The 119,277-nt window shown below is 35.3% G+C and overlaps 1 protein-coding gene across 12 annotated transcripts; it reads left to right on the top strand.

Moving 5' to 3' along the window:
* Window positions 1–6,958: 6,958 nt before the first annotated feature.
* On the top strand, window positions 6,959–88,833 carry PIKFYVE (phosphoinositide kinase, FYVE-type zinc finger containing; the record flags this gene model as incomplete). 12 transcript variants are annotated; one of them, XM_081260543.1, is made up of 43 exons in its annotated part: window positions 6,959–7,071; window positions 10,324–10,504; window positions 11,849–11,998; window positions 12,249–12,284; window positions 16,544–16,662; window positions 17,594–17,765; window positions 24,884–25,091; window positions 27,126–27,215; window positions 34,903–35,041; window positions 37,360–37,517; window positions 38,674–38,785; window positions 39,924–40,071; window positions 40,611–40,778; window positions 46,700–46,759; window positions 49,152–49,281; window positions 49,702–49,882; window positions 50,523–50,597; window positions 52,529–52,636; window positions 56,032–56,172; window positions 56,792–56,918; window positions 57,165–58,318; window positions 59,799–59,899; window positions 61,217–61,288; window positions 61,964–62,135; window positions 64,036–64,214; window positions 66,109–66,222; window positions 66,617–66,725; window positions 66,850–67,004; window positions 68,053–68,143; window positions 71,334–71,394; window positions 72,247–72,384; window positions 73,265–73,385; window positions 74,082–74,177; window positions 76,010–76,093; window positions 76,918–77,015; window positions 78,717–78,881; window positions 80,100–80,159; window positions 80,813–80,989; window positions 81,782–81,885; window positions 82,625–82,753; window positions 84,032–84,293; window positions 85,005–85,079; window positions 85,660–88,833. In XM_081260543.1, the coding sequence occupies exons 2-43, from the start codon at window positions 10,333–10,335 to the stop codon at window positions 85,773–85,775; spliced, it is 6,327 nt and encodes a 2,108-aa protein (XP_081116669.1). In that variant the 5' UTR covers window positions 6,959–7,071; window positions 10,324–10,332. The 12 variants fall into 12 exon arrangements, with proteins under 12 accessions (XP_081116669.1, XP_081116676.1, XP_081116675.1 ...); XM_081260550.1 differs by having other exon boundaries at window positions 39,924–40,053; XM_081260549.1 differs by having other exon boundaries at window positions 12,252–12,284.
* Between the last annotated feature and the right edge of the window lie 30,444 nt (window positions 88,834–119,277).

Genomic DNA, 119,277 nt, shown 5'->3' on the forward strand with positions numbered 1-119,277 from the left:
TTTATTAGTTTTTAATATAGATTAACGGATATTAGCATCCACGTCTACTTATTCCTGAAAAAAATGGTTATAGAAGAGTGTAAGGGTGTATCTGCATCTCAAATCTCAGGTCTTTGGTCACCTGAGATTGTAAATTTTACTCCATATCACATCTGGTTCACGTGGTTTATTATCCCTTGCTGATTATTAAAAGTAAGCAATCATACCCATTCTTATTCAGGGCATCTTTCAAGTTACCTAAAATATAGTTTCATAAAAAATGTTGGTAATGGGCTGGGGTTGTGGCTCAGTGGTAGAGTGCTTGCCTCTCGCGCATGAAGCCCTGGGTTCCATCCTCAGCACCACATAAAAATAAACAGGGCTGGGGATGTGGCTCAAGCAGTAATGCGCTTGCCTGGCATGCGCGGGGCCCTGGGTTCATCCTCAGCACCACATAAAAAAAATTAAATGTTGTGTCCACCGAAAACTGAAAAATAAATATTAAAAAATCCTCTCTCTCTCTCTTTAAAATAAATAAATAAAAATAAAGGTATCTAAAAAAATGTTGGTAATATATGAGGAAAATGAGGTAAAAATAAAATAAATATAGGATATTATACAAAACCAAGGTGAGTTTAATCATAAAAATATTCCATTAAATCATAAACATTTGCTAGAGAAGGGCTGCAAATTTGTCTCAAAGTCAATGTGATAGGAAAGATGACATGGGAATCTCATAAAACAGTGTTTCTTAGGCCACTAATATAGGAATGAATAGATTTCAGGTTGACTTTAAATATTATTTTCTTGTAGATTTCAGGTTGACTTACATTAAAATATTATTAAATATATATTGAAAAAATTAAATGTAATGCACCATATTCTGATAATTCTTACACAACTTTAAAATAATAAATCTATAGACAAAATGGTTAGAAATAAAACTATGAAACAATAAATTACCATTAATAAAATCAATTAAATTTAACAATGGATGTTTGACTGAAATTAGATTGCTGATAGAAATGTGAATATGAAGCTCCCTGCTTACATGCAGGCTCTTTTGAATTGAGCTGGCCTATTCTATTGGATGCCACATTATGATTAATTTAACCCACCACTTTCCCCAATTTGGTTAATATTGCATACCTTGACATCATTTGCCTTTCATTTGGTCAATAAAAGAATCTAAATATTTTAATAATATCTAACCCCAAATACTGTCATAAATACAAACTGAAATCTGGGTCATGAAATCTCTGTTAGGATTTGGTTATGAGACTATCATTAAGATAATGAGATTCTCGTAAATATTCAAAAGCTGTTATATTTTCATTTTGCTGATCTTAGAGAATCTGAATATGAGTAGGGCTTGATCACTGCTTATTCATGAAGATTAAGGGAGAGACAACAGTGAAGGTGACTTCCTGATTTAGAGTTTGGGTGACAGGATACCCTTCAACAAGGAAGAAATAAAGATAGAGTTACAGATTTGATGACCAATATAATGAGTTAAGTTTAAAGTTTGTTGAATTTGAAATGCCTGTGGGACAGCAACATGTTGATGTCTAGGAGGCAGTCATCTGTATCTGGAGTTCAGGAGGGATGTCTGAGTTGAAGAGGGAAGGAAATCTGGTATCTTTAGCACATACTGATAATAGTTGAAAACAGCATATGAGACCATTCAGGAGTACAGAATCAGAAGAAAGCCTATCTCAGTGAGAACTGTGAGGAATACTCACATTTTTAAGGGCCATATAGAAGAAAAGGAGTTCCCAAAATAAATGGGAAGAAAAATCTGGGGGGCAGTAAGAGAATCAGCAGAGTTTTCATGTCATGCAATGTTTTCAAAAAGCAGGAAATACCACAAAGAGATAAGAAAGACAGTCTGAGAATAATTTTGGCAAGCAGAAGGACCTCATGAATGCACATTTAGTAAAATGATTCTAAGAGAGTGATTTTGATAGAAATCATAATAAAAGAGTTTAAAGTATGAATGGGAGGTATAAAAAAGGAGACACAAAAAACATTTCAAGGAAGTTGATTGTGCCACTTCTATTCAAAATGCTTTATAAAGTTTTAGTAAACATAATTTTCTGTTACCTGTATTATTTACATATCATTTGTCTTGGTTAGAACAGATTAGATCATATTAATTTCTTGTCATTTATGTTAGTTGTGTTGTTTCCTTTTATTTCTTCATTTTATTGTTTAAATACTATGCCAGATATCTTTAACTTACCTTTTTAAAAACAGTTGAATCATTTCTTAAGGCTACATTGCTAGAATTGGAATGAATGGATAAAGGAATTTTTAAGGCTTGTTAGATCTACCAAATCATTCTATAGAAGGGATATAACAATTTATATAGTTATATAAAGGGTAAAAGGGAGCTAATTTTATTATATCCTAGCCAGAACTGAATTTCATAATTTTAAAAAACATCTTTGCAGCTAGGTGCCATGGTGCATGCCTGTGATCCCAGTGACTTGGGAGGCTGAGGAAGGAGGATCCCAAGTTTGAGATCAGTCTCTGCAATTTATGGAGACCCTGTCTCAAAATTTAAAAAAATAAAAAGAGACAGGGTCCCATTGAATTGCTTAGTGCCTTGCTTTTTGCTGAGGCTGGCTTTGAACTTGCAATACTCCTTTCTCAGCCCTCCCCAAAACAAGCAAACAAATAAATATTATAAATAGAGCTGGGGATGTAGCTCAGTGATTGCACTTCCCTGGCATGCACAAGGCTCCAGGTTCAACCCCTAGTACTGCAAAAAACAAACAAAAACATCTTTGCATTACCTATTGAAGTGAGTTAGAGCTCTTTGTACAGAACTGACTGACTCCAGGCCACTGGACAGGGAAGTTCAAGATAAGCCTGCTGGTCAAAAATTAGGAAGTGCTTTCAATGACAAACAACAGCTGACATCATACTCAATGGTGGAAAGTTCAAAGCTTTTCTTCTAAGATCAGGCAAGAATGCCTACTCTTGCCAATTCTATTCAACATAATATGATAGAGCAATTAGGCAAGAAAAAGGAATAAAAGGCACCCAAATTGGAAATGAAGACTTAAATTGTCCTTCTTTGCAGATGACTTGATTTTACATATAGAAAACCCTAAAGATGACACAAAAAAACTGTTAGGAATTATAAACAAATTTGACAATATTGTAGGATACATCAGCATACAATGATCATTAGCATTTCTATTTACTAACAACAAACCCTCCTGAAAAGAAAATTTAAATAGTCTCATTTATGACAGCTACAAAAAATTAAATACTTAGGAATGAATTTACTTAAAAAGTGAAGGGCCTGCACACTGAAAACTACAAAACACTGATGAAAGAAATTAAAGAAGACACAAATAAATGGAAAGACATTCTATGTTCATGGATTGGAAGATTTTAATATTGTTAAAATGTGCATATTACTTAAAGTGATCTATAGAGTCAATCTATATCAGTCAAAATTTTGATGACTTTTTTTAAAAAACAAAAATAGAAAAACAAAGCAATCCTAAAATTTGTATGGAACATGGAACCGTAAAGGCTCTGAATAGCCAGTCATTTTGAGCAAAAAGAACAAAACTGGAAGCTTCACACTACCTGACTTCAAAATACACTACAGAGTTGCAGTAACAAAACAGCATAATACTGGCAAAGGAGCAGACACAAGACCAATGGAACAGAATAGGTAGACCAGAAATATATGATTTTGGATGTGTAGTATTATTTATGGTAAGTGGGTTATTCAGAAAGTTGCCAAGAACATACTATGGGAAAAGGGCAGTGTCTTCAATAAATGGTATTGGGAAAACTGGAGGTCCATATGCACAAGAATGAAAGTAGGCCAAGTGGATTAAATATCCAAATATAAGATCTGAAAATGTAAAACTACTAGCAGTAAATGTATGGGAAAAGGTCCATGTCATTGGCCTGGGCAATAATTTTTTTTTGGTTATGACCCCAAAGTTTAGGCAACAAAAGCAACATAGACAAATGAGCAACATATTAAACTGAAATGCTTCTGAAAAATTAGGCAAACAATCAACAGAACAAAAAGACAACCTATGGAATGAGAGGATATTTGCAATCTTGCATCCGATAAGGTTCTATTATCCAAAATATACAAGGAATAACTTAATAATAAAAAAATGAAAAACACAATTATAAAATGGGGAATGGATGTGAATAGAATTTTCCTAAGATAGCATACAAATGGCCCATAGATATGAAAAATGCTCAATATCGGGGCTGGGGATGTGGCTCAGTGGTAGAGCACTTGCGTAGCATGTGTGAGGCACTAGGTTCGATTCTCAGCACCACATAAAAATAAATAAAGGGCCACCAACAACTAATAAAATATCTTTTAAAAAATGCTCAATATAACTAGCTATCAGAAAAAATACAAATTATAACCACAGTTAGAGATACCACCTCGCACCTGTTAGAATGACTATTATCAAAAGATAAGAAGCATTGCAGAGTATGAGTAAAAAAGGGAAGCTTGCATATTACTAATGTGAATGTAAATTAGTACACTCATTATGGAAAACAGTATGGAAGTACCTCAAAAAATTTAACATAGAATTACCATATGATTCAGCAACCCCACTTTTGGGTATATGAAATCAGTATATCAAAGATATATCTGCACTCCTATGTTAACTGTAGCATGATTTACAATGACCCAAATTGAAATCAATCCAAGTGTTCATCAGGGAGGGATGGATAAAGAAAAAATGTGGTATATATGCATAATGGAATATCAGTGAGTCTTAAAAAAAATCTTTGTGATAATAAAGATGAACCTGGAGGACATTAAGTGGAATGAGTCAGGCACAGAAAATTGATTAGCATCCATATTGATAGTAATCAATATAAAGAAAAAGCTATTTTCAGCAAAATGCAACTAATATATGGGGAGAAATATAAATATAGTACTATAACAATAATCAATTTATTAAGAATTATAAATGGAGGCTCAGATGAGTTTTCTGGGAGGATATTTACACAAATCATCTCTCTACAGATAAAATTCATCTGGAATGACTTTGGATGTTTAGTATGAGGTCAGAATCTAAACTGATTTCTCTCCCCACCACCAAATGGTAACCAGTTTTTCATCTTTTTTCCCCCACAGATTAAACTGTAAGTGAATACAGATATTGGACTGCAAAACTTATTGAGGACATGGACTATAATCATGTTCATAGTTTGATCCCTAGTGTAGTGCCTACTTAACAACACACATTGTTGGTGACTTAAAAATGTTTGTTACAGGGTGTGGTGGCACATGCCTAGAATTCTAGGTGTTTGGGAGGCTGAGGTAGAAGGATGGAAAATGAGTCCAGCCTGGGCAACTTAGTGAGCTCCTATCTCAGAATAAAAAAAAAAAAAAAAAAAAAAAAAAAAAAAAAAAAAAGGCTGGGGATGTAGCTCAGCAGTAAAGCACTCCTGTGCTGGTGCTTTGTTGAATAGATGTTTTATTATTATTTTTTTAATCATACATGGAGTTTCTATATACATTAAGGTCTTCTTGTCTAGAATGACTACTTTGTTCATATGCTCTCTGGGTCTATTTTGTACTTTATTTTAGGTTTATGAAATATTAATATATGGTGGACTAATTTAAGAAAGGATTTTTTGTTTTTCTTCCTAGAAGGCAGAGACTTGAGTATGTTCATAGGCTGAGAACAAAGAGTCACTGGGAAAAGATTGGTTGAAGATACAGTGCAAGATACCAGGAACAGGAGAGTAGATTGGGTGCCAGGAGGATTGAACTGGGAAAGAGCAGACCTCTCTACCAGAGAGGAGGGATCCAGGTAGGCCAGGGTAGAAGTGGATATGTGGATGCAGGAAAAAGCTGTGGCGGGGGAGGTTAGGTTGTTAAGGATTGCACCCAAAGTAACCTTGGCTTTTTCACTTGGTTAGATAAGATTCTCTAGAGAATGCTAGTCAAGGTAATGTGTGTGTGTGTGTGTGTGTGTGTGTGTGTGTGTGTTTGGCACCGCAGTAATGAAGAATGAGAAGGGGAAGCTGAATATACTCTCTAGAATGATTGCTGAAGGGCCTGGGTAGTGACCAGGATTTGTACTGGGACAGATTTCTGTGGTACTCTCTAGCAGCTGAAAAGATCATCTCAAAGAAAGCTTGAATGAGGATTTGCCAAAACTCTTTGAGGAAAAGAATCCCTAGAATTGAATTAAAATAGAACCTCCCTATATATTTATTTCCCTTCTGTGCTCCTCTGCCAAGCCCCACAATTTCAGTCAGCAGGTTTTGGTATGTTTTCTACAGAACCAAAGTGACGATCCAGCTAGCCTTAGCATCTGCAACTCAAAACCTGAATGAAAAGCTTAGAGCCAACATCACTAACTCTGGGTCAGGCACTCTGCCAACCGCTTTTCATGAACTGTTTTACGTAATCTTAAAAAAAAAAAAAGTATGTGAAGTGGGTACTGCTATTATTAACTCCATTTTACACACCAGAGGTCTGACGCCTGAAGAAGTTAGCAATTTATTTGCGGGAATACGCCTAGCTATGGTCGGAGTCCTGCAAGTCTGATACCGGCGTCTTCGCTCTCACCCACTGACCGGCGCTACAGAAGTCAAAGTCCGGGTCACGAGAACGCCGAGCACTGTAACCCATTAAGAGTGCTCACGGTGTCGAACACATACGGTAACCGCGGCCCAGCCAGCACCCGTCCGGTGCCCAGGACACCAAGCACGCATCCGGTGACCCACACGCGTGACGCTCACGCGCGCTGTGATCCTGGCTTCCTCAAAAAAGGCGGAGGCGGCCTAGCTTTGGCCAAGTGGTCCAAGACGACACTCTCTGGGCTGGACTCTTTCTGCCTGAGCTTCTGATCCGAACGTCGTGCGGGCTGGGAGGAGGGGGCGGAGTCGGCCCCCAGGAAAGATTGCGGATTGGTGGGGAGGAGGAACGGGGGGGCGGAGCCTTGGGGGGAAGGGAGACGGCGCCTCTACCGTGTAAGCATCTTCGCTTCCTGCCGCAGCAGCCAGCGACTGGAGTACCCCTGGAGTACCCCTTCGCTGCGCTCCGGGGCGGGCTCCCTGCACCTGAGCGGGGTGAAGCTGGGGTTGGGGTGGAGGGAGGCCGGCGGGGCCGGGGCGGGAGGCCCAGATAAAGGAGAGGCCTGGGATGTCGCGAGCTGGGGCTGATAGTGGGAAGAAGGCCGGCTTGGGTGCGGTGGGGGAAAGCTGAGGTGAGGGCGAGAGATGGGGCTCCTTCGCTGGGCTGCGGCTGGGCCAGGAAAGGCCAAGAACCTGTCCCAAGCATTAGCTGGTCTTCCTAATTCCAGGCTGCCCTGAGTCTGGCGAGTGGAACGGGAGCCGCGTAGGGCACTTCTTGAAGAGGGTTCCTTGAAACATTTGAAGTTCCCTTGCACCTCTTTTAACCCTCATGCCCGAACTTATTTAGGAGGAGGAATGCCCACTCCTCTTCCCTTTGAGTGGACGAGCTCTGGTCCATGTGTCAGAGGTACATCATTAGGCTGGAAAAGAAAGTTCATAAGCTACATAACTGGTAACAACCTTGGGCTTTCAAATATGCGTGTATCTCCTTAAAAGCTTGTTTCTGCCACTAAAGGCGATTTTATTTCAACTCAAAGTGTTTTGGGGGAGACTTGGTTTCCAAATTAGTACTTCCCTTTCTTAAAGAATGTGCTCAACAAAAGGATGAGAATGAAGTGGGTGGATACTTTTAGGAATATGGGGTCTTCTGCCTAGTTTAGAGTTTGTTATTAAGACATTCAAGAAATATGAAAAATGCTAGAATTCTGTATCAAGCAGAATTGGTTATTTCTGTGTATCTGATGTGTATAATACGTTAAATTATTAAGATAATTCCGTGCATTCATTTAGTAAAAATTAGTACAATGACAATACAGATAGTATTTTGGCATATTTGCAGTATTTTATTTCGGATTTATTTAAATCTCGTTTTCTGCCTCTCCAAAAGTCCTACTCTGTCATTATTCTTACAAAAAATATTCTTAGTTTCTTTTTCTTGAGTTTGGGCAGGTTGACTCCTCTGAGAGGCAAGACTAATTTCCTGGGAACTGCCTCTTTCTTTCTGGAAAGAGTAATATGGATCAGTTTTGGTATTCCTTTAGTATTTTTGTTGGCAAAAATTGAACAACAACAACAACAAAACTCTTTGTTGGTGGAAGCCAACACTAGTAGTATTAAACTGTCCTGCATTATTAGATAAAATTTGAGTATTTTTTTTTAAAAAAACTACTTAGAGATGACTAGGCTGATACTTGGATATTCTAACTAAAATTTTGATATTGGCTGATAGAGCAACTTATTTCCTACGTTTGATACCCCATAGCCTACTGATTAGCTTTACTAACAAGGTAATATGCATATACTACACTAACCTTGAAATGGAAAGAGGTGGAGTGCTGGTGATACATCAGAGGTCTTTGAGTAAGTAGATAAATACTTCTAATTACCTGTCAGGAAGGAGTCCTAGTTTTTATAATAAGCAGTTATTGAGTTGTCAAAAAACTAGAGTTGTAATGTAGTTTTTTCAGGATCCCAATATCATGTAATTATTATTGATAACTCCATGTGATTGTATTTATGTTGTAGAGACAATACTTGCTATATGTTAATATTGTAATTTTTTATCTTCATATCTCCAAAACCTAATAAAAGTTTCATGTTTAGTTGATCTTTAGAAGTAATTCAAGGTAATTCTAAGGCTCTTTATGCAGGTTTTTAACTCTGCTTCTGATATTACTTTTGTGAAAGTAGAATATAGGTTGTTTTCTGAGGCCTGAGGTTGCTATTGTCATCATGTCCTTCATCTCTAGTACTCTTTTAAAAAATACAGAACAAAAATTTGAGTTTGTACTTAATCAGTCACCATCTTATTTTCTAAGTCTTGAAGCTGGAATATGGAGTGTCATGATACTTTGGAAGCATTATTAACTACTTTCCCCAATAGAAGATGATATTAAAGACTTTTCCCTTTTTCCTTCCTCCTCCTCTTCTCTTACTTTTCCCCCTTACTCTTTTTTTTTTTCCTCCCTGCCCCAGCTTCTAATAAATATTTATTGCCAAAATTCTGTTTAAGTTAGTGGTTTCATTTGTGCTTTAATTAAAAGTCAATTAAATTATTAATAAAGCAAAGTCTTGAGTAGTCTTGAGTAGCTAGAAAATAGCTTATAGGCTAGACTTGGAGGTCTGTGAAAAGCTACAAAAATAATTTCAATCTAAAGAATTTTGTGGTGAGATTAGATACAGGTTCCCAAACTATCTTTGTGACCTCCCCCCAGGAAAGTTATTTTAAGTTCAGAGTACCTTGGTTGCCTTGAAGATAAAAATGTAATGAGGACTGCTTTATGTACCTTCCAGGATTGTAAAAATAAAATAAGATGATGCATATGATTTCAGAGAAGCAAAGCATTTACAAGAGTGTAATGTCCTCTTTTTAAAAGTGTAAATTATATTAGAAACTAAAGCATTTTAATGACTAACTAGAGGTATGCATGGTTCTTCTGGTTGAACTATAACTCTGAATAGCAAAATATAAATCGGTGCTTTTTGGTAAATTCTGATGTGGTTAGATTTACTGCTTTGACTGAATTATGATTTTTGGTAATTTAGGGGAAAAAGCCCTTTAGGAAGATCTTTATCTTAATATTTATATAGAGTTAAATTAGTATTTACTAATATTAATATTAATATATTTATCTTAATATTTATATAGGGTTAAAGGGGAAAATAGCAAGTTCATGTTCCTGGGAGGAAATTGTTGATTTGAATAGTTGTCAATATTCAAATCAGGTGTAACTTGAGCTAATTGTTGAGTTTATAGAAATGTCATTAAAGGATGACTATTTTATTTCCTTTCTTTAGGTAGATTTTTTTTGTTATATTTTTAGAGGGAAAAGCTGAAATAAGTAAGATGGAGGAATTTATATGTTGGCATAAAACCAGTTTCCCCCTATAACTTTAAAAAACTATTAAGTACCTTTTTTTTCCCCCAAATTTTTACAGATATGAAAATATTTTTCTTCTTTGCCTGCTCACATTTATGCCTTACCTGCAAATTTTTTAATTTAAAAATTTTAAAATGATTTTAATAGTAATGTTTGAAATTAGGTTGACCATCAATTTTAGGTGTTGAGATTTGATTTAGACAGCAGTGTTTTTAAACCTTCACTTGAGTATGCTAAACTAAATTCACTGACACTTTGGTTTTCATAGGTAAAAACTCTCACAGAATAGGATCTTCCAGATATATGCATATTGTTTGAAATTAACTTTTGGCTTCTGAAACAGTAACACTTTTTTTTTCTTTTGCAGACTCATGAAATGGCCACAGATGATAAGACTTCCCCAACACTGGACTCTGCTAATGATTTGCCTCGACCTCCTACCAGTCCTTCTCATCTTACACACTTTAAACCTTTGACTCCTGACCAGGATGAACCTTCTTTTAAATCAGCATATAGTTCTTTTGTAAATCTTTTTCGATTTAACAAAGGTAAGACTTACTCTTAAGCATCAGTTTTGATTCTTTATAGTTCCCTTATTCAACTTTCATGTTGTATCTTTGTGAGAAAGTGAAATATTAACAAGGTGCTTTATTCATATATCACCAGATTTTTCTGCTTAAGAAGAAAAAGCTAGATTTCTTTTTTTTTTGGGGGGGGGTACTGTTGAACCCAGGGGTGCTTAACCACTGAACACATCCCCAGCCCTTTTTTATATTTTATTTAAAGACAGGGCAAGAGCTTGTCTTGCTGAGTTGCTTACAGTGTCACTAATTTCCTGAGGCTGGCTTTGAACTTGTGATCTTCCTGTGTCAGCCTCCTGAGCTGCTGGGATTAAAAATGTGTGCCATTGAGCCCAGACTAGGTAGAATTTTTTTTTTTTTAAATATTGTTTTTAGTTGTAGGTGGATATAACACCTTTATTTTGTTTAACTTGTTTTTATGTAGTGCTGAGGATCGAGCCCAGTGCCTCACACGTGCGAGGCAAACACTTTATCACTGAGCCACAACCCCAGCCCCTCAGTAGAAATTTTGATAGTTCTAATTAAGTTTATTTAAAGTACTGTAAAAACTTGGTACATTTTTAAGATGATAATTTTTAAAAAATAAGCTTTAATTTTTAAAACAGTTTTATTAGATTTATAGAAAAATTGGAAAGATAATGCAGAGCACTTATGTTTACCCCTACATTCAGTTTCTGCCATTATTAACATCTTAGGTTAGTATTACTATACTATCAGTATTACTGCACTAATGTAAAGATTTTACAGTTTTCACTAACTACTGTATGTATTTTATTCAGAGTTTTAAAATTTTTACATAATGTCCTTTTAATGTTATAAGATTCCATCTAAGATATTATATTAATACTCTATTTATTTAGTAAACGTTTATTGAGCAGCTACTATATTGGGTGCTGTTTCAATAGTACAAGGAATCTCTTCCATAAACACAGCAAAAATTCTGGGCCTTTGTGTAAAAAGCTTGCATTCTGTTTCCTCAAATTTCAAATGAAAATCACATATACCAAGGGTGTGATTATTGGCTTATAATTTTGCTCTACTCTTTGGATTTCTTTCTTTTAAAAAAATCCAAAAGCCTAATTTTAAATTATGCATGTAATATATACATACATATATATAAGTATATATATGTATGTATGTGTGTGTGTATGTGTGTATGTGTGTGTGTATATATATATATATATATATATATATATATATATATATATATATATAATATATATAGTTGTCTGGAAAATTTCATGTTTTCTCTTTGCTGAATTCTTGTGTCTCAATTTTTCAAATAATGTCAACCTTTCTTTTGCTCTACAGAGAGAGGAGAAGGGAGCCAAGGAGAGCACCCTTCTCCCAGTGGAAGTTGGTCCAGCCCTCAGCTCCCTTCAAGGACACAATCAGTGAGGTCACCTGTTCCTTATAAAAAACAGCTTAATGAGGAACTTCAGCGACGCTCTTCAGTGTTAGGTAAAACAGTGTTCTTATTTCATTCTTCCAAGATTTTTCCACGGTCATTGTGTTTCCCAAGTTATTTATTGACTTAACTTTCTTGTTGTTTGAAATAGTCAGGTACTCTCCAGAATAAATAAAACTATTACTTAGTGAAAGAATTTGTTGATATCTGAATAAAAGCTCTTAAACATGTCATTAAACTTTGATTTAGGCAAACAACAGACCTCTTGGCTGCTTTTTGATTAATTACTTGCTTGAGTTTCAGCAGAGAACAATTTGCAGCATCCCCAGGAGAACACAGGTTAGTTTCAGTCTTGTGAATGAATTCTGCGTCTGTATTTGGGTGCTAGTGAAATGTGATGTGCATGCCTCTGGCTGCAGAATTCTTCAACTCCATTGCTGGGCTGCCACTTGCTCTTGGCCTGTGTCCTTTGTGGGGTGCAAACTGTCAGTGTGGCTGTATAAACTGAGCTCTTCTTGCCTGTTTATTCTCCATCCTGGTTTATTACACAGTCATCTCCTTCATTTTCATGCTCTTCTAATGAGTGCGTGCTAGGGATCAGTGAAGTGAAGAAACTAGAGAGAGTAAATATTTTATGCTTTATTTCTGTTAGATTGCTAAACTCAGTAGAATGGTTTGCCCAACCATCTATCAAGGTGATAGAAGAAGGCAGTGGGAAGTGGTGTAATAGAGGCAAAGGGATACAGCATTGAGAAATCAAGTGTCCCTGAATACCAGATCCTGTTGGCCCTGGCCAGTCTTCCCCATGAGAATGAAAAATAGATGAAAGCAATGGTGTTTGGCAGAAGGATATTTTATTGCTAGCTGAGATTTGGTTTAGTGGAAGAGGCAAGAGAAATCAAGTCAGAAGAAGTACTGCTGAAGAACTGGACCAGAGCTGGCTGTGTCATCTTTACAGGACTTCTAAGGCAGTGAGCTTTAACCCCTGTTTAAGAATTGGAAGGTGGGCAAGGGAAGAGAAATAAAGGAGCTCTCCTTTTATTTTAAAACATCTCCACTTTAACCTTTAACCTTAGCTCTTATACCTGGCCCATGGCCAACAGCCTGTTTTTGTTGAGGGAGCCCTTCTGACTAAATAATATTGAATGAAGACATTATTGTCTGAAAATTTCACCTACCACCTTTTCTTTTCAGAATTATTGAGTCTTAGTTTTTCAAAATACCACGCTTTCCTTAGCTACAGAAAGAAGAAAAGGAGACCAAGGAGAGCAGCAGTCTCCATTTTAAGCATAGGATTTCCTCACTTGTTCAGTTGAGGAGTTGGAGTAGAAACTCATCTTTTAGTAGTGACAGACTGCCTAACTTTGCCTGTGGTGTTATGATACAATTGAATTTAAATATTTTTAGATGGAGCTTCTAATGTCTCATTTGTTGCAGTTTCTATATTTAAAAAAATTTTTTTAAATATCTTTATTTTACTAATTTAGTTTTTTTATGTGGTGCTAAAGATCGAACCCAGTGTCCCACATGTGCCAGGCAAGCGCTCTACCACTGAGCTACAACCCCAGCCACTCTACCTTTTTTTATTGTCTTTATTCTTGGATTCTACCTTAGATGCATTCGAACTTCAAAAGCCTGGGACTGTTTGGCCAAATAAGTTCCTTTCTTCACTAAAGAACTGTAATTATGTACTGGCTTTAGACCTTAGGAAAGTAATTTAATTTTCTGGTATCTGTTTTATAAGAAGCAGCTAAGATTATTTGCCTAAGAGCAAAGAGCTAGACTAGATTTTCTCAGTGTCTGTTCATCTTAATTCAAGGGCACTAGTGCTCATGGTTCCAGGAAGAGCCTCACTCATCCTTTTCCAGTGGATGATGTTATTAATACTATCTTGTATTTCTAAGTAGTGAAATGCAAGGGGCTTCACAGTTTGTTATTGCTGGTATGCGGAGCATTGCCATTGTAATTCTCACAGCTTTGTCTCCTTTTTCAACTTATAATTCATGGATAGTTGCTTTATATTTTGAGACTCAAGAATAATTTGGTCGTTCTAATATTTACATTTTAGTACCACCTCTGAGGTATTACTAATGCTAAATTAAGATAAAAAGTTTTCAAAGTGTTTAAAAATAAGTGTAGTTTAGATACAGTGATTATTTCATTAAATTGTTTTAGGTAATTCTTTGTAAATTTGGATTTAGATATCAACCTCTCATTTCTTTGTAATCTTTTATTTCCCACCCAACTAAAACAAAGCACACCTAATACAAATCTGGCAATTAGTGAGTTTGAGGCAGATTTTCCATTTTATTTTTTAAATTATTATTATTTTTTTTTTGTTGTTGTTGATGGACTTTTATTTTATTTATCTGTTTGTGGTGCTCAGAATCGAGCTCAGTGCCTGATGCATGCTAGGCAAGTGCTTTACCACTGAGCTACAACCTCAGCCCCAGATTTTCCATTTTATAGTAGTTCCCATTATCTGCAGGGATATACTCTAAACCTCCCTTCTTTTCTGTACCAGTAGAGGCTTGAAACCACAGATAATACCAGACCCTATGTTTTTTATCCCCATATGTACACGTCTGTGATAAAGTTTAACTTGTAAATTAGGCATAGAAAGAGAGTAACAAAAATAACTATGACAATAAATATATTAAAAATTATGTGATTGTTGTCTCTTTCTCTTGAAAGAATGAAGACAAATGTTAAAATTTTTAGACTGCAGTTGCCTGTGGGTACTTGAAACCTTGGAAAGTAACTGCAATCTGTTTAGGTTAGTGGGAGCTCCATGGGTTATTAGATTAGAGTGTTTAAGCTAATTGGATGTTCATCTTTTTTGTCAAATCACCTCCTATTCACCCTTAGATTTTGAAACAGCTGGAGTGTCTTAACTTTTTGTCACTATGACCAAAATATCTGATAGGAACAACTTTTAAGAAAAGTTTATTTTGGGTTCATGGTTTCAGAGGTTTCACTCCATAGTCAGCCAACTCCATTACACTGGGCCTGAGGCAAGGCAGAATGTTAGAATAGAAGGACATGGTAGAGGAAAGCTGCTCAGCTCTTGGCAGTTAGGAAGTAGAGAGAGTGAGTAGCTAGGAACAAAATATAAGGCCTAAGGATATACCCCTACTGGCCTACTTCTTCCAGTCATGCCCCAGCTGCCTGTAATTACCACCCAGTAATCCATTCAGATTATTAATCCATTAAATGGATTGATTCACTGATAAGATTATAGTGTCCATAGCCTAAACATTTCATCTCTGAATATTCGTGCATTAACTAATTTGAGTTTTTCAGGAACACCTCATATCAAAACCATAACACTGAGCCAGGAATAGAAACTGCAGTAGTTTTGGTCCACAAGAAAAGTACAGTTACCTACTAGTGGCACTTTTGGTGGGCATCTACCATTCTGGTTACAAAGCTAGAATCTGGGCTTGTTTTATTATAGATAGATTTGTGTTTAGTATTGCCATTTCAGTGAAACAGCTGGACTGTCTTAACTTTTTGTCACTATGACCAAAATACCTGACAGGAACAACTTGTAAGAAAAGTTTATTTTGAGTTCATGGTTACAGAGGTGTCAGTCCATAGTCAGATAACTCATCTTTTTTGTCAGATCACCTCCTGTTCACTCTTAGGTTTTGAAACAGTTGGAGTGTCTTAACTTTTTGTCACTATGACCAAAATACCTGACCCTTTCAGTTTGGAACTACAGGGTTGTGTTGGGTGCAATAGAGAAGGATAGGACTAGAGTTTTAGCAATTCTCTGGCAGTTATAATATGCTTGGACATTTGTCAGATTTTATCATGGTCAAATCTACCCTCTTGGATGTTTAGAATTCTATCAGAATCTTTTTTTAAAAATATATTTATTTTTTAGTTGTAGCTAGACACAATACCTTTGTTTTATTTATTTTTATGTGGTGCTGAGGATCAAACCCAGGGCCTCGCACATGCTAGGCGAGTGCTCTACCGATGAGCCTCAACCCCAGCCCTCTATCAGAATCTTTAGGGGTGAGTTATTTCTTTCTGATGATTAGCCCCAGAAGTGAACCATTTGATCCTATTGCTTACCTATTTGACTATAGAGACTAAGCTAAACTAACCACATTTTTTTAACCTAAATTCTTAACTTTAATGTGGTTTATTTTATCAGTTGTTTTTTTTTTTTTTTTGCTCCTTTTATGGCTAGTGTTTAACCCTCTGGAGTTGCTTTTTCTTCTGTTAAATGTCCAGCAGGTATTTATTATAGGTTGGGACCAAAGAGCAAAAGAAATCATTACTGAATTCTGACCATGTAGATGATGCTGCTGTTTTAGGCCTCCAAACCATCAGCTCAGATAGTTCTTGTCCTAGATAGCTCTTACTTGCTTGTGAAATAGTATTTTACATGGCAATAAGAAATACTTTCAACAGTCTGTTACCCTTATAAAGACCACCCTTAACTCTCAACCTATGTCACTGGTTGGGAGAATACAAGTAATAAAAGCACTTCACATCACATAGATGCAGTGTTTTATATAGACACAAGGAACCGTTAACAAGATTGCCTTTGTTCTTCTCTCTCTTTTTTTTTTAATATGACTCAGATACAAGAAGGAAAGCAGAACCTACCTTTGGAGGTCATGATCCTCGTACAGCTGTTCAGCTTCGAAGCCTCAGCACAGTATTAAAACGTCTCAAAGAAATCATGGAGGGAAAAAGCCAGGTAATAATTAGTGCTTTGGAAGATTTCTTCTTACATACTTTTTGGGATCATACCATTCCCACTGAAAAATGACATAATATGACTTGAAAGAAAATGTATTTGTTAAGCTGGGTGTGGTGGTGCAGACCTGTAATACCAGAGGCTTGGGAGGCTGAGGCAGGAGAATCTTGAGTTCAAAGCCAGCCTCAGCAACTTAGTGAGACTCTATCTCTAAATGAAATATAAGAAAGGGCTGGGGATGTGGTTCAGAGGTTGAGTGCCCCTGGGTTCAATCCCTGGTACCAAAAATAAAGAATAAAATGATAGTATATTTATTACTTATTTCAGTTGTGAAAACCACAATTTTTTTAACCTAAGTTCTTAACTTTAATGTGGTTTATTGTATCAGTTTTATTTTTTTTTCTCCTTTTAAGGCTAGTGTTTTTTAAATAGTTCTGTTTTAGTTTCAGGCCAGGATCTGTAGATATACCCCTATGATTCTTTTTAAGAAGCTTTATTATTTGTGTGAATAAATAGGGTCAAGTTTCCTTTTATTTTCATGTCTATTTGGATATAATGGACATGAGGATAGCACCATAGTTTTTGAAAGACCATCTGTCATTGATTGTGCTGTAAATCTTATCACAAAAATCATGTACACATTAGTGTATGCTAAGCTACTTTTTTCTGTTCCATATCTCCATTTTTTTTTGTCCTTGCACCAGTACTATTTAAAATTATATAGCTTTTGAATAAGTCTTGATGGATGGTAATGTAAATCCTGTTTTATTCTTCAGGATTGTTCTTGGTCATTTTGGTCTTTTGCATTTCTTATGAATTTTAGAATTAACTTCTTATTTCTGTAAAAAAAAAATCTTCAAGGATTTTATTTGCCATTACAATATAAAAATCAGTATTTTCAAGAAGTCTTCACACATTTTTATTCTTATAGGATAGTGACCTGAAGCAATACTGGATGCCAGATAGCCAATGTAAAGAGTGCTATGACTGTAGTGAAAAATTCACAACCTTTAGGCGCAGACACCATTGCCGACTGTGTGGGCAGATTTTCTGCAGTCGTTGCTGTAATCAAGAAATCCCTGGAAAATTTATGGGCTATACAGGTAAATGCATTTTATTGACAGTATTACAATTTTTAAAGGTCATAAGTATAAAATAATGATAATACAGGACCAACAATAAGCCAATTTTTATTTTGGGCGTTGTGTGTAAGGCGTGGGGATGCAATAGTGAGGGCGACAGCGCTTCACAGTCAAGTGATAAAGTAGAGGGAAAGTTAAAAAATAACTAGAATAAAAGACAGTGTATCATAGATACTAGCAGAAAGCTCTAGGGATGTTAAAAGTTACCAGACAAGATGGTTAGAGTAGATTTCTAATTTATATTATTATGAGAGTTCTTGTTTTTAAAGTTTTTTCTTGACTTATATGACACTATGTTTTGGCAAATTGTATCTTACTCTTATTCTTCCATAAGGAACATAGTCAAATTTTAGCAGTACTGAAAATTCAAGTTATTTGTTGAAACAGAAGAAAGCTGACAATGGTGTGTGGATTTACGCAGTGATTTGGAGTGGAAGGTGGACCGAAATCACTCAAGAAAATGCTCTTGACTTCTCTCATGTTATTTTTGTTATTGTATAGATTTTCCTTTTGCTTTCATTCACTTGGAAAAAAAAAGAAACTAAAATTGCTGCAGAGTTCATTATCTTTCATCCAGATTGACTAGAGCTTTTAAGAGATTTTCTTACCCCTAGTTTTTCCCTATCTTGAATTCATTTTTCATATTCAAGTCAGTATTTGTAGAATGCCAATTGATCATGTCAGGTTATTTCCCTGCTTAGTACTCTTAGGATAAATACCTTTTCAGAGCTACCATTACCCTTAGGATAAAATCTATCTCATACGGTTAGAATTGATTTCTTTCCTTTTTATTGAGGCACTTAACCACTGAGCTAGATCCCTGGTCTTTTTTTTTTTTTTTAATTTTGAAAGAGGGACTTGCTGAATTGCTGAGGCTGGCCTTGAACTTGTGATCATCCTGCCTCAGCCTCCTGTGTCACTGGGATTTTAGGTGTGTGTTCCATGCCTGGCTGGCATTTTAGTCTCTTAGGACTACCATAACAAAGTACAGGCTGAGTGGCTTAGAACAATAGAAATTTATTGTCTTACAGTTCTGGAGGCCAGAAGCACCATAATAGAGGTTAAGGAATCAATGTATGGATTTTACCAGTTGCTGAATATGTCTATATCAATTATATATTCTAGAACTGATGAAATAACCACAGAATGGGCTTTGGGGACCCACTAAACTCACTGTCAGATGTACCTGAGCTAAAATTCCCATCAGTTGCCATGCCTCCCTAAGCCTCTGCTGTGACTGGTGAACAACAGTGATGTTTGAGTCCTTGGAATTAGTTTCAGTTTAGTTAGTGCTGGTAATCCCTGAAAAAGGTGACTGTTTCCTTGCTTTAATTGTATAGTCACAGTATTCAAAGGCCATAAATCCCTTTGGCCCCTGATACCTGAGGATCCAGTTATCCCAATTGCATTTGGTTTTCCTGGTTCAGTGGTAGCAGTAATTTCTTATCTAAAAAGAAAAGCAATAGCAGCCAGAGCTCTTCAGGGATTCTGAGTCTCCCCTCACAAATTTATGTTTCATGGTTGCGCTGAAAGGTATATCTTTCAGGGATAAGGGAGCAGGTCTTATATGGCAAATCCACTCTATTTTATGTGTGTGACCAAGTATGATTTATTATGGGCAAATCATAGAAAAAGATTACTAATATCCATAGGTAAATTCCTTAAGTCATATGTAAAGAGAGACTATTATTAAAAGTTTACTTTAGTTTTCTGTCAAATCAAACACTACTATCACTTACAACTAGATTTTTTTATGCTTTCCAAGTGTTAGCATAATTAGCATTACTTTATAAATAATCAAATCATAACTAGGTCCCAGTGGTTGTGTCCACATCCAGATTATTCAAGTTATCAGGAAGAAAGTCTTTTGTTTACTTTAGCTTTTAGTTCCTGGTGATAGCTCCAAATACAACGGGTATGAGAAGCTTCTGCTTCCATAATTACGAGTGAGTATCTTGACCAAATAAACCCAGTAGCTGTTGAACAATGAATTGAGCTGTACTGAGTTCCTCTGCAGGTTTGGCTATGTTAGCCAAACCAGTACATACCAATCCCTGTTTCATAATTGGCGTCAGGAAAAAAAACCCACAAATACCTGTTTTGGTTGATTGTAGAGGTACAAGGTCTAGGGTACTCCTCTGGTGATGTCTTTCTTGCTAGCAGAGCTCAAAGGTCATGCAGAGCATCACATAATAAGAGAGAGGGAGTGTGGTTATGTATGTGCAAAATTGACTCATTCCTGTTTCCTAAGCTTATGTATTCCTTGCTCTGTAGTATATCAGGGAAGTTCAGGCATTTTATCTTCATTTTTAATATAAGCCACCTTTTAAAGATTCATATTTTAGCCAGTCAACTAAATAGACTTAAGAGCTTCTTTTAACTTCTCAAGCTGCAAGTTTAATCTGGAATCTCTATTTAGTGGACCCATATCAGTAAATTCAACTTGGGCCAATTTTCTATCCACTCTTACCCTATACCCTCAATAGCCATCTCACACATTCCTTGGGTTTTTGTCTATATTAATTGGAATAGTCATGTGGTTCTTCAGGTATACTGCATACATCCTCATTGGTCTTACTTTGTACCTTACCTTTAAGACCTGGCAGGACTTGACTATGGGATGGAGGTACTAGGAATAGATCTTGAGGGAATTAGAAGTGTCTTGCAAGGCACCTAACTCGAGGGAGGGCATTACAAATTCCTGAAGCAAAGCAGAGTTAATTTCAGATGACTTGGAAAGGCTACTTCCGACAGGAGGTTCAGATTTGGGGGTTTAATATCCTTAGCTTCTTTTGGCTTTTCCCATATATCTTCATTCTAATTTTCAGGATCCCATTTCTTCCTAATCAGTGTCCTCACTTTATTAGCAGACATACTGCAAGATTGGTAATTGAAGTTATGGGTTTGGTATTTTTTTTAAACAACTGAAATTTGTTCTCCCATTTCTGCATTTCTGGGGGCCAAAAGCTTGGAGTCAAAGTGTTGGCAGTCTTACTTCCTTCTGGAGGCTCCAAGGGAGAATTCATCCAGGCTTCTCTCCTATTTTCCGGTGGTTGCTGGTAGTTCTTCATGTTCTTTGGCTTGTGAACAGATCCATCACTCCTGTCTCTTTGTTGTTATGTGTATTAATTCAGCCACTTGTATTTTGAGAATTGGTTAGATATTCAGCAATCTTAGCACTGAGGCCATAGGAGATAAGGGATTCTTTCAGGGAAGACAGAAACTTTTAATTAGTTCAGTTCTTGAACTGGGAATTTGAATCCTGAGGTTATTCTTTTATTTCTCTACTTTGTGTAGTGCAATTAGGAGCAATAAGTTTATCTTAATATACTTATTAGTTTGACAAAAATGTTCAAAGATATTAAATACATAGTAACTCATAATCTTGCTTCTTATAAGTATTTGATTAGGAGCATCCATACATAGGTGATATTTTGCATGTTTGTATTGCTAAGCACACCATAGATTATCAATATTCTCTTTGCTGTTAGAAATAAAATCATTAGTGCCTTTCAGTCCAATCAGAGAACCAGTTCTAGAAACATGAAAGCCCATTTAGGAACCTTATCCTTAAAATTCTTTTCCTTTGGAACCATTGTTTTTACCAGTTTTAGTTATGTTTGTGTGTCTGGTGACAAAAAATACCTGACAAAAACAATATAGAGGAGGGAAAGTTTATTTTGGCTCCTGGTTCCAGAAGTTTAATCCATGGTCAATTGAGTCCACTGCTCTGGGCCTGAGATAAGATGGAGCTTCATGGCAGAAAGGAGTGGTGAAGGAAAGCTGCTTAGTTCATGGTGGGGTCAGGAAGCAGAGAGGAAAGACATGAACCTAATGACCCACCTCCTTCACCCACATACAAGTTACCTACAGTTATCAGGAGGTCCATTTAAACTAGGCTAGACTGATCAGGTTACAGCTCTCACAATCCAGTCATTTCACCTCATTACTGCATTACTACAGGAGCTTTTGAGGGACATCTCATATTCAAACATAACAGTACCAAAATCTACATTAGTGAGAATTCTTTAAAGAAACAGAATGAATGGAGTTATACACACACACTGAGCAAATGAGTGAGAGAAGTTTATCTGTATTTTAAGGAATTGGCTCAAGTGATTTAATGATTGTAAAGGGCTGGCAAGTCTGAAATTCTCAAGGAGGCTAGCAGGCTGAAAACTCCTATAGGATTTTTGCCTTGCAGTATTTCCTTTTTATTCTGGAAACTTTAGTCTTACCTCCTCAGACCTTTAACTGATTGGATGAGACTCACTGCCTTATGGAGAATAATTTGCTTTACTTCAGTATTTGTAAATATTAATCATACTCCCTGCACCCCTCAACCCCAGATAACTGTTTAGATTATTTGACCAAACCCCTTGTCTAGCCAAGTTGACCCAAGATTAACCATCACAAATGGGAATAATATATTTAGTGCACAATTGCACATTGAGACGCTGAATAAATGTAGAATACCTGGAACAATGTCTGGCACATATCAAAGGATCCATGAATATTAAGCAATTATTATGGTAATAGTAAAAGTAATATCTATGCATTCATCATGCAGCATTTTAAATTATATATGTCCATCATCTCCAGTATACTGTGAGTTCTCTGGTGGCAGGACTGTGTCTCATCAGCCTTTATTTTTCCATCATATAATACACTTATATGTGTAGTGGCCTTTGCTGATGAATGCTCTAATGAAATGAAACTTTCCTGGTCAGGCTTGACTGTCTTTATTGGTTTGATAATTTTAGTTTTGAGAGCTGACTGGTTCAGGGAGATTTCCTTTAATAGTGTAAGAAACAAACCCACTTTTGTAATGGTAAACTGTAGGTCTTTCAGGAAGGAAGTAATTTCACATCCTCACTGTAATTCTGCCTTGGTCAGTTGATGGTAATTATCCTAGTGCTTTGATTATCCTAGACTGGTGTTCACTTTATTGTTACTGTTTTCTGGGGTCCTGATTGAAGTGGATGCAGATCTATTTTCCTTAATAGTTTTAATAGATTTTATCTTTTAAATTGTGGTGACAGAAATTAGTATATCAACAACTGACATTTTATTTTGATTAAGATACATGTATAGTTTAATAAAATTAAGTATTATATAATAGTAGTTTTAAAATAAAACAGAGGTATTATTATACTTGGTGAAATTATGGCAAAAGCAATACAGTGAACTTTTAGAAATCTTTTCTGTCACTTCAGATTTTTAGTAGTAGTGGTAATAAATAATTAAGGTAGAATTGTTAAATTACATGTAAAGTTAAATATAGTCTTGTGTTGCTTAATGATGGGTAAGTTCTGAGAAGTGCATCACTTAGGTGAGTTTATCTTTGTGTGAACATTATGGAATATATTTAAACCAACCTGGATGGTGCTGGTTAATAGATCCCTATGGCCCTTTTTTTTTTTTTTTGGTAGGGTGGATTGGGTTTTTGGGGTCTTGCAGTTGCCCAGGCTAGTTTTGAACTTCTGGCCTCAGGTGTTCCTTCTATCTAGCCTTCTGAGTATCAACATAGCATCTTGAACAATTGAGAGACTGCTACTGATCCAACATGGTATACTGTTTTATGGTAAATTTTTTTATAAGTAAAAGGTTGTTCATTCTAAAATAATGATAAAAAGTGTAGAATCATAACGACATAAGTCAGTGACATAGTCATTTATCATCATTATCAACTTTTATGTAATATATGTAATTGTATGTGCTATGTTTTTATAAGATCTACAGAGTAGTAGATTTATTTATAACAGCATCACAAACATTAGAAATGTGTTGCCCTACAACATAATGATGGCTACAACATTACCAGGTGATAAGAATTTTTCAAGGGCCAGAGCTACAGATAAGTGGTAGTATTCTTGCCTCAGAAGTGTGAGGCCCTGGGTTTGATCCGCAGCACTGCAGGTGGGGGGAACAAAATGGAGCTTTTCGGCTCCATTATGTGACAATTATTGTATTATGTGATCTTGTTAACCAAAACATTATGTGGCATATGACTATTTCACCTCCATTTTTAATACACCAAATTGTTACTGAATCACACAAAACAATGTTTTAGAAAAACAAGGTAGAAATTAACACTTATTTTTGGGCAGGACTACATCCTAAAAAAAAAAATTTTAGAAGTATTAAGTAATCTTGTTTGTTCTCCCAAGTACATTTCATTTCTATTTTAACTTTTCGTTATAAGAATTTCAGCAGAGTTTATCTCAATATATCATATTGTGTTTAGGCCATTTTCTTAGTTTATTTCAAAATTGTGTACCCTTCTAGAGGCCACTCTTCAGGGCTTCATAATAAAAACTTTAATTTCCTCACTTGTTGCCTAGGGAAATTGTGTTGTTTACATTTACATTGGTTTATTTACTGCATTGAAATTTTTTCTGCTTGAAATTCCTACCTTTGATAGATCCCTTATTTCATTTTTACAATTTTGAAAAGATATCTTACAAACAGAGTTTTCCAGTATTATTGGGTCAGATTTTCTTACCTTGTTATAAATATTTGAAGTAATTTGGACACTTGGATAAATTTATTTTTTATTTTTTAAATATTTTTTGTTATAGATGGACACAATATCTTCATTTTGTTGATTTATTTATTTTTTTATGTGGTGCTGAGGATTGAACCCAGTGCCTCACATGTGTGAGGCAGGTTCTCTGCCACTGAGCCACAACCCCAGCCCCTGGATAAATTTATTATAGTGATGATTCTTAAAATATTTAACAGAGCCAGCTGAAGTATTTTACTTCTTTAAAAAATTTGGGAGGCTGGGATTGTGGCTCAGTGTTAGAGGGCTTGGCTCGCACGGGCAGGACCCGGGTTTGATCCTCAGCACCACATAAAAAAATAAAGGCATTGTGTTGTATCCATCTACACCTAAAAAATAAATATTTAAAAAAATTTTTTTGGAGGGGTAGTCTTTTAAGACTTGAAGACATTTCCCTGTTATTAGATTATCTGTTAACCCAAGGATTTAAAATATTTTAAGTAATATAGTATTGCTATTTTTTACTCATTTTCCTTTTCTCTCTCTCTCTCTCTCTTTTTTTTTTTCCTCCCAGGAGACCTCCGAGCTTGCACCTATTGTAGAAAAATAGCCTTAAGTTACGCTCATTCCACAGACAGTAATTCCATTGGGGAAGATTTGAATGCTCTTTCAGATTCTGCTTGCTCTGTGTCTGTACTTGATCCCAGTGAACCCCGAACACCTGTTGGGAGTAGAAAAGCCAGCCGTAACATATTCTTAGAGGATGATTTGGCCTGGCAAAGGTACTGGCACTTGAATATAATTTTATTTAAACTTGAGAAATACTAAGTTTCTTGACTTATAAGTGCTTTTGGTTGACTTTTATTCTTTGAATTGTTTTAAATTCACCATTTTCTCCTTTCTCTTTGGTTCACCTCCAGCAGGATCATAGATGTTTATGGGTAGTGAGGTTATTGACCAATTAGAGTATAATCTCAGTAAGACGAGAGACTATATCTTTATTGTTCACTCACTGTTTTACTGTTGGCACCAAGAATAGCACATGGCATGTATATAAACTTCATGATATTTGATGAATAGGCAATAGAAGTCACTGAGATTAATAATTCCCAATGAAGTCTTTTTAGGGATAATACTCATGAGATTTGTATTCATATTTCTAAATGAAATTAGATTTTTTTCCTTCCAAAGGTACATTTCCTGTCTTTCTGCAGGTCTAAATGGACTGGTAGTAGGGGAAGTTACTTGAAAGTTACTTAGAATTGTTTGAGTTAGTGTCCTAGGTTCATCAGTTTCTGATTGCTTTCTCTAGCAACACAATTTTCTTAAGCATAATACCAAATCTGACCATATCAAAGAGCTTGGAGTTTTAACCAACATTTTTCTGATGAGATAAGTTACCTCTTAAGGAAGTGAGGAATTTTACTGTACATTATATTTAAACAAATAAAAAAATGAACCAATTACCACTATAGTTGAACATGTATGAATCTTAGGGACATAATATAAAATGGAAAAGATGTGTCATATAATCATACATCCACAAACCTTTCATTTATGTAAACTTCAGAAGTATACAAAATAAATCATGGTGGGAACATAGGTACTTTGGAATCAGTGATAGTGTTCTTTTTTTCTTAAATTACTTGATGAATCTTTTGATATTTGTAGTATCATGATTCTTTATATCTTACATACCTATTATAAATTTAAAAAATCGATTCTATATTTAATAATATAGTACAAAGTATAGAAAATCTTCAATTCTTGCTTATTTTAATTAGTAATATCTTTTAATTGTGTATGATCTGGCTATATGAGCCCCTAATTGGCAGGTACAATTTAATAAAACAAATTTTATAAAACAAACCAGGTATGATAGCTTCCTGAGAGGTGTTTGATAGATGTCAAAGGTAGAATAATAGTTTTAGACTTTGTGCTAATTATTTAATATTCATTCTCTTTGGTAGGCACTATTTTTTCCTTTTGACAGATGCAGATGCTGAAGTTCAGAAAGATTAAATAATGAATTTGGTCACACAGCTAGTAAGAGGTGGAACCTGCTCTTAGACCTAGGTTTGCTTCTTATTTTGCTATTCCAGTGGGCTGTGGGGACAGAGAGTAAAGTTTTAGAACTCATATTTCCCAAATCATTTCCATCTTATATATATATGTGATTTGGGAAGTTATCATGTAAGTCACTGATCCAACCAATTTCATTATTTTATTGTTATTTTGGGGGGGGGGTGTACTTGGGATTGAACTCAGGGGCACATGGCCACTGACTCACATCCCCAGCCCTATTTTTATATTTTATTTAGAGGCAGGGTTGTACTAAATTGCTTAGCTTCTCGCTATTGCTGAGGCTGGCTTTGAACTCACAGTCCTCCTGTCTCAGCCTCCTGAGTTGCTGGGATTACCGGCATGCACCACCGTGTTTGGCTATTGGTGTTCTTAATGTTTGGTATACTTAAAAAACTTTATCATTCTTTTGACATTTGATATGATAATCACACAGTTTTCACCTTAATCCAAGCAAGCGCAAAAGTGACCCATAATCCCCCAATTTCAGGGGAAAAGATTTAATTTGCTTTTATTTTTTTATTTATTTTTATTGTTGGTCGTTCAAAACATTACATAATTCTTAATATATCATATTTCACAGTTTGATTCAAGTGGGTTATGAACTCCCATTTTTACCCCGTATACAGATTGCTGTATCACATCAGTTACACTTCCATTTTAATTTGCTTTTAAATGTTAAAGCATCTCATTGGAATTGGGTTTGCCTTTTACTGTTCCTATTTTCTTTATAGTTTGATTCATCCAGACTCCTCCAACACTGCTCTGTCAACAAGACTTGTATCTGTTCAGGAGGATGCTGGGAAATCCCCCGCTCGAAATAGGTAAATGCTAAATGGAAACACTGTATTCTGTGTCTGTTTTTTATTTCCTGTCATGGTAATAACAACAAGCATTAAAAAAGGTGATTGCTTGTTATAATCCCAGTTCTAAAAGCTGAATTAAACTATCATTTTCTTTTTTGTTGGTCAGCTCTTGCTTTCATTCTTTGAGTAGCTCTTTCCAGTATTCATCAATGGCTTAAGATATTGGGACCTACACCATCCTCTGTCTTCTAGTTTAGTAAAAAGACCTGAAGGATGTGAGAGAATGATGTGAGAGAACGAAACCTTGTGGACCTTTTGTATAAGAGAGTACCAAGAAAACAAGAATGACAAGTTCCCAGCATCTAATAAGAAACAATACTGTGAGTCTGAAGTAGATCAGTTTTACAGTTAATTGTCAGGACTTTTACTCTGAATGAGATGGGGAGAGTGTTTTTTTCTTGAATTTTTAATTGTTTTAAAAAAACTTTCAAACTTGCAGAAGATTTGCAAGAATAAGAAAATAAGTATCCATATATTCATTAAGATTTACTTATTTATGTTTTTGCCTATTCTGTCATTTTACACATGCACATACATTTTTTTCCTGAACCATTTGAGAGTATGTTTCACACATTGTTATCTTTTATTTCTTTAGTTCATCAGATTTATTTTACACGGTAGTTTTAGGCTGATAACAAAATTGAGGAGAAAGTACAGAGGCCCTTTTCCATTGTTCTCCATATGCTCAACCCTTCACTACTGTGAATATCTGGGACCATGGTGGTATATTTATTATAGTATATTTATTATAGAACCTACACTGACACATTATTATTATTCAAAGTCTGTAGTTTCCATTAGGGTCTACTGGTATTGTAGGTTGTATGGATTTGGACAAATGCAAAATGACATGTATCTACCATTGTAGTATACAGAGTAGTAGTTTCACTGCCTTAAAAATCTGCTGCGTTTTGTCTGTTCATCCCTCCCTCTAACCCATAATAATCATTGATTTTTTTAATTGTCTCCGTAGTTTTCCTTTTTACCAGAATTATATACACAGAATGTATGTAGATTTTTAAGACTGGCTTCTTTCACTTGGTAATGGGCATTAAAGTTTTCACTATATCTTTTATGACTTGATATTTTTAGTGCAGAATAATGTTCCATTGTCCAGTTGTACAGTATCTGTTTACCCACTGAAGGGCATCTTGATTGCTTCCAAGTTTTAGCAATTGAAAGAGTAAGATTACTATAAATACCTGTGTACAAGTAATTTTCACTTTATTCAGATAAATACCAAGGAGCATGATTGCTTGATCATTTGGTAAGAACATGATTAATTTTTGTAAGATATTTTCGAACTGTACTTCAAAGTGTCTATTATCATTTTTCATTCCTACTAGGAATGAAATGAGAGTTTCTCTTGCTCCACATGATACCAGCATTGGTGTTTCCAGTGTTTTGGATTTGGGCCAATGTTATAGATGTATATTGGTATCTCATTATTGTTTTAATGTGCCATTTCTTAATGACATATGATGTTGAACATCTTTTTTATCTGCCTTCTTGTGGTTTATATATCTTCTTTGGTGAGATGTCAAAATCTTTTGCCCATCTGTAATCAGTTTGTTTATTTTCTCATCGTTGAGTTTTAAAAAATTTTGTTTTATTTTTTTAAATACAGCAAAAAACTTTATTGTTTTTTAATTCTCATTGTTAATTAAAAAAAATTTTTTTTGGCATTACTCACATTGAACATTGACTCCTGAGGTGCCTTCCTGCTGAGTTATATCATCAGCCCCCATGCCCACTGTTTTTCCATTCTTTATTTTGAGAGAGTCTCACTAACGTGTGATCCTCCTGCCTCAGCCTCCTGTGTTGGTGGAATTAGAGGCATGTACTACCACACCTAGCATATTGTTGTGTTTTAGATAATAGTCCTTTATCAGATGTGTCTTTTGCAAATATTTTCTCCCAGTGTATGGCTTGTCTTCATTTTCTTGACATTGTCTTTTGCAGAGCAGAAGAATTTAATGAAGTCCAGATGATCAATTATTTCTTTCATGCACTGTGACTTGAGTGTCATATTTTTAAACTCATTACCATATCCAGGATCATCTAGGTTTTCTGTTATGTTATTTTCTAGGAGTTTTGCCTTTTACAATTATGTCTATGATCCATTTTGAGTTAATTTGTGAAGGGTATCAGTTCTTTTCTAGATTTATTTTTTTTTAATATGTGGATGGACAGTTGAGTTTTCAGATTGGAAACTTATTTGAAAAGATTAATTGCTCCTTTGTATCACTTTTATTCCTTTGTCAAAGGTCAGTTGACAATTTATGTGAGTCTATTCCTGAGCTCTTTTATGTTTTGTTGACGTATTTGGCTATTCTTTTACCAATACCATTGCCTTGATTATTGTAACTTTATAGTAAATCTTAAAGTCAGGTAGTATCAGTTCCCTAACTTTTTCTCCTTTTATAGTGTGTTGACTATTTGGGGTGTTTTGCTGCCTCTTATATTCTTTAGAGTTACTTTTTTGATGTCTACAAAGTGACTTGCTGGTTTTTGATTGGTATTGCAATGAATCGGATCAAGTTTGGAGAAACTGACATCTTGACAATATTGAGTTTTCCTATTCATGAAATATCTATTTATTCTTTATTTTATTCATGTGTTGTAGTTTTCCTCATTTAGATCTCATACAAGTTTTGTTAAACATTCTTGCACTGATAATTCCAACATTTGTGCCATACCCAATTTTTCTCATATTTGTTCTATATCTCCAAACTGTATTTTTTTTTTTTTTTTGACTTTTAGTATGCCTTCTGGGTTGGTAACTAGACATGATGTACTAGGTGAAAGAAACTGCAGTAAATAGGCCTTTCTTTAGTCATGTAATGATGAGGCATGGATGAGGGGAAGTATCTTCAGACTCCTTTGGTTAAGTCTCAGTTTTTTGGTGAGCCTGTGCCATGGGACTATAGACTTTTTAAGTATTTCCCTATCCCTCTGTCCTTGTCCCCCCTCCTTTGCCCTCCTTAGGTGGGACAGGATGGTTGGAAGAGGCTAGAGTTGTGTATTTCTCTTCCCCCACATGGTTGGTTTAGAGGGGGCTGGTATTGGGTATTTCTCTTCCCCTGGGGAGGGGGGAGTGTTTGTGCTCTGCTATTTTACTAGGTTAGGCTCTAATAAAATAGTTTCTTCTCGGGGAAGGCCTTATTAAAAAGATCTGGCGTATTCAAAATTGTATTTTTTTCCTCCCTGCTGGTGGGGAGCTGGAGGGCCTTTTTCTTTGACATTCACCACGAGGACCTGGTAGCACTCCTGAAAATGAAACTCACAAATACATGCCCCACTCCCCAATACTTGGCCCACCTAGAGTTTTCAGGCTTATTCACACTGAGCTATCTGTAATTTGCCAATTATAGTTCAGGTTTTTCTACCTAAAATGAGTTGTTTTTCAGGGAGGTTTCTACTTGTGAGTTTCTGCTCCAGTAAATTGTTATTCTCTGTACGCACCTATCTCATTCTTATGATTGGAGTAGCAGTTTGTCCTGTGATCTCATTTGTCTGACAGATCTATGAAGAATTGCTGACTTTTCAGTTTTTTTAGCTTTTTGGTTGTTGGGACAGAGTAAAAATTTCTAAGATTCTTACATGAAACAGGAAGTCTTATTTTTTACTTATTAATATTTAAGTGTGTTCCCTTAGAACAAAAAATTATGGTCCCTTACATAATCATGTATAAATTCTGGAAATTATAATGGTAAGAAATTTCTGTCATCTGATGTGTTGTATGTATTCTGTTTTTATCAATGTTCCTAATAATGATCTTTGTATACATTTTGAGTATAGACATAATGACATTTGCTAGTCAATTGAATGTAGGCCTCAACAGGAAGAGAATTCAAAGATGACTCAGGTTTTTGACTTGAGCAATTGCAATCGCCATTAATTGAGATGGAGGAAGACAGGGAGTAACAGTTTGATTTTATTTATTTATTTTGGTACTGGGGATTGAACCCAGGGGTGCTTTACCACTGAGCTACATTCCTAGCCCTTTTTATTTTGAGACATGGTCTCACTAAATTGCTGAGGCTGACCTTAGACTTGTGATCTTTCTGCCTTAGCCTCTGGAGTTGCTGGAATTATAGGCATGTGCCACAATGCCTGACTAACAGTTCTAACAGGTGTCAAGCTGAATTAGACACCTTCTAGAGATCCAAGGAAGATGTCAAATAGACAGTTGGATATATGAGTCCAGAGTTTAGGGAAGAGGTACAGGCTGGAAATATAAACTTGGGTGTCATTATTATGTGAATGGTATTTAAGGTTATAAACCTGGATGGGGATCGTCAGCAGAGTGAGTGTGAAAAGAGGAGATAGGACCAAGGACTGAGATTGGGGAAGTGAAGAGGACCCAATAAAGAAGGAGATGGAGAGGCCAACCAGGCCAGGTGTGTTTGCCTTACTAGACAAGTGAAGAAAGGTTTTCAAGGAATTAAAATGCTGAAATGTTAAGTAAGATGAGTTAAAGCATACTAGGTAATTTCAGTGGGTTGGTTGGGGTTTAAAATAGGATGGAGGAATAATTGGAAATGGGAGTTTTGCTATAAAGAGAAGGAAGGAAATACAGCAGAGGGATGTGGAAAATTTTTAAAAAATAAGATAAATTGTAGTATTCCTGAGGGCATGTACTCAAAGAGATAGCTGTGTTTACAATATATCTTCATGTGTTTTGAAGTAATTCTAAGATTGATGAAGGTCTTTAGGAGAGATGTAATTTATTCAATGAATGGCAGCCCTTATGCTTATAATTTTCATCAGCATTCTTGCCACTAGCATATTCATTAGCGCTTTTGACAACAAAATTAACCAATTTGCTTTTTTCTTACTGCCACTGTAATAGCATACATGCAGGATGGTTAGAACATTAGACAAAACAGAATGCATGAACTAATGCTCCAACTGGAAAAGAGATTTTAATTGAGTAAGACATAGTGGCAATCTTTGAACTAAAAGAATATGCCAAGAAATGAATAGCTGATTATTTTTAAAAATATTGCTTAAAGGTTATTTGATATATTAATCATTAATAGTGACTTTCTGCTAAATCTCTGAATAATTTCTTAAATTATTTAAAAATATTTTTAAATCATTATATTGGAAAGAAGATGTTTTTCATTTGAGACCTAGTTTCTTTTTTTGGTGGTGGGGGGGTTCCAGGAATTGTACTCAGGGGCACTGAACCACTAAGTCACATTCCCAGCCCTATTTTTTGTATTTTACTTGGAGACAGGGTCTACACTGAGTTGTTTAGCACCTCACTTTTTTTCTGAGGCTGGCTTTGAACTCACGATCCTCCTGTCTCAGCCTCCTGAGCTGCTGGGATTACAGGAGTGTGCCACTGTACCCGGCTGAAACCTAATTTTGAATGGCAGCCCTCATGCTTATTAGCTGAGTTGCCCTAAAATTAACTAAAGCTCTGATTCTGGCTTTCATTATCTATAACATGGAACTATAAATACCTACTCTACAGAATACAGTGAGGATTAAATAAGGTGTGTGTGTGTGTGTGTGTGTTGCCCTAATGAATGGGTTACATAGTATCTAACACAGAGATGCTTCTGCCTTTTATCCTTTGTTTGGAAGCTAAAATTTTGTTTCATTTTTCCTAGGTAGAAGCAAAGTAAATTTTTAGCTACATAATTTTTTTTAAAATAGCTTGCTTGATGCTGTTGATAATACACTTATAAATCATTTAAGGGTATGTATAAGTACTTTTGTCATCAGAAGAAACAAATATTCACTAGTTTTTTTAACTGATGAAATGAAAATTTAATAACAACTGGGGACAATATTTTAAATGTAGGTCTGCTAATAAGAAAAGAGGAATTCTTTTTTTGAACATAACATTTCACTTAGTTGGGGTTCAGAATTGGTGTTCCTTGAGCTGTACAAAAACAGGATGGATTTGACCTCTGAACCATAGTTTTTTCTTCCTGATTTGTAATATTATTTCTATGTTTAGTTACCATTTTTTTATATTTCTCTATAAAACCCCCTAATTTTTAATATTTTTAACAAGTGTTTATATCTACTTCCTTTGAAATATTCCTGATATATAACTATATAATTATTTTTCTGTAATATTTCCATAATTACTTTCTACTTTCTTTTAAACTTACTTCTAAATGATTTTAGACTCACATAGAAATTGCACAGATAGTACAATTTCTGAGTATCCTTCACCTAGTTTTTCCCAATAATGACATTGTACATAATCATCATAACTACTTTTAAAAGTGCCTTTTAGAGCTTGTTTGGAGGTTCTAGGAGGGCAATGCAGCTACTAATATACCCTTGACTGAAGAACAGTCCTCCACTATTGGAGAAGGTCATCCTTTTCAATTGAGCACACAGTGGGGAGGACATACAAGAAGTGGTGAGCGAGTAAGGGGGCACCCACCTAGGCAGCCAAATCAGCTGAATCAGCTCTGGCAATCAATGGGTTAACAGATGTCACAGCTGGATTGTCTTCACACCCATAAATGAGATGGCATCAAACTAAAAAGCTTCTTCACAGCAAAGGAAACAATCAAGAGCATGAAGAGGGAGTGTATAGAATGGGAGAAAATCTTTGTCACCTGCACCTCAGGGTGTTAATTTCCAGGATATACAAAGAATTCAAAAAAACTTAATACCAAAAAATCAAATAACCCAATTAATAAATGGGCAAAAAACTGAATAGACATTTCACAGAAGAAGAAATATGAATGGTCAACAAATATATGAAAAAAATGTTTAACATCTCTAGCACATTAAAACTACACTGAGAATACAGTAAACTCCAGGAAGAATGGCAGTTATCAAGAATTCAAGTAACAATGAATGTTGACAAGGGTGTGGGAAAAGGATATACTCACACATTGATGGTGGGACTGAAAATTGGTGCACACACTCTGGAAAGCAGTGTGAAGATTCCTCAGAAATGGAACCATCATTTGACCCAGTTATTCCACTCCTTGGTTTATACCCAAAGGACTTAAAATCAGCATACTATAGTGACGCAGCTACATTAATGTTTATAGAAGCACAGTTCACAATAGCTAAGTTATGGAGCCGACCTGTGTGCTCTTCAACAGATGAATGGATAAAGAAAATATGATACATGTACACAATGGGATATTACTCAGCCATAAAGAAGAATGACTTTATGACATTTGCCAGTAAATGGATTCATCTGGTCACTATCATGCTAATTGAAATAACCCATTCCCCCAAACCAAAGTTCTTTGATATGTGGACGATAAGCCACAACAGGGAGAGAGTAGGAGAAGAATAGAATTTCATTGGATTAGACAAAGGGGAATGAAGGATAGGAAAAAGAAAGACAGTGGAATGAATCTGACATAACTTTATTGTATACATATATGACCATACCACAGTGAATCTCACATCATGTACATCCATAAGAATGGGGTCCTGATTAGAACAAGATATATTCCATGCTTGTATAATTATATCAATATAAATTCTACTGTCTTGTATACATAACTAAAAAGAATCAATAAAAAAAATGAAATTGCCCTTAACATTAGCAAGTAAGCATTTATTTAAATATGAATGTTTACTGTATTCTATTTATAGATGAATTTACAACTGCTATTTTACTTTTTGTTTGTTTGTTTGTTTCCAGATCAGCCAGCATTACTAACCTGTCATTGGATCGATCTGGTTCTCCTATGGTACCTTCATATGAGACATCTGTCAGTCCCCAGGCTAACCGAACTTATGTTAGGACAGAGACCACTGAGGATGAACGCAAAATTCTTCTGGTACTAGTACACTGTCTTTGACCCATTGCTAGTTTTGATCATAAGGATGACTATTTCATTGATTTTTTTTTTTTTTAAAGAAATATAAATGAAATAGCATATCAGTTAAACAGAAATGATTAGCTTAACTTTTTACTCAGATCACCTGAGAAACTGGTCAGTATTCTTTCTCTACTTATTGCATTAATATTTTTTTTACCCCTTTCTTCTGGCAAGATCAGAATTCAGTTTCCTACATAATATAAGAGAGCTTAACTCTTAGGTTCCAGCTTGCTGTTTAAAATTTGAAGCATTATTTTTTTTTAACTTTTTTTTTTTAGAGAGAGAATTTTTTTAAAATATTTATTTTTCAGTTTTCGGTGAACACAACATCTTTTATTTTTATGTGGTGCTGAGGATTGAACCCAGCGCCCTACACATGCCAGGTGAGCGCGTTACCGCTTGAGCCATATCCCCAGCCCCCTGAAACAAGTTTCTTATACACATGGAGAAGCCTTTGAGATAGTTTATTCAGTTTATGTGAGATAATATTTAGTTTCTTCCATTTGCTTATATATAAAATCATGTGTTCAATCCACAGAGTGATTCAAAGAAATGAAGGATATGGCTTCTATCCTCAACTTTTAATTCAGGAGGTAGAAATCAAATCAATAGAAAGGTTTTTAATGGTAAAATAAATACATATATGTCTTAATACTAAAAAGAGCGTCACGAATGATATAAAATTTAAAAAATTGATCATTAATTAGGGTGTCAGAAAAGGTATTGAGCTCTATGTTTTGAAGGACGAAATGGATTTGGAAAAGTAGTAAAGAAAGTGAATCTTATATATAGATGTAAGGAAAGGTATAGAGATAAGAATAAGCATGGCATTTCCATGGAATAAAGTAGGATTTATTAATTGGGAGAAAATTTAAGTTGGAGAGTGTGGGCATTGAGAGTGGAGTTATTTGGGACTATCCAGTGAAAGGCAATGAATTTGGTCACTCAAGTTTATATTTGAACCTGTAGTTGCTGAGCAATGGATAAAGTTTTTTTTTTTTTTTTTGAAGATTTATCTAGCGGTTGGGTGGTGCTGAAAAGGGTGGAATGAATATGGTGGAATAAAGGCTACCAGGAACAGTTACCTTAGATTATTGTGATTTGCCTGTTGTCACATCTTCTACCGTTATCCAGTTTCCAAAAAAGAAGAATATATTTTGTACTTAACTAGGAGATGGATAATATGTGCCATTGATCCAAAAATATAGTACTTGGGATCATTGATTTTTAAGAGAAAAGTCATGCTTAGAATTAGATGAACTGAGTTCAAGTTGTTCCTCATGTATGCGTCATTTATATTAAATCATATAAATTAGTTGCTCTAAATTGGTGAGGCCAATTTGGAAAGCAGTATGGAGATTCCTAGGAAAGCTGGGAATAGATCCACCATTTGACCCAGCTATCGCCCTTCTCGGACTATTCCCTGAGGATCTTAAAAGAGCGTACTATAGGGATACTGCCACATCAATGATCATAGTGGCACAATTCACAATAGTTAGACTGTGGAACCAACCTAGATGCCCTTCAATAGATGAATGGATAAAAAAATGTGGCATCTATACACAATGGAGTATTATGCAGCACTAAGAAATGACAAAATCATAGAATTTGCAGGGAAATGGATGGCATTAGAGCAGATTATGCTAAGCGAAGCTAGCCAATCCTTAAAAAACAAATGCCAAATGTCTTCTTTGATATAAAGAGAGCAACTATGAACAGAGCAGGGAGGAAGAGCATGAGGAAAAGATTAACATTAAACAAAGACGAGTGGGGGGAGAGAAAGGGAGAGAGAAGGGAAAGCATATGGAAATGGTAGGAGACCCTCAATGTTACACAAAATTACATATAAGAGGTTGTGAGGGGAAAGGGGGAGGGAAACAAGGGAGAGAAGTGAACAACAGCAGAAGAGGTAGAGAGGGAAGATGGGAGGGGAGGGGAGGGGGGATAGTAGGGGATAGGAAAGGTAGCAGAATACAATAGTCACTAATATGCCATTATGTAAAAATGTGAGTGTGTAACCGATGTGATTCTGCAATTTGTATTTGGGGTAAAAATGGGAGTTCATAACCCAATTGAGTCAAATGTATGAAAGATGATATATCATGAGCTTTGTAATGTTTTGAACAACCAATTAAAAAAAAAGAATCTTTAAAAAAATTAATTGCTCTAAAGAAATGAAAATCAAAGTTCCTTTTATGAATGTGAAAATCACAGGAAAGCATCTGTACAGGTAAATAGCATTCTTATGAGTAACACTTGCTCTCAATGTATCGCAGGACAGTGTTCAGTTAAAGGACCTGTGGAAAAAAATCTGCCATCACAGTAGTGGAATGGAGTTTCAGGATCACCGGTACTGGCTGAGAACCCATCCCAATTGTATTGTAGGAAAGGAATTGGTTAACTGGCTAATCCGAAATGGACATATTGCTACCAGGTATTGTGATCTTAAGAAAGAGGTTTTGATATTATTTGTTAATTTATTTTAAATGAGGACACATATTTGAAGATATAGGGATAACATTTCTTTGTAGATTCCCTTTTTTTAATGTATTTGATGGTTTGGGGGAACTAATTAGTCAACCTTCCTTCCATCTGGTTTTCACCAGTAGAGAATAGTTGGAAGGAGCCAAATATGGGGGGGGGGTCAAAGTTTATCTTATTAAAAGTAGAAGCATGTAGTAATTCCTCAAACTTAGAACTCTTTAGTAAAGCAAGATTGGAGAACGTAGCTAGATTCTAAGGTTAAAAGATTCTTCTGTTACTGTTCTCCAATCTAGACATTATAACCTGTGTTGAGAATTGGATTTATAAGCCATGTCTGGAGGATCACAAATCAAAAGAATAACAGAAAGGGCCTAAAACCTTTCAAACTAACAAACACATTCCCGTAGGTTTTACAACTTGCTCAGATGAGCTGCTTCTCCTCTTATGAGAAGAAACAAATGCTTAAATAAGTAAAGAGAGAAATAACTTTAAACAGGGAAGAACTGAATTCCAATTTTTTGCTATATCTCTTTAGTTTTGTGCCTTTAGTAAAATTATTCAATCTTTTTATGACTTGGGCCCTTTAGTTCCAACATGGGAGAAATATTTTGGTCCTGTGAATAAACTTTGGGAAAGAAATAAATGTTGATTAAGTGCTTTATAAACTGAAATGCCCCATAATAAAATGTGTTGAGTATGTTTCTTTCATACACAGATACACACATACATACATTTTATATCTATATCTGTAATATTTACTGTTTTTTCATCAAGACTGTAAGTTCTTTGTAGGAGGCATGCTATTTTTAGCATGTTTTTACTCTTCCATTAAGGAGAGGGGTGTGTGCATGCATTGAGTATTTCCTGTAATTAAAATAAGGTTTTTAGGACTGCCTTACCATAGGTTCTCATCCTTTACTATGGTATCTAGAGGAATTTTTAAATTTGCATCCAGTCTCCCCAGTCTCTTGTTTTATTCCTTATCTGTCCAAGGATAATTTGAAATTCGAACTCTGAAATGGAAAAAAAAAAAAGATTGTGTCTTATACTATAAAATTATTCTGACTGACTTTTAAAATATTTCATGTTTCTTGCACTTAATTCAGGGCACAAGCTATAGCAATTGGACAAGCAATGGTTGATGGACGTTGGCTGGATTGTGTTAGTCATCATGACCAGCTTTTCAGGGATGAGTATGCACTCTACAGACCACTGCAGGTAATCTTCATTTTTTACTCCTAATGAGAATGTAACGAGCTTGTTTTGAAGTCTTTCTTCATCAGTGAGAATAAAAAGTAATTGAATTAACCAAAGAAACTTTTTTTCTAATAGATTTTCCTTGCTGTTTGAGGAAAGTTACAACTTTTTTTTTTTTTTGTATTGAGCTATACCACTAGTCCCAATGCTGTTTTTTCCTTTTTAAGTATCTTTTTTTTTTTTTTTTTAAAGTAAGGTAGTAATGATGAAAACCTGCTATTAGGATTAAATACTTTATTTGGTGTGGTTTTGCTTAAACTTGGCTTAGTTTTATAGTTAACTTATAGTTTATTTGTCATTTAATAGCTTTCAGTTTTACTGTTTATGTTTTTATAACTAAAAGTTGCATGTATAACAAAATGATTGAAAAATGGAAAGTAAATAGAAACAGATTTTGACTCTTTAGTACTATTAAACTGTGCAGTGATGATAAAATAATATCTTTTTCTAACTCAAGGGAAATGAAAATTACTTAAAGATAGAAAATTTAAAAAATATTTATATAACCATACATGTATATTTATATATATAAAGTACATACACACACTAAATATATATGTTGTGTGTGTATGTTTACTAAATAACTTTAAAAAAATTTTTTTTGAGGTATTAGTGATTAAACGCATGTCCTGACCCCTGCCAGGCAAGTGTTCTACCATTGAGGCACATCCCTAGCACCTAAAATGAGAAACTCAGTAGTTAGAAATGACCCTGAAGACTGGTGTATATTTGTTAAAGTATGACAGTTATTTTTTCAGGATGTGACCCAGAGTTTGTTCAGGGTTAGACTAGATGCTGTGTAGTCTTTTCTGATAACTAAAGGATGACATAAAACCCTGTAAAATCTATATCAAAGAAATATTGTGTTTGTAACATGCTAACCTAAGACTTCTAGTTAATTAAAATTACAGTTTTAACAATAGAATTGCCTGTATGATAATATTTTATAGCTTAGTTCTTGTTAATTTGTTTATTTTTCTAAATAAATTTACTCAGTTATGTTTATAAAAATATCGGGTACAATTTATTTGTTGTATGATACCCCCAACATCGTTGACATTGAGGGTCAGTTGCTTGGATCCTGTCTTGATACTTTCAGAGTACAGAATTTTCTGAGACACCTTCTCCGGACAGTGACTCCGTGAACTCTGTGGAAGGACACTCTGAGCCATCCTGGTTTAAAGACATAAAGTTTGATGACAGCGACACAGAACAGATAGCTGAAGAAGGTGACGATAATTTGGCTAGTGAGTTTTACTTTCTAACATTTTAGTTTTTATGGATCATTATGTGTGTATGATAAAATGAGTGCCTTATTTATTTCGTTGAAAAAAAATCTGCTTTAAAATTTATGGCTTCAACCGGATGTAAACATCTAGTAGCAATCCTTGTCTTAGATACAGTATTTTCCTGAGATACTAACTTGTTAGGCAACTGATGTTTTCAGATTTTACCGTAGTCTATAGTTTGCAGCAGCTTAAAAATAACTCTGAGCAAATAATATCACAGCAGATAACTTTCTCACCTCTTCCCTATGATATCAGACTTTTTTTCTGCAGAACCTCCAATATACTTATTCATTTTAAAAATTGATTTTATATTTAATTTTGTTCAAATTTTATTAAGTCTACACAGAAGTACATGAAAATACTGTATCCATTTTGGTATTGCACATTGGGCTTGTATATTAAAAAAACATTTTTCTCCTTTCCTCCAATACCCTGATAAAACCCATTTTTACTCCCCTCCTCTCCCTATATTTCTTTCCCCTCCCCAACACTAAAAGATTCTGCCAGTCCTAGCAAGCGCACCTCAGTCAGCAGTTTCCAGTCCACAGTGGACAGTGACTCAGCTGCATCTATCAGCCTGAACGTGGAGCTGGACAACGTGAACTTCCATATCAAGAAGCCCTCCAAGTACCCACATGTGCCCCCTCACCCTGCTGACCAAAAAGGTAGGAGGTAGTCACCATCTGGAATCCAAATAGGCTGGAGAGCTGGGCTCTCATGCCAGTTTGTCCTTCTGGCTTCCTCTGTTCCAGTATGGCTGAGGGGATTTGATGTGGGTTTTGTTTCACCCTTTCTCATTTTCCCCACACCTCCTCCCTACACCGTTTTGGTTGGTTCTTTTTGTTTCTTGTTTTCTCCCTCAGTATCACCATGCCCAGTTTAAAGCTTGTAGTCTTTTAAAAGGACCTACATCTGACTGCTCTTCCCATAATGTGCAACTTCCAAGGTGGCATTTCTTTGCATTTATAACATGGATGTTCTGCTCTATTCTTTTCTCTTTCTTTGTTTAACATTTTAAAGCCTATTCACCTATGCTATTTTATAATAACATATTTATTTAAACCTGTTCAGATGATTGAATTAAATTGGGGGAAATTATTCACACATTTAAAACATCTTTCTACTGGAGTTTAAAAGGCCTATTATACATATAGTATATTTACTAAAAAATTCTTCTCTAATAAAAAGTGAATTAATTTGTTATTTTTAGTTATGTTGATATTAGTCTACTTATTTAATAATAATAATAATGGCCATATCCAAATTGCATTTGATGTAAAAGGAAAAATTAGATAAATCATTTTTAAAATCTAAAATAGCAGTACATAAAAAATAAAATAAATGCCTTTAAAAAAAATGGATGGTGAGATTTGCATTATTGGATATAATCAAAACCAATTTAAATTATAGCCCTAACATGGCATTATGTAAAAGTACATAAATGAAAAAAAAGTGAATGATTAAATGAATAATTATGGGAGTTTATTATGTCATTATAACTGAAAAGTCATTATTATAAAGTATTTTATTATATGATTTTACCTGAAGTTTGAATTTTAAACATTTAGTTTTCTCAGGTCAGATTGTCTCTGAACTTAGATCTGGACTGCTTTCCTAATTCTTTGTTCCTCTCTGTTTTGAGCTTAAAAAAAAATGTAACAAATGGGAAGATTTTGAACTTAAATATCTATATTAAAATAATTTGAAAAAAATTTACATTTCTAAACCAAATTTCTCTTAATTGTCAATGTAAGTTATTATCAAAATGTGGTAGAATGTCTTTAAGAGTTAAAATAATAAGATGTATTTTATTTAAAAATAAGAAATTTAGAGAGTGTGGGATAGGAGAAGATTTGACTAGCAAGGAGCATAAGTAAGGTATACGTCTTTATGGAAACCCTCAAAACAGAAATTGGATGAATGATGGAGAAAATTTGGGTGTGTATGAAAGGACAGCAAAGCAGACATGACACTTTTGTGAGAATTAACTGTCACCTGGAGGATATTATGATGCTTTTGAGTATTAATTTACAGATGTGGATCAGAGGCAGAATATACCATGACAGAGGACATCTGTTCTGGACATATGTATTGGCAGTTTCATTTCACTAAAAGCAGAATATAAAATACATTTGTGACTTGCTGATGCTTTTACCTCTTGGAAAGCTAAAGTTTTGAAAATCTTGAAGAAAGTGATCTATCATCATAGAATTCATAATGGCAAGGGGCACACTACTGAGCACAGTCACATGTGTATTTTAGGAAACCTAACTTCAGAGTGTTGAGAGGGGAATGGATCAGGAGGTTCCAATAATGCCTTTTTTTTTTACAGCACAACCTCACATTTTTCAGGGAGAATAAAAAGGGAAGCACCTGAAGTTGAAAAAGCCATCACACTCCTTTGAAACTTCTTTGATCTCAAACCTTTAAAAAAGTTGTGAGTGGCAATGTTCTTATGATAATGAATCTAAAAGAGGGACCAGCACTCTTAAGGAAAATGACAGGATAGCAGGAGTCTAGATGGCACTAAAGATTGAGATGTCACTAAAGGTTGGAGAAAAGGCCAAGGATATCTGAGAAAAGATATTGCCATAGCAAGAAAGAAAAATTAGACAGGTTATTTAGGGAAGTCAGTATAATATTGAAAGAAACTTTTCTTTTTCTCTGTCAAGATTTATCTTGTCAGGAAAGAACACATGGTTAAGGGGAAAGCAAAGCCCAAGAGAGAGAAGAGATAGAAAATGTCCTGCTGTTTTCAGTGAGTCTGTTGCCAGGTTTAGGCAGACCACATGCAAGATTGTTGAAAGAATTTGGGTCTGAGGTCATGGAGCCAGAGATGATTATTTTGTAAGAATTGTGTAAGGTAATACAGAATCTAGATGACTATTGATAGATGAGTTACATTTTTTAAGGTGGTTTCTTTTTTTTTTCTTTTCTTTTTTAAAGAGACAGTGAGAGAGGAGAGAGAGAGAGGAGAGAGAGAATTTTTAATATTTATTTTTTTAGTTCTTGGCGGACACAACATCTTTGTTGGTATGTGGTGCTGAGGATCGAACCCGGGTCGCAGGCATGCCAGGCGAGCGCGCTACCGCTTGAGCCACATCCCCAGCCCCCTTAAGGTGGTTTCTTGATGTGGTATTGGGAGTTGGAAAAGTTGTAGGAAAATTTAGTGAATTGGGTGTACTGTAATATTTAGAAAAGGATTGTGGTAAAGGGCAGCTGCATTGGTTTACTAAAATAAGTTATTTTGAAAACAACCCCATTTTCATCTTATGTTAATATGAGGTCATTAGATAAGGAGAATATCATAGATATGATTTTATATGATGTTAGGCATTTGATGGTTCTCAAAAACATTTTAGACAACAATGAATTTTGCACTAGAAATCTGTTAAAGAGGTAGTTGAAGGAGGTGATCATATTTATTATTTAAAGTACCGGTTTTGGAGCTTTTCAAAAATTGTAAATTGACAAATTATAATTTTATGTGTTTATGGGGTACAGAGAGATGTTAATAACATGTATACAATGTAAGTCAAGTTAATTAACATATTCATCAACTCATTTATTTATCATTTTTTGTGGTGTGAACTCTTGAAATTTACTATCTTCTCAATTTTGAAATGTTCAATACACTGTTATTATATTATAGTTATTATAGTCATCATTCTGTGTAATAGATCTCAAAAAATTATTCCCCTGGCTAACTGAAACTTTATATTCTTTAACTACTATCTTCTTTATACCCTAGAATTTCATATTCACCATTGTACTATGGAATTTTTGTATGAGAAACACACAAATAGCATGGTGTGTTTGGGAATGTAGGAGCTCAGCAGTGCCACAATTAATATTAGCATAGTAATTTATGGCTTATTTTAATGGTTGGACAAAATGTTAAAAGGGAAATTAATAATTTGATAGCAGCAGGAAAGGGATGATCCTAAATTATACTATAGGGCTTTGTCAATTTGTATTTACTGTTGTTCAGTATTTATTTTAAGTTTACACTATGATGGGATTGCAGAAGTGTGCCTCTGTGTCCTCCTTTTCTTACTATTTTTTAAAATACTAAGAATTATTCTTTTTCCATTTACTTTATGAAGTTGAAATGTGATAACAATATTTTGTTCTTTGTTGTTAAAATGATCCTATCAGAAAGTAAAGATTCCTAAAGTGAGCTGGTAATGGTAGTGCATACTTGTAATCTCACCTACTGGGAAGGCTGACACAGGAAAATCTCAAGTTTGAGGCCAGCCTGGGCAACTTAGTGAGACTCTGTATTAAAACAAAATAAAAAGAGGTAGAGATGTATATCTCAGTGGTAGATATATATATATATATATCTATCTTAGACTTACCTAGCATGTGCAAGGCCCTGGGTTCAGGACCCAGTATGGAAAAAAAAAAAGAGTATGTGAAAGATTAGAGTTCTTCTGCCTGTTTTCATTCCCTTTAAATAAATACAAGTGGGATTAACTATGTTTGATTTTTTTCATTGGAATTAAAAGCAATGCTCTTTACCAGTTATCCTCTATCTTTTATGACTGAGGAAATTTGGGTTTATAAAATATGTTGAGGCCTGGAGTTGTAGCTCAGTGGTAAAGCACTTACCTCACAGGTGTGAGGCCCTGGGTTCAGTCCCCAGCACCACATAAAAATAAACAAATAAAAATAAATATATTGTGTCCATCTACAAAAAACCAAAAACTTTGAAATATCTGCACTTAAAATATGACATTTAATTTGGTTAATTTTTCACTATCGGTCTTAGAGAATTGTACAATTGAAATGTGTTTTATTATGTGTTGCAAGCAGAATTCTGAGCCATTCTTGGAAAGTTATCGCAAGTATGACCTAGAAAGAAAGAGAAAATAATGGCTTCCTTGAGCCTCCAGATATAATTTCCCATATACAGGAAAACATGGGGGAGAGATGCAGATTAAATATACCATGAAGGAATAGTTCCTCAGATCCAGATGTGGGATATTGCACAAAGACATTTGGCCTGGGTTGCTTAAAAGTTCTTTATCATGGAAAAGAATAAAGGTAGGAGATCTGTTCTAGATTAAAAGAGAATGAGCAAGCATAGGGCCAAATATTATGTATGAACTTTTTTGGTTATATGTTTGAGGATATTTTGGGAACAGTTGGATAAATTTCAATATGGACCAGTTCTATGATATTAAGGTATTGTCAGGGGCTGAGGATATAGCTCAGTGGCAGAGCCTAACTTGCATGAGGCCCTGGGTTTGATCCTTAGTACCAGAAAAATGAAAAACAGATATTGAGTTTTCTTAAGTCTGTAATTGGTGGTGTGGCTATAAAGAAGCGTGCCCTTATTTTAAAAGGATGCATGTTGAAGTACTGGTAAAATGTGATGTGTGTAATTTTAAATGGTCAAGGAAAAAAGCATATGTATATGTGAAGAGAAAGATATGGCAAGTCCTTAGCAATTGTTGAATGTAGGTGGATGGTATACAATATTTTCTGTATGCTTGAAATTTTTTTATAATAAATGTTTGGGAAAATCCATAATTTCTGTAGTCTCCTTTGTATTTAAGCTTCAGAGTGAAAAGTAAAACTTGTAAAAGACTTGTAATAGATTAGTTGAACTAACAGAATTTAGCATTATTCATTTCTGCAAGGGAAATATAGAAATAAAGCATAACATTGTCTTTATTGTATTTGGCATGGTGCACTTGAATTTTCTAAATAAAATATTTTCTCTGCTTCCTGGTTGGGAAGATGATCATAGTGGCTCATAAACATAGTTCCTTTTAAAGCCCATTTGTTTATAAATGAGCTTAGAAAAAATTTTGTGGAGAACTTTTACCTTAAAGGAGTTAAATTGTGTTGTGGCTTGCTTTGCATAGTATACAGAACCCCACTTGAGCTATGCTTGGTCACTCTCCTAGAGGAAAGTTCAAAGGGAAGTAAAGAGTAAGTTTCACTTTAATATTTTTAAAAGCATTCAGTGCCTGTTCAGGAGTTACCTCCTGGCAAATGGCAATGTTGGGTTAGAATTTTTGAAAAACAAAATCTAATTCAAAACTAATTAAAAATCTGATAAGTTATATCTTTATTTTTTTGCCAATGTCACTTTCATATGAATTTGTTTTATAGTTTATATTCTGCAATTTTAAAAAACCTTACATTGTTTTCTCAGATGGCTTCTCTGGGAACTACCTTGTATATAGACAAAGTCATTATGTATTAAAATACAGTTATATATGAGAAAAGCAATGTAATATTTTAGGCTTATGCAAATTACTAAAGATTTCAGTTTTCATAAACTATTTCAGTTTTGGTATCTGAATATTTACTATTTGGAAAAATCATGTTAAAAATGATCTGACATTTGAACTGAGGTGAACTGTTTCATGGTTCTGTTGAGTTATTAAGTTTAGTATGAAGTGCAAGTATAAAAAAAATTTTAGTCTGAAGCTTTCTTGAGTTCGCAAAGCAGTGATGGGTTTTATATGAGTAATACATTGTTGTGTGTGGGTGTGCTCTCTGTATAATTATGCCGGCCCATTATAGTCATATGTCTTTCCTTCCTCTCTGTTCTCTCCTTCGTATGCAGAGTATTTGATTTCTGACACTGGAGGACAACAGCTCTCAATAAGTGACGCCTTCATCAAAGGTAATTTTATCAACAACTGTCCATGTGATGGTGTTTCTTTTGCTCAGGAGGGTATCCTTAGGGCTTAGCACATTGACTGACAGAGAAGTACTGAAAATATGTTTGATTAGTACTACTAACACAGTTTTAATGTGTATAATGACTTTGAGAATGTTGAAAGACAAGAATATAAATTTAGATTTGGTTTGAGAGAAGGATCTGAAAAGTAATTGTTTAAAAACTTTTAAAAAGAATTTGAATTTTATTCTTTTAAAGGCATGGATAGTGTCTTACATCATGAATACAGTATTAAATATTGATATACATATCATCAGGGATTGTTAGCTTTATCAAAAAGCCTATAGACAGGTTTCATCCATTTGAGGATGCTGCTTTCCCATGTAGAGTTGGGAAAAGAAATAGACAAAAGAGGCTAAAGAACTAATTTTGCTGATCAGTTTCTTGGGGAGAACAGGAATATAGAAGAATATAAGCCTATTATTACCCATTCCTTATTTAGCTTACTGTAAAGTAAGAACATACTCAGTTATTTCACAATACTTCTTAGTTTAGGTCTTGAATATGGGAGAAGTTCCCTTCCCAGTGTCTTTTTGGCTTCTGGAGTTTTGGATAAAAGAGAAGGTAGGGCAAGTTAGTGCAAGGGAACTGATCACTTGGCAATCCTTCTAAATTCACTTCTAAGCATCTGGTTCAACTGGAAGTTTATAGACTGGCAGTTTATATGATTGAAATGTGCAGGTCTTGTACCTCCCATATCATGCACACATACTTTATGTAATGACTGTTGGACTGTTTAGTGGAAGTTTTTTGCTAGATTGGTATGCTTTGAAAGGGAAAGGATTAGAGGATTTTTCTTTTTTTTTTTAATTTTTACACATACATTTAATAATTTTTTTTAAAATATCACAATACAAAAGTGCCTGACAAATTGTTTCTGGAGCTGAAATTTATAACCAAAGTAGAATTAGTGGTATACATGCTTCAACCAGCCCTAGGATTATCTCCTCCAGATAGGATCTTTTCAAAGCCATTAATATTCATCAGAGCCTGATCTCACAAGGATTGTCATACAAAAAGCTTAAGAAGTACAGCACTTGCCTGAATTTGTTGGCAAGCTATAAAGCTACATATTGCAAATGCTTGAAAACAGAAAGATAAAATCTGTCTTCAGTTGTCTCAATGCAGTGTGACACCTTGGTTGTATTTCATCAATAACTTTAACATCTCCAAAGTACCTAACGCTAACCTAGGTCTGACCAAATCAGCAAAATGAGAAAAATGCCACCAAGGTAGTTGATTGGCATTTTTTACCCTTACCAAAGCAAGGATTTAAGTTGGACAGAACTTAATTTATGCATGGAAATGGTGGATGATTGATTTATTTTAATGGGGGGAAGATGAAGTGAGTGAACTCAGGAAAGACTGGGAAATGAAATCTGAAGTGAAACTGCTGAGCCAGCCACCTATTCAGAAAGCAGGATCTGCCCCAGATTTGTGACCTGAATTATTTATCTTTACCATTTTTCACTTGTAGCATATTGCCCCGAGGAGAGGTAGCATTCGTTCACTTGTTCTTGTTTTCTTTTCTTTTTTTTTTTTTATTGGTTGTTCACAACATTACAAAGCTCTTGACATATCATATTCTAAGCATTACCTATCTCCTTTCTTTCCATTTATTTAGTCACTTCAGTTATTTAGAGTAAGCATTTTTTCTGCAAAACATTTATTATCTGTTGAATTTGTCTTGATTCATTTTTACCCTTTAAAATATTTTAATGATTTTATAAAACTTTATATAATTTGCTATGTATCATGTTTTAATATTTCTTTGTAGTTTATTTTCAGGTCTATCTTGTTAACAAGTTTCTTTAAAAGTCTCTGCTAATATTGAAAAAGAAACACCATAAAGGATTGTCTATATAGATTTCTACATTGTCACCTTCTGTTTTGGGATATCTGAGTTGAGCTTCTTTCTTGAAAGTTCAGTACCCCCACTATTATATTCTGCCAGCATTCAGATTTCAGTTGAATGCAGTCAGTTTGTAATTTTGTAGGGGAAATTAGCATACACAACTTTCTCTCTCTCTTTTGTGGTGCTGGGAATCAAACCCAGGGTCTTGCACATGCTAGACACGTGCTCTACCACTGAGCTATACACTGTCAATCTCTGCTTCTATATTTTTAATGTATTTATATATGTACATATGTTTATTATTATATATATTTTATATAATTTATGTATTTATTTTACATCTTTGCCCTTTCATACCTGTATTTTATATTGGCTAACTTAAAAAAAATTGAAAAGAAAAGTTGGTAATTTCTAAATATGTGAGTAAATGGCATAAAACATGGCAATAAAATACTGACTTTATATTTTATATTTACTTAGAATCCTTATTTAATCGTCGGGTGGAGGAAAAATCCAAAGAGTTGCCTTTCACACCTTTGGGCTGGCATCATAACAACCTGGAGCTCCTAAGGGAGGAGAATGGGGAAAAACAAGCTATGGAGAGATTGCTGTAAGGCAGAGAGCTTTTAAATTTTAAATGTCCATTTTTATGTTCAATGACTTAGGCATATGTGTAGTTCCTCTTCCTTATAAAGCAAAAAATACAAAGATTACTTAGAAAATAAAGCCTATTCTGATTTCTGATGAAATATCTTATTAAAAAGGGACTTGTCTGTTCACATTTGAATTTATGTAGTGAAATTTCATTTTAGCAAATTAATGGGGAATGTTAGTTGGATTTATTCACAGATTTTATTTATGTACAAAATCATTAAGGTACAGATACACCGAGAAAATATAAATTGACCTAGAAGATTCACCTGTGAGGTGTAATTGAAATGTTTATTCTGTTGTAGACTGCTTGTATCTTTAGAATTATGTGTTTGGTTATATTAACTATGCACACTTCTTTCTTCTGACATTTTCATAGTTCAGCTAATCATAACCACATGATGGCACTACTCCAGCAGTTGCTCCATAGTGACTCATTGTCACCATCTTGGAGGGACATCATTGTGTCACTGGTCTGCCAGGTTGTTCAGACAGTTCGACCTGACGTCAAGAACCAGGATGATGATATGGATATTCGTCAATTTGTACACATTAAAAAGGTGAGCTCTGCTAATACTCTGCCTATGCTAGGAATCAGTGAGGCAGGCCTGGTAGCATTTGTGTCTTAATGGAAATGTAAAAAGAGTCATTACCCTGAGGGTTGCTGAGTGTGGGAAGTTTGGTGTCTGCTCTGTTAGCAGTGCACTTAGGGGTCATGAGGGCCTCTCAGAGGAAGTGAGAGGTGGACAGAAGGTGTGAGTTGGGTGGATAATCCCCCAAAATAGTTTCTCCTTTCTTGCTTCCTCTTCTTAAGAAAGAAATCAGTTATGAGAAAATCTTGTTTCAGATTACTGTCACCATTCTGAGGAAAACAGTGGGTAATTAATTTAATTAGATAGTAATGGAATACTTTGTATTTTTTACTATGATATTTAAAATAATAGTTTTAATTGCCAAAGCAACTAATTTATTCAATCATTGAGTATGTTAGAGTACCAACACTATATAAGAAAATTAGGAGTAGCATGATAATCATGCTGAGATGCCATTAATCATTGGTTGATAGGAAGATTTATATCCTGGAATTTCTTGTCTTTATTTGGATGTGTAGTAGAAAATGTTAGCACCATCTGGCTGGATACTAAGGATTTATCACTTAATTTTATTGTTTTTTTTTTTAAATTTTAATTATTCCATCAGATCCCAGGTGGAAAGAAATTTGATTCTGTGGTTGTCAATGGCTTTGTTTGTACCAAGAACATTGCACATAAAAAGGTAATGTGACTTAGTTCAACAGTGAAATTCAGTGAACTATGGCTCTGTGCTCTGTTAACTAGTCTTTCTGAAACATGGAAAAAAAGGAGAATAAGACATTGAGGGGCAACTAGTAATGTTTGTCACAGGGGTGAAAGTTTGGAGGTTTCTTGGAAGTTCCCTGTTTTAGTCAGCCTTTTCGCTGCTCTGACTGAAGGACCCAACTAGAACAACTGTAGAGGTGGAAAGGTTTATTTTAGGGCTCTCAGTTTCAGAGGTCTTAGTCCATAGAAGACTGCTCCATTCCTGGGAGAGGGCGGCTCCAGGTGAGGCAGGACATCATGGCATAAGAGTGTGGCAGAGGGAAAAAGCTCATGATTTGATCAGGAAGCAGAGAGAGAATCCATTTGCAATATACAAATATATAACCCATAGTCACACCCCCAGTGTGACTCCAGTTCCTCCAGCCATATCCCACCTGCCTCTAGCCACCATTCAGTTAATCCCATCAGGGATTAATTCACTGATTAGTTTAATGTTATAACCCAATCATATCTCCTCCAAACCTTCTTGCATTGTCTCACATGTGAGCTTTTGGGGGACACCTCATATCCAAACCATAACAGTCCCCCAGAGCTGATGATGAATGAACTGGAATTTGGATAATAGACATTCACCAGATGGAAGAAGGAGGCTCAGTCTTCCATATAGGAAGGTTTCAGGTTTCCCTAGGGATACTAAAATCTGAGGGTGCTCAAACCTCTCATATAAAATGGTGTAGTATTTGCATACTTTGAATTATCTCTGTATTACTTATAATAGCTAGTACAATGTAAACACTAGATTAATAGTTGCTGTGCTGTATATTTAGGGAATAGAGACAAGAAAAATCTGCATATTTAGTTAGGTACAGTCCTCTTGCCCATGAATATTTTCTGTCTATGATTGGTTGAATCCATGGATGTGGACCTTGTAGATACAGAAGGCTTCAACTGTAAGGCATTTTACCTCCAGAGAATTGTTAGTGATCAAAGATAAGTAAAAGTTGCCTGAATTCAGTATTATTTTTCAGCAGTGGTCCAAAGTTAGTATTTACATATAGACACTTATTAAAGCGGCACATTACCTTTTAAAGTAGTGCTTTAAATAAGATTAAGTGGGGTTTTTTGGTGGTTGTTATTGAATTAAGAGGTCAGTGTGTCATGCTGTTTTCAGGAACTGAAGAAAACCATGTGTAACTGTGGTAGAAATGTATGCATGAGTGACCAACTTGTCCTACTGACCATATTTAGAGAATCTTTAATTTGCTAAAAGAACCTTGAATATAGTTCCCCAGCTAGTGAGTCACTGTTCTCAGTACTGTTTGCCAGTTTGGGGTCTCTAAGATGGGTCAGTCTGAAATCTTGATTAGAGAACTCAGTCCCTTTTGCCTGTGACTTTAGTTGCAAGGTTGGCCAGACTCTGTTTTTGGACATGCTTGAAGACTTTCTCTATGAACTTCATGTTACCCAGTTCAGTTTGCCAACTTGTGATTGTTTAGAAATTTATTCCATTATAAATGTTCAGGAGGCATTTTAATTCTTTTCTTCCTTTTCTATCTTGAATTAAATATGCTTTCAAATTTGCTGATCTCTTTGAGTTTTTAAGATAGCCTATCTGTAAGACCCATTCCTACCTCTTCTTACAACATTAGGGGGAAAAAAGTTAGATTATAGAGGAATGGATTCAATTAGTGTTTCAAAAGAGTAAATTTTTTAAGAATTTTTCATTGATCAGAAAAGATTATTTGTTTTTAAAAAAATGAAAGAATAACCCAGAAGAATTAAATTAATACTGACATAATGAGATGTTTTAAATTAGCGGGAATTAGGAACCATGTGAACTTAATTATTAAAGAAGGTCTGTAAAGTGCAAACCTTTAACAGCTTTAACAGTCTGTTCTTTTTTTCTAGATGAATTCTTGTATTAAAAACCCCAAGATTCTTCTGTTAAAGTGTTCCATTGAGTATCTCTACAGAGAAGAAACTAAGTTTACTTGCATTGATCCTATTGTGCTTCAGGTAAGCACTCACTACTGAAAGTGGTAATTTGAAGGAATGGCTATGTACAATGATGCTTATCTCAATTATTTTGAAAGGAAACTTGTTGCTCTTGTTTTATTTAAAATTTAGTTATGGAAGACACTTCTATGAATTAAACTTTACAAATAGCTTACCAAAATCTCTGTCACTCATTATTTTTAAAGCTTTAGAGTGTTAAAGGGAAATGTACATGACTGGGAATTTATGGAAGAAAAAATGAAAATCCAAATATTGCTTTCCCTGGACCATTGATTTACTGAGAGAGTTTCACCAACTTTTCAGATCTCTAAAAGACTTTCCAGTTTGTAATACAGTCACTTTTACTAAAACACATTTCTAGAACATAGCTTGTACGTTGTTAGAAACTTGGGGAACAGTGTCAGATGGAAGCTGCTGATTCTGGGGCTGTTCCTAAGTATGGGGTTCTAGAATAGCGGAGTAAGATTATAGCCCTCATTTTGGCTGCCACATAAGCAAGAAGTCTCTCAGCTCTATTTTAAGAAATTGAAAGTGAGCATCTGTTGGCAGGACTCTCTCCCCAGCGAGGTGCACCTTCCAGCTCTGGGTGGCTTCTTGGTAGCTCTGCTGCTCTGAGCTCCATTTCCATTTGTACTGCTATAGTTTTGTGCATTTAAAATTTCTCTTGAGGCAGCCTCCAGCCATACTGAACAATGTACCTGGTCTTTCCAAGTTCTCTGTTAAGGTTCCAATTAGTGATTTTGTTATTGCTCTTGCATAGGTTTTAAGTCTTCAGCCCCAACTCTTTTCTCCCATAAATACTATTGTAGTTTGTGGTCATTCAAAATGGAAAGTTTTTACCAATGTAAATATAATACTACAGGGAAACATTTATATTTAATTCAAGAAGCATAGGAAAAGCATTTCTTAAAAATTCATAGATAATCACATTTTTCTAGGAGTCATAGGAACAATCACTTTTGTTCTAAATTCATAGGTATCACAGAAAAAGTGAGGAAGTAAGTTGTGGTCAAAGGCACGGTGCTTTTATTTATTTATTTATTTTTATGGAGATTGATTAAATACAAGGCACTTAACCACTGAGCCACATCCCCAGCCCTTTTATACATTTTATTTAGAGACAGGGTCTCACTGAGTTACAGCCTCGCTAGGTTGCTAACGCTGGCTGTGAACTTGTGATCCTTCTGCCTCAGCCTCCCAAGCTGCTGGGAGGTGTGTGCCACCACACCCAGCACACAGTGCTTTGGAAACTCTGCTCTTTTACTTAATGAAGTGCGTTACCTGGAACTCTGTCATCTTTGGAATTCAGCTATGTTTTCAATAAAATGGAGGGGGTTTGATTAGATTTATACCAGTCTTTCTAGCTCTAATTTACTGTGACTTTTTGAGATTTCAAAGAAAAAACACAATTATTATTGTTCATATAATCCAAGATGCTTTGATGTTGGGTTTTGGCTGCAGAGGATTAAACTCCAGGCCTTGCATTTGCTTATCACACCCTCTACGACCAGGCTAAAGCCCCAGATACTGTGCCGGAGGCTTTTTGGTCTCACAGAAGATGTCAGATGACTTTCACAGGATAATAATCACAATTTTATTGATTATAGGAATGTATCCTGATTGTAGATGTATTCAGAGGTCTAGAATTGTATGACTTGGATCAACGAACTAGTGTAATTGAAACCAAACAGATATTGTTTATAAAAATTTTATACTTCATCTGTTTTGTTAGTACTCCATTCTTTCAGTCCTATTAACAAACTAAAGTCTTTTCATGTTAGAGAGGTAAGCTCTGGACAAATATGTAGTTAAGAAACATGGGTTGATTCAGATAACAGAAAGTGTCTTATCTTTTCATCAATGCTTTTAAACATAGTTTAATGATACCTCTAACATTTCAGTTTGGAATTGATGGAAATAAAGTACCAGCTGATATGATTTTTTCCCCCTCCTTCCTCCCTCCCAATTCCAGTAATGAAATTAGTAATCAGAGAAGCCTAAAGGTAGATAGTCAGAAAAAGGAACATACAAGGGCAAGAAGATAATTAGGCTGTGATATTATATTGTCTTTACAAGGCCAAAAACACTAGGTCTGATGGTTTGCTATGTTCCCCTTTGTGTCTACCTCTTACTCTTTTCTAGCTGAGCTTGGACCAGACCCCCTTTTTAAATGCTGTTTCAGGTACACTTACAGTAGTTGATTGGAGTTGGGTGAATAGGAAATTTATTTGTCATTCCTGTAGGAGAGGCAAAATATTGTTAAAAAATCAACTTATTTTAATTATGCTTTATTGGAGCTTCATAAATAACTTTAAATGCTATTAAATTATAAATTAATAAGCAGAATAGAAAAGACATTCCATTTTGTTAATAATGGGAGAATTTGAAAATATATACAATAATAGAATTTCTCCTCAAATTCTTTTAAGCATAATCGATGGTTCAGAATGATGAATGAAATTCTTGATTGGGTGTGAATTAATTTGGTTACTGATTTATTGTGATAAAAACCACTTAGGTGAGATTGATATTAATAGTCAAGCTGTCCTAATATTTTAATATATTCTGATCTTAAATTGTATGAGGTATAAGGCTAAAAGGACCATACCTCCTAACAGGCAGGTTCATTAAAGGGAATAAACAATAAGCTCTTGCATTTTTGGTGGCTATGAACATTATTATAGTCTTGCTCAGAAAATACTTTGGACATATGGAATAGGAGTGGCAAGCTTGCTCAGTTTCAGTTGTCTGCCATCTGGAGCCCAGAAGTTTTATGAAGTAGTTAATGAATTGTTTTGTCTTAATTCTGGTTGTTGTTTTCAATGTTCATTTGCTTTGAAATCAAACATTTGTTATTAAATCATATTAAGCATTAGTTTTAGATCTCTGTAGCTATTCAGGGTGGAATATGATCAGTTGGGAGATTGGAATTAGGAAAGTAGCTGAAATAGCGTCTGTTTGAGAGTCATTTATTCTGATATCTAGAAAAAGGGTGACTTTTGTTGGTTTCAAAAAAGAGGATTATAACCGTATTAAAAAAATTCAGTAAGTGGGAGCTGTGAGGTTAGAGTTTGGTTGGTCTTGCTGTAGTTTTTTTAAACTCTGAGAGCTAATTAAATGTATTAGTACTTGTGGATAATGAAGGACTAAAAATCTTTCAAAGTAAAATTAGTTGGAGATTGCAGTTTCTCCTAATTTTTTTCAGCACAAGTAATATAGTTCAGAATGATTAATGAAATTCTTCGTTGTGTTTGAATTAATTTGGTTATAGATTTATTTGTGGAATAAAAATATTTAGGTTGAAAGCAATTTTAATTGTCAAGTTATCCTGATATTTTAATATGTCCAGATCTTGAATTGTAACAGGCATAATATTTCTGATTTATCTTACTTAGGAAAGGGAATTCTTGAAGAATTATGTCCAGCGAATAGTTGATGTTCGACCTACATTAGTTCTGGTTGAGAAAACTGTGTCTCGGATTGCCCAGGACATGTTACTGGAACATGGCATTACTTTGGTCATTAACGTAAAGTCAGTGAGTTCTTATTTTTTTATTTTTATGTCACTTAAATCCATAGCTTTTCACTTTATATTTGTGCATGGTAGGTCTACAGTTATCTTTATTTCTTTGCTGCACCGTAGAAGACATGGTAGGTATTTCATTATTAAGACTGAAGAATCTCAGATTAGAAGAAAATCTGCTTGATTATATGACACTTACTAAAAGTTTAATTAGCAAGTATTTGTTGGTCCTTTATTTTGTTTGGGGGAATTGTACAGCAGTAAAAATGTTCTCTCCTTTGAAAAGATTACCCTCTGCAGAATAGAGGCCAATTCTAGGGAGTTTTTCTTTCTTTTCCTCCACAGTAGCTTGTGATAATGCATGATACTCAAATGCATTTTGATGATAATATTAGTATGGGTATTGTATTTTAGTGGGCATGTTTTAATTACTTAGCAACCCAGTGTAGACTTAACTCTGACTATTGTTTATAATGTTCAGTTGCTTTGAATTCTAGAATAAAAAACTGATTTTAATTATTAAAATTAAGGAAATTCACTATGAGGTTCACATCTCCATTACTTTTCCAGGTTAAATTCACTAAGGTTTTAATTTTTTTCTAATTTTGTAATACAGTGTTTTTCTCTTGTAGCAAGTTTTAGAACGAATCAGTCGGATGACCCAGGGTGATTTAGTGATGTCAATGGACCAGCTACTCACAAAACCACACTTGGGCACTTGTCACAAATTTTATATGCAGATATTTCAGTTGCCTAATGGTGAGTGATCTTTGGCATAGATTCACTTGAGATTGGGGATTTCAGAGATTTAGTGAACTCCTTAGTACTGCAGCATTTAGTTAGTAGGAAATATCAAGCAGCAGTGGTTAAGTGAGTGTAGGCAACTGTAGTCTTATTCTTGGAAGGGTGGTTTTTGTTTTTAAGAACTTAAGGTAGAACTTAATTCTGTTGGGACTTCTGGATTATCACCTAAACCTTCTTAACTTTTTGTTTGTTTATTTGTAGAACAAACCAAAACACTGATGTTTTTTGAAGGCTGCCCGCAGCACCTAGGCTGTACAATCAAGCTCAGAGGAGGCTCTGATTATGAGCTGGCTCGAGTCAAGGAGATCCTAATATTTATGATCTGTGTAGCCTATCATTCTCAACTAGAAATCTCCTTCCTCATGGATGAATTTGCTATGCCTCCCACATTAATGCAAAGTCCTTCATTCCATTCTCTGATTGAGGGACAGGAGGAAGATGGGGCTGTGCAGGAGCAGTATAGCAGAACCTCCTTTCCCCGGGATCCTGACTACCCTCCTGAGTTTCTGCCCTCTGATGATAACACTTTGCTGGAATCCAGGATTATGTTTGAGAAGGGTGAGCAGGAAAATAAAAGTATTCCACAGACTGTTGCCTCTTTGAAGCATCAAGAGTATGCCACCTCTGCTTGCCCCGCTGGTGTCCCCTGTGCTCTTTTCCATTTGGTACCAGAATCATTGTTGCCACTTCATGTGGACGAACAGGATGCTGTCAGCAATCAACAGCCAGAGATTTTGCAGCAAATAGATGAGCAAGATCCCAAAAGCCAGATGAGAACCTTTAGAGACCCTCTACAGGATGACACTGGATTATATGTTACTGAGGAAGTTACCCCCTCTGAAGATAAACGAAAGACTTATTCTTTGGCCTTTAAACAGGAGTTAAAAGATGTGATCCTTTGTATCTCCCCAGTAATCACATTCCGGGAACCTTTCCTTTTAACTGAGAAGGGCATGAGATGCTCTACTCGAGATTATTTTCCAGAGCAGATTTACTGGTCTCCTCTTCTCAATAAAGAATTCAAAGAAATGGAGAGCAGGAGGAAGAAACAGCTGCTCAGGGATCTCTCTGGGTTTCAGGGCATAAATGGAAGTATTCAGGCCAAGTCGATTCAAGTCTTGCCCTCGCATGAGCTAGTGAGCACTAGGATTGCTGAGCATCTGGGTGATAGCCAGAGCTTGGGTAGAATGCTGGCTGATTATCGAGCCAGAGGAGGAAGAATTCAGTCAAAACATTCAGACCCTTTTGCTCACTCAAAGGATGCATCTGGTACTGCCAGTGGCAAATCAGGAAGCAAAACTGAGAGTGATGAAGAGAGAGGGCTGATTCCAGGTGATGCATTGTGGTCCACAAAGGTAAGCCACGGCACTGGCTTTACATTTTGCATTGTTATCTAGCTATGAAAGTGATCTTTTTCTTTTGTTTTCTAGAAAGAGAGATTTGTTTATGGGCACATTACTAATAATGGTAGTAATTAATGAAGAAATCTACTTTAAGATGAGAAAATGCAATTGCTTAATAAAAAAAGACATTCAGATTCATTCCTTATCAAGGAAATGCTAAATAGTAGTGGTGTTAAATAATTTTTTATTTGTGAGACTGGCAAAAAGATCCACGATTAATGAGGGTATGGAAAAAACAACTTGCATAAATTTCTATACACTTCTCTAAATTTCTCGAAAGTGATAGGGAGGTATCTTAATGTATGGGTACATTTATATGCCTTTGACCCAGTCTTCCTACTTTTTATAATCTATTGCTGAAGAACCAATTAAATCTGTTTGTATAAGGATGCTTGCATTTGGTAAGAATATATGTACTAGGATATTTATTGAAGCAATGTGTTTAGTTGTTTGTAGTGAAAACAATGATTTGGATTGCATTTAATGACATGGATAGAATCGGTGATACATTTTTGGTTTTTTTGGTGTGTGTGTTTGTGGTAATGGTGATTGTACCTAGAGATGTTCTATCACCAAGCTAATCCTCAGCCCCCCACCTTTAAATTATTTTTTTTTTTGCAACATAGTCTAGCTAAATTATTAAGACTGACTTTGAACTTGACAATTTTCCTGACTCAGCTTCTTGAGTTGCCAAGACTATAGGCAGACACTACGACATCTGGCTTTGTGATATATTGTTGTGTGTTAACAAGGAAGTTGTATTTTAATATATGTAGCCCCATTTTATAATTTTTATAAAACAAAATCACCTGTGTGTTCATACTTATGAGGGTATTTGTATGTGTGGATGTTTTAGAGAGCTAGCAAAGAGGATGGACATATGTTTTTAAACTACAAACCACTGAGCTTGGGAGGTGGGGTGGAAGGCTTCTCCTCAGATGTGCAGAGGCTTCATGTATTTTAAGAACTTCTTTTTGGATTTCTGTAGCATAAATTTGAATTTCAACAGATAGCAGTTGCTACCTCATAGAGATCAAAAACAGGCATAAAATACAGGTGAGGAAATACCTTAGAATTTAGAATTCTGGGCATCTCTGATTAATGTTATATTCAGTTATCAGATCAGACTTTCATATGGACATTTTAGTTTCATTTTTCTCCCCAAATAATACAGTTTTGAAAGAGTATTTAAGAAAACAAACTATTTAGTATCTTTTTATATTTTAATTTAGACTTTTTAGATTGTCTTTCTTCAAATATCAACTGTTCTTCTTCCTTAAATATAGTTTCTTGTAGTATTAAATTCTCAGCAGAACTCCTGCAGTGATGACAGGAAACTTTACCAATAGAGTGGAATATATTGTATGTTAGAAGCAGGTGGAATTTCAATGTATTCTGACTTCCAGTGGCTCATGTGTTCCTTCTCCTTCAGGTGGACTGTCTGAATCCTGCTAACCATCAAAGACTGTGTGTGCTTTTTAGCAGCTCATCTGCCCAGTCCAGCAATGCTCCCAGTGCCTGTGTCAGTCCTTGGTAGGATTCTTCTCCCTGTAAACTATTGCACTTAAGAACAGAATTCTAGCAACTGAAAAAAATGTAGACATTCATACTTGTTTTTAGGTATATGGCACATTGCTGGTCATAGCTAAGTTGACAAAACTCTGAAATTTGTAAATATGTAATTTGTTTATGGGAAGAAATAAATGAGAATAACCTGAGAGTGAAAAAAATGTGAGGGATAGAAGAGAAATTTGTACTTACAGAAAGAAAGTTGACACACACAAGTTGAATTTTGATGATAACTGTTAGGCAAGTTTTTCTTCAGATACCATTTTTATAAAAGCAATCAGCCTTTTGCTATATTGTTTTTATTTTTGGTGCTGGGGATTGAACCCAAGGGCTTTGCACATATTAAACATGTGCTCTACCATTGAGCTATACCCACAGCCCAGTCTTTTGCCTTATTAATGGGTTTTATTCTAAAACTTAATTCTCTGTTGATTGACAGAAACACATTTTATAATGTTATAAATTATTGTTTCAAATCATAGGCACATGATCCTCACATAGACTATATAGTTTTACATGATATAGCTTACCTTTAGTTTAACATGTACCTTGTAGCTCAGTGGTAGAGTGTGTGTTTATATTTGTGAGTCTCTGGGTTCCATCCCCAGTACCACACACAAAACAAGACAAAGTACTATAAGAATGTAATTATACTTTCTGCAGTGTTGTTTCCATGACAAAACACTTCCAGAAGTGATATTCTGGAAGTGGTATAGCAGTGGTACAGGTCCAGTAGGCAGATGGGGGTTGGGGAAGCCCACAGGGATTTTCTCTGGGAGAAAAGGGACTCCTTAGGTCAGAATTTGAATAAGAAGTGGGTTTTTAAAGGCACATAACCTAACTCTCTCGTTTGTGAGCATTTGTAGATTAGATAAAAAGTTAGCAGTTGGATGCTTAGTAAGAAGAGCTGCTGTTCAGTAAAGGTGTGGACTAGAGAGCAGACGACAGAGTCCTCTTTTTATGTTTAGGAGGTGTAAGGTTTTGTAAAGGAAACTTTTACCTCTTTCTAACTCAGATCAGTTTTACTTAATTAATATTATAGTTTATGCATCCTCATTAAATAATTTCATAAGGTACTAATGGACTGGGAGTGGAAAAGATGGTATGGTGTTGCTAGTCCAAACTTGTTTTACAAGATGATGTAAAACCTGTTCTATAACGACAAATATTACCTCCTTTAATACTTCATTATAAGCCCATTTTATAATCAGAATGTGTGGTCTCATGAAGTGTATTTGCTGTGTGGTCCTTGTGTTTCTAAGAAGTGATCTCTTCTTTTAGGATTGTAACAATGGAATTTTATGGGAAGAATGATCTTACATTAGGAATATTTTTAGAGAGATACTGTTTCAGGTAAGAGCTAATTTCCTTGTGTTCCATTATGGCTTTTTGAAGACCAGAATTTCAACCTAACACATAAGTATGAGTTTGATGTCAAGTGTTATATGGTCCTCACTTTAACACCACATTAAACCATGCCATGCAAAGAAGTAATCTACTTCATATTCAAATTGGGATGTCTTACACGGCACTTTTCTCATATATTTATCAATCTAATAACCTTGCCATCCCTAGGGCTTTTTCAAATGTCTTGTCCATATAGTGATTCAAATGACAGGCAAGGGAAGTGTTGGAGGCAGCTAGCTAGACCTCATTTTAAATCTTAGTGCTATCATTCCTCACTTACATGACAAAAGGCAAGTAATTTAATCTCTACCATTCCCCCTTTAAAGGGAATACCAGTCCCCCAAAATGTCTAGGTTTTAATGGATAAAATGAATCATCTTGAAATTGTTGGACAAATAGAAATGACTTAACAAGTGGAACCTGTCATCACACAGTAGTTGATGACAGGGGTTCAGCTGCAGCTCAGAGCAGCAGGAGTGCTGTATACTTTGCTCACTGGTCATCAATACTCTAGCAAGAATGCTGCTCTTTATTGACAGTGGTTCTGAGTAACCAGTATTCATTATTCTTGGCTTCTATGTTTTATGCTTAATATGAGAAGGGCTCTTTTGTTTGTCAAAGGCCTTCTTATCAGTGCCCTAGCATGTTCTGCGATACTCCTATGGTGCATCACATTCGGCGCTTTGTCCATGGGCAAGGCTGTGTGCAGATAATCCTTAAGGAGTTGGATTCTCCAGTACCTGGATATCAACATACAATTCTCACGTATTCCTGGTGCAGAATCTGCAAACAGGTAAATATACCTTGGTACTATAATATATGACATTTATTTCTTTATTTGTATAGTTTTTGGGGGAGGTGGTAATCTATATTATTTTGAAACTGGTTGTAATTGGGCTCTTATTTTATCTTCCTTTGCTATATGTTCAAAATAATGTTCATTTTTTGACAATTTCACTACTGAAATATATCAGTCATTAAGTAAAATTCAGGTGCTTTGTTCAGTAAATATATTGAGACCATATCTTGACAGTTATTAATTATTTTATTTATTCATTCAGCAACCACTCATTTTGCACCATCTGTGTGTCAGGAGGTACTGTGCTAGGTCCTAGGAATGAAAAAAGAATAGAGACTTTTCATCTAGGGGATAAGACAGATTTGTAAAGTTAATTATTGCAGTATATCAGGATGTTTGCACAATAAATCTGAGCTTATATCAATATTTCTCTCTGAAGAGGTATGAATGAGACAGTGTTGAAAGTGAACCCTACTGATTTTCATGTAAAATCTTGAAAAAGATATGAGTTTTATTTCTTTCATGTGCCTTTCTTTACTTTTCTAACTCGGGGGCAAATATTTGGCAGCATGATCATGTTTTTAATACATAATTTTTTTATCCAAATTACAGTGAGTATATATCCAGTTTAACTTCATTGTTACCATGGCTTTTTTTGGAGTTTATTTTTGGAAGGAATATATGACAATTACAAAATAATAGTATGACTTACGTTAATATCTGCTGTCAAATCTAGTTCCTCCTGCATTAGCAAATACACCAGCCTAAAATCATTCTACCGGTTATCAGTCTTACTTTCATATTTATCTTATAGGCCTTTAGTTCTCATTAGATAGTTGGTAATATTTTTTGTGAACTCTGTAGATTGATCATTGCATTAAAGGAATAACTTGAATTTGAACTTTATATCTTGCATACTTCAGTATATGCACTTTATTTTAAAGACAAAACTTTCTGCTTTGGGGATTCTGATAGAAAAGAGTTTTGTTATACAAAAATGAAGAACTTCTAGTGTAAGAAAAGTTACAACTTAAAAAAACCAAACATAAATATACTTAATATTAAATGTATTAAATTTCTAGAAACCATGGTTATAGAAACAATAGGCAAAGAGCATAACATAGCAATTTAATACAAATGGATAGTAAATGTGCAAATAAATTTCACATTAGTAATCAAAGCAATGAAACCAAGTAGAAATTAAATAAAATGACTTTTTTTTAAAGAAATGGCATTTCAAATATTTATAATTCCTAGGATTGGTAAGAAAGTAGAGATTGATATTCTGAAATACTGTTGGTACTGGAGGTTTTATAAACTAGTACACCTGTTTTGGAAGACAGTGTGTCAAAAAGTATGAAAGACCATAAGAATGTTCATGCCCTTTGATATTTTATTAGTTTATTTCAAGGATGTAACTATGAATGTTTTTATGTATGTACAAGGATGTTCAACACAGCATCATCCAAATAAGGTGAAAATTATAATGTCTTACATGCACATAAGTAGGGATTGGGTTTAATATTCTCATATAATAGGATAATCCTACAGCCATTTAAAAAGTTGTAAAGATTATCTTATGATAAAAATATTCATGATTTCTTGCTCAGTAAAGAATAAAAGCTTATAAAATTGTAGGAAAAGAGTTTGTACAAGTAACATTGACTGTAAATATGTATTCATATATAGAAAGTAAACATACAGGTTTATTGCTGTTGGTGATGTGATTATCAGAGATATTGCTCTCCCTCACTACCCTCAGCTCCACTCACCTATAAACTTTTTTCTCCCTGTTTTCTGCATTCAGAATATATTGTTTGTATTAGAAAAGACATTTTAAAAATGAAGTTCTCATTATTATTAGATAACTTAAATTATTTTTGTCGAATTCCAGGTAACACCAGTTGTTGCTCTTTCCAATGAATCCTGGTCTATGTCATTTGCAAAGTACCTTGAACTTAGATTTTATGGGCACCAGTACACACGTAGAGCCAATGCTGAGCCTTGTGGTCACTCTATTCATCATGATTATCACCAGTATTTTTCTTATAACCAGATGGTGGCATCTTTCAGGTAAGGAATCAAAGGGATCTTGTACATTGTCATATTTCCTGAAGGTTTTGCAACATTTCTACTGTTACTGGATTGAATTAAATTGTATGTGTCATCTCCCACCTCCACCCTTGCAAAAGCACAGAACCAGACACTGCTAAGAGCTATTAGTGTTAACTTAATCTACCTAAAAAAAATGTATTATTATCCTTACTTATAGACTTTATAGACCTTACAAGTGAGGATAATAATATTGTATGTTCATTTATAGAGCTAACAAGTTTTGGGGTCTTGATTTGAACCCTGGTTGACCTATCGGTTTCACTCTTTTTTAAAAAAACTTTTTTGTAGTTATAGATGGACAGAATGCCTTTATTTTATTTGTTTATGTGGTGCTAAGAATTGAACCCAGTGCCTCATCTATGCTAGGCAAGCGCTCTGCCACTGAGCTACAGCCCCAGCCCCTCGGTTTTACTCTTTGTTTTGGCATTCAAGAAACTCTGTCAGAATTTTTGCTAAGGTATTAACTACCATAAAGATAATCAAATACTTGTAATAAAGCTAAAATTTTAAGTTTAATAAGTAAATAATCACCACTGTGGTATTAAATAATTTGAGGAAGGGTTCAGGCTCTGGCTTCAGAATGTATCCAGGATCTGAACACTTTTCACTACCCTCAAAATTTAGTAGTCTCAGACAGTTTCCTTTTGGCCTTGTCCCACAGCCTGTGCTCAGTATGATCTTATTAAAGGAAAAATCAACCAAGGTCACTTCTCTGCTCTAGATGCTGCACAGAGTCCCTGTTTCACCCTGAGTGAAGGCCAGAGTCCATTTACTGGCCTATAAGTCCTTACAAGCTCTGTCTGTCTGCCTAGGGCCTATCTCTGTCCCCTCACACACATGCTAGCCCCTTGGCTCAGCCTCACCTGTGTCAGGTAGGTTCCTGCCTGGGAGCCCTGTGCTGGTTCTTCTTTCTCTAAGCTCTTCATTCACAGGTATCTGCCTGCTGTTTACTTACTTTGCATGAGTGTCTGTTCCAGTTTTCCGTACTCTGATCCCCTCTCATGACTAGTATTCCCCTGCTTCTCTTTCTTGTTTTGTATTTCTCTTGACACTTAGCACTTGAAGTATGTGTTTTAAATATTTATTTGTTTTTTTTTTAAAGAGAGAGAGAATTTTTAAAAATATTTATTTTTTTTTAGTTTTCGGTGGACACAATATCTATCTTTATTTTATTTTTATGTGGTGCTGAGGATTGAACCCAGCGCCTCCTGCATGCCAGGCAAGCGCGCTACCGCTTGAGCCACATCCCCAGCCCCAATTTATTTGTTTTATTTTAAATATTTATTTGTTTTTCCTGAATCATGAGGAAATATCTTCAGTATCTAAAATAGCATCTGGGACATTTTAGACTCTCAGGGAACATTTGCTAATTAGAACTTATTTCTTTTCTTAAGCAAGAGCTTTAACCGTGAAAGTACTGTGTAGGTGGGGCATAGCATTGACTAGGCAGTACCTCAGGCGGAAAGGAAATATTCTCATGAAGATTCCTCAGGAGTGGAAAGGTAAAGAATATCTATACCTATACCTATTATAGGAAGGAGTCTCTTCCTTACTCATAGAGAAGGTTTATATCAAAATCAGTTTTGTTTTTATAACAAATGAGGATAACTTCAAAAGGATACATGATGGCATCACAGTGCAGTGATGAATCAAAACAAAATCTAAAATTGAGGAAAATATTTATGATTGAAATTTGTCTTCAATAACTTTGATTTTAAAAAAATACAATTTTATAGAAACTTTATTTTCCTTTATGCCTTATTAGGATTTAATTGACCATCTGGATATATCTCTGCTCAAGGTATTAAAATATTTTTCATTTTTCTGCTGTTACTTGTATTTCTTCTCTCAGTTATTCTCCCATTCGGCTCCTTGAAGTATGTGTTCCACTCCCTAAAATATTCATTAAGCGCCAGGCGCCATTAAAGGTGTCCCTTCTTCAGGACCTTAAGGACTTCTTTCAGAAGTAAGTTTCAGTTTCTTTGGTGATCCTCTTTTTTTAAAAAAGTCTGTGATGTATAGGTATCAAGTATCAAGTATCAAGATTTGTTCATTTAACCGTCTTTGAAAATGTCGATAACTTTTTTGAATTGTATGTTATATGTGCTTTATGGAAAAAAATGTAGACAATACAGGAAAGCATTTTTTAAAAAGTTGAACTCTGACAATGCAAACAACTGTTAAAATTTTGAAGTATATCCTTCAGGTCTTTTTTGGTGTGCACAATTATATGATTTTTAATTAGATAGGACTTTTTTCAGTTATGGTTTTGTGTCTAGTGTCTGCTTTTTTCCCTGTTTATGTGGAGTGAAAAATTTGATCTCACCTTCTTTAAGGTATGTAATGTTCTCTGGTTTTAGAGTTTCACAGGTATATCTAGCTGTTGACGAAAGACTTGCATCTTTGAAAACTGATACATTTAGCAAAACAAGAGAGGATAAAATGGAAGATATCTTTGCACAAAAAGAGGTAGTTCATTTCTTTAATAGAAAATCAAAAAGTCAATTGTCTACTTACTAGAAATTGTTTTTTTGTGGGGAAGGGTTATCTATATAGTGCCTATTTACTGAAATTTTATCTTGTTACCTGCTAGATGGAAGAAAGTGAGTTCAAGAACTGGATTGAAAAGATGCAAGCAAGGCTCATGTCTTCCTCTTTAGACACTCCTCAGCAACTGCAGTCAGTCTTTGAGTCACTTATTGCCAAGAAACAAAGTCTTTGTGAAGTTCTGCAAGCTTGGAATAACAGGTATATGATTTTGCAATTTAATTAATATTATTGCCAAATTGGCTGTGCCGTGACATTTGAAAAATTTAAATAATTTATTAATTATAAACATTTCATCATATTTTTAAGTTATAAAGAAACTTCACCCACTCCCTCCTTTCCCTTTTTTTAAATCCTTTAAAATGTATGGTCTAACCTTTAGATTGCTTGTGAAGATATAAAAACCAAAGAAGGGAACAACCTTCAGTATTGTTTCAAATGTGTATGCTGCTGAATGGAATTTGACAGAATTAGTGTGCAATGAGTAATAATTGAAATAATTAGTGTGCAATGAGTAATAATTGATATGAGGGTGTTTTAGTTAGCTTTTTTGCTGCTGTGACCAAAAGACCGACAAGAACAATTAGAGAAGGAAAAGTTTATTTGTGGCTCATGGTTTCAGAGGTTCTCAGCCATGGATGGCTGACTCTGTTGCTCTGGGCTAGAGGTAGAACATCATGGCAAAAGAGTATGGCAGAGGGAAGCACCTCAGGAAGTAGATCCAGAAAGCAGAGACAGAGACTTCTCTCACCAAGTACAAAATATATACCCCAAAGGCATACCCTCAGTGACCCACCTCCTCCAGCCACACCCTACCTGTCTGTATGCCACCCAATTAATCCCTTCAGGAAATTAATGCTCTTATTTGGTTAAGGCTCTTATAATTCAATCATTTTCCTGAAATTTCTTGCATTGTCTAATACATGAGCTTTTGGGAGATACCCCATATATAAACCATAACAGGGGTGAGAATTCCAAATATATTACTGTATTTATCTTATGTCATTATTTAAAATTTATTTTTAGAAATATTTTTCTTTATACTAATTTGCTATTCTTTTATAATTGTAGTCATATCAACAAGAGCTCTTGATTTGTTGGTTAGATATGATAAGAATTTAGTCCTAGATAGGTACAACTTTAAAGTCTGTTGCAATCCAAATAGGAAACGATTGTGATTTCAGAGTGTAAAAAGAAAATTTATAAATATTCAAAGTGCTAAAAAACAAACCATATTCTTTGACTGCAGGTTGCAGGACCTTTTTCAGCAGGAAAAAGGTAGAAAGAGACCTTCAGTTCCTCCAAGTCCTGGAAGACTGAGACAAGGAGAAGAAAGCAAGGTAGGAAAATAAACTTTTGTCTTTGGTCCTTCACTATAATTGATTCCATTCATAACACTTAGAAGTGGTAGTTTAATACATAATTGATTAATATCAAGTAGATTTTCCATCTTGAAGTTGTGAGGTTTCAAGGAGATATAGGACTTGGAATACTTTTATGTACTAGCCTGAAATAAATGATCCGTTCTGTTTCATTTATTTGAAATATTTATCATAAATCTGTTCTCCACTGGAGTCACTGAGATACTCTCATGGTGATAGCAAGTGCTACAAAGGAAAAGATGTGGGTACTTAAGAGTGTGTAATACAGTCCTCGTTTGTTTTACTATGAGTATTTATCTCTGTGCTTAAAATGAGAAGTTCTTAAGGTGTCTGAACTGGGTAAGTTCTACATCTTAATTTAACTGAATTAGTTGTATTTTGCTGGGGAACAAATTGCCATAGATTAGTGTCTAAAAATATAAATCTATAATTTCATAGTTTCTGTGGGCCAGAGATCTGGCAAGCATGGCTAGGTTCTCTGCATAGAATTTCACATAACTGAAATGAAGATTTTGGCCAGTGCTTCTGTCTTACTTGAGGCTCAGGGTCTTCTTCCAAGCTCATTCAGATTACTGGCAGAATTCATTTTCTGGTGGTGATAAGAAGCAGATTATGCTAAGTGAAGTTTAGCCAATCCCTAAAAAACATAGGCTGAATGTCTTCTCTGATATAAGGTGGGTGACTCAAAATGGGGTAGGGAGGAAGAACATGAGAAGAAGATTACCACTAAATAGGGAAGAGAGGTGGGAGGGAAAAGGAGGGAGAAGGGGAATTGCACAGAAGATGGAAGGAGACCCTCATCATTACAGAATACATGTATGATGATGTGAGAAAAAAAAAAGTGTGTCACATCAGATTGGGTAGAGAGAAGTGATGGGAGGGAAGGGGAGGGGAAGGGAAGGGGGGTTAGGAAGCATAGCAGAATAAAATAGACATTATTATTGCTATATGTATATATGTGACTGACCAATGTGATTCTGTAACCTGTACACTCAGAAAAATGAGAAATTATACCCCATCTGATTCAAATATATGATATGTCAAGATCATTGTACTGTCATGTGTAACTAATTAAACAAATAAAAAAAAAGATTATGTCTGGCTGTGGAAATTCCCCATTAAAAAAAAAAAAAAAAAAAGAATGAGCTTCCCTTCTGTTGGTGGCTATTGATTTGGAGGCCATTCCTAACTCCTCCAGGCTATCTGCATTCATTGACCTGTTCAAAGCCTGCAACAATAGTCAAATCCCTCTTGTGTTTCAGATCACTTACTTCCTCTGTCTCTTATTTATAGACTTTAATGACTCATGAGATTACATCAGGCCCACCTGGAATTTGAGGTTTGAGGACAACTGACTTGGGACTTTAATTACAGCTGCAAAATTCCTTCATAGCAGTACCTAAGTCAGTGTTTGAGTAGTTGGAAGAAGGTATATACACACCAGGGGCTGGTGACCATCTTAGAATTCTCATCATGCTGCCCAAATTTCACATGAGTTGGTATCAGTATTTTTCAGGTCCTCATGCTTTGATATCACAACAGCTTTGAGCGAGTGTTTTCTTTTTATGTAGTGTTTTGTATTTATAAAGGAATATTTTCATGCACTGATCCAGGAAACTTTTGCTTTTTAGTAATATATAATGATTTTTCCTTTTGTCTCTTAAACAAATGTGTAGGAATCCTGTTCCCTTACAGTTTAGGTGAGAGTAAGAAAAAGATTACTAACGATCATTTAAATTTTAGTATTTTCCAGTTAGTTCAGGGCTATTAATAAGCACAAACCCCTGGTGACCTTTCCATTTGCCCACTGAACGCACTGCAAAGGTAATGGTGTAAGATGTTGATACAGAATTGAAAAGATACCATCATTCAACAGAAAGTTATCTTTTTGAAAGATTAAAGATTGATTTGAAATTCTGTTGCACTGCCTTTATATTTAATTATTTGATAAATAGTTCTCAAGTGCTTATGATATGCTAGGAACTTTTCTAGGTTATAGTGGATGCAATTAGGAATAAAGGTCATATAGTTACTGTCCTCATGAAATATTTTTCTAGTAAGTAAGAGACTGATAGTACACATGTGAACCTATAATTATAAAAAGGCTCTGAAGGAAGAAATAAGGGAGATAGTTTTGCTGAAAGAGTAGGTAGTGGTGGTGGGTTATTTTATGTAGGGTGCCCAAGGAGGTCTCTCTGATGTGATGATATTTAATCAGTGAACTTAGAAATGACTTTATTGAAATCATGTGGCACTGATAGTCATTCTAAATATATTTTATCCACAGATAATTAGGACTTGAGAAGGTTCAGTGGATAATAAAAGTTTACTAGCTTAATGATAATCTTACGTATTTCTAGATGCCTTAATGCCAAGAAGTAAGCTTCTGTTTAGAACAATATTCTCAAAGTGTGGTTCAAGGACTGTTGAGGGTTTATGACCTTTTCAGGGCTTCTGTAAGTTTCTCTTTATTAACCACATATCTGTATGGAGCCAGAACTTTAATCATAACAGTGTATTCATCAGATTAAATGCAGAAGCCAAATAGGAATCTAGCTAGCTAGACACTAAAGATAATTGAAAAAATGCAAAACAGTGCCACTTTTTCACCAATTGTTTTTAATTTTGGAAAATAAGTATTTTTTATTTACTCAATGTTTTTATACTTGTGCTAATATTATAATGGACTTATTACTATATTATTATTTTAGGGTACTGAAGATTGAATCCAGGCGTGCTTAACCACTGAGCCACATCCCCAGCCCTTTTACTTTTTTATTTTGAGACAGGGTCTTACTAAGTTGCTTATGGCCTCTCTAAGTTGCTGAGGCTGGCCTTGAATTTGCAATCCTCCTGTCTCGACCTTCTGAGCCGCTGGGATTATAGGCCTGTGCCACCAAGCCCATCTTGGGCTTATTATTTTTAAATGAATAAATGAATATTATAAAATGTTCTCAGGTTTAATTTCTAATAAAAAATTAGATTAATTAATTTCTAATTAAAAGCTACATTAAATTATAAAGTGGTTCTTTGTTATTTTTAGTATAACAGGTCTTGACATGAAAAAGTTTAAGATTCATTTGGTTAGACAGTTTTAAAAATGTGATTTTAATATTCCCTTAAGAATACAGTATTTATTTCTTTACAGATAAATACAATGGATGCGTCTCCACGGAATATTTCTCCAGGACTTCAAAATGGGGAGAAAGGTTGGTCCTTGAGTCTAGTGACCACTTGCCATTGGAAAGTTTGCATAAGTTGTTGTTTTATAACTGAATGAATTGTTTTTAACTGCCAATTTTAGCATTTTTTCCCCAATACAATTACTCAGAAACTTTTAACCCCCTACTTATAGATCATTTGTAACTCTATCATCTTAAGCTTATCATATAATATATTGTAAGAAGATAAGTTAGGAGACAGAAACACATGAAATATAGAGAGGACTGCTATTGAAGGAAGAAGGAATAGAGAACAGGAAATTGAATTTCTATTTTGCTCATTCCTGAATCCCCAGGTTTCACTACAAAAATCTTGTAACATTTAATTTATATATTTATTGTCACTAAAATATTTCCTAGGCTTAAAATATCTTTTCTATATCTTATTAGATAATTTGGTGTTTTTGTAGAAACCTTGTGGGAGAATTTACATAGACTATTTTTGTTGGGCAAGAGCTCAACTCAATTTTTTTTGGTATTTTTCTATAATAATTATGATCTAGTATCTTTTCTCCCCCAGAATGAGCATCTGATTTTTTTTCCATAGTGTCCTAAGACATTGTGTTATAGTGGAAAGAGTATTGTGTTAAATAGGAGTCAGATTTGATTGATAGTTATAGTCCCCTGAGATTTGATTGTGGTCAAGTCATATATGGAATTTTGTTTCCATTTCTGTGACATGAGCTACCTGACCTTGATAATTTTTAAAAAGCTAAAATTCTGTGTTTTAGCAATTAAAAATATGAATTGGCATTTAAAAACATTAATATTAAGTTGAAATATACTTAATATTTTTAAATGACTCTTAGGATTGTATTTTTTTTCTTTTTATTTTTTTAGAGGATCGTTTCTTGACAACACTGTCCAGCCAAAGTTCTACCAGTTCTACCCATCTCCAGTTGCCTACTTCACCTGAAGTCATGACTGAGCAGTCAGTGGGAGGCCCACCTGAACTAGATACAGCCAGTGGTTCCGAAGGTACAGTTTAAGTCACTTTTTCTATATTTCATTTACTCTAAGGCTGTTAGTTGTCTCTTTGGCTTATATGGGTCTCTGAGAAAGAAAAAAAATCACTGCTAATTCTTTGACATAATGCTTTCTTAACCCTTAGAATATTTATTTTATACTTACCAAAAGTGCTTTTTAAGATAGAGCTTTTCATTCTATCACTTCTTTATTTAGTTGCACTACTTGACATGTAAGTATTACAATAACAAAATGTGATTCAGCTTTATCTACCTTCTGGGGCTCTTACTTCTGTAAGTTCCATGAAGTATAGGGTTGCTGCTTTGTTAAAAAAAAAAAAAAAAAGAGAGAGAGAAATCACTGCCATTTCTCCCAACAAAAATATTTACTTCCTAACAGTAAATTAGTGCCTTGTCCTTTCTTTCCTTGCTTTCTGTTTAAGTAATAAATTGCTCAATATAAAATTTGGAATTACTTTACAATTGCTACTAATCTCAGGTATAATAGCCACAGTGCTCATTACTTAGTTGAACCTGAACTTCATCACATGAATAGTTGTAATGAAGTTCATGCATATTTGGGCAGTTATACCCTTATGGCTACTCACTGTCTCCTGCAGCAGAAACCATTGATGGTACAATAATCTCAGTTTCAGAGGTGCTAAAATGTAAAGAAGAAAACCTGTCTCTAGAGTCAATGATATATATGTTTCACTGTGCTTTCTCTTTCGTTCCATAAGAGTCATTTTTCCTAGATTAGAAATTTTGAATCACATCTGATAATTATGATATTGATATGTCTGTCAGTATTCCCCAAGGGGAAATAAAGTTGACACTTTATTTTTTTATTCTTCCTGAATGTTAGTATATAAGCGGAATATTTTTTATTCTAGATGTGTTTGATGGACATTTGCTGGGATCCACAGACAGCCAGGTGAAAGAGAAGTCAACCATGAAAGCCATCTTTGCAAATTTGCTTCCAGGAAATAGCTATAATCCTATTCCATTTCCTTTGTGAGTATTATACAAACTTTGTGTTTTTATTCCACTCCAAACTCTACCATGTCTGTTTTTTCACCATTATTAATTTCTCACTTATGTAAAATGCTTTGTTTTCCTTAATGTCGTAACCTTGCCCATTAGGGGCTGAGTAAATAGCACCTAAATAAATGAATGAATGTGCCTTAACAGTACCTAGAAGAGTTAGAGTGGAAGTCAGGGGAGCAAAATTTACATTGAGAGGGAGTCGCCATTGAGTTTTCATGTAATAACAGTAGAATGGCTGGGTTATTCTTGTTGGAATAGTAGTATGTCTTCTTCACAGTTTCTAGAAGACTTTTCTCTCAAGCTTATACTGGAACAAAGTATTTTAGACTTCTCTGGTTCTTTGGAAATTCTTTTTGAGATTAATATGGCCAAAATTTTGGTGCTATAGAAAGTTTTTTGGAGTCAATATTCTATAGTCCTGTGATTTGAAACCTAATTCTGATAATTTTCCGGTTGCCTTCAAATTTTTTTCTTGATTGTTTTTTGTTTCCTTTTGATTCAAGTTCTCATAATTTGCATACATTTTTGCTTAATTAATTATAATTCTGTAGTATTTAGGTAAAATTGTCCTGAGATTTACTTACAGAGTGTTAATAGATTTTGTATTTGATTTTCTGCTAATTTTATTTTTATTTATTTAATGCATTTTAAAAATTTAAACAGTGATCCAGATAAACACTACTTAATGTATGAACATGAACGGGTGCCCATTGCAGTCTGTGAGAAAGAACCCAGCTCCATCATTGCTTTTGCTCTCAGGTATTGTTCTTGGGACTTTTCCCCCAATGGTTGTATCTGTGTATTTTATGTATGTCTATAATCCTATTTGGGAGATTGTTCACATAAAGCATAACAAAATGATTAATAAAAATACTTTTTGTTTCAGCATGGTAGTCTGTTCTCTTTGTACCTGAAAACCTTCTCTTTATTCAAATAATGGGGTATAACATGAGTCTTAAGCAAGTTCCTAATAACTGAACTGACTAGAGAGTTTATTTACTGCCCCTTGAATCCTGTAACTGTTTAATTTGTATCCCTGTATCCCTTACTTTGATTTACTTATCAACATAATACGTGGGACATATTTTCCTAATAACAGGTGAATATCTTGTTTTTGTATTCTGTTCTCACATCCTTTCTGCTTCCTATACACACTAGATAAATTTTCCTACCTTGAGAATGCTATTTCTATTCCTTAAGTCGTAGGTATATTTGACTTTCTGACATAGTTATCATGTGTCTTAAAGAAGTGACCCACTGGGCTGAGGTCCTGGCTCAGAGGTAGAGTGCTCGCCTACCACCTGTGAGGAACTGGGTTTGATCCTCAGCACCACATAAAAATAAAGCAAAGATATTGTCTCTACGTATAACTAAAAAATAAATATTAAAAAAAGAAGCAACCCACTTTAAAAATATTGATATGTCTAAAAAACCTCAGCTTTTTGATCATAAAAGTATCTTGACAGTGGTTCAACCTTTTAAATAGAATCTAAGGTGTTGAATCAATTTTTTTTTTCTATTGTAAGGCGTTAAATTTTACCTTTTGGATATTTGTTACAAGGTGTATATTTATTCAACAAATATTTGGCATTGTATATACAGGGATAAACAAACTATTTTTTTTTTTTGTACCAGGGATTGAACCCAGGAGTCCTTAACTGTTGTGCCACTCCCCAGGCCTTTCTTTTTTATTTAGATACAGGGTCTTGCTAAGTTGCTTAGGCCCTTGCTAAGTTGCTGAGACTGGCTTTGAGCTTGCAGTCCTCCTGCCTTACCCTCCTGAGCCACTGAGATTACCACAACACCTGGGAAGATTTACATGCCTCTGCTTTTATGATATTTAGAGTTTACTGTTGGGATAATAAGAGTTTTTTCTTTATAAGATTTTATATGATAATTTTTAAGATCTTTGCCTTTTTATCCTTTGTGAAGATAGCATTTTATTCTAATTTACTGATTAATCATAGCATATCAATAGATAAGAAAGGTGCCAAAATGAAATATATATTTTGTACTATTAGGAAGAAAGTATTCTAGTTGAAGACATTTTCTTTCAATGTCTTAAAAGAATAATATACCCAACATGCCTCTTTGTTCTATGACATTTGATTTATCTAAATCATGACTGCCAGATTACTAGTCCAGGAGTCAAATGTTTTGGGCTAATAGAACATTAAAAAAAAAGTTTTTTTTCTTCAAATTTAGTACCTTTAAATAGAAAATCACTCTTAAGTTCCTTTATTCTGTATTAATCAAATCCTGAGGATTTATTCTTTTCGATTACCTGTTCAGTACCTGGATTAATTTGATTTAAATTTTAGTAACTAGGTTCTTTTGATCATTGCTAAGGTTATTGGTACTGGTTGGGAGTCAGTGGGTCCTTATTTGTATCATTCTATACAAATACATAGACCTTCCTTATGAAGCTTCTAATTGATCACTTTCATTAATTAACTGAAGTGCATTTGTTTAATCATGGATATTTAATAATGGTTGTGTTTCTATAATGCAAAATTTATTCTAAAGCTTATGATTTGTTTTTAAAGAAAGCTCAATGTTTAACATTTTTTTAAACCTATTTCTACCTTAAGTTGTAAAGAATACCGAAATGCCTTAGAAGAATTGTCTAAAGCAACTCTGTGGAACAGTGCTGAAGAAGGGCTTCCAACAAATAGGTGATTCATGATTGAGTACACTGTATTTTAATTTAGTTATGTTGTCATTTTCTGTATCCTTGTGTTTCAGTTCTATCATAGCATATTATCACTATTAAAATTTTTAGGATCCAGATAATGGCATTCAGTTCAGCCAGTAATTGAGACAGCAAAATTAAAGTACAGCAAAAGACCTTAAATAGTCCCTTAGCATGTAGTTTTCTGTCAATTGCCATATGGTTCAGTGTATGTTCTAAACTTCCCAACATTTTTTGGGGGGAAAAAAAAAGGTACTGTTTTTATTTTAAAAATGGTAATTTGTAAAAAGCACACCACTGCTTGGCTTTGTAATTTTAAGTGTTTGTGAATTTTATATACCTAACATTTAAAAAAAAAGCCCCAAACCAGGTTGTTCACTATTTTAGACATTTAAATAGAAATTGTCATAGTCTCATTATTAATGAAATAGGTTTCCTAATTTTACTAGTCTAGTTAAATTTGCTTGAATTATCACTATGAATAGAATGAAAAAAATGAAATTGTTATTTTCTGTAATTGTTTGGTGACATATACAAATCTAACTCTAATGGACTTAGGGGAAAATTTTATAAAAGTCTGTGGCTTTTGTACATTTCCATACGTTTTTATAGTTAAAGCATTTTACTTTCTTCAGTAGATATTCCAAAACTTTTTATTTAATGTTCTAACCTGTGTTTATGTAAATTATTAATCAGATTTCTGATTTTGTGGGTTGGCTTAGGTGTCTAGTAGTTTAGTGTAGGAATCAGAATACTCTCTATGTTCTGAATAGTTTAAATTAATTTTCCCTTTGTCTTTCTTCTTAGTATTTTAGACACCAGGCCAAAGAGTAGCAGCCCTGTTAGATTACCTGAAATTAGTGGAGGACAGACCAGCCGCACAGCAGAAGCAGAATCACAACCAAGTATGATCGAAAATGGAGAAGTATTTATAATTGTTTTATTTGTGAATATGATTTGAAGACGAAAACACAGAAATACCATTTGGAAAAGATTTACTATTTCTGGTCTTTTAAATATAGTATGGATTTAAACTTTTTTTTTTAAATATGCTTTTTAAAAAATTTTTTTCTTTTAGTTGTAGATGCATACAATGCCTTTGTTTTATTTTTAATTGTTTTATATAGTGCTAAGTATCGAACCCAGTGCCTTATACATGCCAGGCTAGCGCTCTACCACTTAACTACAGTTTCATTCCTGAATATCCTCTTTTATAGGTGTGATTTTTAAATATAAATTCAAGTTATTGAACTTCAAATTCTTAGAAACTCCTTTTTCTATGCAAAAAGAAAGAGTATCATCTTCCTTCTTTGAGCTTTCAATTTAAAATGTACATTCTAAAATAAAACATGAACTTATATATTTTTTTGAGTTTATAGTGTTAGTTGGCTCTATGAAAATTTTACGTTATTTCTTTAATCTCTACAATAAGCCCATAAGGATTATTTGACTTCCCTATTTTCAGAAAGGAAGTTAAGGTTTAGATTAAGTAGCTTGCTTGAGTTTTAGACAGTGGTGGAGATGGGATTTGGTCTTGGGTTTTATTGACTTTATCAGTTAGGAATGCATTTAGCTACAGTGAACAAAAAATTCACTTGTCTATAAGGGCTTAAACATATATGACAGTCTACTTTTCTAAAATAGATCAGCCTGGAGGTGGGCAGTTGCTGGCATTGGTCAAGCTGCTCAGCATTGTTATGACAACTGAGGGATAGTTTCTCTTGAATACTCTTAAATTTTTCTCATATTAAATAATATTCCATTTTGTTTGCTTTTGAGGCAGAAGAAGGGCAGTAGAACCTGCAGCTATTCTCTTACTGAGGAAGCAGAGATACCCACTTTGGTCCCATTGGTCAGAACTGAGTCTTAGGGCCCCCTCTAACTGCTGAAAAAATAGGGGGATCATTGTCCTGAGACTGCATACATAGCTGTCCCCCTAAATTTAAGTTCTCTTAGCAAGGAACTGGGTAGTAGTGGATATTAAGGAAGAAATAATAGTGTCTACCACTTTAAGTAAGTATTTTCATGACTGATATTTTCTGTTGATTATGCAAATGGTCATTTATTTTGGTAAATGATAAATTTATAGTATTAGAATCACAATATGTATGATTTAATGAAGGAAGCTCAAAACTAGGAATAAAAGAACAAGATAGTAAATTCTTGGCTATCCTGTAGTATTTATTTTTTGCAAGATGCTGAAAAAGAACTCATTTTCCCATTTTAACATTTCGAAACACAAAAGATGAAAAGACGTAAACTTTAACTCTGAATTCTTTTAGCTTGTGGAATTATTGTTTTAGTTGAATTGACTGTAGTGTAATAAGAACTTAGCTATAATTTAATCTTTTGGCTGAAGATGTGACTGTTTTTGGAAGACAGTTTTGAAAGACCTTCTAGAGAATTTCTCACATTTTGACAGGTCAAGTAGCTGAGCATTGCTTTCCTTCCGTGTTTCTGATAGCATAAGTGCTTGACTACTCAAAAAACAACAACAATAACATGTGGAATAATAATCTTTGCTAACACAGGAATAAGTTGAAAATTTTTATTTTCCACTTGCAGTGACCTGTAATTGAAATTAATGTGTTACCTTTTATTTTTAGCCAAAAAGGCTTCTGGAATGTTGTCCTTCTTCAGAGGGACAGCAGGCAAAAGCCCTGATCTCTCTTCCCAGAAGAGAGAGACCTTACGTGGAGCAGATAGTGCTTACTACCAGGTTGGGCAGACGGGAAAGGAGGGGACGGACAATCAAGGCATTGAGCCTCAAGGTGTGTAGACCATATGTGCTGGTTCCAGGCTCTAGTTTATTTATTTTGGTTTTTAAAGTTTTCTTATAGTGCTACATAGGTAATTCTTAACTACTGAAACCAGGGCATGTCCACTGTTCTCACTCCTCAACATGATAGTAGAAAAAGCATGGCATTTGAGGAGTCCAGCTGGTTTCAGATTTTGTTGCTATCATTTACTGTGTGATACAATCAGAAATCCTTAGTTGCCATACCTGTAAAGTGGCTAAAACAGTGTATTCCAAGGTTTACTGATGACTTAGTGACATTATACACTAAAGCATGGGACAGAGGTCCCACTATGTAACTCAAATCCTCACGTTTTCATTCCTCTGCCCCATCCCCAAGATGTTCTCTTCCTTTTCTAATTCCTGTAAAATTGTGGCTATTTATGCCCATCTATATTTTGATATTTTAAAACCATGTCTATCTGAGTGTGTTGTATATGGGTTTAGAACAGTATTTGGCAGATCCATTCGTTTATTTTTGTCTGCTTGATTTTACATTGAGTAGTTGCAACTGACTAAATTATTTATTATCTGTCCCTTTAGAGAAATTGTTGAGTGACTCCTAGGTTATATCATGAATTAGTAGTTAAAATATAATAATTACCATAACAAATTTTGATTAGCAATTGAGAGATCTGTTTAGTGTTCTGGAGGCTGCAGTTGGCCCGCAGGTGTTTATAATGTGATCCTTGGAGAGTCTTGATTCTTTGGAAAATGATTTTGAAATGTGAAAACTTAGGGGACAATTTGTTCTTTTTGATACTAATATGTATTTCAAGTATACAGTAAACAGTGAATCTTGTAGGTTTGTCAGAAACATCAGTCAAATTAAAAAAAAAACAACCTCTGAATTAGATTTTAATATTTGGGGAAGTGTTATTCTATACATATCTGGAAAACTAGTCACTAATTGATAAAGAAGCCATGGAAGTTCTTGGTGTCAGAGTTGAGTTTGCTATGATAGGAGTTAAGTAAAATTATTCAAACCGAATTCTCTATTTCTTTAATCTAAATATTGAAACTTTTAAAATAACACATTTTATTGTAATTGTTTACAGAGTTTAATAGTGATTTTACTAGGTTATTTTTATTGTTGATTTACTAATTTTTGTTGTTATATCAGGGACAAAAGATAAAATGAACTGATAACTATTTAAAACTTTGCCTTTACTAATGATATTAAACCTTTTAGATGAGGTAGATGGAGGAGATCCACAAAAGAAACAATTCACAAATCCTCACGTTGAACTTCGTAAGTATATAATAATGTGTTGTCTGCCTAGGGACAGGGACCATAATTAAGCAAACTGTTACTTGGGAATTCTAGCTTTATACTAGTTAAATATCCTGTTTCTTGAGATGAATATTAAAATCTGCCAACATGAGGTTTATTTATGTATAATTTAGTTTCTAAAAATGTATTGTTGAATTTATAAAGAAATTTAATTAAAGTTACAATTCATAAATTTATAAATTATACTTTAATTTCTAATATTTAAATCTTTTCCTGTTGTATAATGGATATACACAGAGCTCGACAAGCATTTAGAATTGTATATGGGTACTAGAAACTTATTGTTCAGAATAGTATCATATACTATAAATTTTGTGATGTTTATAAAGAAGTTGTATAATAGTACAATGATTAAAGTACAATAACCAATGTAAAGGTAGAACTGGGTTCTATTTAAAAAAATTTTTTTAAAGTGTGTAATAGTGATCATATGATTATTTTCTAATCTCCCCTGTGGATCATGTTGACAGCATGGTAATAAACAGGCATTTCAACTTAACATGAAAGCTGCTTTCCTGGAGGAACCTACATGGTTGCATTTAGTGGTGGGAAAGGGAAGGAAAAGGTATTTTTTTTGATTCATAAGAGATGTTTAAAAAACTCTTTTGTAGAATTTTCTGATGCTAATGCCAAATTTTATTGTCGACTGTACTACGCTGGAGAGTTTCATAAGATGCGTGAAGTGATTCTGGGCAGCAGTGAGGAAGATTTCATTCGTTCCCTTTCCCACTCATCGCCCTGGCAGGCCCGAGGAGGCAAATCAGGAGCTGCTTTCTATGCAACTGAAGGCAAGACTTTTTAATCATTTTTCTGGTTGAGTGGTCTTCATCTTTTCCCCTGAAATGATTTATGATACTTGAACTGAGGTAGTAGGGTATTGGCTAATGGCAAATGATGTTTTCTGACTTCCATTTTATTTTAAGAGGATTTAATAAAATATTTAAAATAATATACCTCTATGTGTTTGTAATGAGATTCAGGCATTGATCAAGTCCTTACCTTAGTAAACTCTAGTTCTGAGCTCTCCAAAGGTAAAGAGAAAGAGTACTTCTAGAAAGCTCAAAAGGGTATATCAGAACTGATGAAAAATGAAAATAGAAATATTTTTAGCCTGAAAGTAGAAATTCCAAGTTCTTCACCAAAAAATTTGCAGAATATGTGACCATTGTGTTTCAGATTCAATTTGCTCTAACCACTGATAGCAAAATTATTTAAGAGAATACAGCTGGAAATTTGTTGTTTGATAAATATTTTCATAACAGCGACTTAGTGGATTATTAACAATGGAGTTTATATAACTTTATTTGATAGTTCTAAAAATTAGGTCACTTAGCAATGAATTTTGTGGTACAGAAATTTTGTGATACAGAGTAGAAGACTAGTGACTACATAAATCCTCAGGATCTCTTCTAGCCCTTCCATTACTTGAGAATTATGTTCTGATCAAAATTTTCATGGTAACATCAGAAAATATCCATTAAAAACATAAAATAAGGATGATTTGGGATCTCTGGAATGATTTATTATAGAAGATAGTAGATATTATGATTGAATAAATACTTGAAATTTCTGCTTTTTAGATGATAGATTCATTTTGAAGCAGATGCCTCGTCTGGAAGTCCAGTCTTTCCTTGACTTTGCGCCACACTACTTCAATTATATTACAAATGCCGTTCAACAAAAGGTAGAAATCCAAATCTTGAATCTTGGTCAACAGAGTTTTACTGGGCTTTCTTTCATCCTGAGGGTTAGTACTAATGATAGTTCTCCTTGAACGGGACATGACTGGATCTCAGGATGCAATTGAGGTCTGGTGGAATGCAGATTTTGCACTGTAGTTTTCTTATCTTTGCCAGTAAGGAGTCAAGTGATCTTGAGCAAAATGTTTTTAATTAGTATGTATATGAAAGTTAATTTAAATTTAAGACTAACAATGTTAACTGCAAATATTGTAATTTGTAATTTTGTTGAGACAGAAATTTGGAACATGTTGAGATATCAGGATATGCCTCCTTTAGCTAGAAAAGCAGGAAGTCATTGGCCCAGGTTTGCCTACTTTTCATCGAGCAATGACCACCCTCCTTCCCCCACCTCCATAAAATTATGAATAGAATTTTGGGTGCTTTTTATTGTGAGTTATTAGAGGAAACTAGATATCATAATAAAGTGCTTGAATTTGAACTGTGAAGGATTGACCCTTTGGAAAATGGTAAGGGTCTAATATTTTCATTGGCTTCATTACTGCATGCACTTCTGAGATTCAAGGGTTTGAGTTACTTTTCCAGGACCTTTGGCTGGTTATATCAGCAGTAAATCATGAAATCATTTTTACAACATGTGAATAACCCACATAATATAAAAAATAGTATTGGATCACAAATAATCCCTTTAATAATAGTATTCTTTGATCTTTTCTTGATTAGAGGCCCACTGCCTTAGCCAAAATTCTTGGAGTTTATAGAATTGGTTATAAGAACTCTCAGAACAACACAGAAAAGAAGTTAGATCTTCTTGTCATGGAAAATCTTTTCTATGGGAGAAAGATGGCACAGGTAAGGGCACTGGACTTTGTGAAGCATTTAGCTATTGGAACTCTTTGTACTTTTGGTACTTGAATATAATGAATTCAAATAACTTCTTATTTTATAGTAAATATTTAACTTTGGTTACTAGATGAAATTGGACTTTTGACTTGGAAAAAAGAATAAAGAAAAATTATTGTTATGGACTGGTCCTAAAATGTAGCATATCAATATTCTAGAATCATAGAATTGGTAGAATAAGAAAGCAGACTTCCATCACCTGATTTTTTTTTTTTAAGAGTGAGAGAGGGGAGAGAGTGAGAGAGAATTTTAATATTTATTTTTTAGTTCTTGGCGGACACAACATCTTTGTTGGTATGTGGTGCTGAGGATCGAACCCGGGCCGCACGCATGCCAGGCGAGCACGCATGCCAGGCGAGCGCGCTACCGCTTGAGCCACATCCCCAGCCCCTGAATTTTAAAAATAAATTTATTGAAGCCCATAGAAATTGAGTAACTTAGTTATTTTTAGATCTCAAGTTGGTCTAGAGTCTAGAAAAGTGCTCTTCAAAGTTCTGGTTCTTAAATTATTTCCAGTCTTCAATGAGTTAAGGAGCTTATGCCAAACTGTGATCCAGTGCACTGCTTCTTCATGGAGAAAATCTTCATCTGAGAAATAATATTAGCTGAACTAAACTGTGTGCTTAATAGTCTAATGATTTATTTATATTCTGTCACTGGCTCCTTAACATCATCAAAAGCCAGGAGCAATTGACCAGCAATGGTCTATAAACTACACTCAAGTCATACTGGTTCTCGCATTCAGCTTCTCTGACCTTTGAGTGTACCGCTTTTCCTGCTACCCAATTATTCCTAAAATTATAGTTTTTTCTCCATTGCCATAGTAATTGTACAATTTTGATATCAAGACTAAGTTTCTTAAGAAAGTTAATTTGAATCTTTTTTTATACTGCTTTATAATCCAATCATATATTTTTGGAGTTACTCTTTAATGTACCATAAATTTATTAAATTGATCAGCGAATTTCTGAAATGTTTTAGTAATTGAGTACCTAGGTATTAGTTTCATATGTTATACTTATATCACCATGTATTTTATGCATTGTACAATTATTTCACTATAAATTTAATGACTATTTAAAAAGTTATGATTGAGTTTTTAAACTAAATTTAAAAGTATATAATTGTAACCACTACAAAAAGTCTGTCTGCCTTTTTAATTTAATTTCATTAATTAACCATTGTGGCAACTCATACATAAATAACAAAGAATTTTTTTTCTGCTAGGTGTTTGATTTGAAGGGTTCACTTAGGAATCGAAATGTAAAAACTGACACTGGAAAAGAGAGTTGTGACGTGGTCCTGCTGGATGAAAACCTCTTGAAGATGGTTCGAGACAACCCTTTGTATATTCGTTCTCATTCCAAAGCTGTTCTGAGAACTTCCATCCATAGTGACTCCCACTTCCTTTCTAGCCACCTCATTATAGATTATTCTTTGCTGGTTGGGCGAGATGATACTAGCAATGAGCTGGTAGTTGGAATTATAGGTAAGTTAATAGATATATACTACTTATAGCTCATGATTGAAAGAGAAAAAATTGTAAAATTCTTTTGAGTCTTGTTAGGTTTATTGAGTACTTTAACAAACTTTCATTTGAAATTTTAAAAATAATAGTTTTTCATCCTAGTTCCTTCTATTCAATTTTTTCATCTCCATTTTCATTATTTTTTGTCAAAAATACATAATTTCAGGCTGAGTTTGGTGGTACCTGCTTATAATCACAGTGATTTTAGTGGTTGAGGCAGGAAGATTGCAATTTTGAGGCTAGCCCCAGCAACTTAGCAAGATCTTGTCTGAAGATAAAAAATATAAAAAAGGGCTGGGGATGTAGCTCAATGGTAGAGTGCTCTGGAGATAGAGGTGTATCACACATATATACACACGTACACACACACACACACACACACACAAACTATGTATTCAAAAATGATTTGCAGATTAGGCCTTGTGTCATTGTTTTAAGGCTTAAGCAAATTAATTTGGAGAAAACCTTTAAAGTGATTTGCAGATTAGGCCTGTGTCATTATTTTAGGATTAAGCAAATTAATATGGAGAAAACTTTTAGAAAAGCCCTAGCATATTGAAGCACTCAATAAATGCTAAGTATTATAGAAATAGTAGTAATAGTTATTGTCATTTGCTTATATTTATTAACATAACTTGATTGCTAATTGCACCTGCCTTTTTCAACCCTCAGATTATATTCGAACATTTACATGGGACAAAAAGCTTGAGATGGTGGTGAAATCAACGGGAATTTTAGGAGGACAAGGTGAGTAAAATTTTTGTTCTATTTGTTCTTTAAATTCTCATATATTTCTTATTATTTAAAATTTAAGAGCTATTAAAATTGTAAAAAATGTAGAGTTATCTCTGATTTCATTTCCAGAATGGCCAGATATTAAGGGGAATTGTGTAGGTAGGAAATGTTGGGTTTAAATTTGTGTTAAAATGCCAAAAGTTCTTAAAATAAGAGTTAAAAAGGAAGAAAAAGCTAGAGTTCTGAATAAGAGATTGTCTCTACTAAACATTTGATATTTTCTAAGTTCTTTGAGCACTGCTAGCCTCATTTGTGCCTCTAGCCATCTCTCATCTCTAAGAAAGAATTTATCTTTTAGAATGAAAGCTTCCACCAGGAAGAACCCTGTCACATGGCAGGTGGCACAGTGGCTAACCCTACCTCCTCACTTAGACTGCTCTGCTTTATGTGTCTTTATGGCAGTTTATACAAAACAACATAATTGGTTGAAATCTGATACCCAATCAAATATGTGTGTGTGTGTGTGTGTGTGTGTGTGTGTGTGTGTGTATAAAGCAGCTTCCCACCCCCCTTTTCTCTTTCATAATTTTAGGTAAAATGCCAACTGTGGTCTCTCCAGAGTTGTATAGGACTAGATTTTGTGAAGCAATGGACAAATATTTCCTGATGGTGCCAGACCACTGGACAGGATTGGACCTGAACTGTTGAAATCAAGCACATTTCTTGAAGTAGACTGTGAAAGAAAACAGTCAGGAACAAGAGACCAAAAATAAGTGACATGTTCACTTATTCTTCATTCCATTCACCTGTGTCCAGAAGTCCTTTTAGTTCTTTGGCTCTTTAGATCGTCCATGTCTGAAGGGTAAAAATTTCTTTGGATTTGCACTTTGGATTTTGATACCTGTGAATTAGTAGTCTGGAAGTTGCATGAACATTTCCTCACTTAAGCTGAAATATAGATCATTTCAAAGAGCTAAGATTAGAGATGAGTCAATGGTGTGAGAAACTGAGTTGTATTTGTTAACTTAATTGGAGAAGAAAAACCATATCTTATAGATTGTGACTATCTTGGCCTTACAGTTGACACATTCTTTCCTTAAAAGGCATTTGTAGTACTGCTGAATTTAATGTTACCTATTGTCAGGATTTCTGAAAACTTTAAGAAAAATTTTGATTTATTCCTCTAGTGACCAGGTAAGCAGGTTTGCATTTATTGAAGAATTTAACTTAAATCACGAATCCTGTCTGAATTTTCTGTGTCTTCTCAATTTACCTTGTTTTCAAGTGTTCAATTTTATAATTCTGCCTTCTCTATTGGTGACAAGAGGATGCAGCCATTAACTTAAAGTCCTTTTCAGAGTACTTCTTAAGCTTGTTTAAAACTTTTGACTAATCATTATGTTAAACACCACTCATCTTTGTATGTTCATATTTTAGGTCTTGCCACCCCCCCTTATTTTAGGGAAATAGTCATCATTAGTAAATTGGTCTGGAATAATTGAATTTCTAAAGGAATAATTATTAACACAGGAATTTTATGAGTATAAAAAATAAATTAGATCCAATCCAAGAAATTGGGTGAGAAGGAAACACTTGGTTGCTTTATATAGGGGTGAAGTATCTTTCAGTATAACCAGCAAGTTCAATGGCATTTATTTCCAGGACATTCCCATTTTCCAGTTTTCTACACACTGACTAGTTCTGCTCCTGAGACATACTAAGAGATAAAGTTATCTTACTAAGGAGCTTCTTTTTTAATGGCCAGTAATTTTGTTTGTTTTAAAAAGTGATTCGGAGTATTCAACTTTGAGGAAATTCTGATCCCAGAATGTTTCTTTTTTTGGCTTCTTTCTGTCATGAGAACAATATAGGGATTTGTAAAATTTTTAGAATTTCATTCTTTTTCAGACTTCCTATAATAATAGTACATGAATTTTCACATAAAAAAAAAGAGAGCAAGATGCATTCAGTTATAGTATGGTAAGTACATGAATGGGAACATTTTGGAAAGCTTGCTTTAAAGAATGAAAACATTGGTTTGTATTTGGTGCTTATTAAAAATATAGTTAATTTTGAACTAGAAGCAAGTTGGCCAAGGACTTGAGACTTATCTGATGCTAAGCTTCCTCTCCCACTTAAATATGTATATGGCCTTTTGAAGTTACACAAAACACTGATGATTTTAGTTTTGATACAGAAGACTAGTAAAGGAGTTGTGTAGACATGGAAGATGTGTGGAAGATGATTAAATTTTTATGTGTCTAGGGAAAAGAGATTTTGTGTCTGATTTGAAATACCAGTACGGTTTTGTCTCTGTTTATTTTTCCTATCAGGACACATAGGGTTATTTATCCTGTCAATTTCCTGTAGAAGTGAAAGATGTCCCCCACTAACCATTCTTTTATTTTCAATACTATGTACACAACTGGAACGCTCCATGAGAATAGCTCCTGACAATAATGTGGCATACTGATTTTTCTTTACCTTGCCCATGACTTTAAAAATCATTTTTTAAAGTACTCCTGCCTAATGGGTAATTCGTTGGTTAAACATTCTGAAGCAAGAGTTGCTGCTTTGTAAGGACACTTTGTCCTTATAAAATTAATGTCTGAGCTATATTCATGAAGGGAAAATGCACAATTTAACTGTTTGGTTTGAGTGGTACAACTATATGCCCGGTTCCTTCCTGTTCCTCTTTATGCCACTATTAGATATATAAGGTGTTTCAAATTACTATGCCAGTCAATTTCAGCATTGAGTGACTATTTTCCTTTCTTGAATTCCCTTTCTATATTAATGCTGAAAAGTTAGAAATTAGGAAGAAATCTTAGTATTTCTTTCCTGAGAATACAGTATGAATCCTAAAAATAATTGATAGTAGCATGAGAGAACTATGTCAACATGTTGCTTTGTATAAAAATCTCATTTATAAATGTGAAGCTTTTTGATTCCATCAAAATATATTTGAAAAATAGAAAGGATTTACTTTTTTTCTTATCTCAGCCTAAGAAAAATAAGGGGAATAAGCTAAGTCCTTTTGTAGTCTGTTGAATACCTTAAATTTATAGATAATCAAAATTTCCTACAGAATGTCTTATACTTTTTTTCTTGATTTAGTAGTGAGTGGTTTTCTAGCTTTGGCTTTTATTGAGTATTGTAAATAGTAGGGTCATATTGGCATCTTTTGTGATGGCTTTGTGGTCATCAGATCTTGACATTTTGCCTATTACCAGTGGACTTGAATGAAACTTCCAAGGAGAATATATCTTCCTAAAGAAAGTTGGCTCAGTTTAAAGAGTAAAAATCAGTGTGATCAATGAGCCTGGTGGAAAATCAGATCAGGCCATTCATTATCCTGCAAGTGTTAACACTGACTTATGCAGTATTCATACCATCTAGTGCAATGCCTTTCTTTTCTTTGGTAACACAGGTGCAATGTATTATAGAAAAAATAGAAATTACAAATCATGAACAGTTTTATTAATACTACTGTGTCCGTTTTGTAAAATACAAGTGTATATTATGTCTTTTGACAGGTTGAATTTTAAACTAGAGAAATAATGTTGTAAATCATAATAGCTACTTTTAATTTAATATGAAAAACTCATTTAACAATATTGAAAGTACTTAATGTATTATAATGTATATATTTCTCTACTTTGGTTCCAGCTGTTTTATATGATTGACATGTTATTTAAAAGATAACTGCCTTTATCTTTTAGAGACTTGTACTGTAAATAAAGAAGACTTATAATAAACTGCAATCTGCTTACTCAGTTTTGAATCTGCGTACTTAGTCTTGAATCCACTTGAGGAAATTACAAAAGTAAAGGGTGTTGGATGTGCAAGCCTTGTTCCTGGCCTGCTGGTGTTGCCTTCTGTTCACTCCTTTCCTCTTACTTTTCCAATGGAAGAATTTAATTCTTTCGTTGAAACTTGCGGTTCATTCTGGCCAGTAAGGGACAGGGCTGTATTGGCTTTCACATTCTTCTTGAGTTTTAGTTTTCCTGACGGGGAACTCAAGGAAGTCAAGCTCTTTACTATGTGGGATTGGCCTAATTTGCAGGTGGGCGGGGCTTTCTCAACCACAATTTCTTCCATGGCTTGGAGGCAAATCCCATGCTACCTGAACTGCATCAGTCTTTTGAGCCTAAAGCTACAAGGCCCACCTCTTACCTGGATTCATTGGGGCAATGGTGAGAGTGGTTGCTTCTGAGTATGCCCAGAAGTTGCTGGGCTGTGCAGGAAAATAAGTGCCTGGCACAGAGTGGCAAGGGTGGTATCTCTGGCTCATTTACCTCTTTGCTTTTCTCTTGTAGGTTGGAAGAAGTGGATGGTAGGGAAGAGGCAGAGTGAATTCTCTAGTCCCTATTAGCCTATAAGTATCTTGTGTTGGAAATTAATTATTTTATAAAATTCCTGAATTAATAAAAGTAAGGTTTTTTAATGAGATTTTATTGTGATTTTAAAAATGTATAACAAGTTTTATTACCTTAACAATTTTTAAGTGTATAATTCAGTTGTAATAATTATATTCACATTGTCTTATATAAGATATTCAGAATATTTTTATCTCACAGAACACCTGGTATCCCTTCAAGTCCCAGGTAACCGCCATTCTGTTTGTCTTTATTAATTTCACTATTTAAGATAGTTCATCATATCCTAGGGTGTTATAATTTTGTGACTGTCTTTTTCACTTAGCATAATTCTTTGAAGTTCACCTTTGTTGTGGCATGTGACAGAATTTCTTTTTAAAGACTGAATGATATTCCACTGTATTTATATACCATATTTTGTGTATCCATGAATCCTTCCACAAATGCTTAATTTTATGTGTCAACTTGACTGAACTAAGGGATGGCCAGATACCTGGTCAGACATTATTTCTTGGTGTATTAGGAAGGGTTTTTCTGGAAGAGGTTAGCATCTATTTTTCAATTTCAAATTTTCTTTTAAAAATCTTTTATTTGTTCTTTTTAGGTATACAGGACAGTAGAGCATATTTTGATATATTATTCATATATGGAATATAACTTATTCTAATTAGGATCCCATTCTTGTGGTTGTACGTGATGTGGAGTTATACTGGTCATGTATTCATATATGAACATAGGAAAGTTATGTCCAATTCATTCTACCGTCTTTCCTGTTTCTATCCCCCTTTCCTTCTCTTCATCCCCTTTGTCTAATCCATTGAACTTCTGTTCTTCTCCTCCCCAACTTTATTGTGTGTTAACATCCACATATCAGAACATTTGGCCTTTAGTTTTTTTGGGATTGACTTATTTCATAATACTTAGTATAATAAGTCTCCAGATCCATTCATTTGCTGGCAAATGTCATAAAGTAATTCTTATTTATGGCTGAGTAATACTCCATTGTGCATATATACCACATTTTAAAAAATATTTTAAAATTATTGACAGACTTTTTTATTTTATTCATTTATTTGTATGTGGTGCTGAGAATCGAACCCAGTTCCTCACACATGGGAGGCAACCGCTCTAAAACTGAGCCCCAGTCCTAGCCCCCACATTTTCTTTATCCATTCATCTGTTGAAGAGCACCTAGATTGGTTTCATAGCTTGGCTATTGTGAATTGAGCTGCTATAAATATTTATGTGGCTGTGTCACTACAGTATGCTGATTTTAAGTCCTTTGTGTATAAACCGAGGAGTGGGATAACTGGGTCAAATGGTGGTTCCATTCCAAGTTTTCTGAGGAGTCTCCAGACTGCTTTCCAGAGTGGGTGCATAAATTTGCAATCCCACCAGCAATGTGTAAGTGTACCTTTCCCCCCACATCCTTGCCAGCATTTATTGTTGTTTGTATTCTTGATAATTGCCATTCTGACTGGAGTGCAATGGAATATCGGTGCATTTTTCTAATTGCTAGAGATGTTGAACATTTTTTTTTATAAATTTGTTGCCCAGTCATATTTCCTCTTCTGTGAAGTACCTGTTCAGTTCCTTTGCCCATTTACTGACTGGGTTGTTTGTGGAGGTTTTTTTTGTTTGTTTGTTTGTTTTAGAGTTAAGTTTTTTGAGTTGTTTATATATCCTGGAGATTAATCCTGTGTGATACAGGTGGCAAAGATTTTCTCCCATTCTGTAGGCTCACTCTTCATGTTTTTTTTTTGGGGGGGGGCAGGTACAAGATTGAACTCAGAGGCACTCAACTGCTGAGCCATATCCCAAGTTCTATTATGTATTTTATTTAGAGACAAGGTCTCACTGAGTTGCTTAGTGCCTCATTTTTGCTGAGGCTTGCTTTGAACTCATGATCCTCCTGCCTCAGCCTCTGAAGCCACTGAGATTATAGGCATGTGCCACTGTGCCCTCCTGTCTTCATGTTCTTGATCGGATATTAGCCTTTGAATTGGTAGACTGAGTAGGAAGACCTGCCTTTACCAGTGTGGATGGACTAGAGTAGAATAAAAAGGTAGTCAAAGGACAAATATTCTCTCTCCTTGAGCTGGAACATGTATCTTCTGCCCTTGAACATCACAGCTCTAAGATCGTGGGCCTTTGGATTCTAGGAGTGGTACCAGTGGCCTCCATGGTTCTCAGGCCTTCAGATCCAAACTGGAAGTTACACCATAGGGCTCCCTAGTTCTCAGACCTTCAGAGTTGGAGTGAATTACATAACCAGCTTTCCTGGTTCTCCACTTGCAGACAGCGTATGGTGGGACTTCTTATGTAAGCATGAGAGTCAGTTCCCATAATACATCTTTTCTTCCCTTTCTTTGGAGAACCCTGACTGATCGGGACTGTTTCCATTACTTGGTTATTGTGAATAATACAGCTGTGAATATGGATATGCAATACCTATTCAACACCTCACTTTCAGTTCTTTTAGGTAAATATCCATAATTTGGATTGCTGGGTCATATAGTAGAACTAGTTTTAGTTTTTTTTAAAAAACTTTTTTTTTTCACAATATCTATATTTTATTTTTATGTGGTGCTGAGGATTGAACCCAGTGCCTCACGCATGCGAGGTAAGCTTGCTACTACATTAGCCATATCCCTAGCCCCTAGGTTTGGTTTTTTTAAGGAGCCTCCATATTGTTTTCCATAGTGGTTGTACCATTTTATAATCCCACACACAACAGTGCCCAAGAATTTGAATTTTTCTACATGCTCATTAATACTTGTTATTTTATTTAGTTTTGTTGTTTTTTTCCCCTTGATACTGGGGATTGAACTCGGGGGCACTCAAACACTGAGCCACATCCCCAGCCCTATTTTGTATTTTATTTAGTGACAGGATCTCACTAAATTGCTTAGCGCCTCGCTCTTGGTGAGACTGGCTTTGAACTTGTGATCCTCCTATCTCAGCCTTCTGAGGGATTACAGGTGTGTGTAACTGTGCCTGGCTTTAGTTTGTTTTTGATAATAGCTTTTCTAATGGATGTGAGGTAATACCTCACTGTGGTTTTCATTTGTGTGTCTTTAATTATTGGTGATGTTGATCATCTCATGTGCTTGATAGTCATTTGAGTAAATATCAGTTCAAGTCCTTTGCCCATTTTTAAATCAGGTTATTGATTTGAAAATATTCTCTCCCATTCTGTTTTTTTTTTTTTTTTTTTGAGTACTGGGGTTTGAACCGAGGAGTGCTTAACAACTAAGCTAAGTCCCCAGCCCTTTTTTATAGACAATGTCTTACTGAGTTGCTTAGGGCCTTTGCTAAGCTGCTGAGTCTGGCCTCAAACTTGCGATCCTCCTGACTCAGCCTCCTGAGTTACTGGGATTAAAAGTATGCATCACTGCATCCGGCATTCTTGTGTTCTTTGATGCACAGAAGTTTTTGTTTGATGTAGTTCTGTTGTTTAATTTTGTTATTATTGCCTGTGATTTTGGTGCCACACCCAATACATTATGAACAATTCCAATGCTGTAAAGCTTTTTTTTTTTCTATTTTCTTTTTGGAGACCAGTTGATCATATGTGCAAGGGTTTATTTCCGAATTCTCTGTTCTATTGGTTTATATGTCTGTCTTTATGCTAATACCATGCTATTCTGATTTCTATAGCTTTGTGATGTTTTGAAGTTAGGAAATATGAATCTTCTAATTTTATTCCTCCCTTTTGAAATTGTTTGACTCTTCAAGATCTCTTGAAATTCCCTTTGGATTATAGGATGAATTTTTCTACTTATATATCAAAGGCCCATAGGTTTTTGATAGGGATTATAGGAAATCTGTAGATCACTTTGAGTAGTACTGACATCCTAACAATAGTTAATCTTCCAGACTATGAATATGGGATGATATGTTTCTACTTATTTATGTATTCTTCAATTTCTTTCAATAATTTTATGTAGTTTTTATCTCCTTGGGTAATTACTAATTATGTTTAATGCTGCTGTAAATAGAATTGATTTCTTAATTTATTTTTCAAATTGTTTATTATTAGTACATAGAATACAATTGATTGGTGGACTGGGACTGTAGCTCAGCGGGAGAGTGCTTGCCTCGCAGGTATGAGGCCCTTGGCTTGATCCTCAGCACCACATGGAAAGGAAAGGGAAGGAGAGGGGAAGAGGAAGGGGAGGGGAGGGGGAGGGGAAGGGGAAAGTGAAGGGGAAGGGATCCATCTATAATTAAAAAATTTTAACAAAGAAATACAATTGATTGGTGTGTTCATCTTACATCTGATAATTTACTGACTTCATTGATTAATTATAGTAGGTTTCTTTAAAATTTTTTTGTGTGGAGTCTTTTTATTATTTTTTTAGAATTTTAATTTGTTATATATGACAACAGGATACGTTACAATTTATATTACACATATAGAGCACAACTTTTCATATCTCTGGTTGTACACAAAGTAGAGTTACATCCTTTGTGATCTTCATACATGTACTTAAGAGTAACGATGACCATCACATTCCACTGTCTTTCCTACCCCTATGCCCCCCTCTCTTCCCTCCCCATTTTCCCTTTGCCCTAACTAGAGTTCATTTAATCCCCCCTCTTGCCCCTGCAGCATATTATGAATCAGCATCCTTAAATCAGAGAAAATAAAATAATGGCATTTAGTTTTTTGGGATTGGCTAATTTAACTTAGCATTATATTCTCCAGCTCCATCCATTTACCTGCAAATGCCATTATTTTATTCTCTTTTAATGTTTAATAATATTCCATTGTATGTATATACCACATTTTCTTTATTCATTCATCTGCTGAAGGTTGGTTCCATATAACTATTGTGAATTGTGCTGCTATAAACATTGATGTGGCTGTGTCCCTGAAGTATGCTGTTTTTAAGTCCTTTGGATATAGACTGAGGAGTGGGTAGCTGGGTCAAATGGTGGTTCCATCCCAATGGTACAGAACGGTGAACACAGAGACTAACCCACATAATTATAGTTATCTTATATTTGACAAAGGCATCAAAAACGTACGTTGGAGAAAAGATAGCCTCTTCAACAAATGGAGCAGGAAAATTGGAAATCCATATGCAACAAAATTAAATTAAACCCCTCCCTCTCACCATGCACAAAACTCAACTCAAAGTGGATCAAGACCTAGGAATTAAACCAGAGACACTATGTCTTTTAGAAGAAAAAATTGGCCCAAATCTCCATCATGTTGGATTAGGCCCCAGGTTCCTTAATAAGACTCCTATAGTACAAGAATTCATATCAAGATTCAATAAATGGGATGGATTCAAACTAAAAAGCTGCTTCTCAGCAAAAGAAACAATCAGCGAGGTGAACAGAGAGCCTACTAATTGGGAACAAATTCTTACCACACGCACATCAGATAGAGCACTAATCTCTAGAATATATAAAGAACTCAAAAATCTTAACACCAAAAAAACAAATAACCCAATCAATAAATGGGCCAAGGAACTGAACAGACACTTCTCAGAAGAGGATATACAATCAGTCAACAAATATATGAAAAAATGTTCAGTATCTCTAGCAATCAGAGAAATGCAAATTAAAACTACTCTTAAGATTTCATCACACTCCAGTCAGAATGGCAGCTATTAAGAATACAACAATAAGTGTTGGCAAGGGTGAGGGGGGAAAGGCACACTCATACATTGCTGATGGGACTGAAAATAGGTGCAGCCAATAAGGAAAGCAGTATGGAGACTCCTTGTGTGGAATCTTCTACATGTAAGATCAGGGTATCTGCAAACAGAGATAATTTTTTTTTCTTTTCAATTTGCTTTTTATTTTTCTTTCCTAATTGCTCTGGGTAGTACTTCTGATACTATAGTGAATTACCTTGTTCCTAATCTCAGAGGAAAAAATTCAATCTTTTACCATTCAATTAGTTGTGGTATGTTGAGGTAATTTTCTTTTATTCCTTTTCTTCTTTTTAGTTGTTTTTTTTTTAATCATGAAAGTGTATTGGATCTTACTAAATGTTTTTTCCTGCATCAAGATGATTGAGTTTTGTCCTTCATTCTGTTAATGTGTATATTATATTGATTTTTCTATGTTAAGTCACTCCAGGAATGAATCCCACTTGATCATGGTATCTTTTTAATGCCCTTTAATATAGTGTTATATTAATATGCTGTTTAATTTTGTAGCTAGTATTTTGCCGATGATTTTTATCAGTATTCATCAAAGAATATTGGTCTGTTATTTTCTTATAGTGTCTTCGTGTAGGTTTGGTATAAGAATAATAGTACCCTCAAAGAATGAATTTGAAGGGATTCCCTTCCTTTTCAATTTCTTGGAAGGGTGTTTTGAGGATTGTTATTAATTTTTCAAGTGTTTGGTAGAATGCTGTAGTGAAGTTTTCTAGTCCTAGGCTTTTCTTTGTTGAGATAGTTTCTCTTTTTTTATGATTCAGTCTTGGAGGGTATGTGTTTCTGGGAATTTGTCCATTTCTTCTAGGTTATCCAGTGTGTTGGTATACAGCTAGCTGTTCATAGTATTTTCTTATAATCCTTTTCCATTTGTAGGCCAGTACTTCCTCACTGGATACGCAGAACAAAGAAGTGAACCTGTAACAAGTTCTCTTTTGCAACGGAGTGTCCTTATCTTCTCCTCTTCACCTTGTAGCTCCCCTGTCTCACTGGTAAAGAAAAAAGGAACATTTGATTCAAGAGGGAATCAGATTTGATTTATGCAAGATTTAGTTTCCATGAACTCCCTTGTGACTCCTTATCAGCCTGTATTTCTTCACCAAGTCACCATCCTTACGTCAATCCCTGCTGGCACAGGCTAGTTTATAATAGTTCATTTCTGCTCAACTCTTTTCTTGACACCATAACAACCTGTTCCACAATTACTCTTCACATTCATATTTAAGGAGAAACAACTGACACAACCTTGAATACATCAAAGATTTTGTGAGTCCCCTCTATTTTTTTTTTTTTTTGTGTGTGTGGGGGTATTGGGCATTGAACTCAGGGGCACTCTACCACTGAGCCCTGTCCCCAGCCCTATTTTGTATTTTATTTAGAGATAGGGTCTCACTGAATTGCTTAGCGCCTTGTAGTTTCTGAGGGTGGCTTTGAACTCGAAATTCTCCTGTTTCAACTTCCCAAGCCACTGGGATTACAGGCGTGTGACACTGCACCGGCCCCTCTGTTTTTCCAAGTTCTCAAAGCCAACTTATGTTGTATAGCATTTTCTCCAGATTCCATTCTTGCCTGTGTGTTGATGACCTTCTACTTTGTAAACTAACCCAAGTGCTCTTGTGGGTCTCTAGACTCCTGCAGGCCCTGGTTGACTGAGGTCCAAACACCAGTAGGTACAGATAGTTGTTTCCTATTTAGGCCATGAAATATCTCAGTGTCTCAAATAAACCACACCAAAAAGCCTTGAGTCAATTTTATCCATTGTTTTCTCAAAGACAAAGACACAGTATGTGAGTTTTTAAAGGCAGCTGACTGTTTCCACCAATGGATTCCCAGTTTTGCTCCCCTTGCCTAACTTTATATGCCCTTCTCTCAGATATTACCATGGGACACTTTGCTCTTTGAAGCATTGACTTCCTTGGAAGTATTGTCCTCATCCCCCATCTTTGAACTAACCAATATTGACAACCATTTTTATTTTTATGATCATAAAAACAGTGGGATTGCTGTGCATATTCTAGGAGTCTTTTTGTCACATAGCATATTTCTCATGTCCAGATAGGTCCCACGTCATATTTTCCACACCAGTTGGGCTCTGTATCATCAGGCATAACAAATGCCTATGCATAGTAGCCTCAGCTACCTCTAATTGACATGTTTAGTGCCCTTACATTATCCCCCTCTTCACCTGTGTTCCCCATGCTAAGTCAGTTCTCTTATAAGTGATAAAACACAATCTCTACTTGATAACAGACCATCGTCTATGAAGGGGCTCTATTAACCAAGCCCTCCATCAATTTGTACTGATGTAATATTCTAAACTTGGCTACTGTTTTTTTCCCTGCTTAATGGTTATGGAGAATTGTGTTCCCTTGATTGCTTTACAAACAAGGAGGTGGTTTGTAAACCACGAGAAACCCTCTTGGACACTCCCTTGGGCAGTCCAAACTTACTCTTAATTTGTTGATAGCTCTTGTCGATGAAATTCTTAGGGAAAGGTAATAACCGGCTATCTTATTTCCCCACATAAAATATTTGAAATGTACTATTTGTCCACCAAAAAAATCAGCCCATCACCAAACTCATAGCTCTTACTAGAGCTTTATACGTTGGCAGAAGGAAAAACCACTACTATTTACACAGACTCCTGATATGCTGTGGAGCCTGCCATGCTGTGATTCAGCTTGGAAGTTCCATGGATTCTTGACCTATACAGATATAATTTCTATTATAGGCTATTCATCTTCCAACTGAAGTTGAGGTGGTTCACTGCCTAGTATATACCAAGGTATATATAACAAGGAAGCTACTGTAGCTCCAGGAAATTGTAGGGTTGACCAAGCACTCAGTGGGTAGCTAAAAATAGATGTCCCATGCCTGCTACACTCAACTTGCAACCCAAGTCTTATTTATGAATGACATTATTAACTCAGACAAATTTACACAATCTGAAAAAAAAATTATCAAATGGATTGTATTTGGAATCAAATGGACTTTCTATATCTAAATACCATCCAACTAGGCATTCTAATGCTACAAAAAATGGTAAAGAAACTAGCAATTGAGATTATTCCTCATTTTTACTTTCCTTTGTAGATTATTTGGACCAAGAAACTAATTTTACAGCAGAAATAAGTTATTTGCATTGTAGAGTGTCTGGGGCATTCATTAAAATTCCACACACCCTTTATCCCCAATCCTTACAGCAAATGGAATGTAAAAATCTCAATATAAAGAGAACTGTAGGAAAAATCAGTCAAGGAACTGGATTCAAATTTCCAGAAGCATTACTGCTGGCCCTCTTTTAAAGATCTGAATACTCAAATAAGAGAACATGGATTGACCACTTTTGAAATAATTATTGGCTTTTTTATGCCTATTGGCATCTCTCAGTCTTTATTCCTGTATTGCGCCAGCATCATGGGGACTTGAGGGAACAGTTCAATACTGTGAATAGGTATATCTAAGAACTAATGTACTTGGACATATTTGTTACAGATGAAAAAGGCATAGCCATCATGAGCAGACAAGCTCTGCCATACCTTTTACCAAGCAGTGAGCATGCATCAATGTTTTTAGAAGAAAACACATACTGTCACCTTACTGGGAGATGTCCTAGGAAAGCACTTCCAACCACTTACGTATGCAGTCATCAAATTAAAGCCTACCTGAATTCACACAAGCTATATCTAGACCCAGATCATCACTATATAACAGAAGGTACAGCACCAACTTAAAGGCTTCAGAAACAGATGATACCATGAAGTAGAAAGCTTTACTCAAGGTCTCAGATGTAGAGTATAGTCTCCATCTATCTTTTCTCAGAGCTCTTCTCTCTTCCTTGACAATTTATTTTTATATTTTTCCTATCATTTTAAAACAAAACTTGTCCCTTCTCATTTATAGAAAGATTGGCTAGAGATTACTTGTCTTAATGTATTTTATTCTTTCCCTTAACATATTTTATTCTCCTCCTTCCATGATAATATCCCTTTCAAAATGGCTTTTACTTCAACTAATCCACACTGTTTTTTCCACAATTATAGCAGGGAGATGACTGGGGTTAACATGGACTCAAATGAGACTGCAGTAGTGAACACTGGCCAGTAGAGGGCCCTAAAACTCTGGATTCTGTGATTTGCTCCTTAGAGCAAGCAAAAATCTTTACCTGAGCCCTAAAAGTCATCCAGATTATTCTTTTAACTATGTTTTGTTACATCTCAGAAATTTTGGTTTTAATTTAGAGACTTTAATAAATAATATTGTATTCAGAAGTATATTTTTTTCAAATGAAAACAACACTGAAAGTACCACAGGTTTTATGTATACTTGATGTCCATGTGTCATTGAAATAGTAGATCCAAGGCTGTTTGTAAAACAGAATGACTGTACTTTTTATATAGGAATAGCCCTAACTTAATGATGTTGATTTTAATGAAATTCAGTGGGAGTGGCTTTTTTGCCCTTCATTTTTACTATGCTATTGAAATACTCTCCCCCTACCCAATTCAGAGAATCAACTGTTCTAAAAAACAGGCAGTGAAAAGAGGACATACAATCTGTGAAATCTGTGGGGGATTATTTCCAGAAACACTCCCCTCACCCCACAGATACTAAAATCTGGAGATATAAATCTCCCCTATGTAAAATGGCAGTGCATTTGCATATCATCTATGTACATCATCCTGCATCACCTCTAGCTTACCTATAATACAATGGAAATGCTGCATAAATAGTTGTTTAGGGAATAATGACAAGAAAAAAATCTGTACATATTCAACCCAATTTTCTAAAATGTATTTTTGATCTGTGGTTGGCTGAGTCTGTTAAGTATGAACCCTGCAGGTACAGAGGGCCTATTGTGCTGCTGTTTCTGGTGGTTCTTTCCCTGGTTTTGGGTAGTTTTCTCACTTATGTGATCAGTATTCTGCTAGACACCTGAGTTGAGCCCTTGGCAAATCTTTGGGGTTCTCTTTCTCTTCGATTCTTACCAGGCTGGTACTCTCTCATATGAATCTGAGCTGCCTTGATTTCCCCAAATCTCAGTCCTGTCTTAGACCAGGAAGTGGAACAAGTTTTTCTTAATTGCTCCCCTCTGTGCTTCACCTAGAACCTTCCCAGGTGTAATCTGGGACAAACAGGGCTCACCTTATTTCCCATCTCTAAAGGATTATTGTCCTTTCTAGGATGATATATAACTGCTTTTATTAATTTTGTTTGGTTTTCTTGGCTGTTTTTGGAGGGAGGTTAAATCTCCTGTTGCTTTGTCTTGCTCAGAAGTAGAGGCCTTCTTGGTAATAGAATTTTAGAAAGATTGGATAAATGTTGTATTGAATATTTGATGTATTTGATACATTTTATCTGTTGGAGAGATAATTCTTTATTTGTAACTATTTTAAAAAAATCATTTAAAAATCCAGTCTCCTCTAATTGAAGTCCTTATTTTATGCAACAAATCAGAATTGACAATAACAAAAGAGGGATAATTTAGTCAATATACAAAAATATGCCTGAGGTACCATCAGATAGTCAGTACTGTGGACATGAATGCATGTCATTGCCTCAACAGAGCAAGCTTCTGGGAGTGGAGAACCTGGAATTGCTGCCAGCCTTGCATTTCAGCTTCTTGTCTGGGAAGTGCTGCTGAACTTCAGAGTTTTCAAGAATGTCCAGGTATAATTAGTTGGAGTTTAGCTTATTGGCAGCAGGGCTTTATCAGTACATCTAGATTTTTCCACATAGAATTTGATGAACATTTCTGCTGCAAACATGCTACTTTATCTGGGAAAAACTTCCTGGCAGTTTTAGCCTCACAGGATCTGGCTGTCATCACACCTTCAGGAACATCACTTACACATAGCACTCCTGAGAAGGTGTGCATAGGCAGAGTCTGCCTGGTGTTCTAAGTGATTCTTCTAAGCAACATTTGTTTGCCTGGCCACACCACTGCTCTTTAGAGGCCCTGGTTTATCTTTACTGTGCTCATTTCTAAATGCTCATAGGTGGAAATGTCAAGCATTAGCCTAATTTCAGAAGATTGCTCTTTTCTTCTGTCTTTTGGAAGTGAATGCAAGTGTGACACTGAACAAACTGGATGAGACATCTTTGGGAAATCCTAGTTCTTTGGCTATGATGGGAGTTGATACTCGTTGTCTTAATGGTTAATTCAGGCATGGGAGCTTCTGGTGACACATTCTGCCTGCCATAAGAGTAGGAATTTTACCTTCTACTTGTCATTAATGTGTGTGCTCTTCATAATGCTATTTCAGCAACACTTTTGTTCTATACTGTCAGTGAAGACCCCCTGGTAGATAGAAATTCCTTTAGAATAAATCCATCCATGGCTGTTTTGCTTCATATCATTTTAATACTAAGTTCTTCCCCCCGCCCTTGCTTTCAGATTTTGCAATTTTTTTTCTAATTGCTGTGTGTGTGTGTGTGTGTGTGTGTGTGTGTGTGTGTACAGGGATATGTGATTCACTGGAAAAATTATCAGCATAGCTGGATAATTCTAAAATACTTTGTCTTTGTTCTGCTTCTAACCAAATTTACTTAACTAGGAAAACCTACATTGTGTATAATGGAAGCTATTTTTATGTTGATTCATGTAGTAATATATAAATAAGTTGATGATTTTGAGATATTCATGCTTAAATTATCTCATAGATGAGATTTACAAGCTTTAATTTTGGTAATTATATTTGCTACAGCATTCACTGATTTTAAATATTGTAAACAAGAATTGACAGTTCTTACCATTGTTCCATAAAAATATATACAAATGTATGAGTGAAGAATGTTTTTGTTTTCAGGGCAGCAATAAAATAGGTGAAATTTTTAATGTGTCCTCAGATTACTCAGAATACCAAGTAATACAAATAGCTTATTCATATTTGTATATATTTTAAATCACTGTGTGAACTGGATGTGTTTATTTTCACTTCATTTGTATTACTGGTAATTGCATCTTGAAGGAGGAAGAGTTCCTTCTATCTAGGGTTCACAACTCCCCTCTTCAGCTTTTGATTCCTTACTCTCCTGTCTTATTGCCTCTTTTCCCAAAAGTGGCCCTTATTCTTCCCATGCTTTTTCATTTCTATGTCACTTTTCATTACAGAACTTTGAGAAGGCTCATGCCACATTTACTGCTACCTTGTACCAACCCCCCAACCCCCTACTCATTGCCTTCTACCCACTACTGATTTCTCCTTTGAAGATTATTTTTTATTTAACACACTTGTGAAATCTAATTGAAAAGACTTTTTTTTTTTTTTTTTTTTTAAAGCAACTAAATCCAAGCAGTGCTTGCACTCATTCAGTCAACAAACTTGGCTACAAACTCTTGGCTAGGTACTAGTGCTGCAGAAATGAAAGATGCCACTACTTGCCTTAAGGAGCTTGCAGAACAGTTGTGACAATAGCTGTAAAATAATCATGAGTGAGATAAAGATTGATAAAAGTCTGTTTCTTGTTTTTGTTTTGTTTTGGATGGCAGTAAACATTTTCAGAGTGTTGGTTCAGTTTTCAACATGACAAATTTGTTGACTTGAAGAAAGTTATCTGTAAATGAATTTAGAGATTTGTTTTCACATTTTAAATTTCAGACGATAATGTTATTCAAATCTTTGATTTTTTTAAATAGATGTAAACTTTACACAGCTACTTTTAAAGTGATATACCCCCTATTCCTCCTCCCGCCCCAAACTTCAAGGAGAAGAAGAAAATATATTTAACTTGAATACCTAATTTCAAGCATCTCTCACAGAACCTGATGTAAACTAAGGTAGAAGGATAATGCAAAACCCTTGTGAAGACAACCTGCCTTAATCTTGCTGAAAACCTGCTGTGAGCAGCTCAAAACTATTTTATGAAGGCCAGGATCAACAAATACTTATTTTTTATTTTTCACAGTTGTAGTTGAACTGTAGGCCAGTTGACTAGGCCACAGACCTTTAGGACTATCCATGGCAGTTTTCCTGTTAGAATAAAGAGACCATAAGCAATTTCTTTGTATAACTTAGACTTTTTTTTTTTTTTTTTGTCATGTTTCCTGATTACAATGACCATTACTGGTTGATCCAATCCTTTCCTAAGCCCAAAGCAACTCTGCACACCGATATGCTGGAGACCGGCAGCCTGTGAGGCCATCCAGTTTGAGTTCTCTGTCCAATGAAAAGACTTTAAATTGGATGGTGCCTATGAATCCAATAAAATTCACTTTCATGGACTTTTAAATTTCCAGAGTGTAGTAGAAGCAGTGTATATAAGCTGAGATGGTGGAGACAGAATGCGAGAGGGTTGAAAGTATAGTGGGCTCAGTAGAGAATAAGACAGCTTTTAAAGGATGACTTGCTGCCCTGGCCCAGGCACTTCTGTGTGTTGCCCAGGTACCCTTCTCTTATGAATGGCACTGAACTTTCTAGTTCTTGACACAGCCCGATAGGTCCAGGGTTTCCTGTCTTCCTACATACAAACGATAAATGCCTGTCATATAATGAGGCACAGCTGCTCCTTACTGCCTGTAAGAATCTGCACTATATTTAGGCACCAATAATTCTAAAAGGAGTGAATGCTTCCCTGCCATTCTACACATCAGTGAACAGCAGGTCAGTTTGCCAGGCCATTAACAATTAGCCTTATGTTAGTTCACCATTTTTTAGTAGCTAATGGCCGAGTTTGCCAAGATAATATAGTGTTAAATAGTATTGGCTGAGGTCCTAGGCTTTTTAAATATGTAAACCAGTACTTTAAAAAATATTACAAAGAAAACCAACCAGGTAAGCTTGAGAAGGAATTTTATTATCCACATTAGTTTAGAATAGTTCTAATATAAATTAAAGTGCCTACTGTTTTATATTAATGTGTTTTACACATATAAATAAAATCTGGGCTAGCAAATATGTGATTTTTATCCATATGCTTTGTTTGAAGATTATTTTTGTAAAACGTTTTCTTTGCTGAGATTAAAATTTCATGTTACCATGTGAATCAATCAGTAGTTCATTTATAAAATGTAAATTAATTTTTAAGAGTACTAACATAGTTTAGCTATTATTTTTTTATTTGCTCTACAACCCACACAGGCAATTAAGTAATAAGTATGAAAAAAAAAAGTCCTTGTCTGAATCATCTATTAAAATCTAGTTTCCACTCAATAGTAATATCATTTTATTTCTTGTTCTCATAGTAGTGAGCCTTGATCATACTCCGATCTATGTCCTCTCTTCTCTGCAGTACTTCAGTCCCTGCCTCTCAATATGTGCCCCCTCGTACCCTCTTGAGTGGAAAAGGCCTCTTTCAAATAGCTCAGATAAGACCGATGTTTGCCCTCAGCAGTACCCACCCCACTCAATCCATATGTTGAAATCTTAACCCCAAATGTGATGGTGTTGGGAAACAGGGCCTTTGGAAGGTAATTAGGTCATGAAGGTCAAGCTCTTGTGAATGGGATTAATGCCATCATAAAAGGGACCCCAGAGAGCTCTCTTATCCTCTTTGGCCATGCAAAGATACTATGAGAAGACAGCTATCTGTGAAGTAGGAAGCAAGGCCCTCAACGGACACCAAATCTGCTAGCAACTTGATCATGGGCTTCCCAGTCTCCAGAACTGTGAGGAATAACATTTTTGTTAAGTCGTGCAGTCCATGGCTGCCTGAATGGACAGTAGTGGGAAGGGAGACAGTTCTCCCAAGGAGCCTTCGTTTGCTTGAGGTGTGGAGCTGCCTTTCAAGGTGGTTGAGAGGATTAGAGAATGTGTGCATGCACTGGCCAGGACAGTGCCTGGTGTCAGTACGTGGTGTTATCTGGGGAGGTAGTTGGAGGCCAGAGTTAACTAGGGAAACACGTTCCATACATATCATACGATTTCTTGGGCAACATCCAAATTCCCATTCTACAGTTTTACCACCCTTATTACCAAGTCGTTGACTTCACCATGTTTGAACCCAGTCTGGGTGCTAAGCTTTCTATTCACATGGCAAGAAAAATGTATATTAATAAAGTACAGAGATAATGTTCTTTGTTGAAATGTCTTTATTTTGGTACAAAAAGGAAAAGTCGGGTTAAATGTACACTTATACAATTGGTGGCCAGAATCTTATAGTTATTTAGCTAATAATTCATAAAGGAAGACTTCTGGAGTAAGCGAATTAATTAGTAACTAATTCAGCCATTGTTCTTCATAGGTAAACTTTAGCAATAGTTGCCTTCTGCTCATTGAAAAGATATTTGCTATGCTGAAAGTTGTCAAAGCAGCAAAGCAAAGATGTTTAACACATTAGGAGTTTAATAATGGAAAACGGACCTTAAGTTCTACATAAAGAGACCTTTGGTAAGGAGTATTCTACACAAAATATTCTAGACCCAGTTTCTAGCATTGAAAAAATTCATCCCAAACCAGTTTCCCATTGGCATTTCCTGATACCATCCATGTGATTTGTATGAACATGTACAAGTTATTTGACCACAGAATTCTGTAATGTCTTATAGGACAGTAGTGAGGGTTCAGTGAACAGTGTGCATCAAGTTTCCCTGGCACAGAATAACTTTCCAGTCAACGTTATTTTCCTTAGCAAGTTCCTGTACATCATGAGAATTGATGTTAAATGTATGAAGAAGCCTCAGGGAGATACACAGCAGAGGAAACAACTGAAGATAATAAGACAAACTTTAAATTCACAAGACGCTTATATGTGAATTATGATAGTGCCTGACATAAATGATGATATTTATAAATTAGTCATCACTTTTTCTTCTCATCTTGAGCTTTATAAAAATCCTGTCTACAAGTTATGCACATCAGGACTTTCATCTTCATGATTGAAAAATACTTTGTATTTTATTGGAAATAAATAGTAGATTTTTATGTATATGATTCAGTGTTTGGAGTTGCTATTGCATTGTTACTGCCCTTGCAACTTAAAGACTTTTCCTAAATGCCCCTGGCCTTTTCCCCTGATTCTCTTAATGTCTTTGGAGATAAAAGTGAGTTACTGTGCTGGTAGGTGCAGCCACTGGTTAAATTTCACAAGTGTGGAACTGGTCTAATAAAAAAAAAGCTCCACATGCAGGTAGGTCTCTCTGCTTTCTTCACCCAGGGCTTGTGAAGTGTGCCTGTTCCAGAGAATCCTCTTTCCCTTGTACAGAAGGACCCAAACCCTCTATTCATCAGGCAGGGATTGTTATATGGTGGTCTTGAGTCACCTATCAACTCTTTATCAGTAGTAAAGGTGACAGCGGTCTCCATCTGCTAAACCCATGTGTACATGTTTTGATTGTGAGGAATAGAAAGCTGCTCCTTTTCTTCTTGAACCCCAGCACATCTCAAGAAAATCAAGGTTAAAAAAAATTGAGGGGCTGAGGTTGTGGCTCAGCGGTAGAGCCCTTGCTCAGAATGTGTGAGGCCCTGGGTTCGATCCTTAGCACCATATAAAAATAAATAAAAGTATAAAAAACATTGAGAAAATGATTTGGGTTCACTTAGTAAACCAGAATCTTTGGACAAAGTCCTGTACACTTTGCACATGATCTATCTCATTTCCTTTTCGCATGTTATTTATTTTAAAACTGTTATATGTTGGGCCACCACTTATCTGCTCTGTGATATGGGGAGAGTTGTTTAGCCCCTCAGAACCTAATCTGTTAATACTGTTCATCTCACTGGGTTATTGTGATGATTAATAAAAAATATATGAAGTGCCTATTTCAGTGTCTGAATTATTTCCGTTTATTGCCCAAATATATTAAATCCAGTAACTCCACAGCATTTTTTATTTCCTATTTTTAACATTTTCTTGAATTTGGCATAATTGATAGTAATAAAATACATAATTTATTTCATTAATTTTTATAATACAAAATAAATATTCTACATATTCTAAATATTCTTAAATTTTGAATAAATCACACTCATGAATTAACACGTGGAAGAGCAGTGTGGGAATGGAGGGCTTCATCATTGTTGGAGGTAGAATTCTGCAGTGACTCCCAGTGACCTAAGCCCTTGCACATAGCCTTGTACATCCCAGTGGCCTCCCCATTGAGTCACTTGCCCTAATCAGTTGACTTTGAGGTACTAAGAAGGGAGATTATCCTGGGTGGAACTAATTGAATCTGGACAAGAACACAGGGACTTCAGTCCTACAACCAGAATGTCACATGCATGGAATCTTCCCTGCACAGTGTGTCAGTTGATTGTCAGATCTAGGGCAGGAGCTTGAGTGTGAGTGGATGTGAAATGCAGGTGTACCCAGCATCTGTTCAGCTGCTAATGCACAACAAGGTAGAGATTTAGGGGAGTGGCACACACAGCCAAGGAGGAACAGTATGTAACCTTTTGAGTCTAATTTATTCCAGTGATCATAGTGGGTTTGTTGTTGTTGTTGGCACCAGGGATTGGACCCAGGGGTGCTTAACCATTGAACCATATCCCCAGACCTTTTTGTGGGGCGAATCAATGCTGCAGGTTGAGCTTTATGAACCAGGGCACACACAGCATTATGATTATTTTGAGACAGCGTCTTGCTGAGTTGCTTGGGGTCTCTTTGAATTTATCATCTTCCTGCCTCAGCCTCCCAAGTTGCTAGGATTATAGGCGTGCACCATGGCACCCAACTGATCATAGTGCTTTTGAGGTTCATCCACATTGTTATATGTGTCAGTAGTTTGTTTTTATTGCTGAGTAGTATTACATTGAAGGGATATTCTTGTATTACTGTATGGACATTTTTGTGTTTATCCATACAGTTGTGGACATTTGGGCATTACCAGTTTAGCTGTTCTGGATAAATTTTTTTTTTTTTTGTAAAACATTCACTTAACATCTTTGTGTAGAAATAGATTTTCCTTTCTCTTGGGTAAATATACAGGAGTGGAATTGCTTTCCAAAATGGTTCTATCATACTCTGTCTTTAAATAGTACTGTAATTCTCTATGGCTACAAAATAAGAGAATCTCATAATAGCTTCCCAGTCTGTCAGTGTAGGAATTGCCTACATAATACATGGAAGGTATGGATGGAGCAGGTACATATTGATGTGGCTTGGAGAGTTTTGCCTCAACTTCCCCATCCCACCTCATTCCAGTCTCAGCTCTCCTACCTCTTGAAAGTAGGCTGTGAATTCTTCTTCTGCTGGGCCCTTTTCTTATATAGTGATGGAGCTATTCTAGGGAAGCTCTGCTATCACTCCATACTTATGGATATTTGGATGATAATACCCGTCACCCCAGATGCCAGCTCGATTGGGGTTTATTAGCCCCACATTGACTAGCACACTGCATTATTCTCCAAGGTTCACTTCATGCTGCTAGTGTGCCCTGGTTCATAAAACTCGACATGCTGCATTGATCCACCTCTTAGTTTGAGCTCTGCCTTCCTATTGCTGCTCTGATGGAGATCTGACTTAACATTTTCATTATCATTCATCTGCTCTAAGTACTGTACCTGTGCACTAACCAGTTCAGTCTTTATATCTTACCCTCATGGGTGATCTAGGCCTGACCCAACTCCTCAATTTCTTTACCAATTCTTTTTATAGTAAAAACATAATGTCATCTATGAATTCATCAATGAAAAAACTAAGGTAATTAGTCAGAGGTTGTAAGGTGCTAAATACTTTTTAAGTCTAATTTGGATCTAAAGTAAGGTGATTTTCTTTTTATTATTGATATAACATATACCAACTAATTCTCAAACCTTGGGGAGAAATTTGTTAAAGAGCATGGATGTAAGATCAGAGTGTATCCGACTTCTCAGTGGCTTACATGAAGCTACAAGGCATAAGTTTAGGGGGGTGGTGTAACACAGCCAAACAGGACAAACATTGTGAGGGACCTGGAGGTACATGAGCAGATGTAAGGAATTTGTTAAATTTTCTGGAAGAATTGTAAAAGATACAAATGCATAACTGAGTTTCTCATGAAACTCTTGTAACATTCATTGACAACTCCAAAAATTCTCTAAAGTTTGGCTTATTCTGGTTGTTTTGTGCTGCAAAGAAAGACTTGGCTACTTTCAGTCTCTTTATCTAAATTTCTTTTGGCCTGGAAATGACCCCAGGAAATAGCCAAGAAACAATATTTCATTGAAATAATGCATAAGGTGTACACCAATTACTGGTAGTTGAACTTAATGTCCTAGTGTGAGGGCAGGCATTGATGATCCACAGTGAACACAGTGTAACATCACTTCTCTGTCAAGACTCAGAGTATAATCCTGATGAACAGCAGGTGTCAGTGGGAATCTGCATGCTCTGGTTAAGACAGATCTCTATGCTAAGTGTCTGTTTGCCCTGATGAAGACAACATGGGAGTTGCAAGTGAGGGACTGGGAGGTGAGGGAAGGTCAGGCTTTTCCCTTTGGATACAACTTTCCATGTAGAAGCAGGGGTAAGGGATGAGTGTTTCCACCTAATATTTAATTTGGAAGAGAGGATATGCACTTGCAAAATAGTTCAGAACTCAAACGAGAGAACGTGTGTCCAGGCAAAGGTATGTGTCCAGTGCAATAGCATTTAGCCAAGTGGGAGTTCAGGGGAGACTGGCCTGGTTAGGACAGGTTTCTTAGTGAAAGTGGGGACTGACCAGGCCCTTAAGAATTTGGATTGGCTGGAGAGAGGATGGACAAATATTTCATGTCAAAAAGAGGCTGTTCTAGTAGATTGGAGGAGATGTGAGAATTTGTGTCAGCAGGGTCAATAGGAGTGGGGCATGGTTGTATGGAGAAATGAGGGAGCTTACAGAAGATGATGATCTGGTGGGAAGAGTGTTACCTAGTGGCTCTGGAGATTTGGGGAGAGACAAAATGAGAGCTCTTTTTAGTCTGATTTTGGTATGCAGGCTGGGTAAACCTCAACCACTAACCAGTCTATGCCCTCTCCTGCAAGGAATGATGACCTTGGTAACAACTAGATGTGAAAAATGTTGTCAAGTTAGTGCTATAGCTAACTGCTAGTGTCTTTAGACACACATGTGTGCACACAATTTTCTTTTGAGAATTTTTCTATCAGATGAAAAATGATGAAAAATTTTATGGCCCCATATAACAAACATTTGGGTGATAACTCCGAAGGGAGAAATGGTTGTTATGCATCTATAACTGACCAATGCTGTTTTCATGTTAGAATTGGAATAAAAAAGCAGAGACCAAAATAGCACAAACATTTGAAAAACATTCATCTCCGTTCCGCCAGTCCTTTCCTGGAAACAAAGTGAAAGCCTTGTGCTTTTTTAAAAGTGGAGGAATTTTATTTGTACTTGTTATTTCCAAGCATTCGCCACCTGATAGTGTTAATACCTTGTGTACTTGTGTACTGCCTTTGCTTCTTTAAAATATACTGGGAAACTGTTCCAAGAAATGGTGTCCTTTAACTTAATTGTAGGTTTGCTATGATTATTTCCAAAATGGCCTTTGAATAAAGAATATGAACAGGTCATTTAAGAAGCAAGCAATAAGTGGCTAATAAACACATTTTGAAAAGATTCCCTCAATGATATTCAAAGAAATACAAATTAAAATAATGAGATACCCTTCTTGCCTCTCAAATTAATACTTTAAAAATTGTTATGTAAATCTTACAGATAAGACTGCAAATCAACACACCTTTCTTGGCAATTGATGTGCATACTATTAAGTCCAGAGGTGTCCTTGTGCTTTGACAGCACAAAGGGTCTTACAGACTTCGCTGCATGAAGATGTGTGGTCACCCTGGAGAAGGCAGACCTATCTTGAGGTTTCAGAGCAACCAGTTAAGTCAGGGAGGTGCTGCAAGTCTGTCCTGGGTTCCCCCCGTCCCTGCCCAGTAGTTCATTCTCTAATTTTAAATCAAATATTATGTCAATCTCTAAGTCAAATATATTTGTAGGACTCTGAATTTGAAATGGGATCAGGCTTTCGGTCTTGATGTGGCTTCTCTCAAATACATAGTAAAAAACTTGTGAAGACCCAGCCCCATAATAAAATACAGAAGAAAACAAAAACAAAAGCCCAAGAGAGAACCTATTGCCCAAATTACTAACTACTAGGTCGATTGAAGAAAAACCTCAAGGAAGTGTTATCAGATGAGGCAACCCTGCCCAACTGAAACACAGAAGGAACTGCCCGTCCCCCTCCTGACACAGAATCCTAGCATCCGGGTATTCATCTTCACCATGTTCTCTGGGAGTTATTGTAAGGAGCTAGATAATTGTTCCTCACTCTCAATTTTCTGTCTTTTAAGATATAGATAGTTCCAGAAAACATTTGAATCATCAAATCTTTAATTCCACATTTCCACTTAAAAAATTGTCCCATGTTTTTAGTTCAGGAGCTAGTCAGATTTAGACTTATGCTCATCATTACTCTCAGGTTCTTTATATCACTCTAAGCCCTGAGGAGATGTGCTTGCATAACTTACATCAGTCCGTGGATACATATATCACATCTTGTCTGTTTTATGCTAGATGGGTTTAGATGTACATGTACATATACCATGCAGATGGCTGTAGATATAGTATAGTTGCATAATTGCATCTGTGTTTCATGTACATCTGGACTGTACCTATTTCAGGAATTTAATTCCACACACAATTTCTCCTGCAACATTCCCTGTCATACTTCCACATTACAATGAGATCTCTTTCTTCTACTGGGTCCACTCTTGAACTCCGTTCCATGAAGACTTGGAAATAGCCTGTTAGACCATATTTATTTCCCTATCTGCCTACTCCAACAGAGGTATTAGTCCCCAAACCCTCTATCTTTGTATAAAATATACCTTATGAACTGTATGTCTTGAAATACCAAGTAAAAGTAATCACTCTGGAATAGTTATGTTGAGATAGCAGTCATTATAAGGCACAGTAGAAGTAGAGAAATAAATATAACTTTAGAAAGAAAACTGTCAAAGATCATAGCTAAACTATTAGGATGTGAGGCCTACTAGTTCACTGTCCATGTCCTCTAACTCCTGATTCTCCTGGTATTTGATTATAATTGCCCTCCGGAGCTACAAGAGCAATAGTTAGCTGGTACCTATACCAGGGGACAGAGTACTACCCCAGGGTATGGTGCTCAGTAAGAACTTATGTATGTAAGCATCAAATATCCTGCAGTCCAGACTCCTTGGGCCTTAGCACAGACATAAGAAAGCAATGCAAGATTTTTTAAACCTTTCATGAATATATTGAATTTAAAAAAGTAACTTTAGCACCATTATCTGGTTCCTTTCTTAGAATTAAAAGAGTTGATTAGTGGTGTGTTCATCTACCACATGACCCAGATATCCCACTCCTCCATATTTATCCTAAAGAACTAAAATTAGCATACTATAGAAATACAGAAGCTTCAATGTTTATAGCAGCACAATTTACAATAGTCAAATTATGGAATCAGTCCAATGCCAGTCAATGGATGAATGGATTAAGAAAATGGTTTTATACATAATGGAGTTTTACTCAGCCATAAAGATGAAATTATTTTATTTGCTGATAATGGCTAGAAATGGAGAACCTCATGATAAGTGAAATAAGCCAGACTCAGAAAAGCAAGGGTTGAAATGTTTTCTATGTGGATGCTAGAGCAAAATAAGGGAAAGAAGGGGTGGGGAGTCAGTCGGATATCACACACCTGTAGGGAAGTGGAGTAGAAGAGTAGAAGATCGAGAGGGAGGGAGGTGGAACGGGAAAGGGAAGGAAATTCCGAATGAATTTAACAAAATCACATTATGTACATAAATTTCACTTTTATGTATATGTAGAAAGCATGAATCAAAAATGAGTGGAAGGCGGGGCGCGGTGTCGCACACCTGTAATCCCAGCGGCTAGGGAGGCTGAGACAGGAAGATTGTGAGTTCAAAGCCAGCCTCAGCAACAGCAAGGTGCTAAGCAACTCAGTGAGACCCTGTCTCTAAATAAAATACAAAATAGGGCTGGGGATGTGGCTCAGTTGTTGAGTGCAGCTGAGTTCAATCAATAAAAAAGAAAAATGAGTGGAACAAAGATCCATAGAGTAGAAGGAGAGAGGGGAGGATGGGTGGAAAACAGGGACTGAAATGGAGTAAATCAAATTCCATTTTTGTTTATGATTTTGTCACAATAAACCCAATAATGATGTGTAACTGTAATGCTCTAACAAAAATTTGTGTGTTCATATTGTGAAGATGCTTTCATTGTGTCTGAATGTCAGCATTAGAGGGTATTCATTGAAGATATTGGAAAGGACCAAGATTCTAATAGTTTATTGTCCATTATTCTGAACATACAATACTTTATAAAATGACACATTAAAAGCAAACACACATAAAATCTATTAGAGAAAATCTCCAAGCAGATTGTCTGCACTTCTTGGTACAGCTCTGCGGTGTTACGCACATTTCATTAAAATTCTTCCTTTTCATTATTTTTAACTCTCCACAATTGTTATGCTTAATTAACTCAATCAATTATGGATTACTGCCAGTTATATTTGCAGAAACCATGGCACTTTATTAACTCTTATAAATGCCAAAATATAACAGAAGCACTGGAGGCCTGATAATTAAATGCATCTTTTACATTTCTAGCCTATAAATTCAATTTAGCTCATGTTAGTTTAAAGGTTTATATCAATGTGTAGATTCTGGGATAGTTCTTCCCCAATGTCTAGGCTGCATTCGACCCACAGGGGAACTAATGAATCATGGCCAAGCTGACTTCCACATACTGTGACATGCATGTGATGTTTTATGACAAACCACTAATGAGCAAATTTTAAGGTCCTTGAAGGTTTTTTTTTTTTGTTCTTTTTCTGTTTTGTTGTTTCTTAAAAGTTTTAACCATGGTTCTGCCACAGCCTAGAGAAGTATCTGCCACATAGTAGGTGTTCAATAAATATTTGTTGAAAAGATGCCTATGAGCTCATATTTTCTGGGTCTCCAAATATCATATACCAGAAGATACTTATTGAAAGTAATTTATTCATATACCCTAAAAATAAAATAAATAGGAAATTATTAGATCTTAGATTCTTAACATTCCTGAAGCCACAAAAATCACTGAAAAGACTAAATTGCTGTCCTTGCTATTTCATTAAAAAAATTACTTTTTCCTCCCTGAATGAAAAGATCCCAGACAAGATATATGTTCATTATGCTTAATGAAATGGTGATTTTTTTTACTTAATTTTCAATGTATGAATAAAGTCTATGTCACACTTGACACTCTTGGTCATTTTCTTCAAGAGTCTGATTCCACGTTGGCTGTGGAAGTCCAACATACATCTCGTGTAAGAAAAGCACCTGCACGTTCCCTGTGGGTTTATGGTAATGGTTGGTAGGACGTGTTTTTGTTGGAAGTGTTTACCTTCTTAGCAGCCATTGTCAATGCTCCAGCCATTTCCAATGACCATGGTGATTGTGTGAACAAGTGAGATGGGTTTTCGGATTTTACAGAAGCTTCCAAGGGGGAGAAAAGAGACAATCACAGACTTGTGCTAAAAATGAAAAGCTTTAGGGACATTATGTCATTCCTTGGTCAATTTAGAGCCTATGTATGGCATGTATGGATGTTGTTTGAAATGTAAGTTTTAGATTATTCTATTAAAACTACTTAAAGGGACTTCTCTCTTCCTAATAGTTACTGTATTACCAATTATTTATTATATTGATAGTGTGCCATTTGATATATATGTAAATAATTTGAGCCTTAGGCTGAGAAAAGTTGTTTTATTTACTTGTGTCCCTGATATAACACAAGGCTTGAATTATCAAATTAAATGCTTTTGAATTCTATTCCTTACCGTCACCAAACTTGAATAAAGATTCAAGGGATTAGGCAAATACCAGGCATAAATAAAACCACCTTTTCTTGGAGAAGACTGAGAACATTTGGCATATCTTCCCCCACACCCCTCATCCCTATCCTCACGCTGTAAGATGAGTTTGGGTATTAAATATATCAGACAAGTTTCTTTCTAAGTAATACATGCAGAGAAATTATTCAAACAAAAGGAGTAACTTTGGTTATAGAAAATCTCTTCTTCATACCCCATAATTAACTGTTTGCATAATTACCACTTGCCCCTCCCTGCCATTTTCTAGCAAATCATACCACCCATAAATCTGTAAATCCAGATTATTTTGAATAACTCATATATTTGTTTTCCCTCCTAAACACATTGAATATATATTGACTGTCTATTCTTTCTGTTCCTAATAAAAGCCTTTAGCATGCATGACATCTGGTTATTTGCATGTATGCAGGAAAGGGTTAACCCAAGCAGGACTGTGTTGCTCAAACCCTGCACATTCCTAAGAAAGACCTTTCTTCAGGATAGGCTCTTGGCTACTCCTAAGAGTGGAACTCAGGGTCTATGGCATGCTTTGCTGGATAAGAGTGTTTTTGTAGGCCTGAAGCCTTGGGCCATGTTGTTTGTTCCTTGTGGTTTAATTGAACAATGTGATGCACAGTGAGTGAGTATGTTTGTTTGGGGTGGGGTGGGAGGGGGTGGGATTGGAATCTGAGTAGTTAAAAACAGCTGGAAACCAAGGCTCAGGTGAGCTTCCCCAGTTGGTAACACTTTGCACCAATTGACACGCATCATTGCTGGGAGAATTAAGCACCTCCGTGTGAATCTGCTGGGAGAGGACACCCAGAAGCTGTGCCTGGTTTCTCCTGTACTTCATTCCGTGTGCACTTCCCTGTTAAGTTTAATCTGGATGCTTTCACTGAAATGAGCCATAACTGTGACTATAATAGCTTCTGAATTCTGTGAATCTTCCTAGCAAGTTACCCAGTCTGAAGGTGGTGGCCCTGGGGGACCCTCAATGCAGCATTTCCTCTACTTCCTGACAGAGAAAAGTTTGCAGGCCTATTGCTCATCTTTCCCCTCCTACCCTGTGGAGTGGAACAACTAGAATCCTTTCAGCCTTTTGTATTCATATTCACCATCTCTGAGGCTTTAAATCTCCACGAATAGCCCTATAGCAAATAAAACTTTTCAATAGGTTACTATTTATATCACCTGGAAAATGAAATTCTTCCTAAAACCCAAGCTACTTCCTTTAGCTATTTGATCTGTTTTGTTTTTGCAGATAATGCTGCTATTTATAGCTTAATAAAATATTATACTGTAGTTATATGTCCAGAGGCTAGTTGAGTGCTTGTTTATTAAAAACAAAATAAAATATGAATTTTAAATATTAATGTTTCCATTCTTCTAAATGTAAGTGATAGGATTGACTTTAGTAGACTTTTCTCTTTTATAATATGTTGTTATAATATCCAGAGAAATACTCACCAAAAATATCTCCTCAGTTATTAAGTCAGTCATCAGTAACTTTCTTTGGGACTATCTATAATGAAAGCATATGTCTATATCTTCTTCAATGGGAGTATTCTTACATTTCCATGCAAGAGCTATTTGTATTTCTCACCAGGATATCTTTTTTAGATGTCTACCTTAACCTGGTAACCTAGTAAAAATAGCAACATTACCCAGAACACCAAGGGATGTTTTGGAATAAATTATATTAATGATTATTTTGGTTTTAGGTTTGGTGTATTATCTATTAACTTTTTAAGCAGATTCCATTTATTTAAATTCAGGGAAAATTATTTTAGACATGGAAAAAGCAGACAATCGAATTTTATCTAAATGTTTCATAGATTAGGTCAGCAAGAGTTTAATATATAAATTGCCAAGAATAATTTCTTTAATTTCTAAAGCCTATTTATATTTCATTAGGAATATGATTTATGTGTGTTGTACAGCACTTATTTTTAGCCCCACTCTTCCATTTCTCATCCTTTTCAGTCTCTAAATCCTCCCCCACATGCCTCTTGTATGTTCCAATGCGAGAAGAGTTAAGGTTGACATCTGTCCCTTGTGAAAACAGTACCTCTTCCTGCAACACTATCTTTCCCATTACTACTAACATTTTTGGTCTCCAAGACTTGCAAAAAATTATTTTTTCTATTCCATGATCCTGTTTATTTCCTCATGCCATTCAGACCAGTCCTGTAACTATTTTCTTTCCCAGTGTCCCTTAGCTCTGTCCCTTCCTGAGTGTTTTCCTACTTATCATTTTCACCCTATGGTTTACAGCTGCCCTTCTTCCTTTTATGCACAGGTGATATTCCAGAATCCATCATGTTCCACCGTGTCTCCTTCCCTTTGTGAATATTCTTCCCTCTGCTTTGAATGCTCTCATCAGTGTCTATTGGTTTACAAGTAGCCCATTTTCCACACTCAGTCCTGGTGTTTCCTTTGGAAATCCTCTCTCACCCACCCCAGGGAAGAGGACTTCTGTTATTTCCAGGGGTCCCTCTTAGTTTGTTCTCTTTGCTGTGGCCCAGCAGATGGCCTGGTGTGTTGCAGTTAGTGCAAGCTGTTCTCTCACATCTGGTACCTCTTCACTGCTTCTGTTCTACAAGAGCAAAGAAACACCTTTTTCTTCACAAATATTTTTGTATCTCAAACTTTCCAGTGGTGCATGACTGGCTACAGTGGCATTTCAAATTCCATCTCTTAGGCAACAAGGGACCCCCAGCTCTTTCCTCTTCTCCTCACTTTCACATTCTTACCCATAAGACAGTTTTCTTCCCATTTTTGCACCTTATATAACATACCCAGCCACTGGGTGAGCTTATGCCATTCAAAACACATAAAAAGTATTTTCTCCATTTGTCACATCATCTAAGAAGCTTTGCAAATCTTTCCACCATCCTAGAAGGCCCAAACTCATCAGTCACTCTGTACCCTGTAGCTATTTTTACAATACAGTAGTTTGTGTATGTTGATATTCTTCTTTGTCATATGCATTCTTTAGGTCAAGACCAATGTGCTCTATTTCTTTAAAAAAAATTTTAAAAAATATACATAATAAAAATAATAAAAGTCCATCAACAACCAATATATATATATATATATATGTATATATATAAATAAACTAATTAACTAATATATATGTATATATATATATATATATATATATATATATATACACACATATATATTAGTTGTTGATGGACCTTTATTTTATTCATTTATTTATATGTGGTACTGAGAATCAGACCCAGTGCCTCACACATGCTAGGCAAATGCTCTACCACTGAGCCACAACCTCAGCTCTATTTCTTTGTTTTTATCAATATTTACTTCCTATAGTAGTTTTTATGTGTAGAAAGTACCTAGTATAAATTGTTCCCCCAAAATCATGGTTCTTTATGTCTTAAATTATCAAGGCTTCTTGTTCTCTCTCTCTTTTTTTTTTAAAGAGATAAACAAGTAGATGAAGATGTTCAATGTTCTTTCTTCATCCACCTCCAAATTAAAGAATCATTACTTTTCTTATATGGGCTAAATTTCTCTTCTTATATTATTTGGTATATTCTTAGCAGTAAATGTCTCCCTGCTGCCCAAATACTCAAAATAAATCACCCATAGATATGTCATACTGCTTGAAATGTGACTAATCCTTCAACAATAATCTCTTTTTAAAGTGTGAATCGACTAGAAAGTTATCTCCTTGGGGAAAGGAGAAAATGAATGAGGAGGCACTTTGTATCCCATCAGGCCTCTGTGAATGTTGATGGACACTGTATAAGGACAGGAGAGGAGAGTGACACGTGTGGAGTGACACATATGGAGTGACCTATGTGGAGACAGGAAGCCCACGCTGAAGTCCACTTGCTGCTGTGTGTCCCTCTGCAAGTCCCTCAGCTTCTTTCAAAGTGGGTACCACCACTAAAATGGGACTTGTAATTTACTTGTTTGTTAAGGCTGTTTGGGAGATTGGGATACTTTATTGATTCAAATATTTTGCAGGATAAATATTTATTAATTAAAGGAATTTGTAAAATGGTATAGTATAAAATATGAGATGTAGTCAACCATTTGCAACCGTCTAATCCACAGCGCTGGCTCATTCAAACAGATGTTTTCCATGTGAACCCCACTACCCAAGAAGAGGTAAGATCCTCATCACTAGAGCTGCTTTTATTGAGGAGATTATGGTCATAGATATGCAGGGATTATTTACATATTGGAAAGAAGTTTAAAGATTTTACAAATATTCTATGATCCTATGGTATTTCTGGAGAAGAATACACATCCCCCAGAAATTCTGACAGAAGAATGTGTCAGCTCTGAAAAAGCCAAATGAAGTCATGAGGGCAGAAGGGTTTTCTTATTCAGTCAG

This window comes from Spermophilus citellus, assembly GCF_964194105.1.
Source record: "Spermophilus citellus genome assembly, chromosome: 11".
Lineage (NCBI taxonomy): Eukaryota > Metazoa > Chordata > Mammalia > Rodentia > Sciuridae > Spermophilus > Spermophilus citellus.